The following is a 144,179-nucleotide window of genomic DNA, read 5'->3' as shown; positions in this document are numbered from 1 at the left end:
AAAAGATCTTGTTAAATTACCTGCCTCGCCGAAAGAGATTTTGCGAAACTGAAGGCCTTGTATACCTGGCCCCTGGCCGAGCGCCCCCCACTAATTTAAAATGAGTGGAGAAATGGTTAGAGACTGCATCCCGAATATTTTGAGCACCTTCCACAGTGACGCCTTCTACTGACACCATATGGATTGCATTATGACGCTGACGATTAGCCATCACACTGTGGAAATATTTTGAATTGGCATCGCCTTCTTGTAACCAGTTCATTCTTGATTTTTGCCAACTGATACTATTATGTGTACGGGATAAGGAATACAAATTAAGAGATAAGTCATGAAGCTCTGCTAATTCATCCTCTCGTAACATAGAAGTCTCTCCTTTGGAGTCCAAAATCGAAATTCGGTCCTTAATCATCGTAATCTTGCCATTCAAATTATGGGAGTGTTGATGGTGCCACTCCTTAAGACATGCTTTCATCAATTTCAGCTTATGTCTTAAAACAAAACCGCCCCAACCTTGTAATTGAAAGGACCCCCATTTATTACGAACAAAATCCTCATATCCTGAAAAATCAGCCCAACACTTCATCATACGCAATGGGCGTGGACCCCAATTAGCTTCATCAACATGTAACGTTAAGGGAACATGATCAGAAGCCCCAGTTGATGTGCAACCTGAATACTATTAGGCCACACCTCACACCACTTTGGTGACAATAAGAATCGATCAAGTCTGCTCATAGACACTCCATCACCACGATACCAAGTAAACAAACGACCACATATAGGTAAATCAATCAAAAAATTGTCTTCGATGAATTTGTTGAACAAGTTTGCATCAAATTGTCGGAATACGGTCCCCCGACCCCTTTTTTCTTCCGGGTTGCGAACGGAATTGAAGTCCCCACAAACACATAAACACACATCATTATTATTAGCAACAACCGGCGACAAAGATTCCCACAAAGCCTGCTTAGCCACCAAATCACAAGGCGCATAGACATTAATAATAACAAATTCTTCTGCAGTGCGAACAATCGAGCCTTTAATCACTAACACATGACTATAACTCATAGTAGACCAAACAGTAACACAAGACGTGTCCCACACCGTCACCAAACCCCCAGAAGCTCCCACCGACGGTTGGTAAGAATACCCACAAGCTGTTTCACCCCACAAAGATTTAATCAACACGTCTTCGACAATTCCCAATTTAGACTCTTGAATGCACAATACAAAGGGTTGCTTTTCAGAAACCAACTTCTGGACCTCCACCCTCTTCTCACCACCTCCTAACCCCCTCGCATTATATATCGATCTTAGTTACATTCTTCAATTTTTTTTTTAAACAACTAAGAGATTACCATATATAAATTAGAGCACAAAGGGTGCTCAAACCCATACACATAGAGATAGAGAAGTATACATACAAGAATATAAATGGCCCTCCAAAGATAGAAGAAAGTAACCTTAAGAGATATTAATCCATAAAATATAAACATCTTTTTTTTTTACAAGATTTTAAATGTTATAAAAAAAAAGACGGTACTTGAACATGTAAGTGAAACTTAATGCCCCAAGTTCTAAAATGTCTTTCTATTTCTAGTAGCCTAATGTCTTTCTATTTCTAGTAGCCTATATTGACGAAATCACGAAGTGTCCAGTTCATAGAAACCCCTACTACAATAAGTACTACCGAGGGCTTATCGACGGCCACAAATTGTCGGAAAAAGCCTTGTCGATAACGTTTATACACAACTGCGAAAGCACTATATTACCATCAGCTGCACCATGAGTCTTATTCATGGGAAAGTATCACTGAAAAATATGTTCTCTGGTTGTGCCTTTTCCCATGCACCCCTTGTGAGGCAAAAAATTTAAATCAAAAACTGCGTGTGCAAGTCATTTGGAATTATAGTGAATCACTCCAAACCATATATACACTCCATGTCGACCGGAAAAGAAAATTTGACATCTAGGAAATAATTGTAGTTTAATTTCAATCATTGAACATTAAGAGTATCATTGACTTCACCAATATCCATTCTTCTATACAAATTAAACCTAATTGGGATCATTCTTAACAATAACTGCTAGAAGAATGACATCACCATAAAAGGGGCCAAAATTTTCAATTGATTAACGGTTTTTATTTCTAGGGGTTTTGAATCTGTGGCATTTTTCAGGTGATGGTGGACCCTGATGGACCAAGCCCTAGTAACCCTAATATGCGGGAATACCTGCATTGGTAATAAGTGGGAAGTTAGCCATATGGACTTAATTAATAATAACCATCCCTCAATTCCTTACTATCAATGTACATATATTTTATTGGGTCTTGTTAACGAGTGCTCCCGGAGCACTCTTTAAGCATTTCAAATTAGGAAATTATTTATTAAAAAAGTCAAATAGTTCAATTTCCAAGACGTTGAATACACAATTTTTCATAAAAAGGTTACTACTTTAGACCCTTAGGCTTTGTTTGCGAGTTTGGAGGAAAATGGAGGAAAATGGGAGGGGAGGGCTTTGGGGGGTTAACATTTCTTCATAATACTAAACCCTCCTCATTTGGGGGAACTTAAAAATTGTATTGGAGGAGGGTTTTGGAGGGTTTATATGAATTTTTCAAATTTAATCTATGTTGTTATATTATTTTAAAAATTAAAAATATAGTAATAATATGCATTAATTTATCAATCTCTAAAAACCTACCCTTTTAAAAAATTTGAAAGATTTCTCCATTTTCCCTCATATTTTCCACCCCTCAAAGCCTTCCCTTCCCCTCCCCTCCAAACTCGCAAACAAAGCCTTAAAGAGTGCCCCGGGGGCACTCGTTAACATTTCCCTATTTTATATTATATACTCAATCTACATATATATCATATAGAGTATGTGTTTAATTTGATATTCAAATTTATTACACAATCATATTAGGTCATGGTATTGTTTTGTTCGAAGGCAAGAACTAATTATAATGTTTATGAAATTTTATTCATATTGATGCATTAATTTCTGTTGTATATTCTAGGATCACATTTATGTATATTGCTCCTATGTCCCCCGCATTGGTAACTTAGTAGCTGATGCGTTGGCCAAGGCCTCGCATTTAGCTCCTTTCAATGGTGGAATAGCCCCCCCCCCCCCCCCCCCCCCCCCCCCCCCCCCCCCCCCCCCTCTTTTATTCTTCCTTATTTACATCAGGATAGCACAGGTTTACGTTTTCATGTACCTATATGAGCTATTTGTATTAAGGTTCAGGCATCTCCTGCATTTATAGCATTTTTTCTATTTGATCAAAAAAAAAAAACATTTATGTATATTGATATCAATAGGGAAATACATATTTTTATTTATTTTTAAATTGGATAAAAACATATTCAACTTATGCTTAACATGCTGTCATGAAAAAATGTTCAGCGGGTCCAAAGTAATATTAATTTTGTGTCAACTGGAGTCACTATCATAGAAAGCAACAAACTTCTTTGGAATTGTACTTTCCATCCCATATACTTTATTCTTCTCAACTGTATATTTTTTCTGGGTATGATATAGTATATGTGAAAAAAGTGCTGCTATATATTTTAAATTATGTGTGTATACATACTGTTGTTTTTGGATTTCCAAACTATTATATTTGGATTTCCAAATTCTATTATCTACCGAAGTTGTTACTAGGTTGAGTCACGACCAGGTCGCTCTCTTTAAGACGTTTCGTGGCACTACCCAAAATTGTGCAAGGTAGACTATCAACCACGCCGCCTCCAGGATAAAACAAGCCCAGCTACAACTGTTCGATTAACTACTGCACTGTAGAAAATCGTTCGAGATTTACACCTTCGAATATGGTACTAAGACCACTCTTTAATACTGAAACCACTTTAATATGGTACCATTACCATTCTATTATGGTGCTAAGACCACTCAAATATGGTGTTTCCACCATTCTAACCTTTAAGTTCTCCAAACTATCAATATGGTACTATGACCACTCAAATATGGTGTTACCACCATTTCTCCTCAAATAAAATTATTGAATAATTTTTATATACCGTTAAGATCATTCTTGATTCCGACGGGACATTATTATTTCAAATAGGGACTATGATCTTAAAAGTACTCTTTATTCCGAAGGGACATATATTACCGAAGGGACTATGAACTTAAGACCATTCTTAATTCCGAAGGGACATTAAACCGAAAAGGGACTATGGTCTTAAGAACACTCTTAATTCCGAAGGGACAGAAAGGAGTAGAAAAAGGAGAAGGACTTGTTAAACAAGTCGAAGGAGGGAGAAGAGATGAAAGACTCGTCAACACAAGTCAAAAAAGGGGAGAAGAGAGAAAGAGTTCCCGACAACTCAATGAAACTCTTTGGTGTATGGAATGCACTGTGTGAGTTCTCTATTTATAGGGAAAATTCACAACTAATAAGTGAGAAACTTTGGGAACAAGTAATATGAAAAACTTTGGGAACAAGTAACATATTACTTTGCGATTAAGTAATTCACATATTAGATCTAGTACAAAAATATCTTAATTGAGTACTAAAATATATTAAATTTAGTACAAAAATATATTATATTATGTACCAAAATATTTTAGCAAAACTTGGGGACTAAGAAAGCACTTTCTAATAATGATTAAATTAATTATTTAATTTATCATTTCCAAATAATAAAATATATATCAAATATATATTTTTCTCTAGTGCTTATGTACCCCCATTAATTAGAGGTACACCCCCACTATATAAACACTACTAATGTGTGTGTTCCATCCGATGTGGGACTTCCACTTTTTTCAATTCACACAACACTAGTTCTACCCAACATGGGAATTTGTGTTTATAGTCTTTTTACTCAATTTCCACACATGTTCCAACAATCCCCCACTTGAATTTAAAAAATGGTTTCATAAATAACGTCAAAGACGTCTCCATAAGATTTGTTAGTAAACAAAGGTGTCGCTTACAACTTGAACCTTTGCATAGCGAGTAAAATTCTGATTAACAAGAGTTGCTTACAGCATTGAACTCTATCTCAGACATAGAACCCACACACAAACCTTTTCTTAAGGTGTATTCTAAAAGCCCGTGCGTTTATGGCCTTGCACGTGTATCCCGGTTTAACGAACGCTCTAGGTATTCTGCCCCGAATCCCATAGGAACCGGCCCTTAGTTCCACATTCGTATAGGTGAGTCTATCAAGAGTACTCCTGTAGCTATGTACTCCACTCCAAATAGAGTATAGATCTCATTAAGAGTTTCTATTATCTCATCCTTCTATCACTGCAGGAATCATGCTTTCTTACTTTTAACATAGCATGTTCTATCACTTGTGACTTGTTATTACCCATTGAACCTATTTCTTGGGATCTCCAGTCATGTAGGTCGGGTTACCATCACTTGTGACCTTTGGGCATTAGTCCCATCCTATTGGATGTGTTTAGGACTTTCTTTTTAGTAATTCCTTTCGTCAAAGGATTGACTAATTCTTTATCAGTACGTACATGATCTACTTTAACCATTCCTTTTGAGAGTAGCTAGCTCTCTATTTCTCTATGTGTTCGTGCCTTAATAATCGCCTCTTACCATTGTGGTAACGATTCTCAATTTTGTAATAGCTGCAGACTATCACAATGAATTAACACTTCTGGAAACGGTTTTATCCACTAAGGGATCTCAATTAGCAAGCATCTTATCAACTTGCTTCTTCACTAGTTTTCTCTAGTGTTCTCATCTCAGATTCATTCCATAGTGGACTGAGTCAATATTATTTGTTTTAACAAACAACTCCTCTAGTGATGCTCAATGTGCAGTCACTAGTCGCTAAATATTCATCTGAAAGATGTTCTATTTTATATCTTGTACCATTTAAGTACAATAGGTTACTCCTAGCGAAGTAATCTTAGAGTCATAATCTTCTTAAGGCACCTCATGACTCTTTCTATAGCATGGCAATGCTTCTCATTCGTCTACTAGTAAACTTGCACAAGAGTTTCACGACATCAGCAATGTCGGGTCTAATACATTCAATGGCTTACCTAAGGACTGCCAATGATGCTCGCATATTTTATTTGTTTAACTCCATCTCAAGTGTTCTTACACTTGGATCATAATATATGATTGCAAGTTTACGGTGAAATAATAATATTTCCTTAAGAACTTATTTTAGACCATACAAATAATTATCTAACTTACAAACCTTGTTTTCTTGTCCATGAATCGCAAAACTTTCAGGTTGTTTCATATAGATTTCTTCTTCTAGTTCACCATAAAAAGAGGCAACTTTCACATCCATTTGGAGTACTATCGAGTTATGAACGGCGGCTAAAGGGACTAGTACTCTTATGGATATGATTTTCGTGACTGGTGAATGAATGTCGAAGAAGTCTATATTTTTCTCTGTCTAAAACCTTTGACTACAAGGAGAGCCTTGTATTCATCAACCGTACCATCAGGTTTTAGTTCCTTTTTCCAAAATCCAAATACAACCGATTGATTTTGCAACTATGAGACAAGTCAACCAACTGTCATGTTTTGTTAGACTCTAGAAGATTCATTTCATCGTTTATTTCTTTTTGCCATAATTCAGCATCCAATGAGGATATAACTTCTTTAAGGCTTAATGAATCTTCTTCCAATGTATAAACCAAGTTCATACTCTTTAGCATTTTTAGCTTTCTTACCTCCTTGAGGTTCTATAACATCTCGTATGATGTTTTCATAACTATTTCTAATTACATGAATGTGATTAGATATAGTGCCCCCACTAGTTCTTAATTTTTAGAAGGGAGTTTAGTTTACCCCCACTAGTGCCCCCACTATTCTTTAATTTACAGGGGTACTTACTTCATAGAAATCAGCATTTTTTATTCTATGATCACTTTAACATTTAGGTCCTAAAACCTATATGCTTCGTTATTTATAACATACCTAATGAATACACATTCATATGCTCTACTAGTGAGTTTAACTCTCTTGGGGTCCTGAAGCCAAATATAGTCCGGACAATCCCAAGTTCAAAAATAAGACAAGTTGGATTGTCTTTTCTTCAAAAATTTCTTAATTAGAATTTTTGTCCTTAGACTTGGGTACTCTATAAATTTCAATTTTTGTTATAAAAATTGAACATTCAAGCATATCAATTTTATTTTCCAAAATTCACAGTCATCAATAAATATGATAAAAACATCATTTTATCATTTCTAATTTATGTGTCATCAAATTCACACATATCATAATTTATTATGTTTAGAGATTCATATTCTCTAAATTCTGATTTATATGAACTTTTGGTTCATATATCTTGACTGCAATAAATAAAATTGTCTAATCATATAACGTTGGAATTAAGTCCAAGTTACTCAAGTTTAAAATCAAACGCTTGTTCACATGTCAAATATTAAAATCACACAACTAATAAAATAGAAGGAGAATTTTAATTCTGAACATACCATCAAAGGTGCAGTCTTTTCTCACAAGAATGCATGATACACAAGTCTTTCTTTAAGTCTGAGTCAACTCAGTCTTATTCAATAGAATCTAAAATTCAGATTCTTTCTGTTTTTCAGAGTAACTAACTTCCCAATTTTAGCACTCCCTACAGAACTAAAATCATTATAGTTCCTTCAATCAATTAACCAAGGACACAAATTTAAGAATATTAAATTTGAGCAATTTTTCATATGGTTATTCCAAGAGCAATTCACTAAAGTAGCAACTGAATTCATTCCAACTAATTGTATTTCACGTTTTTGGCCGTAAAACTCAAACCGTTGATCCGTTTTCGATGCCGTTTTCGCCTACGCGCTCCTGACACTAAGCTCTATCATATTCTACAGAAAAATTCAAGTTTAAACCACTCAAAAAAATCGTTTTCCAAAACCTCACAACCCTAATTCTTAAACTCACCGACATCTCATCTAATCACATAGTTTTAGCTTCAAAATTACTTCTGATAATCATTATGGGGAATATCTAAGGTCTAATTACAGTCTCTTCATCAATCTAACAACCTTTCATCAATTAATCCTCAAACTCCCTCAAACCCTAATTCATCAATTCTCACAAAACTCAACCTAATCTTGCTAAATCCATTTTTCAGAATCATACTCTTAATAATATTGAAAGTTAGTCTCACCCTTACCTGGTTATAGATGAAAATCGATGGCCTCCCTCTTGTTCTCCTCTTTTCTGACTTTTCTCCCTTTTTCTCCAAAAACGTACGTTCTGCCTAAAAACTTTTCTCAACCTAACTCCTTCTATTTATAACCTCACTCTAATTTCTCTTTACACCTCTAAAAATACTCTTTTCACACCACATCCCAAATTCTAATATTTTTATTTTATTTTTCATATCTTATTTTATTTATTAAATAAAATAAGTCACCCAACGTAACAACTTCACAAAATCATATACTCCTCATAATCTTATTTATTTCAAAATTAAATATATCTCTCACAAATAACAAATATATTCACATAAATACATTACATAAATATCACGGCACATAAACCATATAAAATCACATAAATGTTCTCACCACATAAAATCATACGAAATCATATAATATTCACATCTCATCACATAATTCATATATATATATATATATATATATATATATAAATATATTTCTAGGCTCAATAAATAAACCAATAAATCAAGTAACAAGGAATAAATCAAGTAATTAAAAAGTGGGCGTTACACGATACACCTTTCCAATCTTTTGTTCGAGGCAAGTACATTGATTTCAGCCCGGATGCTCTCAATGCATGGCTGAATGTTCAAGCACCGGAGGAGTGTTGGGTTGAAAAATTGAGGAGGGAGAGATTAGGCATTACGGAGGATACCTTTGATGAGATCATCACCACCATGTGTAGGCCTGGGTCGACTTGGAAAAAGTCCCGGATGCTTACCTATGCGGAGATGCTGCCGATACCCAAGGCGTGGGTGTCCTATTTGGTCCAGACTCTTGAGAGTGCATCTTGCACTTCTGAAATTCCTCTCAAGAGGGTGCTTGCTGCCTATGCCATCATCAAGGAGTACCCTATAGATATTGGCCGCCTCTTGGCCAATAGTCTTCATGATCTAGCAACCGCGAACACCACACAATTGGGGCATGGAAGCTTAATTAATTGGTTGTGTGAGCAAGAGTTTGTGCCGGCTTATGATAGTGATCTCAACACCAGCAATATGAATCCAATCACCAACTCGGTAATGGATGGATTTGTGAAGAAATATGAGGGCTATATGAAGGAGAGAGAGAGAGGGAGGCAGCAAGGCAACAACAAATGGAGCAAGGAGGGAGTAGTAGCCAAGGGGGTTATGCTCCTCTTCACCCAAAGCTTGAGGAATTCATGCATGTGCAAGCTAATTGGATGAATGAGACTTCGGACCAGCTGTGGGTGAACCGTCCTAGGTTCTCAGCTGCGTTTGCTGCGGAGGCTCAATTGCATATGGGTCCGATTAGTGGGTCTTATGAGAGGTTTGGAGGCTCCCGTGAGCGCATGGAGCAATATTTTACACATCTAGAAGAGTATGGTCTGCGCATGAGGAGGGAAATCACTGATGATTTCAATGCCACCGAGCAAGATCAAGGGGATGGCATCTTTGAAGGATTGAGGACATCGGGGGCTGGACACTCGGATGATGATGTGAACATGGGCTGATCTACTGATGGATTAGCATTTTCTGCTTTGTATTTTATTTTTAGTTATTTTTCTTTTGATGTATTTTCTTTATTTTCTTTTTATGTCGAAGTCCATTGAACTTATTTCCCTATTGTAATTGCTCTTGCACTTGTTTATTATTAATGAATTTGTTTTGTTTCATGTGACCTATTCCAGTTTAGTAACAGTTGTTTGATGAAACAGTATTCCAAAATTTCTAAAGGAGGGGTGACTTGATTCAAAGGCGAAGTGTACGGCGTTGCTAGGTAGTCACATACTCCCAGAAATCTCAGCCATAAGGTTCATTGCCAAATTTGTTTTTCAATTTACTTATATTTAGATCAGTTTTCCATGCAACTACATTTCTAGAACTTGCATTGTTTCTCTATTATTGATTGGCCTTTGTCAATTACACACTGAGGCAAAAGTGCTTGGTCCTATGAGCCTTTTTGAAGCCTACCTTGTTTTAATTTGTTGAATTTATCCTTTCTTAACCAATTGTGAGCCGGTAGGATTAGAACTTTTTGTTCGGTGACAAACTACATTACAAGCCTAGAGACTTTTAGGACTTGTCCCTTAATGTATTTTTTGAGTTAAGGCATTGTAGAATGTTGCTAAAGATTAAGTTTGGGGTTGCTATTGGAATTTGCAACCAACTAAGTTTGGGGTGGGGGTACTAGAGAATAAGAGAACAAAAATGAAAGAAATATGAAATTGTCATGCAAAATATACACAAAAATGGTGTATCAAAAAAAATGAAATTGAATGCTGAAAAAGGGACAAAACATTGAAAATCCGAGTAACTTCAAACTCGATTGTCCCTAAATGTTAAAAATATTCTCTAGTACCTTTGCATTGATTGTATTTCCACAAGGTGAATGATTGAAGGATTGAATTTTGTGCTTTAAACTTCCGTAGGAATGCCTAACTCAAATTTTGTGTAGCCTACTTATCCAAATATATCCCACCTTTCACCTAAGCCCCGTTATAACCCTAAAGACCTCAAAAGTGTGTAATGATATTGACTTTGATTGATGTTTAGAAACTTTTCAAGTGTATGGTAATATGTAGACCTGCATGTCGACTGGTAGAACCCTATTTCAATTTGATGCGAGGAGTTGTGAATTGGTGGATGCGAACAAGTCAAACTAGCTCATCTTTAGCTAGAAGGAGAATGAACTTTTGGGTACTATCGTTTTGTCAGGTAACTGTTATTTTACTGTCGTTTGTCACTGTTGCAAGCAAATTCCTTGAGGACAAGGAATGGTTTAAGTTTGGGGTTGTGATGACATGCTGTCATTACGTAATTTTTAGGACTTATTGTGGCATTTTGATAGAGTTCTCATGCAATTTATACTGTTCTGGAGTGCAAAAAGCTGAAATATTGAAGTATGTTTGAAGCAAATCGCGCCACGCCAATTTACAACCTCCCTGTTTAAGGGAAATCGCGGCACGCCTATATACATGGCGCGGCACGATTTTGATGAGTCACGCCCGTGACTTCTATAAATACTGCACTAATCCTGAAGAACAAGGGTAACGATTTTGGAGAGCAAAGTGCGATTTTGAGACATCGGAGACGGCTAGAAGGGCGATTTCTTCAACCTTTTACCAATTCATGTATGTTTTAATTATTTCATTGATTATGCTATTTGTAAACTCGATTATGAGTAGCTAAATCTCTTAGAGATTAGATCCGAGATGAATCTTTGTAACCCTAATTGACACATGTTGCTGTGAAACTCTATTTTGTTTATGAATTCAATTCTAGTTTATTCAATTCAATTGTTCTTAATGCTTTTTATATCTTGATCATATATAACTTGATTTTGTGAGAACGAATGACCACTGACCATGGCTTTCGACTTAGACCTAATTGAATTGTTCTAATAAACAGGGTTAGTCTAGGAATAGATAATCGTTTGTTAGTGATAATAGGTTAACGTTCGGTAAAACCTTCAAGAATTATTAGACCACCTAAGGAATTAGGGGCTGTAGTTTAAGAAGAGGGTCCTAACTCAAGGGATTGATTAGGGCTATTTTGTTAATCATCGTAAATTAGAAGAGGATTCATAACAAATAGGTGCAGTAGACCAATTAGGGGAACTTAGAGGATTCGACGGATCTGATCTCATCTCTCTCCATATTTTCTTAACAAATCTTTATTTTCTGTTTCTTGATTTAATTAAAATCAAACCAAATCTACTGCCTAGTGGCAAAACAAAATAAACTTTTATACATCCTATTTTTATAACGCAATTGAATTATTGAAGTTAAAAACAGTCCTTGTGGGATCGATATTTTTACTACTTCGATAGTATTTGGTGCACTTGCCAAACTTCTATCAACGAACGTTTAACTTTACCAACACCTGTCATATACGTAAACTGCATCAAATGGTCGAAAATATTAGTAGAATCCACCCCAGCAAAGCCAATCCAATCACGCACATACTGCCATAACGCAGCAAACACCGTGCAAGAGAGAAAAAGGTGTTCTGCAGTCTCCACTTGACCGCATCACGTCTTCCGCAGAAAGAACCCCACGAATAGCCAAATTAACTAAGCGATCCCGTAAGAGCCGCCAAGCAAAGACTGAAACCTTCAACGGAACCTGTTTATGCCACACTAACTCCAAAGACTGAAACCTTCAACGGAACCTGTTTATGTCGTAAAATGTGTAAATATATAATGTAGAACTACTTTAAACCAACAACGTATTCAATTAAACTCATTTTCCTAATATGATTTTTTATTTGAAACAAAGGCTAAAAGGGCCTGCACTTTTATCACCCAAAAGAAAAAGCGCATGCACTTTATACTTTATCAATTTTTTTTCTTATAAAAAAATAAATAACTAAATTAATGTTCACGGTCAATATTGCTCCAAAGAATATAACTCATTCTGTTTATGAAATCTAAAACTCTACTTGGAGCTACACTAGAATATTCTTATGATATCTATATCTTCATGTATACACCTCCATATATTATGTATCTTTAGCAAGACCACAAATTTGAGGATGAAACACTATATTCTCATTCCTCATGTGATCGATATCCATTAACTCATCGGTGATGTAGCTAGAGTACCAAAGATAAAAAAAAAATAAAAAAAAAATTATGTCAGTAAAAATTTGTTTAGTTGGTAAAAAGTTGACTCATATTAAGTGTCCTCTTTTTATGGAAAAATCTCTTTGATGTATGTATAATAGTACTCATTAAACTCTAAAATCTACCCTAACTCCGGTGAGTTCCAAAACTCAACTCACTTAATTTTTTTTGTAAAAAAAAACAAAATATATAAAAAAATAATAATCAAAATTAATTGATCATCTTACACTCTCATCCACCATTCACAAGACATAATTAAATTCGTCCCCACGTTTTTCTTTATGCACTCCTATAGTAATTAAGCAATATTTTTTACCAAGTACAATAAGGTTATCCTTAACTGGTGGTGTTATTTCTTTAAAGGACACCACATCAAACATTCTTCTAATTACTTTATCAAGGAATATGTAACTTATGGGGTGTTTCTTTTAGGGACCATTTAGAAAATGTTTCAAAGTGTGGAACCTTGATCAAGTTAACTAAATAGCAGATTAATTCATTTTTTAATTGTTATTAAATAACTTTAACATTATCGTCAACCAATAATAACACGAATGAATTATGTTGTATTGTAACAAATAAAGTGGATAGCTCAATTGGATGAAACTAATTGATAAGGAGTAATGAATAAGTAGTTGAATGTCCTGAGTTTAAATTTGAATAAAGGAGAAAAACTAATATGACAATTTGACCAATTAAAGCGAGTACTAGTCAATTTTTCAGTTGATATAATTTTTGTTGGACATTAGTCTGGTTGAATCAGATTGAACTGATGGTAAACCGGTGGAAGGAGGATGGTCATCTAATAATAATCTAAACATTTGGTCACATAAAAAAAAAGTCATGTCATAGCTATTATTATAACAACTTCACTAAAATAAACTCTTATCATAAAAATAAAAATAAATTAATGTTAATTAGAAGGGAGGAAATAATGAGTCCTCGAGGGATATTGTGCTTAGTTCAAAGAATTCATCGATTGTTTGAGATGGACGAGGAAGTAACATTCTTATTGTGAGACCAATAATGATTGTAATTTTGCTTTCAATTGATTATTTATGAATTGCGTCTGACTTAAATTAGAGACTTATTGTTTGGATGGTCTGAAAAATTTGTATCTTATTTGATTTGGTTGTACTTTTTTTCGGCCCTCTTATTTTCCATTATTGAAAGAAGCTAAATTATTTTTCAAGTGTATAAGAAAATATTTGAGAAGTGCATGTGATTTTAATTGAAGAATAAATTGGTGACATATCCCACTTTATATATGGAAATGGATCCTCAATATCAATATTCGTTGGTGGATAATATATAACTACTAGTTTAATAGTCTTTTAGTCTTAACCCTTCTCCAACCCTAATTAGTCGTCGAATCCATCTTATCTAAACATTTTATCAATACAAAAAGGATATATAGGAGAAATTATCAAAATTCACTCTTCACATATGTGTGCTCGTGTATTATCTATCTATCTTTCCTTTTCTATCACATATGCTACACTTATTCTCTTTCACGACTTTCTCTTCCTTTTCCATCTATACCTCTCTTACACCTCTCAAATAATTCTAAAATGAAGTATAAGAGTTGAGACAATCATTATCTCCTACCCTATCGAATTCTATGGTTGAAGACTAAATCAAAAACTAAAATTGTAGATAGCCAAGTGTAAAAAGTGAGTGGTGAGTGAATCCAAGTGCTCCCTTTATTCTAAGGTGTATACTAGTACTATATTTATATTCCATATATGCTGACCATGCATTAATTTTCTTTTCTGGTTGTAGTGCCTACGAACGAGTAATAGATTTTGAGAGTATCTATTTTGTGGCTAAGGATCAAACATCAATCTAGACTTGTTAGTGCTCCTATCCATTTGACATACAAAGGTAAAGACAACTACGTACTTAGTGAGTCTAGTTACCTTAATATTTAACCATTTTGGCAATTTTCATGCAAATGCATTTTGCATCCTACTTTTTGTTATACAAACTTAATAGTTAATAGTTATACAAACATAACCTCAACGCTAAACATTGTTTTGAAATTTATACATCCTACTTTTTGTTGAATAAAATTGGGGTAGGAGGAAGTTTTTAAATTAATTCTAGTAACATTAACAGTAATTTTACAACCATCCTAAAAATGATTTAAGATTTTAACTCGATGTCTAAATGTGACAATTAACACTTTTACCATTGAACTAACATCTTAAATGTTTAACAAACATAATATATAAAGATGCAGAGGTAAACAATATTTTGTATGAATTTATCGATGTAGCTCACATGGTTGTGTTGTGACATCAAATTAATGCGTTTTAATAAAAAGATTTACAATTCAAAATTTTCGCTAATATTATATTATAACGGCACTCTTTATAACAATATATTATATTATATTTAACAATATTTCAGGTTTATTAATCAATACCCTTGTTAAGGCTTTCTTTATATATAATTTATTTTATGTTTATGATCAAGCAATCAAAATATGTAAATTGGTCGCTCATGACTTGGAGATTTTGCAACAACATTTTTGGAAGGGTAGTGATGCTACAATTGTGCCTCGGCATTACACTGATGAAAAAGAGAGAGAGAGGCGGCTATCAATTATTTCAGGAACCGTTTTGCCATTTTGGAAGAGCCCTTCATTGAGGTGGAGTCTAGGGCCACAAAGAAGAAGAACAAGCAGAAAGATTTTCGGGTTCACAATTCTCACTTTGGGGATAGGTTACCAGATTGATTCATAGATTTTCTCTCATTTACTTTTCTTTTATTGTTTTTTTCTTTTTCTCTTTGTTTGTTTTGCTTTTATTTTCTTGTTCTTTCTGGGTATGACGTTTGTCACCCATTTTTTTGTTGGCTTTTATCATCTGTGATAAGGTTTTGGTTCATGTCCCCCTTCTCCTTTTGTTCTTGTTTCGTTTTATTTTTATATATCTAGTGTGTTGCAGTTGGTTCCCCCTTTGCACCCCATTTGCCTAAAAAAATGTAAATTGGTCATTTGTAACTATGAAACCGTATGGCGAACATTAAAATTCTTTTTATTTGTTTGAAAAAATTTAATTTAATTTTTAAAAGCTTATTATATGTTGATTTGTGGTGTTGTTATATAATTCAAATTATTTTTCTAGAAAAGATGCTTTAGTTCACACAAATATCCTTTTTCTTTATTTATTTTTGTTTATATTTTTTCTCTCAAATATGACAATAAATTTAAGAAAATACCTCTAAAAACAACTTTAAGAAAATAATTAAATGAAACAAGATAGAAAGAAATAAAGGATAGAATCTATTGATGACAAGTGATCCCCTCATGAAAGGCAAGTCCAAAGCATATATAAAAGCATGGACATTTAGTAGAGCAAATGAATTGCAAGTTATCAAAGCATACATTATTATATTAGCAACAAAAAGAAAGCATACATTGTTAATTATGCGTATTAAATCAATGAATCCTCTTGTGGTTTGTGGTGCAATTGGAGATGTTTTGGATCCCTTTACAAATTCAGTGTCTTTGAGGGTTGTTTATGACAATAACAAAGAAGTCAGCAACAGTGGTGAGATCAAACCCTCCCAAATAGTCAATCCACCGAGAGTTCAAATTGGTGGAAATGACCTCAGAACTCTATACATTCTGATTGGTTTACATATTCTTTAATTAAGTAAATATATCGATCTTTTTTTTTGAACAAATCAAAATGAGATATATTACTAAACCAACGGTGTTGCTCCCCGCACAAGGTGTGCAAAAGGAGAACACCGGAAAATATATACAAAGTTATGGTGCCAAAAACAGAGCACCACTCAACACCAATAGATTACAAACGAACACCCATACAAAGAATGGGGTGTTTCCACCAATCGTGGTAAGAATAAGCAAAAGCCACCTGTTTAGATTTCAGCCAAAGGAAGGAATGAAGCTTCACTTTTTCAATGAGAGTAAAGTGAGTGGAAGCCGTATTTTGAAATACCCAACTGTTCCTTTCCTTCTAAAGAACCCATATAGTAACAAACCAAATAATTCTGAAAAATAAATGAGAATAGATTGGCATGCCCGCCATCTTAGTGAACTGAGTAAAATGTTGTCGAAGCTCACCAGACTGCACAAAAGAAATGCCTAACCAATTCCAAACAAGAGCCCTAAGATCAGCTGATAAAATACAATGAAGAAAAAGATGTGTCACAGACTCATTACTATCACACCCAAACGCACGTCCGTGGAATAAAGAGCACCGCGAATCGCCAAGTTGTCTTTAGTTGGAATGCGGTTGCAAAAGAGACGCCACACAAATAGAGACACCTTCAAAGGGACATGCTTAAACCATACGCCATCAACAAGGGACCTGTCCACCATGTCGTCCGAGGAAGTAATAGAGTTGTAGGCTCCCCACACCGTATACCCATGAATGGGATCTGACAACCACCGCCAAGTATCATGAACAGAATCCTGCAAAACAATGTTATGTAATAAAAGAGAATATTCCCTTACAGACTCCTCCTCCCACGCAAACAAACGATGCCTCCACACCCACGCCCCTCCATCAATACCCCATCCACGACCCTCCATGTCTCCCACCGAGCAATCCTTTTCCATCGCCAAATCAAAATGGCGAGGAAATTTCAATCTCAGCGGGATGTCTCCAATCCACCTATCGTACCAAAACAAGGTACCATCTCCCACCACCCGCCTAATATTCTCTTCAAACCAATTCCCCCCTCCCTCACCAACCCCCTCACGGATCTGACACAACATCTTCCACCAAACCGACGAATTTCTCCCTCCCTCCCTAAGCCGCCCCCCAACCTCCCCATATCGAGCTTTCAACACACGATACCATAAACTCCCCTTCTCCGTCAACATTCTCCAACACCACTTACCCAACAGAGAAATATTAAAGGCTCCTATACTCCGAACCCCCAACCCCCCATCCTCCTTAGGTAAACAAATCGAATCCCATTTAATCCAAGCAAGTTTCCTATTAACCCCCCCACCCCCCCCCCCCCCAAAAAAAATCTTTTAAAAATAGATTCAATAGAAGAAATTATACCTGCAGGGGCTTTGAAAAAGGAAAGAAAGTAAACCGGAAGAGAGGATAAGACAAATTTCAGAAGAACCAAACGACCACCAAAAGAAAGAAATTTGTTACTCCACACCGACAGACGAGCCTAAATTCGATCCACAACAGGTTTCCAAAAACTCAACTTCCTCGAATCACCACCAATGGGAAGACCCAAGTAAACAAAAGGAATAAAACCTCGACGACAATTCATTACTGACGCCGCTTCTGTCAACCAAGAATTAGGAATATTCACACCTTTGAGCATGCTTTTATGAAAGTTTACTTTTAAACCGGACACCTCCTCGAACAAAAGCAATACCACCCTCATCGAGCGCACATTCATCCAGCTTTTTTCACAAATAATAAGGGCGTCGTCTGCAAACTGAAGATGAGATAAGCGAACAACATTTCCAACCCCTACTCCAAAACCGTGAAAGAAATTGGCTTCAACCACCGCATTCATCAACACATTAAAACCTTTGGCTGCTAATAAAAATAAGAAAGGCGAGAGAGAATCCCCTTGTCGAAGACCCCACTCCATAGGAAACTCTTCCGTCGGACACCCATTAACAAGAACCGACGTCGTTGCAGTTCCGACACACTCCGATATCCACTTACGCCACAACGTTGGAAAATTCATACTCATCATCACTGAATCAAGGTATTTTAAATCAACTGAGTCATATGCTTTTTCAAAATTGACTTTGAACATGAGCAACTCCTTATTCATACACTTAGCTTCGTCAACCACCTCGTTGGCTATCAAAATTCCATCTAAAATTTGTTTTCCTTTGACAAACATCGATTGGGAGTCAGAAACCACACTACCATTAACTGTCCGCAAACGATTAGCTAAGACCTTCGCTAGAACCTTATACATGAACCCCACCAGGGAAATAGGACGATAATCATTTAAGCGTTGAGGGTTGGCCACCTTTGGAATCAAAGCTATAAAAGTAGAATTTAATCCCTTTGACAATTTCCTGTTATGATGAAACTCCGATATAAAGGTCATAAAATCATCCTTCAAAATATCCCAAAATTGTCTGATGAAATCAAAGTTGACACCATCCGGTCCCGGACTCTTAAAACCGTCGCAATCCCAAACTGTCTGTTTAACTTCTTCTAATGAAAAAGATCTTGTTAAATTACCTGCCTCGCCGAAAGAGATTTTGCGAAACTGAAGGCCTTGTATACCTGGCCCCTGGCCGAGCGCCCCCCACTAATTTAAAATGAGTGGAGAAATGGTTAGAGACTGCATCCCGAATATTTTGAGCACCTTCCACAGTGACGCCTTCTACTGACACCATATGGATTGCATTATGACGCTGACGATTAGCCATCACACTGTGGAAATATTTTGAATTGGCATCGCCTTCTTGTAACCAGTTCATTCTTGATTTTTGCCAACTGATACTATTATGTGTACGGGATAAGGAATACAAATTAAGAGATAAGTCATGAAGCTCTGCTAATTCATCCTCTCGTAACATAGAAGTCTCTCCTTTGGAGTCCAAAATCGAAATTCGGTCCTTAATCATCGTAATCTTGCCATTCAAATTATGGGAGTGTTGATGGTGCCACTCCTTAAGACATGCTTTCATCAATTTCAGCTTATGTCTTAAAACAAAACCGCCCCAACCTTGTAATTGAAAGGACCCCCATTTATTACGAACAAAATCCTCATATCCTGAAAAATCAGCCCAACACTTCATCATACGCAATGGGCGTGGACCCCAATTAGCTTCATCAACATGTAACGTTAAGGGAACATGATCAGAAGCCCCAGTTGATGTGCAACCTGAATACTATTAGGCCACACCTCACACCACTTTGGTGACAATAAGAATCGATCAAGTCTGCTCATAGACACTCCATCACCACGATACCAAGTAAACAAACGACCACATATAGGTAAATCAATCAAAAAATTGTCTTCGATGAATTTGTTGAACAAGTTTGCATCAAATTGTCGGAATACGGTCCCCCGACCCCTTTTTTCTTCCGGGTTGCGAACGGAATTGAAGTCCCCACAAACACATAAACACACATCATTATTATTAGCAACAACCGGCGACAAAGATTCCCACAAAGCCTGCTTAGCCACCAAATCACAAGGCGCATAGACATTAATAATAACAAATTCTTCTGCAGTGCGAACAATCGAGCCTTTAATCACTAACACATGACTATAACTCATAGTAGACCAAACAGTAACACAAGACGTGTCCCACACCGTCACCAAACCCCCAGAAGCTCCCACCGACGGTTGGTAAGAATACCCACAAGCTGTTTCACCCCACAAAGATTTAATCAACACGTCTTCGACAATTCCCAATTTAGACTCTTGAATGCACAATACAAAGGGTTGCTTTTCAGAAACCAACTTCTGGACCTCCACCCTCTTCTCACCACCTCCTAACCCCCTCGCATTATATATCGATCTTAGTTACATTCTTCAATTTTTTTTTTAAACAACTAAGAGATTACCATATATAAATTAGAGCACAAAGGGTGCTCAAACCCATACACATAGAGATAGAGAAGTATACATACAAGAATATAAATGGCCCTCCAAAGATAGAAGAAAGTAACCTTAAGAGATATTAATCCATAAAATATAAACATCTTTTTTTTTTACAAGATTTTAAATGTTATAAAAAAAAAGACGGTACTTGAACATGTAAGTGAAACTTAATGCCCCAAGTTCTAAAATGTCTTTCTATTTCTAGTAGCCTAATGTCTTTCTATTTCTAGTAGCCTATATTGACGAAATCACGAAGTGTCCAGTTCATAGAAACCCCTACTACAATAAGTACTACCGAGGGCTTATCGACGGCCACAAATTGTCGGAAAAAGCCTTGTCGATAACGTTTATACACAACTGCGAAAGCACTATATTACCATCAGCTGCACCATGAGTCTTATTCATGGGAAAGTATCACTGAAAAATATGTTCTCTGGTTGTGCCTTTTCCCATGCACCCCTTGTGAGGCAAAAAATTTAAATCAAAAACTGCGTGTGCAAGTCATTTGGAATTATAGTGAATCACTCCAAACCATATATACACTCCATGTCGACCGGAAAAGAAAATTTGACATCTAGGAAATAATTGTAGTTTAATTTCAATCATTGAACATTAAGAGTATCATTGACTTCACCAATATCCATTCTTCTATACAAATTAAACCTAATTGGGATCATTCTTAACAATAACTGCTAGAAGAATGACATCACCATAAAAGGGGCCAAAATTTTCAATTGATTAACGGTTTTTATTTCTAGGGGTTTTGAATCTGTGGCATTTTTCAGGTGATGGTGGACCCTGATGGACCAAGCCCTAGTAACCCTAATATGCGGGAATACCTGCATTGGTAATAAGTGGGAAGTTAGCCATATGGACTTAATTAATAATAACCATCCCTCAATTCCTTACTATCAATGTACATATATTTTATTGGGTCTTGTTAACGAGTGCTCCCGGAGCACTCTTTAAGCATTTCAAATTAGGAAATTATTTATTAAAAAAGTCAAATAGTTCAATTTCCAAGACGTTGAATACACAATTTTTCATAAAAAGGTTACTACTTTAGACCCTTAGGCTTTGTTTGCGAGTTTGGAGGAAAATGGAGGAAAATGGGAGGGGAGGGCTTTGGGGGGTTAACATTTCTTCATAATACTAAACCCTCCTCATTTGGGGGAACTTAAAAATTGTATTGGAGGAGGGTTTTGGAGGGTTTATATGAATTTTTCAAATTTAATCTATGTTGTTATATTATTTTAAAAATTAAAAATATAGTAATAATATGCATTAATTTATCAATCTCTAAAAACCTACCCTTTTAAAAAATTTGAAAGATTTCTCCATTTTCCCTCATATTTTCCACCCCTCAAAGCCTTCCCTTCCCCTCCCCTCCAAACTCGCAAACAAAGCCTTAAAGAGTGCCCCGGGGGCACTCGTTAACATTTCCCTATTTTATATTATATACTCAATCTACATATATATCATATAGAGTATGTGTTTAATTTGATATTCAAATTTATTACACAATCATATTAGGTCATGGTATTGTTTTGTTCGAAGGCAAGAACTAATTATAATGTTTATGAAATTTTATTCATATTGATGCATTAATTTCTGTTGTATATTCTAGGATCACATTTATGTATATTGCTCCTATGTCCCCCGCATTGGTAACTTAGTAGCTGATGCGTTGGCCAAGGCCTCGCATTTAGCTCCTTTCAATGGTGGAATAGCCCCCCCCCCCCCCCCCCCCCCCCCCCCCCCCCCCCCCCCCCCTCTTTTATTCTTCCTTATTTACATCAGGATAGCACAGGTTTACGTTTTCATGTACCTATATGAGCTATTTGTATTAAGGTTCAGGCATCTCCTGCATTTATAGCATTTTTTCTATTTGATCAAAAAAAAAAAACATTTATGTATATTGATATCAATAGGGAAATACATATTTTTATTTATTTTTAAATTGGATAAAAACATATTCAACTTATGCTTAACATGCTGTCATGAAAAAATGTTCAGCGGGTCCAAAGTAATATTAATTTTGTGTCAACTGGAGTCACTATCATAGAAAGCAACAAACTTCTTTGGAATTGTACTTTCCATCCCATATACTTTATTCTTCTCAACTGTATATTTTTTCTGGGTATGATATAGTATATGTGAAAAAAGTGCTGCTATATATTTTAAATTATGTGTGTATACATACTGTTGTTTTTGGATTTCCAAACTATTATATTTGGATTTCCAAATTCTATTATCTACCGAAGTTGTTACTAGGTTGAGTCACGACCAGGTCGCTCTCTTTAAGACGTTTCGTGGCACTACCCAAAATTGTGCAAGGTAGACTATCAACCACGCCGCCTCCAGGATAAAACAAGCCCAGCTACAACTGTTCGATTAACTACTGCACTGTAGAAAATCGTTCGAGATTTACACCTTCGAATATGGTACTAAGACCACTCTTTAATACTGAAACCACTTTAATATGGTACCATTACCATTCTATTATGGTGCTAAGACCACTCAAATATGGTGTTTCCACCATTCTAACCTTTAAGTTCTCCAAACTATCAATATGGTACTATGACCACTCAAATATGGTGTTACCACCATTTCTCCTCAAATAAAATTATTGAATAATTTTTATATACCGTTAAGATCATTCTTGATTCCGACGGGACATTATTATTTCAAATAGGGACTATGATCTTAAAAGTACTCTTTATTCCGAAGGGACATATATTACCGAAGGGACTATGAACTTAAGACCATTCTTAATTCCGAAGGGACATTAAACCGAAAAGGGACTATGGTCTTAAGAACACTCTTAATTCCGAAGGGACAGAAAGGAGTAGAAAAAGGAGAAGGACTTGTTAAACAAGTCGAAGGAGGGAGAAGAGATGAAAGACTCGTCAACACAAGTCAAAAAAGGGGAGAAGAGAGAAAGAGTTCCCGACAACTCAATGAAACTCTTTGGTGTATGGAATGCACTGTGTGAGTTCTCTATTTATAGGGAAAATTCACAACTAATAAGTGAGAAACTTTGGGAACAAGTAATATGAAAAACTTTGGGAACAAGTAACATATTACTTTGCGATTAAGTAATTCACATATTAGATCTAGTACAAAAATATCTTAATTGAGTACTAAAATATATTAAATTTAGTACAAAAATATATTATATTATGTACCAAAATATTTTAGCAAAACTTGGGGACTAAGAAAGCACTTTCTAATAATGATTAAATTAATTATTTAATTTATCATTTCCAAATAATAAAATATATATCAAATATATATTTTTCTCTAGTGCTTATGTACCCCCATTAATTAGAGGTACACCCCCACTATATAAACACTACTAATGTGTGTGTTCCATCCGATGTGGGACTTCCACTTTTTTCAATTCACACAACACTAGTTCTACCCAACATGGGAATTTGTGTTTATAGTCTTTTTACTCAATTTCCACACATGTTCCAACACATACATGTGTGTGTGATTTGAAACTTTGGTTTGGTTGATTTTAGTTTCATTCTAACTTTTTTTTACTTCCTTCATTGGATCCTTAATTAGGATGGTAACCAATATTCCAGCGACTACATGAACAACTTTCGGTGCGTGCACAATTTCATTGGACTTTTAATTTTACTGTAAATCGAGTATCTTTTGCACAATTGCAAGCATAATCTTTCTCAATAATTTAAACTTGTTGCACTTTTTTTTACAGAGCTTGTTGCATATTTGAAATTGCTTTAAAATTGAATGGATTCACCCGGTTAAACTGAGGAATGACCAATTCGTTGTTGGTTTGACCATAATTTTATTGTTCTTTGGTTGAACTGAATTGAACGGATTGGATAGAGTCGTTTCAACTACGGTTGGTTCAATCGGTTTGATTTTATACAATTTTAAAACCTTTTTATTACAAAATTTTATGTACTTTATTAATTTGTTTGTTTGTCATCAAGTTCATATTAGAAACAACAATTTAGTATCTGGTTATGTTTTATTATTATTACTCATGTTTAAATATACGGTGTTTGAATTAATTGTAGGACAGGAGATAGTTAGCTATGAAAATCCAAGACCAACAGCAGGGATTCATCGTGTGATATTTGTGTTGTTTAAGCAACCTTGTAGGCACACTATATTAGCTCCTCGATCGAGACAAAATTTCATTACAAAATTTCAAATTAGACACTTATTAATAACCGGTTTATTTGGGTTTCTATCTCTCGTTTGATTTTGTTGTAGTATTTTGTATTTTTGTCTTTGACCTTCTTATTTATAAAATAAAAAAGAAGCCTAAATTCAAATTCTAGTGAGTATCACAAGATATTTGAGAAGTGTATGTGATGACAGGGCTGGCCCTAGGCATAGGCCCGGGGTGCGACTACCTAGGGACCGTGCCGTCAGGAGGCCCTAAAATTTTTTTATGGAGGGGGTGTATATAGAAATATTTGGTTTATGGGGAGTTTATATAGCAAAGTTCAGTGAAAGACCCCAAATATTTACATGATGAAGGGCTAGACTCAAGTCCGTTAATGTTTAAGGTCTTTTTGGCGAGATTTGCTGTATATACCCTCGTATAACACAAAGATTTCTATATATACCATCCTTATAAAAAAATTGGTTTTTCTTAATAATGTGCAAAAAAAAATTATTATCGAAGAAATTGACGATATTTTTTGGCCCTTTGTTCTTAAAATTGTGTCTCACTAATATTAAAAATATTGGTGATATTTATTATCCAAGAAATTAGGATAATTTTCATAACAAAATAAATTATATTTTAGTTGAAAATGAGCCTACAAAATTAATCTTAATCTTGTCTTGTCTTTCTAAGGTTCCAAAAAAATAAAAATTATATCAATATTGTAATGTCAACTTTCTTGAATTGATTGAAAGGATTGCAAAATTGAATTTGACATTGCAAGATTATGCGAGACGCATTCATGATCACAAAACCGATGCGAGATGCATTCATGATCATTTCGCAGGTGCTATTGTTCTCTTCTACGGTATTTTATTTTGTTTTGGTGTCTATAAAGTATTTGATTTATTTTGAGATGTTGCCTAAAAAAATTATTTGGTAGTGAAAAGCGGAAATAAAATAAAATGAAGAGCTAATAAAATCACAACAATGAGCTAAAAAAAATTATGACGTATTATATAAGGGGTCTTTTTCTTATATTTGTATATGAATATAGCAGGTGCTATTGTTCTCTTCTACGGTATTTTATTTTGTTTTGGTGTCTATAAAGTATTTGATTTATTTTGAGATGTTGCCTAAAAAAATTATTTGGTAGTGAAAAGCGGAAATAAAATAAAATGAAGAGCTAATAAAATCACAACAATGAGCTAAAAAAAATTATGACGTATTATATAAGGGGTCTTTTTCTCATATTTGTATATGAATATAGATCCACTACCTTAAAGACAAGAAATTTAACATGAATTTCTCTCTATCTTTAACTGTGTAAATAAAAACTCCTTTAATTAGTAATTACACAATTTCAAAATTATTTGTCAAAGAATTTAAGTTAACATTTACAATAACACTTGGGAATTTATAACACCCTTTCAATAAAATTATCAATGAGTTGTAAACATTATGTATCTCGTTTTTATTAATGAAATGTTATAAGCATAATCCTTTAAAAAAAAAAAGAGAGATAATCTCAATATTTTTTACTCAAAAATATCCATGAAAGACCCTTTGTTAATCACTGAAAATGTCAGCACATGTAGATAAACCAAGCGGTTCTCTTGAAGCACCATCAATGTTGTATTTATTCCAATATTTACGATAACAATTCAAAAATAAATATTTTATACCCCTGTCGTATCATTTTAAGGTCCGTTTTGGTACGCAGGATAGAGAAATAAGATACGATTAGTACATCCTATCCTATTTTTGTTGCAACAATGATATAAGATAAATTATCCTCTTTACTTATCCTATCATATCACTCCTTTGTATTTTCTATCCTAGTTTAGGCTGAATTAAAATTAACTCATCCGATTTAGCAAAATAAATCCTTATATTACCATCCATCCAAATCATTCATCCATTCCTATCATCTTCTTCTTCCTTTTTTATTTTATTTTTAAATTCTCCATTTTTATTATCAATTTCATTTTTTTTAAAGATCCTGTTTTTCTCTTCTTCTTTTGATGGATTTTTTTTTTATCAATTTCTATTCCTTCTTCTTTTTGTTTCGATTTCAAAAAGTTCCAATTCTTTTCATGGATTTCTCTTCCTTTTTCTTCTTAAATTCATCTTCTTTTTTAATCGATTTGAACGTTCCTCTTTTTTTTTTTAGATTGCTATTCAATTAGTTTTTTATTTTCAGATTCCTTTTTTGTATGATCATCCATGGATTTGAATTTTTCCCCTATTTTGTGTTGTTGTCGTAATATGTATAAATATGAAAATCTGTTAAAAAATGTTACTGATTATAAAGGTAATTTTATAATTTAATATGATAAAATATTGTTATCCTGATGTTTATCATGTGAGCATCAAACACATAATATTATAAATGTTATCATGTCCATATTCTATCTTATCTTTATCCAGTTTTATATCATATCTTGTCTCTATCATATCATGCGCACCTAACGAATCCTTAATTTCTTATTTCTGAATTTCTATTACAGAAATTATGTATATATGATAGTAATAAATTTCAGTTAGACTTGATTTATCTTATAGTCAATATTGGGATAAGTAGAAGAAAAAAAATGTACATATTAAAAATAAACACCGATCAAATAGAAATATTTTAAGATTTTCATCAAATCCATTAACCATTGAAAATATTTTCCATGTGATACTTTTCTATTTCAAAAATTAATCAAGAAAAACCATCTTTTTTTTTCTTTTCAAAATCTAGCAAAAATATCACTAAGATCCAAAAAGAAACCCGTAGTTCTTCATGTTGGATTTAGATAAATCTCACTCAATGAATCTCTTGTACACTCACACACTCACTTGTGGTTTTGATTGAAGAGGAAGATTGAAAAATGAAAGAGAGAAGAATACAAGACTTTGTGTAAAATGGAAAATCACACACTAAACATTGAATATTCACTTCACATGTTTATATACACAAGTGATCACAGAGAACTGATAAGTGCCGGAAAGTAGTTAATTTCATAGTGTATTTTAGGCACTTTTGTTACTTGTTTTACAAGTTATCTGAGAAAAGCCATGATAATATGAACAAATGCCCAATTATGCTTTTTACATCTTACTTTATCCCATTGTGCAGAAAAATGGATACCAAGACACTGAGAAAGAAAGAAATCATAAAAATTGTCCAAAGGTTCACTCGCTACAGCAAGCCATGAGCGAGGTCAAGGCGAGCTAAGTCAGAAAGTTTACATTTTTCACAAGTTCATGCCTTGCCACATCAAGGATGAAGCAAGCTCACTCGCCATGGCGAGCTAACAACGAGGAGTTTCAGAAAGTCCCAGTTTTCAGAAGTCCCTAGCACGCCACAGCGAGGCCATGGCCAGCCAACTCACCATGGCGAGCCAAGAAGCGAGGAAGCAGCGAGCAGTTTCAAAAATTCCAGATTCCAGCAAAACAGGGGCTCGCCACAATGATCAATAGCCTCGCCTGGCGAGTGAATGCGGTTCTCAAACTCCTGGGTGACGTGGCAGAAACCCACTAGCGAAGGAAGCACAACTTGCCATGGCGAGCATCATCTCGCTGAGCGAGTGGTCACTTATCAGAAACATTATAAAAGTCTTTTTCTCATTTTTTTTAGATATATCATATTACACTTTTAGAGAGACAGGGGCAAAATCTGAGGAGAAATACACAACAAGAGTGTTAGTGGATATTCATCAAGATTGTTTGAGAAATCAAGATCTTATCATGCAAATCCATCTTTCCTTCAATTTTTGCAAGGCAACCATGACAATGAGTAGCTAAATCTCATTTTGTTGGGATTAGATGTATGATCAAGCACAATATGTATTCGTAATGATCTATGCAATATATGATTCTAGTTTTATTTGATATTGGATTTGTTCTTGTATTCTTATGCTTTGATCTTATAGATTTGAAATGATATTGAAAAATACTTTTTGAATCTAGGTTAGAACATTACCTATTGAAACTTGAATTATAGAAATGGGAATTAGGTTTTGATAATCACTTTAACTATTAAGCTTAATGCTAATGGATTGTTTCATAGATTGAGAAATCGTCGATTAAACGATACGATTGAGTTCACGACATTATTTAGACATAAATAGTGTTGTAGAGGATATGTGGTAATATCATATCGTAACTAGAATCTATATGCACGATCATGTGAATATATGTGTCGTTCTATCAGTGAATTCTAATCCCAACAGTTTTAAACCTCTGTTAAATCTTCGTTTATTTATCGCATTTTAATTCGATTCAGTTTTTACAACAAACAAACAATCAAACCCTAACATAGAACGATAATGTGTGTTGAACGGTTTGTGATATCGCACTAGCCCCTGTGGAAATGATATTCAAATACTTACTTTTGATTGATACAAAAATATTACATCAATAACACACATACAATGGGAAATAACTGCAATAATTTCCGTATAACAGAAAACACAATAACACCTAGTTACTTGCACAACATGCAAGTTAACTAATTGACTAAATTTGAATTATCCTCAACACTTCACTTCAAGAATTAATCCATAAAAATAATGAGAACATATGCAAGCCAATAGAAACATAGAATACTTGATAGGTATATTCATAACCAAAAAAAAATATATGTGTCCAACCTAATTTTTTTCTATAAGTAATTTTTCTTGGTAACTTAAGGATGTTTTCGGAAATGTTTTATGATTTGTTATTCTTTTTGGTAACAAATGCATTTTATTTATTTTTTTATGGTTCACAGATGCTTTGTTTGTATGCCTTCTATTTGAGAATTATTGTGCATGCCAATTTTTTTTTTCTTGTATTACGTTTTTGGCAATCTTCTTTGAGGCGTGTCGGACACCGTATGTGAATACTTTTCTTAATTGGTATTTGAACATTTTCTATTTTGTTGCATTATGTAACGTCCGTTTCGATTATTTAATTATTTTAAATGAGTTTTAGAATATATTTATATGATTAGTATGATTTATAAGATTTATGTGATTTATATGATTTTAGAGAAATTTATGAGACATTGTGATTTATTTTATTGTTTAATAAAATAAGATTCGAAAATAAAATAAATATTAAGTTGTGGGGTTATTTTGTGTAGAAATATATTTGTTATTTGATGTAGAGATATATTTGTTATTTTGTGTAGAAATATATATGTTATTTGGTGTAGAAATATATTTGTTATTTTGTGTAGAAATATATATGTTATTTAGTGTAGAAATATATTTGTTATTTTGTGTGGAAATATATATGTTATCTGGTGTAGAAATATATTTGTTATTCAGTGAAGAGGTATATTTGTTATTTGGTATATTAATATTATTAAGTGGGAGAGATATATATTTAATTTAGAAATAAATAAGATTATGAGGAAAAGAGTAATTTTGAGGTGTAAGAGAAATTAGATGAGGGGTAATAAATAAGAGAAGTTAAGTTTAGAAAGACATAGAACGTACGATCAGTTTTTGGAGAAAACAAGGTTTAGAGAGAAGAGAAGAGAAGACAAAGAGAAGAGAGAAGGGCTGCCAATCGATAATTCTAAGGTAAGGGTGAGACTAACTTTCAGTAATATTAAGTTTGTAATTCTGATAATTAGATTTAACATGTTGTAGGTTGAGTTTATGAGAATTTGAGAATTAGGGTTTTGAGAGAGATTTAATGATTAGATGATGAAAACTTGTTGAATTGATGTAGAAATTGTGTACAGACCTTAGATAATCCATAGGATGATTATTGGGAGTAGTTTTGAGGTTAGAAACATGAGATTAGGTGAAACTTGGAGAAAATTTGCGTTCTGCCCAAATTTTGATATTAAAACTGGTATTGATCGGTGCCGAATTGATCTTAGGTGTAAACACGAAAGTCGTAGGTATGGATGTTAGCTTTCTAATGTCGTTGGTCTCACGTCAAAACGATTTATAGAACTTGAGTTATGGTCAAATTACTGCACGTAGATCACAGTGAATTTTTATGGACTTTCAGCACAACTTTTCCGAATTTAAAATGAAAACTGGTATTGATCGGTACAGAATTGGTCTTAGGCGTAAACACGAAAGTTTTAGATAATTTTGTTAGCTTTCCAGTGACTTTGGTTTGACGTGAATATGATTTTTAGTTTATGAGTTATGATGAAAATACTCCAACGAGGTCTTAGCAAAATTGTACGGTGACAGCATTCTCTGTTTCATGTTTTTGCATTTTGTTCTTATGTTTCTGTTTTGAATTGATCTTTGTTGTAAACATGAAAGTTGTTGATAATTGTGATATCTTTCCGGTAGCCTTGGTTTGACATGAAAATATGTTGTGCATGATTATTTATGTTCTTACAAAGATGCATAATGAATTGTTGATACTTGAATATGATGATATATGATGAATTAATTGTGTGCTGTCATGTTGCTGTTAATATTATCAATGTGATATTGTTATATGAGTATTAATGTGAATTATATATGATGTTTTAAGATGCTAAGATGTTAAGATGTTAAGACGTTAAGATGATATGAAGTTGTTAAGTCGTCGAGTCGTTATGAAGTCGTAAAGTTGTTAAGATGTCATAGATGTTCATGAAGTTTCTAAGACGTAAGATGTTGAGTCCATGCATACTCATTTAAAGATGAGGGCTCATGCCCTGGAGCTTTTGCTCAACCACGACGATGAGGGCTTATGCCCTAGGAGTATATTTATGCTCAACCACGACGATGAGGGCTTATGCCCTAGAATGGTACCACATGCATTTGCATTTGTCAAGATGATTTGAGAAGTTGAAGTTGCATAGTCGAGTCGAAGTTGTTAAGATGTTAAGATGTCAAGTTGTCGAGTTGTTAAGATGTTAAGATGTCAAGTTATCGAGTTGTTAAGATGTTAAGATGTCAAGTTGATGAGCTATTAATGAAGTGCTTTATGAATGATTATGATGCTTAAGATGATGAATGATTATGAAGTTGCTTATGAAGATTGATTATGAAGTTGTTTATGATAAGATGCTATGTGATTTATGATATGATGTTATGTGATTTATGATAAGATGCTACATGTTTACTAATGATGATATGTGATGATGTTTGTGATATTTATGATGATATATATGATGTTATGATTAAGGTGATATATGATGTTATGATTAAGATGATATATGATGTTTATGATTATTTATTATGATAATATAAGATGAAGTTTATGACTAATGTAGGAAGATTAATTATACTAGTTGATGAAGTTTAAGTTGTTAAATGTGATTGATGAATTATATGCTTAATATTGTTGTTTGGTGAAATCTCACCCCTTTGCTTGAAAATGTTGCTCTTCGTATGGGTAACTTGCAGGTAACCAAGATTAGTTGCGGTCGTGAGTGGACTCCTCACAAGTGTATCTTAGGTGCTCTGATACGTAACGGGGTGGGATTATGTCTTTACTTTCTGTTCCTTACGTATTACTTTATGAATCTTTCAAGAATTGATGTTGAACTAAGAGTGTGTTTGGATGAGGTAATTTGGAAATTTTAAAGAATTTAAAATTCTAGGCAATTTACCTCGAAGTATTTGAATTCCTTCATAACATTACATTTCCTCAACATTACATTACATTCCCCCATCCAAACAATGTAATCCACCTCAAAGTATTTGAATTCCCTCATAACATTACATTCCCTCAAAACATTCCCCCATCCAAACACACTCTAAGTTTTATGAGATTTTATATTGAGGCCCTTGTGCCAAAGATTATTTAAGTTATTGAAATTATTCCGCTGCGAAGTTTAAAATAATATGATATTGAATTTTGAAGGATAAATATTTATTTATTCAGTTTATGTTTTTAGAAAAAGAATGTGACATTCTGTTTAAGTTGAATTACTCTGATTTTTATTATGAAATTTTTATGTTGGGAAAACAGGGTGTTACACATTACAAAAAAGAAATTAATTATAATCACTTTTAAAAACCACATAATTTTTTTTTTGGATCCACAAATTTTATTAACGAAGCTTGAACCCGCACACAAGATACGCTACAGGACAAGAGAAACAAACAAAGTTAGTTGTTGACAATGGAAATAAAATTACACATTTTATCTTTGACTGGGACGGTAGATCAAAGTTCAACTCTTTTTTTTTTTTTGAAAAGGCTAAAATGGAATATATTACCAAATCAAAAAGTCATTCCTAGCACAAGGCGTGCCAAGGAACAAAACAAACGGTCTGAAACAATAATTACAAAAGGGAAACGAAAACAGCAAAAACAAAACTAAGCTGAAAGAAAGTAACAGTTAACCATAACCCAAAACTGCTAGGGGATTAAGCCACCATCCATGGTAATTGAGGGAAAATTGAACAAATTTTTCCTTCAACCACGAGAAAGAAAGTAACTTAATTTTGTCCACTAGCCGCAAGATTGGGCACTCTTTTCCATTGAAGATCATGTTATTTCTTTCTTTCCATATTTCCCACACAGTAGCAAACCAAATGACACACATAAAAGAATGCCGCACTCTTGGTCCTCCGCCACCAAAATTGAATTGATTGAAGTGATCTGAAGCAACGAACGGTAAAGCCATAGAGAGACCAATCCAATGAAGAATGTTGTTCCAAACCGACCCAAAAAACGAGCAATGAAGAAATAAGTGGTCGACAGTTTCCAAAGAACCACACCCAGCAACACACAAACAAGAGTCATGATTTATAGCACCACGCCGAAATAAATTATCCTTAGTTGGTAACCTATTTCGAAACAAGCGCCAAGCAAAAACCACAACCTTCAGAGGTATAACCTTATGCCACATAGACTTCACAGCCATCAGACTGTCAGCTGTGTACTGAGATGTCAGATGATTATAAGCACTACGAACAGAGTAAACATTTGATTTTTCCAACGTCCAAAGCCACATGTCTTCTTTGTCAACCTACAAAGTCACATTTTGAAGCAATAAACATAATTCCCCCACCTGCTCCTCCTCCCACGCAAACAACCTCCGCCTCCACTTCCACGCCTCACCATTCACCTCCCACCCTAACTGGAACATCTCAAAAACAGACATCCATTTAGACATTGATAAGTCAAACAGTCTACTAAATCTATCTCTAATTGCACCCCACCAATCCACACATCCGACTAAAAATAAATATGTTTACCATTCCCCACCAACCTACTAGCATTTTTGTGTTGTTTTCAAACATTCAGAAAAAGTGAATTAAAGGATTTTGTATACATTATTATTATTATAAGAATTTTTTATGACAGAAATTATTATCATAAATATAAAAATGCATACATCCAATTATACTTTTTTTAGGGAAAATCCAATTATATTTAATTTCTTAAAAAAAACAATCCAATTATATTTAATTAGAATGTCGCTTTGTTACATCAATTTGTAACCAACAACATATTAAAACAAATCCTTCAAAAAAAAAACATATTAAAACAAAATATTATATTTAATTAGAATGTCGCTTTGTTACATCAATTTGTAACCAACAACATATTAAAACAAAATTCCTCAAAAAATATTATTTTTCTAAGGACTCAAAAAGACATATTAAATTTTGTAAAAACATATTAAATTAAAAGCGCCTGCACACTGCACTTTTTTTATCACCCAAAAGAAAAAGCGCATGCACTTTATACTTTTTTTGTTAAAAAAAATAATAATTCAACACTAATATTTTTTTAAGAAATCAAAATGAGATATATTACCACAAGGTGTTTCCACTCACACAAGGCGCGCAAAAGAAAGAAACACCACAAATATTTACACAGTTACATCAACTGGTGACAAAAGCACCATCCAGGAAATAAAACAGTTACCAAAGAACACCCATGCAAAGCAACGGGTTTTTCCACCAATCTAAGTAACTATAAACGAAATCCACCTGTTTAGATTTCAACCAAAGGAATGAATGAAGCTTTATTTTATCAATGAGCACAAAAGGAACCGTATTTTGGAATATACGGTTGTTCCTTTCTTTCCAAATCACCCAAATAGTTGTAAACCAAATTATCCTGAAGTATAAATGAGAAACTCTTGGCATGCCAGCCATTTTGGTAAACTGAATAAAATGCGATCGAAGCTCACCAGAAGGCACTGATGAAATACCAAGCCAATTCCTCACCAGAGACCAAAGTGAACCAAAAACGTTGCAATGTAAAAAGAGGTGTGTAGCGGATTCGAAGTCAACGTACCCACCTACACACGCCGCATCTATTGAGAGAACCCCCCGATGCACCAGGTTGTCTCTTGTAGGAAGCCTGTTGCGAAGGAGGCGCCACACCAACACAAAAACTTTTGACGGAATATGTTTATGCCAGACATCATCAACCAGAGACCTGTCTGAAATATGACCTGTGAAAGTAATGCATCTATAGAAGACTTTCACTTGAATAATGTATCTAACACTCATATGGTGAATATTGCTCCATAGAGTATAAAAAGATCTAAAACTTTTCTGGGAGCTACACTAGGATATTCCTATGATATCTATCTAAATATATACACCTCCACAAATTAAGTATCTTTAGCAAGACCACAAAATTTGAGGTTGAAACACTATATTCTCATTCCTCATGTGATCGATATCCATTACCTCATTGGTGATATAAAATAGCTAGAATAGCAAAGATAAAAATAAAATAAAATAAAACGAAAAAATAAGAACCAAAACTTATCGCACACCTCACACTCTCCTCCACCATTCACAAAAACAATTAAATTCTCCCCCAGTCTCTTTTTCTTTATGTACTCCTATTGCAATCAATCTTTTTTTAATTGAGGATATCTTTTGCAAGTATTCCTTAAAAAAAAAATCTTTTGCAAGTATAATAATGGGCCCGTTTGTTTTGGATTTTTTTGAAAAAAAATTCTATTATTTGAACTAAAAAATCACTTTTTTTATTTTTGTAGTGTTTGTTTTAGATTTTAAGAAAATCCATTTTGTTTAAAAACTCATTTTTAACCTCAAAATGAAAAGTTATTTCAAGTAGTTTTTTTAAAATCTATTTTTTCAAAATACAAGGAACTCAAGTGTAAGAGCTTCAAATCTTAAAAAATGATTTTTATGATAGTAAACAAACATAAATAGTTTTAGATTTTTTTTTAAAATCTCTAAAAAATTCTCTAAATTCTTTTAACTCAAAATCAATTTTTTCAAAGCCGAAACAAACACACCCAATACTCCACCATTTACGAAACAAATTTAAATTCCACACACACACACATTTATAATGTAATTAAGCAAATACAACTCATATATCTAATACCTTAAGATTTTGTGTTAAGACGTGTTGTACAAACTTGTGTGCCTACTCGGGAGACTGCCACATTCAACTAATAGTAACCACACAAATAAATTTGAACATCATATCTACATCCAAAAGTGGTATCAGAGTCTTGTTACAAAAGGGTGGTCAAATAACGTGTCCCGTTGATGATGGGTGTCAATGACAGTGCAAGTTTATGTAGATGAAAAGGCTACCACTTCTCATGTGAATGGATGGAATCACACTTCGTGTGTAAGGTGTGAGCTAGAAGTCTCACGTTAAATGAACAAGTAACTGTTGAATGATATACAAGGTAAGAAGCCCAGATACTTTAAAATATATGACGTTCTGGTATCCGATACATATCATGCACCAATACCAGCCTGATACGCCTTGATAAGTCCCATAAGAGTATCTTTCGATTAAATTTTATTTTTTAAATAACAATTATCAAATACATCAGAGATACACAAGAGATACGACGGTGGAGTCCTCCTGAGCTTAGCTCAGTTGATATGGACAATGCATAAAATATGCAAGGTCCGGGGTTCGAACCTCTGCCATCACCAAGAAAGATACGACGGTGGAAAACCGATACGTGTGTGGATTTTCCCAAACTACTCCTAGAGTGAACGACTTCCTCTGGTTGTGTGCCCATGATCGTCTAGCCCTTCTCCACACCTCAGCACGTTAGGGATCTGGTGCCAAGGAATCAATGAAAGCACCAACCATGTCCTTATAACCAGCCTAAAGCTACTAAATTCTTGCCTCCCCTCTGATCTGAACAAGCCTAACCATTGACTTCGTGAGTGTGGCTCAAGAATGGAATCCAGTGAAATCTCACTTCTGCCCATGATAATCTTCCTTTGGCAATGCTATTTCCCCTTGTGTGCTGGACACTCATGTCCGAAACAAAGAAGCCTGGACCCAAACAAAAAAAGGCTTTGTTGGCAATCCTTATTATATAAATAATTGATATATGATTTCTATCACTTTTGAGATATATGTAATTGACTAATTGTCACATTTTTTTATTATCAATACTATTTATATTGATATTTTTGTTGTTATCCTTGTCTTTTTTTGTTTTGTTTTGAGAATGCTGCTATTGTTGATTGTCATGTGAAGATAAATTTATTGTTGTGCCTTATTGTTATTATATGTCTGTTCGATTTATTGTTACATCAATTTTTGTTGATCCATTTGTTTCTTATAAAGAGGATTAGAGAAAGTATCTAATTACATTTTTTTAGGGAGTATCTAAATGGCATTGTATAAGTAGTATTTTAAACAAGATAATTATTCATTGAATAAGTTATCTATTCATAATGTATTAAACACACAACGATTATATAAAAACTTAATATTTTAGACCTATTAAACAATGTTCTTATGAGGACAGTCTTTAGCATTTGTCTTATACTTATTTATTTTTTAATGGCCATTTGTCTTATACTTATGATCAAACAAACAAAATTTCATATAAATTGGACATTTGTAACTATGTAATCTTAAGAGGTGAAAATATTTTTTTATTTTTAAAAAGCTTATTAATATATTTTTTTAACATCAAAATTTAGTAAAAATAGGAGAGAAGTTCAAAGAGTCTTTAATCCACCATTAAGAAAAAGTATGACAATAACTTCAATAAAATAATTAAATGGAACAAGGTATAGAAAGAAAAGATAGAATCTATTGATAACAAGTGATCACCTCATGAAAGGCAAGGCCAAAGCATATATAAAAGCATGGGCATGTAGTAGAGCCAATAAGCAAATTATCAAAGCATACATTATTAATCATACGTATTAAATCAATGAATTCCCTTGTTGTTGGTGGTGTAATTGGAGAAGTTTTAGACCCTTTTACAAATTCAGTGTCTTTCAGGGTTGTTTATGAAAATAACAAAGAAGTCATCAACGGTGGTGAGCTCAAACCGTCCCAAATAGTTAACCCACCAAGAGTTCAAGTTGGTGGAAATGACCTGAGAACCCTACACACTCTGGTTGGTATACATATTCTTTACTTAATTGTGTGTGTGTGTATTATTGATCTTAGTTACATTCTTAGATTATTTCTTTTGAACAACCAAGGAGATTTTTATATAGAAATTAGAGTTGAAACGGTTTAGGGTTATATACAAAGTATAAGAGGCATGGAGAATCATACATACAAGAATATAAATGAACCTCCAAACATAGAAGAAAGTTACTTGTTAAGAGACATTAATCCATAAGGTCATGCGCCTTTTAGAAAAAAAGTTATGTCTTCATTTGTCCTAATCAAAAACCGTTTCTAAGACTGCAGTTGAACATGATCATTGTATCCGAAACTTATTGCCATTTCTAGTAGTTCAAATTGCCAAATTAATGGCAACCTTCACTACAAGAAATATTGTCATCACTCACAGCCAAAAGTTGCATGTAACAGCAAAAAGTTAAAAACTCCTTCCTTAAAAAAAAGGTGAAAAACTCATTTTTCAAGTGCCACAAGGTGGTTGGAAAAGCCTAGTATGTAACCATTACCCACAACTGCCACATGGATAACGAAAAATCCCAAATTAATTAACACATAATCATTTACATCACCAATAACATTACTTCAATACAAACTAAACCTAATTGGGACCATCTTAGAAGGATCCAAAATCTTTAATTAGTGAAAGCTTTTTTCTAGGGTTTTTGACTTTGTGGCACTTTGCAGGTGATGGTGAACCCTGATGCACCAAGCCCTACTGATCCTAATATGAGGGAATACCTGTATTGGTAAGTTTGAATTTCTCAATGTTCATATTTTTAATTTGATCTTGAAATTTACCACAATCATATTTTTATTTTGTTTCGGCATTAGACATGATAAATATTATTATGTCTTGGTATTGTTTTGTTCAGTGGCATGCACATGTGATGCTTCTGAAGTTTTATTCATATTGATGAATGAATTCTGTTGTATATTTTAAGAGTGCGTTTTAGGGCCTCTTTTGTTTGGCTTATTTTTGAGTTTATGTAAATAAATAAGTTTTTACTTATTACTCATAAAGTTGTTAAAGTAGTTTATGAAAAAACAACTTATGAAGATATAATTTTTGTTAATGAGAACTTATGAATTAACACAAAAGTTTATTTATTTGCATATGCTATTTTGTCAATCCAAATAGATCTTTAATAAATAATTTAATTAAGCGCTTATTGAATATATATTTATTGTATAAATGTTTGTGTATGAATTGTTTCTATATAATTAAAAAAATGGTTAAAATAATTTTGTATAAATGAGATTCATTTCATAGTTAGTCAACACAATTTTTTATAGCAACCAATTTATAATATTTTTGGAATTTATAAGGACCAACTTACCATTTTTTGAATATTTATACAATTAATGCTCTTTCTCTTTAACAAGCCCAAATTATTTGTTCTTACACTAATCCAACCAAATTTAAGTCCTATAGCCCGCCAGTGAATTGACTTATCAAAAAAAATACACAACTTATGATTTGCGGGATCAATTTAGTAATTTTTTAATAATTTAGCATGGATGAAGTTAGTTGATATAATTATTTTATAAGAAAAATAGTTCATTTAAAATAAAACAATGAATCCATGCACAAGATGTGACCAAGTTCAACAAACATGAGTGAGTTGATATGAACATATTCAACTTATCCTTTGAATTCATGAAAAATATAACTTCAATTGTGGATAAACAATAGAACCAAGTGGTTTCTTGTGTCTGTGAAATCACTATAACAGAAAGCAACGTTTATCAATAGTTCATTCTTTGCAATTTGGTATTTTCTGACATATAACTTTATTCCCACTGTTTATCTTTATTTTGATGATGGTATATTGTAGTACTGTGCGTTTGTAGCATGCATTTGAACAATGTTTATGGAAACCATCCATCCCGTAGACACCTTGTGAGCGAATAGAATAAAGAATGTGATGTGATAGATATGATATGTTGATGATGTGATTGAAAAAAAAAGTGTTGTATTTAGGTCAGAAAATAATTGGCATTCAAATATCAGTATTTCAAAAAAGTTTTTAACATTGTGACATTGTATATATATATATATATTGTGATGTGATAGACAAAACAAGGTAAGTAGACATTGTAAAAAAATGTCAATCAAATTATTTTTTTAATTACTCTATGATGTTACATCAATCAAAAAAGTTTCTATTCAGCAAATATTTTTTATAATTAGTTCCATTCTAATTACCATTTCCCTCTTTATTATTGGATCGCTATACAGGATGGTTACCAATATTCCAGCGACTACAGGGACAACATTCGGTACGAGCACAAGTTTTATATTAACGATGAATAGATATTAATCTCAACAATAAATGTGATAATAAGTCTCTGAGTATAGATCAGTTGGCAAAAACAATACATTTTTATATATAACAAGGGCCGGTGTTCGAACCCCGACACTCCACTTACTCACCTTAAAATGTGAATTCTAGCCACTAGACTACTTGACAAAAAATGTGATAATAATGTGTAATTGATTAACATCTTTTGTTATAATAATTTTATAGACATTTTTTTAATTTATTATTTTAGTATACTACGTATAAACACACGTTGTTTTATTAATTGTAGGACAAGAGATAGTGAGCTATGAAAATCCAAGACCAACAAGAGGGATTCATCGTGTGATATTTGTGTTGTTTAAGCAACCTTGTAGGCACACTATATTAGCTCCTCGATCGAGACAAAATTTTATTACAAGAGATTTTGCAGAAGTTTACAATCTTGGATTACCTGTTGCTGCTCTCTATTTCAATTGTCAACGAGAAAGTGGTTCCGGTGGAAGGAGGCTAACCATCTAATAATTATAACCACAACAACCACAAACCTTGAGTAGTAGATATCTATAACAATAACAATAATAGTAGTCCTTTAAAAAAAATAACAATGATAGTAGTAATAATAATAATCAGTAAGAATAAGAACAAGCAACAATATTAATAATGATAAACGTTTTGCGAACAAGCAACAATATTAATAATGATAAATGTTAGTTAGAATTGTCCTCGTGAACTTAGCTCAGTTGGTAAGGACAATGCATTAATATATGCAAGGTTCGAGGTTCAAACCCCGACCACCACCAAAAAAATGTTAGTTAGAATTCGAAGCTCGACTTTGAATTCAAGTGTGTATGTGTGCCCTAATATATTATATATTCGATGACTGCATGTAATGATCTTATATTATATATTCGATGACTGCATGTAATGATCTTTGAAGAAGAAATATTACTATTATAAATATAAAAAAATCTACCTTGTACGTCTTATATTCAAGTTTTTTTTTTTTTTTTACAAAAGGAAACTATCTCATTTGATTCAAAATAATATTATGGATACAATCAAGTAAGGCCGCACTCTAACACTCTGTAAGTAGGTATATTGACCACTGTAGGATTGACGACCCTGCATCTTTTAGAGCACGTATAACTTTAGAGTGATCAGCGGGTGAAACTCAACAACTGGAAGGACATACTGTCTAATGAACTTATCACTTAGATAGAATGTTTGGCTCATGACTAAATGTTGACTTGTCTATAATCCAACAAGGAAATAGAGGGGATTTTTGAATAATACTAAACGCCACTAAAATTATGCAATCAAACCAGATTGCTAACTTACTACTGCTTTGCGCAACGAAATCAAACTTGCAAACTCCCCCCAATTTACCCGCTTTTATTTATTTTATTGTTTTTATTTCCTGTTTTAATAAGTAATGCTAGTTGTCAAGTTGACACGACAATCTATGTGGAGACGATCTTACTTATCACTTTATTACTTGAAAATAATTTGATATTGTTGCCAAATTTAGTCCATCAGTGAGCTTCATCGGTTAGGCCTCTAATGTCTTTCATTGATTGAATAGTCAATTTTTCAATAGGAACCAAATGAACACCGTACCAAGACATATGAGAAATCACAAAGACGACGTACAACGGTGCACCACACTCAGCCAGGGAAATCACGAAGAAAAAAACCTAGGTTTATTTAAAAATAACTTATTTAGACTAAAATAGAGATAAAACGATAAAGATGAGTGACTTCGAATAAAAAAAATTGACCAAAAACAACCCCCTCAACAAGAGATAACTAAAGAGAGCAAAATATGGCCGAGTTATTGGAGTGTTTAAGCTACATAATTGTAACTTTTTTCTTTCTTCTGTTGATTCTATTCATCATCATCATCTGCTTAATACCAATAAACTTGTTGTATCTACCTATTCTAATAATTATTTCTCACTGAAAGTAGTTTTTGTAGTCTGCCCAGCCCTAGTTACCAGAAGGTACCGTTGCTATATGTATAACTCCTAAGTATGAGTTTTATGACTCAAAAGAAAAGGGCATGCACTTTTATGATTCAAAAGAAAAAACACATGCACTTAGGGTCCGTTTGTTATAGTTTTTTTAAGGAAAAAAAAAATCACTTTTTTTTAAACAAATAATCACTTTTAAGAGTTTTGCATCCGTTTGTTACAGATTTTTAAAAAAATCAGAATCTAAAAAAAATCTAAAAACAGCTTCAAATGAGAAGCTGTTAAGAGCAGCTTCTCAAAAAATAGATTTTTTTTTAAAGGAGAGAGAAAATATGATTTAAAAGATTGAACTAATTTTGTAACAAAAAATTCCTTTTATATAGTTGTATCCAAACAAACTAGATTATTTGTTTAAAAAAAGTGATTTTTGTTACGGTAAACAAACACAAAATAGATTCTGATTTTTCATAAAATCTCTAAAATATAATTTCTAAATTATTTTATGTCAAAATCACTTTTATTTTAATCTGTAACAATACTTCACATTTTGTACCATAAATTAATGCTCACGGCGAATATTTACTCTAAAGAATATAACTCAATATGTTTATGAAATCTAAAACCCTTCTGGGAGCCACACTAGGATATTCCTATGATATCTATATACCTCCACAAATGAAGCATCTTTGCAAGACCACATAAATTGAGGATGAAACACTATATTCCAATTCCATCATCGTAATCAGTTTCCATTGACTCATTGGCGATTTATATAGCTAGAGAGTATCAAAGATCTACAAAAATATAACAACCAAAAGTTATTGCTCAAACAGTCACACTCCTTAAAAAAAAAAAAAAAATATATTGCTCACACTCTCTACCATTCATGCTTGCTTGCGATAGATGAGAATATTGGAAGGAAAATATATGAGAAAAAGAAGCAAAAGCTGCTTAGGGTTTCTGGCGGCTGACAAAGAAACAAAGGGCAAAGACTATAGTATAAAGTCTCCTAATTATCGAAAAAAAATGTAACGAAAATTTTAACATAAATTCCCAAATACCTTTATCAAGATTTATTTATCCATTAATTGATCTATACAAGTTTAATTTCATTAAAGAGAGTGATACAATTTCCTTAAAAAAAAAATAGAGTGATGCCAATCTCTTATGCGATAAACGCTGATCGATAAAAAAAAAATGAAGGTGATGCTAAAATGTGTCATTAGGGTTTTCCATAAATAATTATTATTTATTGGGAAAAAAGTGATTATCAAACATTTGAGAAATAAATTGACATAATTTCAAATTTATAATGTGCCCTTACGATACATGTTAGCATTTCTCTAATAACTAATACTTCTCGCTACTATTCCTTCAAAAAAAAAAAAATACTTCTCGCTACTAATTAGGAGACACGACAAATAGAATATCTCACAACCATGGTTTTAAATTCGGTCATGGATGTGGTTGCGGCCGTTGGAATTGTGGCCAATATGGTTGTTGCGACACGTATTGTGTTTGTTGCGGCGTGAAATAATTTTAAATTTTCACAAATTATATAAGGTGGCACAACCATGCTACTACACTATATCCACTATATAGTAGAGTATGAGTTTGCTCTGTAAATACTAATTGAGAAGTTCTTGAAATTGACGATGGAGAGGGTGTTAAAATGTGTTTTTTAAATATCTAAACAATCTTGGAGTTTGAGATTACAAAATTTAAATTTTTGTTGAGAAGATTGGAACAAATATTAAAGAAATTGTATGATGAAATCGTACAAGTGATTGAAGATCACACCGCAATTGCGGTGTGATGCGCTTGTGGTGGCTATTACATGGACTAATTTGAGTATTACTGAAAAGGATCAAATTGAATATTTAATCTTTAAAAATTAAAATTACGCTAAATAAATGACAGTAGTAAGTTAATTAGAAGTTTGTACCAAACAGAATAAAGTTAATTAGAAGTGATAATGATTGTGAGTTATCCTCTTATTGATTTCTATAGTGACAAAGGCATAATTCATCACACATCTCATTGTATTGGTTCTCCTCAACACTTGCTAGGAGTTGCAAAGGCTTCGAAGTTTCAATCTCATCTCCCTAATATATCTTTATATATCTTTGGCACATGCTACTATCCATATGCTACTTTCCTTTTCATGTTCATCAATTTTGCGATCTTCTTCTGACCGGAAGGAATTGACTGAGTTAAATTAGACGCTTTTTGGATGGTATTTTGAAAGTAAACACATATTTTAACACTTTTTTTTTTATTAGTTAAAATTCACATTACTCTCCCTAATCATGTGGGTTTCAAATAGATTTGACAGGATCATGTGAATTTTAACCGATCAAAGAAAGTAGGTAGAAAAATGTATGTTGAAATATGTGTTGTGGCATTACTCAAGAAAAATATGACAGGATTTTGGTCTTAAAGAGTCAATGAAGTCGTGGATTATTGATCGAATTAAGATCCAGCATTGGTAGTGTTTAAAAATAGGGGATCCTACTTCTAGCTATGATTTGAATAGTTGGTGGTTTAATCGTTTGAGTTGTTTGGGTATCTCTTGTTCTTGTTTTACAACCGTTTGTTTTGTTAACTTATGGCTGCTTGAATATTTTATTTTGTTTCAAGGATAAATTTTAGTTGGACATAACTCCAAAGAAAAATAATTTATCTTTTAATTAGACACACCATTATGTCAACCTCTTTGGAGCTAATTTGAAGCTATCTAGTTAAGGATTGAGACTTCTTCACCACATTCTTATCAAGAATGGAGCTAATAATAGGAGACCTCTTGTAAAAGTGCATGAGCAATTGTCTTGTCTCTCTTTAACACTTCTAGTGGATGTTGTTCGAGTGTCATTTATTAGGATGTAGATACTTTTCCTTTCTTTTCTTTTTTTTCTCTCATTTAACCAAAAAAAAGACACACTCACAAGGAAAAATAATTAACAAAGAAAATGATTTTTTGGTAGTGTCAAAGAATATGATTATATGATGTGATTAAATTACTTATATTTTAAAAAAAAAATCAATTTATTATTGTGTCCAAATAAATTTTATTTGGGTTTGTGTCCAAGTAAGAATTGTTCTTGTTTCATTTGTGTTGTTATTATGGGCACATCTTGTGGTAGGAAAATTTATTAATGTCTTTGACAGTTTTTCATATATTACCCTTCGATGAATTGCATGTAATTTACCCCTATCAAAGAAAAATCTCATTTTTTTCTTCTTTATTTTTTTAAATTAGTTATCATTTTCATCTCAAGATCCTTAAATTTATTCATCTGCTTCATTCAACATGTGATTTTCATCTCCTTCATTCTATAATTGAATCCTATTTGTCATTAGGGTAAATTATCCCAAATTCATCAAAGGGTAATGTAGGTCCTCGCTTTTTTTTGCTTTTCCAAATAACAAATTAGCCATGATACTTATCTCAATAGTATACTACCAACCTGTTTTCTTCTTTATAAATCCCCTTATGAAATCTTTTACAATAGTTTCCCACGCATTCAAAATTTTAAAGTGTTCGGTCGTCTTTGTTTTGCCACAAGTTTTACATCAAATAGAAAGAAATTTGACAGAAAATGCATTCATCTAAGTTTTATGGCTTCCACCGCTACTGAAATAGTTTGGTTGTGTCAGTTAGTTTCTAATAAGTCCCTCTTTTTGAACCAGCTCTCATGTATTGTGATAACAAGAGCGCAATTCAAATTGCCCACAACAGTCTTTCATAAACGCACGAAACACATTGAGATCAATTCTCACTTCACTCATCATCGTATTCAGGATGGTACAATTACTCTGCCGTTTGTCTCCTCCTCCTTGCCTTCCATTTAAGGTTTTCCATTCTTGATTGACAAACTCTCAATACTTTTTGTCAATCCATAATGAGCTTGAGGGAGGATGTTATATTATTATACACGGGTTGTTTGCTCTTTTATAGTAGTATCTAGTATTTACACTCTATTGTAACCCTTGCTCACTATGTTTTGCTCGTTTGATTGAATTCCAAACCTAAATGACGTTATCTTCCTTTGTTCCTCTTCCTCCTCTCTATTTCTATATGTTCAGCATTGTTATCAGATTGGAATGACATGGTTGTGGATGCAGATAAGAAAAAGTGATAGTGGGATGAATATTCTCTTTGATAAGACTTACCTTACTTTTTATATATGAAATATCTAAATCAGTTTTTAATAGGAAACCCGTTCGTAATGTAATTCAGCTTTGCGTCTGACCATTACATTAGTTTTAACTTGAACCAATCCATTTGTAATAGGATATTCACTCAGTTTCACTCAATCCTGGCCAGTGTATGTTCAATTCTCATACTAAGATGACAATTCTGGCTTTCGAAATCATTGAAATAGACAGAGGAAAATAATCTAAGGTTGAATAAAAGTTGTGATGATAAAGCTCGTATTGAAATACAGATGTTATAAGCCACGGAAGCTGTTATGTTGCAGTGGTGTGTGATCCTTTTCTACATCATGTTACTAATTGATTGTATGATGTTTCTTCCCATGTACACATAGTGAATTCAAGTTTCCAATAGTCGATGGATTTTTCCTCAAATGTCACACAAAATGTTACAGTTACCAGATAAACGAACAATGAAAAACCGGAATATTACATCAAAATTGTCGCATAGGCAGGCATCAAATGTCGATGCCAACAAAGTGATCAAAAGAAATGAAAAAAAAAAAAAAAAAAGAAAGAAAGCTTGCTTCCTCATCTGTATGTAGTTATTGAATATAATCAGAATGTGTTAAAAATCAGAGTCAACTACAGCTCTAGCAGCTTATACAGTATTATACTTCATATCTTTAAAATTGTTCAACAAACTACAGTATTATACTTCATGATTTTTCATCACCTATGGAGAACATAACCAGAAAATACTCACAAGGTATGAAGGATCAATCAATGATACTGGCACTGACAAAGAATTAATTGTAGACTTATCTGGCAATACAAAGGTTTTTTTCCATCAGTTCACTGGTAGTCTTGCTCTGACATGGATTCGGTTTTAGATTGCACAACATATGCTAATGAAAATACTGACAAGCGATAAAATAGAAACTAACCTGAATGTTTTGGTGGTGATATTTCAGGGTCAATGAAGAATTTGACAAATCAATTTGGAATAATCTTCATTAGCTCAATATCAAACAAGAGAGTCTTGTCTATCAACCCTTGGTTCCTTAGCACAAAATCCAAGGCTCGTTGGCCCTGTAAAACATATTCGCATTGCATCTCTCAGAAACGATTCACAAAGTTGATGAACACTAGTGACAGGACTCAACTCTTACCGAGAATGTTGTAGGTCTTGGGCCACCTTTATTATAATCACTCTCAGGATATCCAAGTTCTGGTGGTACAATTATCCTGCATCACTGATAAACATAGTGAAATTTGCATTTCTCTCGCCATCAATCTCTTTATAGTACATGAACCCAAACATACATTTGCCTTACTTTTCAACCATATTAAATTTTTTAAGGATTAAAATATTTAAACAAGATCCATATAGCTAACTTCACCTAGCGGAAAAAGGGTTTCATAGCTATTGTTGTTTTGTAATTATATTTTGAACAAAATATTCCCAGCAATTGACAATTTTAATTACGGAAATTCAGGGATGTTGAGAAGTCTCCCCAAATCAAGAGTAAGAATTTATAGAAGTGGCAGTATAATAAAATAAATTCAGGACATTGTTATGTTACCCAAATCCAAAGTTTGAATTGATAGAAACTGTAATTCAGTAAATGGCATGAAAGGACTTGGACGTAACACAGCTCAGGCATACAATAAGTCAAATACTTCAGAAATAAAGACGCAGCACCTTCGAATGCCCCCGAGAGACATGCCTGCAACAGCCTCTTCAAAAGCTGGTATTACCTGAACATTCAAAGCACATGAAATATCACTTTTCAGAGTAAGTGATGCAGACTCCAGAAAATAAGGGCATAATTTGAGTGCTTAATATGTTGGCAACACCCAACAAGTTTAGTGAACTAATATTTTGATGAATTCAGTTGAAACAAATATCATAAAAACAAGTTGTATCAAACCCACGATAACACCTTGTGGCAAGGGTAAAGTCGATGTGTAAACTGTGAGCAGAGTTTAGTCCTAATCCCAAAGGGCGTTCAGACTCTTCACAACCTCACTCAAAAAAACCATGTTATATCACTTATAATTTCGTTATAGAACAGGAGCCAACCAATACTAACGAAGGATGTCGACCAACAGTAGCACATGCTTAATAGTATATATAAAACTGAACCACAAAGGGTTTTCCCTCTAGATAAAATAAATTAACAAGAAAATTTGAATCCTAGTATAACCAAGTAGGACTTATCCTTATTCAACCCTACTGCATTCAACATTACTTGGTCTATATAGAATAGAAGCAACAACATAACTTGTAAGCATTGTTTTTGTAATAGTACCGACATCAAGACCTATAGAAAAGATCCTATTGAAATTGAAGGAACTATATTAATCATTACATGACGAGGTCTCTCACCTCGTGCGATCCTACTTTGAATTTGAAAAAGTCCTTGTCATCACCCTGCATATTTGAAAAACAACAAAATAAGGTTTGTAATAATCAACCACTTCGACAATGTCTAGATAGAATATAGATGATGCAAAACATTCAATACCTCGAAGGAACCGCCTTTTGTTTTATTCCGGGCTTCAAATATGCGACCATAATAACCTATGGTGTAGCCATCCCAATCTACCTGAATGGAACTTGAAGCTCTTAAGTTACTTCAATTATCTAATGTGAAGAGAAAACTAAATGTTCAGAAATAATTCCCTAGGAGTAAAGTTGTCAAATCTATCCCATCAAAACTCATTTCAAAAAACCTAGAATGTCTGCTATGTAGATTCTAGAGCGCAAAAGAAAAATTTAGGCATAACTTTCAATTTGATTTAGAATCAGTATATCAAAATATATAGATTATTATAAACAAAAGATCAGACTTCTAACCAATTGACTATAAAATCAATAGCAAAAATAATTCAGTGTCTAACCACTACTGTCTCTCCTTTCTTTGGTTTTGGGCCATTTCCGGGTCGCAAGTCCTGCAATTTATTAATACTACTAGTTAAAAACAAAGCTTTCTTAACGCTAAAGCATTTACATTTTACAACGTGCTGCATCACCTTATACTGGAGTCCAGATTCGGTTTCTATGTAGTCTGGGTACTTCATTTTTGATTTGCCATAATCCTTCCCTCTAAGCGCAGGCACTGTATGTAAGTGCACAAATTATGCATTATATTGAAATCTTTGTAGGTTGCTTTTTCTTATTTTACTACGTGGCTCAATAACATTATGTTTACCAGTTTATGATAAAACAAATACACAAATGAACCTACTTTTCACCATCAGTAACGACACAACTGCATTACTTGCTCACAACATGCATAACATCACCATTCTCCTCCTTTCCGTTTCAGACACACAAACAAGGTTCGACAAACCGACCATGACCTTCTTCGGAACTTCTTAATATACTCGTTCTAATTTAAATAGGGGAAGAGAAAGCTATTATTAATTGAAATTGGTCATTTTACACCTTCCTTTAGGTTATTTGAACTATGTCCCATGAGGTTACAAACTCAAACTCTTGCTACTTAGCCGATACCTCATAGACATACGTTACACCTCTGTTCCAAATTTTCGGTTGTTGATGTTTTAGAAATACAAGATATAATTGACCATTATTGTCCAGCTTCACTCTTAGAGATAAGTAAGATGTTTTATTCTTCCTACATTGTTTAGTATAATGGAATATTTATACTGTTTGCATTGACAAATTTGAATTTGTAAAACAGTAAAACGACAAATAATATAATGAAGGGTATACAATACAACAATATCATGGTCCTGTTTGGATAAACAACTTAATTAAGTGTTTATAGCATAAACATTTATCATATAAGCGCTTGTGTATACACTATTTCTATAACAAAATATGAAATAAAGTCAAACTGTTTTCATTAAGCTAAGTTTTTTTAGGAAACCCAAGAGAGTTTATAGAAATAAGCTAAAAAACAGCTTATAGATATGTCATAAGCTATTTCCATAAGCTCTACCAAACCATTGCAAAGTGCTTATGCCAATACATAAGCTCAAATAAGTAAATCCAAACAAGCTCCTCTTTGATTTGGCTTATTTGAGCTTATCTACTTGCATAAGCACCTCTAAGACTGATTGAAAGAAGTTATGAAAACAGTTTATGACATATCAATAAGCTGTTTTTAGCGAATTTTCGTATGCTCCCCAAGATAGTTTATGAAAACAGCTTATAGCTTATACGAAAAACAATATAACTTCATTTTATTTTTCATAGAAATAACCTATAAAAATAATTAAAAAGCTTGAGTTTATTTATAGAGAAAATTACTGTCAGCAAATTCAGATGCAAGACCAATTCCTCCTTTACAAAAAGTACCAGCAATGACAGCAATGGAAGACAGAACCATCTTTCTCCGTTCAAACGACGTTGGAAAACAACAACTACCACTCTTACCGTTGCTTTTACCTGAAAAAACGGTTAGATATTAAAAACGTAAATAAATGAAAAAACAAAGTTAAATATGCTATTAACTTTGCTGGTGCGAGTTTATTTGCATATATCATTTTCATTTCATTAATGTCGAGTTTGGGTTGTTTTCGATGTATTGTATTCTATCAATTTGAATGAAAGAAGAATACTGACCGGAGAAAGAAGAATCGGAGAGATTATCAGGATCCTGAAAGAAATGATAATAGTTAAGTTAAGTTTGGAAATGAATGAGTGTGTGAATTGAAGGTGAAATTGAATAATAGAACAAGTACCAGAGATTGAGAATTAGGTAGAGAAAGAGAAGCAATGGAAAAGGACAAAAGTGAAGCCATAACTGTAACTTCTGTACTGTACTTTGTGTTGTGTGGAATGGAAGTTGCTAGATTTTGAAGGGAGTGTGTTTTAAAGATGGATAACACTACAAGAATTAGAACACGTATTTATTTGGCTTGTGCATACTCAAAATGTAATAGTCTAGTAAGTGTGGTCTCAACTCACTCTCGTTTAGCTAGCTAGCTACCACTTCAATAAATTTAACTTTTTTTCTTCATTAAACTTTAGGCTAAAAAAATGCTTTTTTTTTTTTTTTTTTACTCAAGTTTTAAAATTTTATTTTAAATTTTGAAGGTGAGTGTTTTTGAGTTGAATATGATGTTCATATTTTTGGATGAAGAATTATGTATGGATTTCTTAAGTTTATGAATTTCCTAAACTTATTCTACAAAGATAAAATTTTGGGAAAGGTAAACTAAAGCTACTCCATTGATCCAAAAATCTCTGTCCTTGATTAAATTTTTTATTTTTTTTAAAAAGACGAAATGACAAAGTTAATATAAACTCACCCACGAATAAAAGAGTCGGGATCCGAACCTCGATTATGATATTCAATCTAACAAGATTGATGTTTTTGTCAATTGAGTTAGAAATCATGAATGTCATTGATTATTATGTTACTATTTTTTTCCTTCTTTACTCGGGTTTGAATCTTTTTTTTTGTTGAAGAAACTCGGGTTTGAATCTTGATCTTTTAACTATTTCAATGCCTTTAAACTTTAGTTCGAACCAATTAAATTATTCGATCCTCAAAAGAAATAATCTTAGTTAGATGAGAGTTGATAAGTATAACAATCATATTTGTGTTGGCGAAGTTGAGAGCTTATCTTTATAATAGAGAATTAGAATTATAATTTCTATAGTGAAAATAATTTGCTAAACGGCTTATTACATTATTAATTATTAATATATTTGTAGATACTTTCTATAGTGAAAATGTTTTTTCACGTTTTACATAAAAAAGATTTCGCACCTTATAAATTTTGCACCTATGACTTTTTGGTTTTATTCTTCGAATTTCACACATTATTTATTGTATTTCTACTTATTTTGAATTCACATACTCTGTAGTTGGATGAGACTGAAGTGAATGTATACGCCAAAATAAATTTAACATGTCTAAATGCTCTTGAGCTAATGAAATTTAAATTAAAAGAGATTTCAAACTTTTGTTTAAACATTTTTTTACCATATTATTAGTATGAAGTTTTCACTAATGTTTATTTATGACTAATCTCTATTGGAGAATTTGTGGGTACGTAAAATGATTTTTTAACCTTCCAACCAAATTTCTTCCATACGCACAAATTGGATCGAGGCTAAATTCGATCTTTAGTCTCACAATTATTGGTAAACACTTTTTTAGGAATGGTAGGTAAACACTTTCTTTTATAAAATTATATTAAAATATAAATTACTTTACTTTTTATTAGAAATTTATTCTATCATGATTATAACATAGTTGGTAGGGTCCTTAAAAAAAACATAGTTGGTAGGGGCAATGTGATATACAAAGGTCGGAGTTCGACCAACTCTCCAATTATTCTTTTCAAAGAGTAAACTTCTAACTACTAAACAACTTTATTAAAAAAAATAATTCTACAAATTAATTTTATCTAAATTTTTTCTTTTTTGATTAAATCCAAAATTAATCATCGTGAGTTTAACTCAGTTGGTAGGGATAATGCATAATATATGAAAGGTCCGGATTCAAATCGTAGTTACCACAAGAAAAAATCCAAAATTAGTTTTATTCCTGCACAATAACAAAAAATAATAGAGTTTTGACGGTTAAATTAGGTACACTCAAATTCATTTTATTTTTAAGAAGTTTATTAAAATTCCAAATCAATAATCACCCAAAATAAGAATTAAATTTCCAAAAAAATAAAAAATTCAGTCAAATCTTGATGGAAACCGAATCACAATAGCGTAAGCACCTAGGTGGCTAAAGATGGCCACCAAACCAAGAAACAACTACTGAATTTCCCATATTACCCCTTCACCACCCCTTGTTCCATTCACCTGCCCCTGGCTTTTCAGTCAACCCAAAAGGTGCATTACACCAACTTTCTCCACCAACTCTCTCATCCTAGTATTTTTTTATTTATATGATATCTTTCTCGACGGTTGTAAAAATTAATCTCCCAAATTAGATATAATCGGAGATAAGATAAAACTATTTTAATAAATTTAACGGCTATCGTTTTGTGAATATATTTTTATTTTTTAATTTATATGATATCTTTCTTGACGGTTGTAAAAATTAATCTCCTGAATTAGATATAATTGAAGATAAGATAAAACTATTTTAATAAATTTAACGGCTATTGTTTTGTGAATATATTTTAGTTGACAGAAACAATGCTTATACACATGGATAAAGTTCAAATCTCGAACACCTTACTTATTTACTTCTTCGGAGTTTAACTAGCAAAATGCTTATACGCATGGATAAAGTTCAAACCTCGAACACCTTACTTATTTACTTCGGAGTTTAAGTAGTATACTCTTTTTTTTAGAGTGGCCGGGGTTCGAACCCCAAACTTTGCATATTTTATTTTTATGCATTGTCCAACCAACTGAGATAAGTTCACGAAGTAGATAGATTATACTAATTAAATTCATTAATTAAATCAACTATACATTTATTTATTTATATATAAGCATTATTGAACCAGCGTGAACGAGATAGTTGTAACAATTCTCAGTTTCAATGGCTTCTTCACTTTCCGTTTCTAAGATCACAACACCAAACACAAACCGCGCTTCTTTACCAGAATCTCTTCGATCCAGATCCATCAAAACGAGCTTCTTACCTTTCAACAATACAAATGATTTCAAAACTAACCTCTCTGCTTCTTCTTTAAGAACAACTCGTGAAAACCGTTTTGTAACGTCTTTGAGGTGAGTTTTCGTTTATTTTTCTTAGATCATGAGTCATGCTTATTTTTGCATGCGGTGTTTTCATTTTTTTGTTTGTTTATTTATTTATTCGTTGTTGAAATTGAAAAAAACTGCGATCGTGATTGAAAGTCGTTATTATCGATGTGTTTTGTTGTTGTAAGGATGTGTTTTGTTGGTTTTGATTTTTATACACTGACGGTGTAAATTATTTTTACACATGCATCCAATTAAATATCCAATGACTGTATACAATAATTGTAGTGTGACATATTATACTAATTAAACTCTTGTCCAATTAAATAATGTCATATAGATATTTGTGGAGATATAATAAGAACTAACATGTAAAAGTGGCACTGTGATGTGATATGATTGAATGCATGTGAAAAGAAAGTTTTACACTGTCAGTGCATAGAGATTAATCTCTAAATAATGGTAACATACATGATAATTTTAATTTGAGATTAATTTCTATCCACTGACGGTGTAAATATTTTTTTTTACATGTACATCAATCAAATGATGCCAAATAGATGATTGTAGAGAGTATATATATATATATATATATATATATAAAGAGTTGCATTATGGAATGATTTGATTGGATGCATGTGTAAAAAAAAATTACACTATCGGTGTACAATAATTAAATACTTTTAATTTTCAGGAAAGAGTGAAAATGAAATGTTTTATTTTATTTTATTAAAATTTTTGGTGTAATTAAAAGTATTTATCATTTCAAATATTGATTTGCATGAAGTTTGTTTTTTCATTGGTTCTGTTTGGATTAACAACTTAATTTGTAGCTTACGGCATAAGTGGCTGTAAGCACTTATGAATAAGCTATTATCTATTATTACACATGATAAAATAAAGTCAAATTGCGTAGGCATAAGCTGTTTTCATAAGCTAAGTTGGTCAACTTTTATAAAAATAAGCTCAAAACAACTTTTGAACATGTCATAAGCTATTTTCAGAAGTTTTCACAAACAGTCTCACAAGTCCTTTTGTCAGTAAATAAGCTTATCCAAACAGCCATTTAACTTTAATGTTAAGCCTGTCAGAATAATACTTAGTGGGCGGTATTTGCCTTGCAGTCGGTTTGTATTAGCACGGAGTTTGACAAAGTTACAGGGGCATGATACTGTGATTTTGTAGACGCTCCAAATTGCAGCTTTTGCCGAAATCATGGTGTTATACTGTGTCAAAGTCACCACCAATCCAACCATATACTTGGTGTATATTTGAATTGGTGGTGAGTTATGCAAAATCACGGTGGCAACGTAATTTCGTGAAACTTCATAGTGTTGCTATTGTCAAAATCATGGTTGCTCACCATGATTCTGCCAACCTCAAGTTTATAATGAATATGAGTCCTTGTTTTGTTTCCTAATCGACATTTATATTGAGGCAAACATTTGACTGTTGGTTGGTGTCCTTGCAGGATTAGATGCTCACAAACAGATGAAAATGGAGTTCCTGCAAAGAGGACGGTTCTTCATGATCTTTATGAGAAACAAGGGCAGAGTCCATGGTATGATAATCTCTGCCGACCCGTTACGGATCTGATTCCTCTTATTGAAAGTGGTGTTAGAGGCGTCACTAGCAACCCAGCGGTAATAATTTATGTTATTTAAGTTAGAATTTTCTTGTCACATAGTAATAATGAAAGACTTGTATGGTTGTGCTTGTACCGTTCTACTTGTGCGAAGATATTTTTCTATCCTAGGAATAATGTTTCAAAAATCAATACTGGACTACTTAGAACATGTTCCAAACACTTTTAAGAGTTGTAACTTATTGATTTCTTTATAATAGTATCAGATGTCAGTGCTCTAATATACCGTCTATACCACATGATTGCAGATCTTTCAGAAAGCTATTTCATCTTCAAGTGCTTACAATGATCAATTCAGGTACCATCAATCATATACTAATACCAAAAGTTTTTCTTTCAAATTTGAACAACAATGTAATTAGAAGTAGAGTAAACCGTGGAGGCATAGACATGTCTCATTCTTGTCTCGTCTGTCTATAACCTGCATAATCGTTGTATTACTCTTAGTTTTGTTTCTTCCTTCACAAAGTATATTTAGTTTAGCTTGGTAAACTACACAAAGGTCAATGTTGTCAATCCCGGATCACAGAGAATTGCGATTAGTTCAAATAACTTTATGCTACAGACCTACATCTACAATTTGACAACAATGTGTACTAAATCGTATATCGCGGAATAATAGTCGTTTCTCCAAACTCTCTATGCTATGGCGCGATAGAGATGCTATTGGACAACATTGACAAAAGTGATGCTCCTCGATTTCTATTTTTTTTATAGGAGGGGAAGATCTTCACTTCCTTAAGTATAATGTTGCGTGTTCTTGTGTGCTGATATTATTATATTCCCGTGAATTTAATGTTCTATTTTTAATTCGTGGTGTGGTCTAAAATTACATGATCATGCAGGGAACTTGTGCAAGCAGGGAAAGACATTGACAGTGCATACTGGGAACTTGTAGTGAAGGACATTCAAGATGCTTGCAAACTATTTGAATCAATTTATGATCAAACTGATGGAGGTGATGGCTATGTTTCTGTTGAAGTATCTCCTAGGCTTGCTGAGGATACTGAAGGAACCATAGAAGCTGCAAAATGGCTTCATAAAGTGGTTTCTCGCCCCAATGTGTATATTAAGATTCCAGCTACAGCTGCATGTGTCCCTTCAATTAAGGAAGTTATCGCCAATGGAATAAGTGTGAACGTGACTGTAAGTTTGTGATACTTTCTTTCATGTAGTCTGCAAATTAATTGAGTATCATATTATGTTATGTTAACATGCTATAAGTTGGGATGTTAGCTACTTGATAAGCAATCCTTGTCCTTGATATAATCAACATAATAATGGGTAGTAGCAAGGTTATGCTGGTTAGAAATGAGGGATTTGAAGCACTGAAATAGACATGCACACCAGACACATCACTGATATTGACATGTTGACACCGGTAATAATTTGGAAAAGTGATTGAATGTAACCTCATGTGTTGGTGTCGCGTCGATTCTAAACACCGACACATGTCATTCACCAAATACATCTTCATTTAGAAGTATCAATGCTGCATAATTCTAGTTCTAGTTGTAAATTAAGAAGTTAATTGTCTGTTAACATTTTTTATGAGTGTCATCTGATTTGATTACTTTTACCATGTTGCCGGAGTCTAAATATACGTTTGTGGTATGCAGCTGATATTCTCCCTTGAAAGATATGAAGCTGTAATTGATGCTTACTTGGACGGTCTGGAGGCATCTGGGTTAAATGACCTCTCTAGAGTCACAAGTGTTGCCTCGTTCTTTGTCAGTCGAGTGGACACTCTCATTGACAAGATGCTTGAGAAAATTGGCACCCCAGAAGCCCTTGATCTACGCGGCAAGGTAAACGCTTACTCTTTTCTTTATTGCCAATTTTTGCGTTTGGATTTGATATAACATCTCTAGATATCAAATATGTTCTTGTCATGACATTGAATTTTATAGGCAGCAGTAGCCCAAGCAGCACTGGCTTACCAGCTATACCAAAAGAAATTTTCTGGCCCAAGGTGGGAAGCTCTAGTTAAAAAAGGGGCCAAGAAGCAAAGGCTCCTGTGGGCTTCAACCAGCGTTAAGAATCCTGCCTATCCTGACACCTTATATGTTGCTCCTCTTATTGGACCCGACACCGTAAGCCATCACATTTTTTCAATAATCCATTTGCTTATAGTTATTATGGAGTTAATCTGAACCAAGTAGTATTTTCTTCAGATTTAATTGTTCTATAGATTTATGAACTATTTGAGGATTTTCAAAAAGGCCTCTGAACTAAAAGAATTTGTAATTGAGACCCTGAAATTGTCAGAAATGTTCATTTAGATCCCTGAACTTGGTTTTTTTTTTTAATCAAGTCTCTTAAATTTTTAAATAGTTTTTAATTAGTCCCTGAATTTTTAAATAATTTGTATTTGGGTCCTTAAAGTCAGGGACTTGATGACAATTTTTTCAAAATTTACGGATCCGATTAAAAAACAATTATTTAAGGGCCTAATTACAAATTACTAACAAGTTCAGGGATTTAATAACAAAATTTTAGTTGAAGTACCTTCAGATTAATTAAACATTTTCTTTAATGAACATCTCGTTAGGCTTGATTATGTTAACAAACTTGGAAATCATTGTTTCCTAATCCCTGAACTAACATTACCTTCTCATTTACTTCCCAGGTATCTACCATGCCAGACCAAGCACTTCAAGCATTTATCGATCACGGTGCCGTAGCCAGGACAATAGACTCAAATGCATCTGAAGCTGAAGGAATATACAATGCTATCCAGAAGTTGGGTATTGATTGGAGCTATGTTGGTTCACAGCTTGAATTGGAAGGAGTTGATTCATTCAAGAAAGCCTTTGACAGCCTCCTGGATTCACTGCAGGAGAAGGCAAAATCTCTTAAGCTGGTCAGCAAGTGAGGTGTGAACTTTATGGTTAACTATTGCTATGTAATGTATGATGCCGCGTACGGGTTAATAAAAGACAGTGGCTAAGGGGTTGTGATGTGTGCTGCTGTAATGTGCTTCCTAGAATGATAAATCATCTGTGATAGTGATACATTGTTAGTTGGAAATTCTTGGCTTCTAGTTAAAGTTTTTTTTTTTTTTTTTTTTGTTTCTTTCCATGTACTTTGTATGCTGGTTTTTAGGGAAACAAATTCCCTGCAATAATTGCACCGTGCAATTTTAAATCTCGACTGTCTGATCTAAATCAATGGCAGAGGTTGTTTAAACTAATTTTGTTTTTGTGTAATCATAGTAGTTCGATGTCGAGTTAACGTCTAAGATCGAAACTGTATAAATGCATGCATCTCTTACTGCACAAAAGCCAAATCTGACGTCATTTTATGTTTAAAATCTTATGTTTTAGTTTTAATATTATGGTTGATTACATATTTTCTGAAATCGATATAACACAATACAAAGCATTGTTTAATAATTGTTTAATAAAAGTGTGGTGTGTTCAGTACTTAGATAGGATTTGGATGAACAAGACTATAATAAATAACCAAAAGGCCACAAATTAATGTAATTAGCGATAGAACAGTAAGCTATCAACTGTGGTAATTACTTGGTACCTTTTTTTCGTTTATCCAGAAACCATGTTTATTGGTGCTTCCCACTTGTTGCTTGATGAGTTTTTTTTCCCCTGGTCGTTGGTTTTGCGAGAAAGGAAGGGAGCATCTTTATACGTTTGAATGACACAAAAACTCTTGATTTGTTGTGAAGTACACATTCGGATTTCGGACAGTACAAAAACTGTGTTTTGCTCCAATATGTGGGAAAATTTCTTCTCTCGTTTTGAACTTAACTCAGGAGAGCGCTTCTGTCATTTGAACGTTTTCTTTGTCTCAGAAAAATGAGGCACTTACATAGCAGGGGAGGAGTGAGATGGGTATAAGAAAATAAGTGATAGAAAATAAAAATGTGATGAAAAAAATAGTAGAAATATGAGATAAAAATGATTGGGGAAGAGTTTGTAAATTATATAAGGAGAATTATTTGCTATTCATTAGTCTTAAATGAAATTGATAATTCAAAGTTTGATTGAAGTGAGAGCCAGTATTGGTACTGTAGTTTATTCCAAGAATCAATTTGTAGATCCTAATAAAAAATATCCTTACTTTTATGGATGATTTTCATTTGATCTTATCATTCTTTTAAGAATGTGGCTGTCATTTTGCATGTCTCCCCACCCCCACCCCCACCCCACCACCTTCTTTCTTGTAATTTTTTTAACGTTTTCTTTCACTTATTTTTTTGTCCTCTTTTCAAAAAAAATTACGGTAAATTCAGGGATCATTTTATTGTGAATCCTTTTTCATAGTCAAATCTCAGACATCAACATTGCACTCAATTCCCTTAAGAGTTTGTTTGTTTCAGCCATTGAACATTAAATTAGGAAAGTGAGTCCACAGAATTAATGGTGCAAGTTGTAAAACTTTCCGTATATGGGTGGTTTGTAGGAATCAATTCACTCACTTTTTTCCAGGAATTTTTTTCCTTGACAAAGCGAAAAATCTTACACTCTTCGAGAGTTAAAGGTATTTCCATGATAAAGCGTGGAAAATGTTTAAAAAATTAGAAGAGTAATTTAAAATGTTACTTCATATCCTCTCCTTTTATACGTTAGAAAAAGAAAAACAATCTCTCTCACCTCCCCCTCATGTTAAATAGCGCCTATAGCAGCGCTATAGCCTATTGCATAGTTGAATTTAAACAAATCGCTATCACACATAGAGGCAGAGTTAAGCTTGCCAATATCTGTGTTTTATTCTGATATTGCAGCAAAACAGAAAAGTCGCAGCCTGTTTAGAATCGGTTGCTAGTTTGCGAACCAAGGTGCCGATAGTCTAGTTACATTCCCATCATAAACTTCCTTGTGAGATCCGCCGCATCCAAAGAAAATAGCAAGTGGATGGTCTATATCATGCTTGTATTTGTAAATGTGATGACTACTGTTGCCTGTTGGTTTTCTTTTGATCCCATTGATGACCCTGCCTGGTAGTGCACACAGTGTATTATTGATGAAAGTCTAAAATGAAACTAACACAAATTTGCTCTTCTCGTGTTGTTTGCTTGATGCTTCTTTTCAAAACACCCAAGAGTCAATCCAACTGTAACATCCCAGACTGCTTTCAGGATTGCCGACTAACCCCACAAACCAACACGAGTCTTTTCAGCATACTTTGTCCTCACTCACATGCTTACCAGGAAACTTCCCGGTAGGTCACCCATTCTAGTACTACTCCAAGCCAAGCACGCTTAACTGTGGAGTTCTTATGGAATGGGCTACAGAAAAGAAGATGCATCTTGTTGATATGGGTAGTACCTAACAATTCTTATAAGCCTTCCTTCAACCATGTAGTCCCATACCTACACGGCCTCCGGATGCCGACTAACCCCACAAACCAACACGAGTCTTTTCAGCATACTTTGTCCTCACTCACATGCTTACCAGGAAACTTCCCGGTAGGTCACCCATTCTAGTACTACTCCAAGCCAAGCACGCTTAACTGTGGAGTTCTTATGGAATGGGCTACAGAAAAGAAGATGCATCTTGTTGATATGGGTAGTACCTAACAATTCTTATAAGCCTTCCTTCAACCATGTAGTCCCATACCTACACGGCCTCCGGATCCCTCTCATTTCGATGTGATTCGGTTCCTCTTATTAACGTGGGGTCATCCTTACGGATAGTGTCCGTTCCAACTGGCGGGAACCTTTCGTATCCAACTGGCGGGATATCGAAAGTCACGTCGTGGTTGGGCCTAACACAACCCCACAAAACCGGCTTGTGAGGTGAGGATTGCCCCCACTTATAAACAAATTGTCAGGCCAACTTCTAACCGATGTGGGACTCTTAACACACCCCCTCACGCTCAGGATTACACATCTGAAGCGTGAACATAAATGACGGGTGGCCCAATAACGGAAACCTGATAACAGGTGGCCCAAAGAATCGTGAAGAGGCTCTAATACCATATTAGAAATCGTGGTTGGGCCTAACACAACCCCACAAAACCGGCTTGTGAGGTGAGGATTGCCCCCACTTATAAACAAATTGTCAGGCCAACTTCTAACCGATGTGGGACTCTTAACAATAATAAAAATAAAAGTAAGATTAATATTGCATTTGTGAATAGAGAACTCAAAAACATAATAAAAAAAACACACGGTGAATCGGAAAATTGAAATAAGAATCTATAGCCTACAAGTCCCCACAGAATAACTTTACCAGATTTTGAGTACTTATATATTAACGTGGGATGTATAACTTATAATAGGTTACAAATAAATAATGTTTCACATTATTGGCACTCACCGGATTAGATTAAATAAATGTGATTTAATAGGTGACCATCTAAAATACTTCTTTTAGTCCTTTAAGTTTGACAAAAATATCGGGTTAGTCTTCAAGTTTTTAAATCTTCAAATAAATTCTTAATACTCTTACCTTTTTTAATGCTTTAAGTTTGATAAAAATATGGGTTAATTCTTTAAGTTATTAAATTTTCAAATAAGTCCTTATTACCATTCACAAGTTTCCATGTAGGCATGTCAATCGGAGGGGGTGGGGACGGGTTTTACCTTCCCCATCCACATACTCTACTCTCATATACTTACCTGTTACCCTATCCATACTTAGCGGGGATGAGAAATCGAATCTCATCCCCGTCTTCGACGGGTTCGGGTATCCCCGCCCCATCTTCATTCCCGCAGTGCATATTTTTTTTTAATAAAAATAAAAGTATTTTTAAGCCCTAAGCCCAATGTTGTAATGCATTATCCAGCAAATAGATGATGGTGATCGATGGATATGGTCATGGAGAAGAGAGAGGCCGAGAGTGTGAGATATGAAAGGAGAAAAGAGAGAACTATGATAAATGAGTATCATAAGACTGAGACTCTGACCGTATGAGCGTAATGATTTAGGGTTTGGGTTTTTATTTATATAAAAGGAGTAATAAATTGATTTTCTACATTTGGGTCGGATTTGGGTATGGGTTCGGGGTGGGTACTTATAATATCCCCTTTACTCGTCCCGTACTCGTGTTTCAAAATCGGGGATAACCCAGACCCATACCTAAACCCAGTCAAAACGGGGAAAACCCGTCAAATTAGGTTTGGTTCGGGCGGGTACCTGTGGGTATGGGTTTTAATGCCATGCCTATTTCCATGAATGACGTTTTCAAAAGTACATTAATTAATTATTTACGCGATTCAAAAAATTAATTACACCTTATTAAATTTGTCTGAAGTTAATTCATTTTACTTATAATCAAAATAGGAAAGTTTCTATTTTGGGTTTGTTTTTTAATTTGGGGTTGTTCTTTAACCTGGGTGTCACTCTCGAAGATTGGCTATAGACCGTTAGTTAGAAATGACCATGAATGTTTACTGTTTTGATGCTTAGTGAGTTGTAGGTGCGGGATTTTGTTTGTGTTGGTGATCAAATCATTTGTCTTTTTTGAAGATTTGGATCCAGTGTTTCTAAACATTCACGTATTTTTTCTTTTGTAATTTGGGTTTTGAGCCGTACACGAGTTCGCTGAATTGTGAACCGCTGCGTGAATTTTTAAATCGGTTTCTGAAACCTTTAGGATTGTTATGTACTTGTACCACCCATCTGGAAAGTGTTTTTGTTTCTCCTCGATAAGGATTATACCACCACCACATCACGCCATACCCAAGTCTTTTGTACTAACTTTTTAATCTACTTAGGATGTCGCAAATCAGATTTTTTTAACTCATTAAATTATTATTTCAAAAACATATTGTAATATAGAAAGTACTTTAATTTTTACTATTATGAATAATATATTCCGATAAACAAATTTGCTTGTCATTTTATATGTATATAATAGTTATCCCACTTATGCACTTAGAATTTGCCATCAAATTAAATAAAATATGATTTTTTAAGAGGTGGCTTTTTGTCTATTCTTCTCTATCCATTTCAATTCAATAAATTGGACTCTTTGCTTGCTCATAGGTCACGTTCTTATAGGAGGGACATGTCTTCACTTCCATATATAATAAGAATATTGTTGTGTCTGCTTCTGTGCTATGTTAAATCAATAAACAATTAATAAAGTTTATGAGTGATATTTTTCTAGGAGTTGGGTGGGTGTTGTTGTTATTATTTATCAGTGTTAATTTTCTGTTGGTTGAATTGATTGATACTAACAATGTTCTGATTTTATGCATGGGGATGCAGTATTATGCATGGGTCCTCCTGATTGAATGGTTTGTAAGATACACTGTATTTGTATATATTGTATAGTGTGGTACAACCTGTGACATTGGTGGAGCAATAATATAAATAAAAGTTTAGATATTTTTTGTTTATTCAAGTATACAATTTAGAGTTAAATACGTTTTGCTCCCTATAAAAATATTTACTTTTCATTTTAGTCCTTCTAAAATTTTATTATAGAAATTCGTATTTAGTTCATGTTTTGTTAAAAAGTTTTAATTTTTCTTGGGAAATATTGTTATAATATTCTACTCATTTATGTAAAATTTTATTAAAAAAATATGAATGATGGACATGAGTTGACTAAAAAGTAAAGACTTACGCATTTGTGGAAAATTTTATTAAAAAATATAAAGGCTAGACATGAGTTGACTAAAATATAGACAAAAAGTGGTGATGAAAAAATTTTGGACGTCTAAAAGTCTAAGTTTTTTTTAGAGGAACTAAAATGAAATGTTAATATATTTTTAGTGATCAAAAACATATTTAACCCTACAATTTATTGTAATTTTTTTTTGTTTTTTTAGTCTTGAAAATTAACTAGTATTTACTTTTTTTAGGGGAATACTACTATTTACCTTTTGTCATTCTTTTTTTTTTAATCTCTGTGAAATATATTCATATTGAAATCAATCTTTTTTAGAAACTAAAAACATATTCAAATCATAAATGAATTATTGCATATTTTCAAGAAAAATATAACATGTGACTATGTGAGGGAAATTGAGAAGGGAAATTGTGTAGTACTACTACTATAATCAAATAGAATATCCATATTTTCATGCTGAGCCAACCAAGAACGAGTTGGGTTGGGAGTAAGATATTTAATAAATGACATTTAAGCAGTACCAATGAATGATAGCAATGGTTTCAGCTTCCACAGCAGGTGCCTATAAATGCATTGTCATAAATCACTTCCACTTATGTGTATATTGTTTGCTATGTACGTACCATTTATTGAATGTGACCAGTTTCCTTAGATCTTCACGTGTTAGTTGAACCTCCCTTTATCATGGTCCCTTTCTTAATTATTCACCATTCAACCTTCTTCTTTCTATTCACACAATTTTGACTAAGTAATTTATAAATACATATATTGCTCTATCTAGTAAATGATCTTTTAACTAAGGACAAAACTGTGACGACTTTAAGGTTGATTAACACTTCGAAATTCGACTCTTTACTATGTTGAGAAAATGTTTGATGCTCGTTAGTCGGACTCCTCAATAATGTTAAAAAAAAAATGTTTGGTTTGTAGCAACTCCGCAATGCGACAAAGATTAATATTTAATTGAAATATCTGAGATACACGTGATCTTGAATAGAAAAATTCACTTAACTCTTTTAAAATTTGGATTGAGTCACAAAATCGAGTTAGACTTTAATATTATTTTAAAATTTTAGTTGAGTCTAATTCAACTTTAAAAAACCAACTTATAAGATAAAATGTATCTCTCGATTATAAACTGATTTTCGTACCATATTTCATCATATCTAAGACTCTTAACCTTGGCCATTTATTTGTCACACTCACAATTTTTTCCACTTAAGAGGTTTGTAGGGTCCTATTGAGTAGAGTCATAATAGTCACAATCAATTTATGTATCAAGCTAGGTGTGTAAACATCAACTTTTACACTCAATCATAAATCAATACAGTCAATATTTAAAAGTGAAAACAATAAAGTCATGAAACTCTTTAAAATGATCATAAATTAAATGTGTATGGTTGGTTATATAGTCCTAGCTACATCCACTCTTACACACAAATAACACTCTCATTAGATGCATGAGTAGGTGAGCAAATGAAGTAATGAACCCTTATATGTAAAAGTGAGTTTTTTGTGCTAACTAGCACTCTTGTGTGTTAGAGCTAGTAAAATGGATACTTGTGAGATCAAGTCACCAGAAGCACCTCAACAAGGGACACCATGCACTTCAATGAGCAGAAAGAAACTTGGCATTTTCTTCATTGAGTCTGAGGATAGAAGGATGGCTTTAGGGCGTGGTTATACAAGAGGTTCTACACCTGTTAATATTCATGGAAAATCCATTGAGGATCTTTCTAAAACTGGTGGTTGGATTGCTGCCTTCTTTATATTTGGTATGTATATTCTTCACATGGTTATCAGTATCTTACGATATATGTGTATGTTGGAATGTCTTTTATATCATGACATTAGTATATGTCATGTTTTTGAGGTAAAAGATAGGATAAGATCTGAATTCTTGGTTAATATGATGCTTGTGACAAATGAGAATGCATTAAAATATATTAGGCCATGTTTGTTTGCTGAGTTTGGTTATTAACTTATTATGATTATGAAAATGGTGAATACTTTAAAGATAATGTATGATTTTTTTTGTTGCTTCTATGGTGGTTACTGCAGGAAATGAAATGGCAGAAAGAATGGCTTATTTTGGACTTTCTGTTAACATGGTAGCCTTTATGTTTTATGTGATGCATAGACCTTTTGCAAGTTCATCCAATGCAGTCAATAATTTCTTAGGAATATCACAAGCTTCTTCTGTTCTTGGTGGATTTCTAGCTGATGCATACCTTGGACGTTACTGGACAATAGCTATCTTTACTACGATTTATCTCGCGGTATGGTTCATTACCTTTTGATTTGAGCTGTCAGATCAAGATTGAATGTCTAAAGTTTCGACTTAAGAGTGAATAAATAGATGGCTTAATGGTGTGTTTGATCCCTGCAATTAGGCGTCATTTAAAAATTTGCCCCTGTAATTGCTAATCCTAGCAAATTGCCCTTGCAAACCTTAATCATTTAAAATTTCGTCCTTTGACCAACTTAATCAATGCCACGTCAGCATTTTACCAAAATGGCACGGGGAATTGACGAAAATACCCCTGGTTTATTTTTTTTTTCCTTAAAAAAAATTTCAAAATTTTGAATTTTTTTTTAAATTAAAAAAATCTGAAAAAATAATTAATAATTATAAAAAAATTTGGAAAAAAATGTTAAAATTAAAACTGAAAAAACTGAAATTTTTCGGAGAAAAAATCGAAAAAAAAAATTCGAGAAAAAACTGGGAAAAAAATTTTTGAAGGAAAAAAAACAAAAAAAATATAAGTCAGGGGTATTTTCGTCAATTCCCCGTGCCATTTTGGTAAAATGCTGACGTGGCATTGATTAAGTTGGTCAAATGACGAAATTTTAAATGATTAAGGTTTGCAAGGGCAATTTGCCAGGATTAGCAATTACAGGGGCAAATTTTTAAATGACGCCTAATTGCAGGGATCAAACACACCATTAAGCCTAAATAGATTGGTTTAAAATTGTAAGTACTTGTCAAAGTAACCCCTCATTTCAAATACATCCACAAAATTGTAAAATATCATTCGAAGTTGTTGATATGTTGACTTCTATAGTTAGACTTAATTTATAACGTGAAATGTTAACTAGAAATGTTACATTGGATGCTGATTCCACATCAATGTTAACTCTCCAAGGACTAATTTGTCTATGAAATTTAGTTCATCTTATATACAAATTTATCAGTAATTGCAATTATGCGTAGACTAATTACTGACAATTTAGTCAATAAGTGACCTAAATTTCATAGGAAAATTAGTTTAGGTGTGTTGACATTGATGCTAGATCAACGTGGTTGAGGATGAGACGAATATTTAGTAAACATGTCACATCATAGTCTCTAAAGGTAAAAGTTGATAGAGACTATTTTGACCGGTACTTTACAGTTTCAGAGAAGTATTTGCCAATTCGCAAAAACTACATACTATTTTGATCGCTGCTTACAATTCCTACAACCAATTTGCCTATTCACTAAGTCGAAACAAAGACTGTCTAATCTTGATCTGATAATCCAGATATATCATAATAACTTTGTTACTTTCATTCCAAACTTTTATGAACAGGGCTTAACTGGAATAACAATATGTGCAACAATGAGCATTTTTGTGCCAAACCAAGAAAACTGTGACCAATTATCACTTCTATTAGGAAACTGTGAGCCTGCAAAACCATGGCAAATGACATACCTCTACACTGTTCTATACATAACAGCATTTGGAGCTGCAGGTATTGTTAGATATAGCTGGTGATTGGAGTTTCTTATTGATTTGAGTTTCATATAATATATGTAGCACCGACATTTCTTTCCCGTGTTGGTGTCCGACATCGACATGATGCCGACACATGTCATAACACTTCAATTGATTTATTTTCTTAAGTTACTAATGGTGTAAACATGCCACCGTTAGTATTGTGTCCGATGTCGTGTCAATTCTTCATAGTTTGTAATCAACTTTTTCAATCTATCAATTTCAAAGTCAATCTTTCTGATCAATTTATTTTAATCTTTGTTGGATTCTATCATATTTCTCAACAGGTATAAGACCATGTGTATCTTCTTTTGGAGCAGACCAATTCGACGAAAGAAGCAAAAACTACAAATCACATCTTGACAGATTTTTCAACTTGTTCTATCTTTCTGTGACAATTGGTGCAATTGTAGCATTCACAGCAGTGGTCTATGTTCAAATGAAATTGGGTTGGGGTTCTGCTTTTGGTTCATTGGCAATAGCAATGGGAGTATCTAACATGCTTTTCTTTATTGGTACACCTTTGTATAGACATAGGTTGCCAGGTGGAAGTCCTCTTACACGAGTCGCTCAAGTATTGGTTGCCGCTTATCGAAAGAGAAAAGAATCATTTGGTAATAGTGAAGTTGTTGGGTTGTATGAGGTTCCTGGTAGAAGATCTGCTATAAAGGGTAGTCAGAAAATTGCTCACACTGATGATTTCAGGTTTTAGTCTTTCTCCTTGCTAACTACTCAGCTCCAAAAGTTTTGATGCTTTCTATTTATTGAAAATATTTTGTTAGAATAGGAAATTTTACATCACATAATGCTTAGTATGACTTGTATAGTCGTATTTGCATGATAGCTATCAAACATTAATACAGATACAAGACATGACACTGAAAAATTGTATAATTAAAATGTAACACATGTGTCGATGTCTTGTGCGTGTCCGAAAGTGATACGTGTCAGAAACCATAAACATGATTTATTTACACAATTCAAAGATTTATTATACCATTGTAAGAGATATTATTCTTTCTCTCATTTTTTTTTTTTTCATCTTTTAATTCTATATATGTTTAGGTTTCTTGACAAAGCAGCTCTACAATTGAAACAAGATGGCCCTAATCCAAGTCAATGGAACCTTTGTACAGTAACACAAGTAGAAGAAGTGAAGATCCTTATAAAACTAATTCCAATTCCAGCTTGCACAATCATGCTTAATGTAATCTTAACAGAATTTCTAACTCTCTCAGTCCAACAAGCATATACCTTAAACACTCACTTGGGTAAATTAAAACTTCCAGTAACATGCATGCCGGTTTTTCCAGGTCTAAGTGTATTCCTCATATTAGCTCTCTATTACCAAACTTTTGTACCGCTTTTCAAACGCATCACTGGTCATCCGCATGGTGCATCTCAGCTTCAAAGAATTGGAATTGGTTTAGGAGTTTCGATTTTATCGGTTGCTTGGGCTGCAATCTTCGAAAAGTATAGAAGAAACTATGCTATCAAAAATGAATATGAAGCTAGTTTCTTAACACCAATGCCAAATTTAAGTGCTTATTGGTTATTGATTCAATATTGCTTAATTGGTGTAGCTGAAGTTTTTTGCATTGTTGGTTTGTTGGAGTTTTTATATGAAGAAGCACCTGATGCTATGAAAAGTATTGGTTCTGCTTATGCTGCTTTAGCTGGTGGATTAGGTTGTTTTTTTGCAACATTTATAAATAGTGTTGTTAAATCAGCCTCTGGAAACTCAGATAAAAGACAAGAATCTTGGTTGTCTCAAAACATCAACACTGGCAAGTTTGATTACTTTTACTGGGTTCTTACAGCTTTAAGCTTAGTCAACTTCTGTGTCTTCTTATATTCAGCACATAGATACAAATACAGGACACAACATGTTTATGAGATGGAGAACATTAAACTTGATAATTTGGCAAACAATGGGAGCTCTACAACAGTTTCTTTCTAGCTAGTTTAAATATATGAAGTTATATATCTATGTATTAGTCCTCTAAAGTGAGGGGTATATTTAAAGGATGATGTGAAATTGTAATTGTTAAGTGACAAGTTACCGATTAAGATTTTAATGATCTCATAGTTTATTTTGGATTTTAATGAATTTTATTTTTTATTAATGATTATTAATTTTTTATCTCATAGTTTAGAAAAATGCATTTTTCTAACTAGCACATAAAAATGCTAGACACAAACTAAATTTGGTGCAAGGAATGAACTTTTACCTTAAATTGTTACATCAATCCCAGGCATTGACAATCACGATGCAAATGCGGTATATCTCTCTACTACAAGGCAACTCTTCAATTTAGTTTTAGTTTTACATGCCTCCTTTCATTATTGATTAAGCTCTGAATTCTACAGTATAGACATGTTAAACTCGCTAAAATATAACTTTCATAAGTAGTTTGTGCATAAGCATATTCCTTTTGTTCATTTCCAGATAATAATTGCATTATTGGTGCCAAAATTTTCATGCTATGTTAGGCTTGTGCTATTTTCCTACTGGAGCGCTTTGTCTACTGCCATCTCTGCTGCCATATATCAACCGTTGGATATTTCTTTCTTTTTTCTCAGCCGTTGAATTTACTTGTGTTTATAAGGAAAAAGTTTCAGCTCCTTCTCCACATTCTTTCCATTGCACGCGTACTAATTATATTTTTCTGCATAATCAAAGTGTACATAATAATATAATAATATTAATATTAATCCCTTCAAAGAAAAAAATAATATTAATATTTGTCTTTTTTCATGAAACATTCAACAACTTTTAAATCTTGTTGTTCTTGAGGAAACTTAAACCAAATTTTGCTAAAATTAATCTCTTAATTTCTCTTAACTTTAAAATCAATCAATTTAGTTCCTTAAGTTTTTTTTTTTTTTTTTGAGGGAATTTAGTTTCTTAACTTATAAATGTTTACGCAATTTGTTTCTTGGAAGTGTATACCTTATTGTCAAATCGCGCATCAAAATTACAAATGTGTTCGTAAGTGTTTTTTATTAATCATTTTGGTCATTGAATATGTTATTATGTTGTCAAAAAATTTCTCGAATAATCTATGGACTATAGTGATAATCCTTCACACATTACAAGATAAAAATAGTTAATGGATCGAAAATATACGATCATATCCATATATTAAAGGAAGATTTACATAAATTAAGGGATCAAATTGATTGATTTTAAAATTAAGGGATCATAGTGAACTTTTAAATTAAATTATGGATTAAATTGAATGATATACATGAATTAACTTTAAAACAATGAACACAAGTTATGGACAAAAGAGACTTTTCTTAAGAAAAACAAGTTTTAAAGCTATTGAGTGTTTTTTTATTAAGAATAATTGATTTTTTTTTGAAAGAATTATAAGTTATTATATGTTTTTTCAAAAAAATTAAATAGAAACAAATAATAAAATTAATATTATGTACAGTTAATCCTAATATTAAGTGCAAAGAATGTGGACAAGGAGCTAAAACATTTTTCTTAAACACAAGTAAATTCAACGGTTGAGAAAGAAGAAAGCAATATCCAATGGTTCATAGGTGGCAGCAGAGATGGCATGAGACACAAGCGCTGCCGAGGATCCAGTTCCTAGTCTTTACCACGTAATAATAACTTTGTTACATGAAAAACCGTATAATAGCCATGCTTATAGGTTGAGTTATTTTGTTTTTCTGATCACTCAATTCAGCTTAGTCAAGCTATTGGTTCTATCTAGGGGTGGACAACGGTTGAATTCGGACGGTTTCGGGTGGAAAAACATCAATCCAAATGATACCGCGGGTGGAAAAAATCAATCCATTTTCGTCTGTTGCAGTCTTCGGTTATGCCGGTTAACAGTTTAAGCGGTTGTCGGTTTGTGTGGGTGGGTTCACACGGTTCTGAGAAATTTAAAGCTTAGATTCGTAGGTAAGAAAAGACCAGAAACATCACATAAAAGAAAAGGAGTGGGGAGGAGGAGAAGACTCCATTGAAACACCCTTCTTTTCTGTGTTTTTTATGTTCCCATTTTGTAAAATAAACAGATATAAAGGATAGAACATCGACCTGAACAGATCATACACTTGGTGAAGAAAAAAATAGAAACAGAAGATGAGATGAAAATACAAGTCGGAGAAGGGAACAAGAGAGCCGGACTATGCATAATAAGCTCAGAACTTGAAGAAGCAAGAGAGTGTTTGAGGATGTGCTGTCTTAATGTGACAAAAAAGTTATCAAAAAAATAATTTTATGTATTAAAGATGACACGGTTTCATTTTAATTTTATTTAATTATAATAGGCATAGTCAACTCCTATAATAATGAAAAATTATAGAGTATTATAATAATGAAAAATTATAGAGTATTAAATTCCTCTTACTTCAAGTAAAGCATTTATTAGTGGACTGAAAGGATACTCTGCCAATCAGCACTTAAGGCATGCAAATGGTAGTAGTACTACTACAAACTTTCGGACAGGTGTGGGCACCGATGGTCCAAATATTGGCATCCGAACCGATCCACATGTGTCCATGTTTATCCGTTTTATTGACTCGTGTGACCCGCCCACCCGATCTAATCTGACCGCTTCCGTTTATTATGGGGCGGTTTGCACAGTTTCAGGCGGATATTGATATTTTGTCCACCCAATCAATTGCCAAGATATCAAAAGAGCAAATTCTGGAGAACACAGATCTTTCTACTGACAAGGCAGAGATGATTTCAAGGTTTCTCAGACCATACAAAGTAAAAAAATACCAAGATAATACTAAGCAATCTTCAATGGTGTTTACAATTTTCAGATACTATTATAATTCAAAACAATTATTCAGAATTCAGAACACAAACATTGGCAAGAAACTAAAGACATTTTACTCTTCGCCTCCAGGCTCATTTAGAGGATGGAAGAAACTTTGCTTGAATAGCATCAATGAATTGCATTGCTTCAGGATTTTCATTTCTTAGATCCTGAAACATGAACAACAAAGATGATGTATAATGTCAGAAAAAATTATAATGATGGCGTCTACAAATACAAGTGATACCTCTATGATTTGGGGCCTGTCTTGAAATATTATCTTCAAACTTTGGAACTGAAATGTGAAAGACAGATACTTAAATGCAACAATAATTAAAATCGATATTGTATTTAGCTCCTTTGTGGAAAACACAGTTACACTACCTGTTGACTGTTCCACAGGAAGCCCAGGCAACCATCATCTACATTTCCCAACATATTGGAAATGCCCTGAAACAAAAAGTATGCCCCATTATTATGTATCAGGTTTGCATGCCTACATCTATCAAATTTTCCCTCCTAACAAATTAATCCCCAACACTTGCCTATAAATAAAAACGATGCCTATAAAAAAAACCGATTAATAACAAATAAATTTATACTATTGTTGAGGGACAAATAAAACAATTATATGATTCATTACCTCAATGGCCTTGCTAGGCGTAACCCGAATGATATTAACAAGATTACACAACCTCCTAAACAGTAACTTCTTCACCTTCACCCATTAGACTAAATTTCCAAAGTGATTGAATATAAACGTATAGGGGGATAAGAGTCACAAGGGTTTGGTTGTGGAACACCAAACCCTATTCCAATTTGAACAATACTGGCAAACAAACCACCAGGATAATGGTCGTTATCCTCATGAGATTGAGACCCCAGATTTGAAATTGACCTTTTGTCACCAAAAAGTTGGAAAATGTGAAAAATCAACAATAAGATGAATAAATAATTAATTAATATTGCGCTTAAGTTACCTGGTGACCAATTTGCAGAGGTGCATAGACACCGGTGTTTTTCATTCCCTTAACAAATAAATTTGTACTATTGTTAAGGGACAAATAAAACAATTATATGATTCATTACCTCAATGGCCTTGCTAGGCGTAACCCGAATGATATTAACAAGATTACACAACCTCCTAGACAGTAACTTCTTCACCTTCACCCATTAGACTAAATTTCCAAAGTGATTGAATATAAACGTATAGGGGGATAAGAGTCACAAGGGTTTGGTTGTGGAACACCAAACCCTATTCCAATTTGAACAATACTGGCAAACAAACCACCAGGATAATGGTCGTTATCCTCATGAGATTGAGACCCCAGATTTGAAATTGACCTTTTGTCACCAAAAAGTTGGAAAATGTGAAAAATCAACAATAAGATGAATAAATAATTAATTAATATTGCGCTTAAGTTACCTGGTGACCAATTTGCAGAGGTGCATAGACACCGGTGTTTTTCATTCCCTTAACAAATAAATTTGTACTATTGTTAAGGGACAAATAAAACAATTATATGATTCATTACCTCAATGGCCTTGCTAGGCGTAACCCGAATGATATTAACAAGATTACACAACCTCCTAGACAGTAACTTCTTCACCTTCACCCATTAGACTAAATTTCCAAAGTGATTGAATATAAACGTATAGGGGGATAAGAGTCACAAGGGTTTGGTTGTGGAACACCAAACCCTATTCCAATTTGAACAATACTGGCAAACAAACCACCAGGATAATGGTCGTTATCCTCATGAGATTGAGACCCCAGATTTGAAATTGACCTTTTGTCACCAAAAAGTTGGAAAATGTGAAAAATCAACAATAAGATGAATAAATAATTAATTAATATTGCGCTTAAGTTACCTGGTGACCAATTTGCAGAGGTGCATAGACACCGGTGTTTTCATTCCCACCAAGATTGGGAATGCCCTAAGTCAAAAAAATAAGCAATTAATATCTATCAAGCAAACATATATTTAATTAAAATAACTCCCCATCCCTCCCTCCCCTCCCTTCTATTAAAATTCATCCGCTTCCATCCGTTGAACCAAACAGACCCAAAGTCACTCAAAATTTCAAATGAAGTGTGAAACAGTGAATTAACTAAAAAGCACGAAAAACAGTCCTACCGGATACTTCAAGCAGATAATGCGAACCATGTCGGTGCAGATACTCAACGAATGAAGATATCCAACCGCTCTTTCGGGATTGTTGTTTGCAGCAAGAAGGGCTCGGATAACGGTATCCCGATCCCAACTTCCTCCCCCAATTTCCATAATGTGCTGAATAGTTGATGAGGGGGGAGACAAAGAAATTGGAGGTTGGGCTACCTACATATATAATAGCAAGCAAAAAGAAACAACAAAATAATTAGAAACAGCATATATTGTTGCTATTTGTTCCATTCAAGAAAATATTTCATTATAGTCATGCGGTCTACAAGTACTAGTGATAGCTGCAAGACTTGAGGGTTTGCTTGCACCATTGTTTAAATTTTACTACACAAGAAAGAGACAGTTCACTAAAGAAGCATACTATGTCAGCAACATTTATGTCAAGGTCAACACACCCACCAAGACTTGAATCAATATTTTTGTGTATGGTACCATAACCATTTTAATGCGATTCTAACACATTTATGTCAGCACATTTATGTTAAGGTCAACACACCCACCAAGACTTGAATCAATATTTTTTTAATAATACCATAATCATTTTATTGCGATTCTTGACAATTAAAACAGATGAGTGAAGGTTGAAAGTGGAGCATAGCTCACTTTCTCTCCAATCCACACATTTACAAATCAAAACCTCATAAAAAGGTCTTAATATCAGTATTAATCACTAAAACACAAAAGAGACTTAAAGGATATGCATTGTTAGTATAAATCAATTTTAACACCGGTATCAACTAATGGTCTCGTGGTTCATTGCTAGTAGCATCAAGAACCTGGTAGAGGGGATAGAAATCAACAAATATAATTTAGATTTTGTAAAATAAGGTTATAATACATAAAATTAAGGAAATATGATCACATGATAATATGGAATTCTTCACGTAAATCCTTACACACCAATTATTCAGATATGATTGGCAAAGTCATAGACATAGTTTCTTATTATCTTCTGATCAAAATAAGAAAAACTTTACCTTCTGTTCAATGCCAGGAACTTTGAGCACTTTCTTGTTCACTTCTCTTTTACTACAAAACGACAAAGAGTTAGCCGTTAGAAAATAGGATTAGGGTCGAAAATAGTAATAAACACCCAAAATAGCAACTATACATTAAACACGACCCATAAAACGGTAAATTAGTAAATAATTAATTATCAATTAATGGTAACACTTACAGGTCCCTAACAGTTTGACCAAAAACCTTCTTCATTGTAAATGTTTAAAAGCATATGCAATTCTAATTACACTATTTAAGAACTATACTCCCTCAATACCAATTATGTTGTAGCTTACTTGTTTTCATTGATAATTGACAGAAATGTGATCAGAAGTAAACTACTTACTTACACAAATTAACTATCAACTAAAAATTACTTACTTGTTTTATTTGTGCCTTTTTATAAGATCCTTTCTGAATTGTCAACTGCATTATTTATTTCTTTACTAACATAGCCCTAATTAATTTGCATGTATTTCTGCAATCTATATAAATACTTCAACAACCAAGCCTTGTCCCACTAAGTTGGGTCGGCATCCATTAATAAATACCTCAATGTAAACAATAATTAATCATCTCTCTTGAAGGATAACGTTGTAAAAGTAATGCCAATTGTCAATAAATTTAATATCACAATAACTAACTTTCTTAATTCCTGTGGTTTACTCAAGGGGGGGCCTATCAGTAGAAGCAGAGGTAACTATCGAATAATATATTTCAAATAATATTCAAACAGAAATTTATTAAGGTCTGTCTTTATTGATTATTAGAGTTGGCAACTGGGCAGTACATCCTTTCGTTTTAAATCCAAAGCAACAAATCTAAGCAGGACAGAAGTACTGACCAAAACATAAGAATAAATTTCTAATTATATTCCATTTTAATCCAATTATGAATAAAGATCAAAGCCATATAGGTGCTATATATCAAAATTTCAAACTGAAAATGCTTGGATATAGATTTTATTTTTGTAAAAAAGTTGGAGTAACGAACAACCTATAATTCATCAGCTTTAAGCAATAACATAAAGTAAAGATGATAAGGCTAGGATCCGGAAATAAGCAAACTTCAATAACTCTAACTATTAAACAAACGTCGTGTTTGGTGATCTTAAATGCTTAACCATCGAAAATCCTGATGTCTACATAAATACTCAAGGGGGTCTTAAATGCTTAACTATTGAGGTAGTGTGTATTTTCAGATGCCAATTCAGAAAGAAAAAAAAAAAGACCAAGACTTGGTGCAGTGCAGACTCTAAAGTATATAACCTTGTGATCTTCCTAGCCAAGCATTTTAAAGAAATCATCTTTCAGATTTTATGGATGAAATTTAAAAGAATAATTTATCAGAGTTGATATATAGGCTTTACCGAGACGAGTGTTGGCCATCGTCATCGAAATCACGATCTCTATCAGAATTCCTGCTCCTTGTATCATCATAATTGTAGTCAACACTTCGACTTCTGCCCCTATCATCATCTCTGTAACCGTCCCTACCATAACGTTCCTCATAATCTCTACCATAACGATCTCCATCGCGATTGTACCGATCATCATCTCTAGAGCCCATTTCTCTTTCTCTTCCATAACCATAGCCATTTCTATCTTCCTCCCTGCTCGCATAACGATCTTCTTCATATCGATCACCATAGCTTCCGATGCTTGAGTGTGAACCAGGTCTATACATTCCACCTGGTGTGTTATTGCGAAACCTGGTAAATTGTATAAGAAAATTAATATTTCGTTCTGATTTTAGATTGAGTATAATGGATGTATATGCTGTCAATTTTAAACTAACATCCAACGAGACCCACAATTTTTCCATATCATACCACCAGTTTCAAAATGACATTACAAGAGTTGGGTGTTGTGGCAAAATAAAGGATTTTCATTGGATGTCAGCGTAAAACTCTGACAGTGCATATCCTTTAAATCCTTTTAGATTTATAATCCAGAAATAGAGAAGACGGATTATGGATTTTCCAAAACTGGGGGAAATTAAAAAGAAAATCTATAATAATAGACTACCTGATGCTTTATATAACTAGAAAATAACAATGTACAAGATATCAGTAGAATTGTTGAGAGGAGACTTACTTTTCCCTATTAACAGCGGCCTTCTGCCTAACCTCTACGATTCTTTCTTTGTCATTCACAAGGACAATGAGATTCTGAGATTTTTTCCTGACATTGTTTCCATGATCTCTTCCACTGGGATCAATATATTGAAAGTCGGACAAAGTCTGTTCATAGGAATATGAAATTTTTATCAGGTTAGATTATAATATTTTACGGTCATTTGATCGAACCTAGGTACCTGTGTGGAAATTGACTAACAGCATATAAATATTAGGTAAAAATTGAGTAAAATTTTTTTACCGATATTTGATAAGAATGTTCTTTAATCTCATCTATGACTCTCTCAGAACCATGAGCCACCAAGTACTCAAGTATGGTCAAAGCCTGTTAATGAACAGTGAGCAGTCAATACAGAAACGAAGAAAAGAGATATTATTTAATGTAGCAATATCAATCAGTAAATGATGCAGAAGGGGGGAAAAACAGTTCTTAATTTGCAAACATGCAATAGGAGTAACAACAACCAGAACATAGAGTATTCAGAATTAATACCGTGTAGACATGCCGCCAATTCTTGCCAGTGTAATTAATTCGTTTCCAGACTACTGACATGATCATCTGGTATTCATGACTGCAGGGACATGAAAAAATGAGAGTCTATGCAGTGAAACGCAAAATATATAGCATAAAATTTAGATGCCAAAGCTTACGGGTTTCTAGTTGCCTGAGCAATGACTGCAAGCAGTGTTTCATGAGGATCCCATGGTTCATTGCTAGTAGCATCAAGAACCTGGTAGAGGGGATAGAAATCAACAAATCTAATTTAGATTTTGTAAAATAAGGTTATAATACATGAAATTAAGGTCATATGATCACATGCTAATATGGCATTCTTCACGTAAATCCTTACACGTCAATTATTCAGATATGATTGGCAAAGTCATAGACATAGTTTCAGATTATCTTTTGTTCAAAATAAGAAAAACTTTACCTTCTGTTCAATGCCAGGAACTTTGAGCACTCTCTTGTTCACTTCTCTTTTACTACAAGAAAACGACAAAGAGTAGGACGTTACAAAATAGGATTAGGGTCTAAAATAGTAATAAACACCCAAAATAGCAACTACACATTAAACAATATGTATACGTATGTGTGTGAGTCTGTGTGTGTGTGTGTGTGTGTGTGTGAGAGAGAGAGAGAGAGAGAGAGAGAGAGAGAGAGAGAGAGAGAGAGAGAGCATCTCTGACAAATTTACCTTAGCTCCGGTGATTGGAGTAAGAGATCGCTTGTTTGTGGAGTAAGATATGTATCCAGGGAGTACAATCCACCGTAGGTATGACTGCTTGTTTGTGCAGTAGATTGACCGCCTTGAGAAGCAAAAGGTGGCTGCATAGAATGGCCAGTAGATGATGAAAACCCAGGCATGCCAGGTTGACCAGAATGAGAAGGAAAAGGTTGCTGTGCATATGGACTGGTAGAGGCTGAAAAAGATGAATTAGAAGCTGAAAAGCCCTGGGAAAATTGACCACTTGGAAGGGTTTGTGCAGGTTGATTGGTTGCAGCTGAGAAACCTTGATGAGGAGTAAGTTGACCAGTTGGTTCGGAAAATGGTCCAGATGAAGTTGAAAAGGAAGGTGAAGGTTGGCCAAAAGTAGGAGCTGAACTGTTCTGCTGTAATGTCATCTCAGGTAATGGTGCAGGAGGAAGAATGTCAGCTAGAATATCAGTTTCCGAATCTTGGGACAAAAACTGGGAGTTAGCAGAGAAAGGTTGAGTGTCACTGGGAGCAGATGCAGAGTATGGTACAATAGAAAATGAGTCCCCAAACCCAAAGTTAGACATGTCGGCATTAAAACCATCTGATTGGGATGGTTCAGTAGTCTGAGGTGCATGGGGTTGAGATGGAGCAGTTTCAACAGAAGTATCAGCCTTGAATGGTGAATCACCAAACGGATCTTCAAAAGACTGCGAAAAGTTGAACAAACAAATACATTATTTTGAATGAAAATTAACAAATAGAAACATATATATCTTAAATTATTCAAAGCTAAGTACTGAGGTAGATATCCTTTTTAAAATTTGAAATCCAATTTTTTAGAATTCTACCTACTCAGTTTGTTCAACGACCAGGTTTATTATCATGCCATATGGTACATTTCGTGACAGAAACTCTCCCACCCACACACTAGTTACAGTTATGCACGCTAAATCAAAAAAGGGTGGGGACAAGGTAAACATGACACTAGAAGATTTCCAAGTCATATACAAATTCATTTTCTTTCATAGAAAGAAAAGAGTTCTTTAACTAAAACCTAGAAATAATCATACAGATTCATACCTGATTGAAATTATTGGACCCAGAGGATGGTGCTGCAAAAGAAGCTGTTGAACCAGTGTTTGCTTCAGGGGTTGAAATTCCTGATGTAGCGGGCACAAGAGGCAGAGCATTTGAAGAGAATGAGTCTGATAAAGAACCGAGCAAATCTATTTCGCCAAAATTAGAAGTGGTTGGAGCAGCTGGTAAGAAACATACAGATGTTATGAGTTCAACATTATCCCATTAAGCGGGGCAAATTACAAAATATGTATCCAACAATTTAAACAACAACCAAGTACCAAGATCCAACTCCCCAAAGGAAATACAATATAATATACAACATAATAATTTGACATGCAAATAAAAGTTCAACATTACAATCGCATAATAATTTCTTAAACAGGGAAAGATTAAAAAGAGTACTTTACACAAGTGACCAACACAACATAATAACAAGCAACTTTACAGACCTGATGTAGGACCACGTGGGTCAAAGAAATCATCAGTGGGCTCAGTTTCCTGGGTAGAAACAGCAGTACTAGCAGCAACAGATGTACTGGCAGCAGCAGTTACTTCAGTTGGATTATTGCTTACAGGAGAAGATCCAGTAGGAGCAGAGGTTAGGCTAGGATTATCACTTGCATGAGGGGACGATCCTCTTGGAGCAGATTCTGCCGAAGTTTCAACATCCCTGCAATCAAGATAATATTCATAAGAGGCTCGGTTTTGAACAAGTGGTGCCAGCCTCTTGTATGAAAGTTCATACCTTACAGGCACAGGGCTCTGAGCTTCACCAACAGCCTCTTCATAACTAGGAGGAGCACCCGAATTTTGCTCAGAAAGTTTCCGCTGAAGTCTGCTCGTTTGTATTGCACATTATCAATCATCATAGTTTCAAGAAACAATATATATGTGTGTGTGTGTGTGTGTGTGTGAGAGAGAGAGAGAGAGAGAGAGAGAGCATCTCTGACAAATTTACCTTGCTTCCAGTGATTGGTCTTCAACTTTAGCATTGCTACCTCTGAGAAAACATTGCATAAAAAGATCAAGTTAGAAGCATGATGTAATATTAAGTATTTCAGAAGAAGAATGTAATATTAAGCATTTCGAAGAAGAATGATGTAATATTAAGCATTTCAGAAAAAGAATGATGTACCTAAAGCCATAATCCTATTCTGATAATTCGATAGTCAAGGACAAATGAAAATAAATATCACATGACTCCACACTCTAAATGAGCACAGATGTAAATAGTAAACCTTATTATTCTTCAGCATAACAACTCGATTTTTTTACACGACCTCGTTTTGTTTATCATGCTAAATGTTTAAAAGCATATGCAATTCTAATTACACTATTTATGTATTGTACTCCCTCAATACCATTTATGTTGTAGCTTACTTGTTTTCATTGATAATTGACGGAAATGTGATCAGAAGTAAACTACTTAATTACACAAATTAACTATCAACTAAAAATTATTTGTTTTCTTTGTGCCTTTTTATAAGATCCTTTTTGGATTTTCAACTGCATTATTTATTTCTTTACTAACATAGCCCTAATTAATTTGCATGTATTTCTACAATCTGTATAAATACTTCAACAACAACCACGCCTTATCCCACTAAGTGGGGTCGGCATCCATTAATAAATACATCAATGTAAACAATAATTAATCCTCTCCCTTGAAGGATAACGTTGTAAAAGCAATACCAATTGTCAATAAATTTAATATCACAATAACTAACTTTCTTAATTCCTGTGGTTTACTCAAGGGGGGCCTATCTGTAGAGGCGGAGGTAACTATCAACTAAAATATTTCAAATAATATTCAAACAGAAATTTATTAAGGTCTGTCTTTATTGATTATTAGAGTTGTCAACTGGGCAGTACATTCTTTGGTTTTAAATCCAAAGCAACAAATCTAAGCAGGACAGAAGTGCTGACAAAAACATAAGAATACATTTCTCTAATTATATTCCATTTTAATCCAATTATGAATAAAGATCAAAGCCATAAAGGTGCTATATATCAAAATTTCAAACTGAAAATGCTTGGATATAGATTTTATTTTTGTAAAAAAGTTGGAGTAACGAACAACCTATAATTCATCAGCTTTAAGCAATAACATAAAGTAAAGATGATAAGGCTAGGATCCGGAAATAAGCAAACTTCAATAACTCTAACAAACGTCGTGTTTGGTGATCTTAAATGCTTAACCATCGAAAATCCTGATGTCTACATAAATACTCAAGGGGGTCTTAAATGCTTAACTATTGAGGTAGTGTGTATTTTCAGATGCCAGTTCAGAAAGAAAAGAAAAAATGACCAAGACTCGGTGCAGTGCAGACTCTGAAGTATATAACCTCGTAATCTTCCCAGCCAAGCATTTTAAAGAGAAATCATCTTTCAGATTTTATAGATAAAATTTAAAAGAATAATTTATCAGAGTTGATATATAGGCTTTACCGAGACGAGTGTTGGCCATCATCATGGAAATCACGATCTCTATCAGAATTCCTGCTCCTTGTATCATCATAATTGTAGTCAACACTTCGACTTCTTCCTCTATCATCATCTCTGTAACCGTCCCTACCATAACGTTCCTCATAATCTCTACCATAACGATCTCCATCGCAATTGTACCGATCATCATCTCTAGAGCCCATTTCTCTTTCTCTTCCATAACCATAGCCATTTCTATCTTCCTCCCTGCTCGCATAACGATCTTCTTCATATCGATCACCATAGCTTCCAATGCTTGAGTGTGAACCAGGTCTATACCTTCCACCCGGTGTGTTGCAAAACCTGGTAAATTGTTTAAGAAAATTAATATTTCGTTCTGATTTTAGATTGTATAATAGGATTAGGGTTGAAAATAGTAATAAACACCCAAAATAGCAACTATACATTAAACACGACCCATAAAACGATAAATTAGTAAATAATTAATTATCAATTTATGGTAACACTTACAGGTCCCTAACAATTTGACCAAAAACCTTCATTGTAAATGTTTAATAGCATATGCAATTCTAATTACACTATTTAAGTACTATACTCCCTCAATACCATTTATGTTGTAGCTTACTTGTTTTCATTGATAATTGACAGAAAAGTGATAAGAATTAAACTACTTACTTGCACAAATTAACTATCAACTAAAAATTACTTGTTTTCTTTGTGCCTTTTTATAAGATCCTTTTTGAATTGTCAACTGCATTATTTATTTCTTTACTAACATAGCCCTAAATAATTTGCATTTTGCATGTATTTCTGCAATCTATATAAATACTTCAACAACCAAGCTTTATCCCACTAAGTTGGGTCGGCATCCATTAATAAATACTTCAATGTAAACAATAATTAATCCTCTCTCTTGAAGGAGAACGTTATAAAAGCAATACCAATTGTCAATAAATTTAATATCACAATAACTAACTTTCTAAATTCCTGTCGTTTACTCAAGGGGGGGCCTATCTGTAGAGGCGGAGGTAACTATCAACTAAAATATTTCAAATAATATTCAAACAGAAATTTATTAAGGTCTGTCTTTATTGATTATTAGAGTTGGCAACTGGGCAGTACATCCTATGGTTTTAAATCCAAAGCAACAAATCTAAGCAGGACAGAAGTACTGACAAAAACATAAGAATACATTTCTCTAATTATATTCCATTTTAATCCAATTATGAATAAAGATCAAAGCCATATAGGTGCTATGTATCAAAATTTCAAACTGAAAATGCTTGGATATAGAGTTTATTTTTGTAAAAAAGTTGGAGTAACGAACAACCTATAATTCATCAGCTTTAAGCAATAACATAAAGTAAAGATGATAAGGCTAGGATCCGGAAATAAGCAAACTTCAATAACTCTAACTATTAAACAAACGTCGTGTTTGGTGATCTTAAATGCTTAACCATCGAAAATCCTGATGTCTACATAAATACTCAAGGGGGTCTTAAACGCTTAACTATTGAGGTAGTGTGTATTTTCAGATGCCAGTTCAGAAAGAAAAGAAAAAATGACCTAGACTCGGTGCAGTGCAGACTCTGAAGTATATAACCTCGTAATCTTCCCAGCCAAGCATTTTAAAGAGAAATCATCTTTCGGATTTTATGGATAAAATTTAAAAGTTATCAGAGTTGATATATAGGCTTTACCGAGACGAGTGTTGGCCATCATCATCAAAATCACGATCTCTATCAGAATTCCTGCTCCTTGTATCATCATAATTGTAGTCAACACTTCGACTTCTTCCTCTATCATCATCTCTGTAACCGTCCCTACCATAACGTTCCTCATAATCTCTACCATAACGATCTCCATCGCGATTGTACCGATCATCATCTCTAGAGCCCATTTCTCTTTCTCTTCCATAACCATAGCCATTTCTATCTTCCTCCCTGCTCGCATAACGATCTTCTTCATATCGATCACCATAGCTTCCAATGCTTGAGTGTGAACCAGGTCTATACATTCCACCCGGTGTGTTGCGAAACCTGGTAAATTGTTTAAGAAAATTAATATTTCATTCTGATTTTAGATTGTATGATGGATGTATACGCTGTCGGTGTAAAACTCTGACAGTGCATATCCTTTAAATCCTTTTAGATTTATAATCCAGAAATAGAGAAGACAGATTATGGATTTTTCAAAACTGGGGGAAATTAAAAAGAAAATCTGTAATAATAGACTACCTGATGCTTTATATAACTAGAAAATAACAATGTACAAGATATCAGTAGAATTGTTGAGAGGAGACTTACTTTTCCCTATTAACAGCAGCCTTCTGCCTAACCTGGTAGAGGGAATAGAAATCAACAAAACTAATTTAGATTTTGTAAAATAAGGTTATAATACATAAAATTAAGGTCATATGATCACATGATAATATGGCATTCAACATTGCAGACTACTCGATGTCGACGTATTACCTGTGCAGATGATGCTCCAACATTGCAATCTTCATCCATTTCCCTCCATACCAGCGAAGGAATAAACTGCCTCGTAGCCCTTCCCTGTTTATCTTTTGGTTCCCATGTCAAATCAAAAATCTTGTGTAATATTGTCCTCCTACAAATATCATCCTCAGAATCAGAATCTATTACAAGATTATTTTCTTTACGCCAAAGTTTCATTTGTTTTGCTTCCACTTCGATAAACTTGTTACGACGATCTTCTTTCATTTTCTCCAGATGTGATTTATAGTTGTACATTCTCAACAAACTCACCCTACCAGCATCATCTTCAATGAATTTCTTATAATGATCATCCTTTTTAAGGCTCTCGCTTATTTTCTGATCCTCTTCTACGAAATTTGAAATTCGTTGGTGTTGTTCATGCCTAAACTTCTCTTTAGCTACAATCGACCGTACAATCCCGTTGATGTCTTCCCTCCCTGATTTGAAGTACTCTAAAAGGTACTCTGAAAGACCTTGACTAACTTCTTGAAAATCATAACCACGACCGCCATAACCACGACCGCCACCACCGGTGGGAGCTCCTTGGCCTCGCCCTCTCCCTCTCCCACCAACACCAATACCTAAATTAGAAGAGGAAAATACATGACCGCCGTCACGGCCTCGTCCGACGGTGTTAGGGAGTGAACAAACACGGTTGCCGTCACCGGCTTCAATCGACCGTACAATCCCGTTGATGTCGTTCCTCTCTGATTTGAAGAGCTCTGAAAGACGACGACAAAGACGACGACATTGACTAATTTCTTGAGAATCATAACGACGACCGCCACCACCGGAGGGAGCTCCTCGGCCTCGCCCTCTCACACCAACACCAATACCCAAATTAGAAGGGGAAAATACATCACCGCCATCACGGCCTCGTCCGACGGTGTTAGGGAGTGAAAAAACACCGTCGCTGTCACCGGCTTCAATCGACCGTACAATCCCGTTGATGTCGTTCCTATCTGATTTGAAGAGCTCTGAAAGACGACGACATTGACTAACTTCTTGAGAATCGTAACGACGACCGCCACCACCGGTGGGAGCTCCTCGGCCTCGCCCTCTCACACCAACACCAATACCCAAATTAGAAGGGGAAAATACATGACCGCCGTCACGGCCTCGTCCGACGGTGTTAGGGAGTGAAAAAACACCGTTGCCGTCACCGGCTTCAATCGACCGTACAATCCCGTTGATGTCGTTCCTCTCTGATTTGAAGAGCTCTGAAAGACGACGACATTGACTAACTTCTTGAGAATCGTAATCACGACCGCCACCACCGGTGGGAGCTCCTCCTCCTCGTCCTCCTCGTCCTACGGTGTTAGGAAGTGAACAAAAACCGTCGCCGTCGTAACGGTCACCGGCCGTAGAGAATGAGGATACTCGTTTCTTGAAAACTCTCCCTATTTTTGCTGTATTAAATTTTTTCATTTTTTTTGTTTGTGAAAATGACTTAATGAATTACTCCTTCTATCCCTATATTTAAGCACTCATTTGACTTTATTTTAAATGTAAATCTCTTTTCAAACTACCATATGCATTTATTATTTTTTTCTTAAACATACATTTTATTAATACTACTAACTTGTTTTGAAATATGAAAAATCAAATTTAATACACATACAAACAAAAGACAATTTGGTAATATTATCACACAAACAGACACATTATTTGCACTTGCTACTTTTCTTAAGAGTCTTTGCTCAAAAAAAAATTCTTAAAAGTCCGTTTGGTTCGAGAATTAGGAGGGGAGGGAAGGGATTTTAACGAGGGGGAGGGGAGGGGAGATATTTTAATTAAAAATGTGTTTTGTTAGTTAGGGGAGGGGAGGGATTTTAAAATTATTTTACTCTTATACCCTTAAACTTAATTAAATAAGGATAATAAGGTAACGAAACAATAACAATGTAATCGATAACAACACGATGTAGACGATGAAACAATGGATTAGTAATATGGTTGTTACAAGTAGTAATAAAAGTTGTTATAACTTCTTCAAAAAAAAATTGTTACAAGCAAAAGTTGTTAATAATATGGAATAAAAGTTGTTACAAAAATAATATAACCTAATAATAATAAAAGTTGTTATAAGGATAATATTGATATTTTAAATTAATTTAAGGATAATTTTGACAGTGCAATAAAATTTGCTCCCCTCCTTTCCCCTCCCTCCCTTTCTAAAAATTGAACTAAACACTTCAAATTAAAAAAATTTCCTACCCTCCAAAACTCTCGAGCCAAACGGACATTAAGAAATATGAAAAATGCAAAAGAAGCTTAGATATAAGGACGGAGGGAGTAGAATAAAAAAAAAATTGGTTAAATGAGAGAGAATATTTTTGGAGGGTAATAAATGAAGGAATGAAGGCCAACTTCTGAATACGTTATGCACATGAGTGGGTCATGTTAACTATTTTGTATAGTTTAAGTAATATAAATTTTTAAATGAAAATATGCATTATGAAATATACATAAACTGGTTTGAAACCCGTGCCTTGTAGGGGAAATTTTTTGCTGATTTTTTGTTTATATATTTTAATATATGTTGATAATATTTAAAATAGATGTCGAAATGTGTGTGTGTCTATATATATATATATATATATATATATTTGAGGTGTTTTTTATTCAACTATTTTCATTCATTTAAATTATTTTATCATTTTGGGTTTTAGAGACAAAGAGGTAATCATGCTGGAAATGAAAATTGAACACACGATTTTGCGGATTTTATCAAATGTGTCGACCTTTATCTACTATTTATATAACATTATTTAAAGGGTTAAATATGTTTTTGGTCCCTATAAATATACCAACTTTTCGTTTTAGTCCCTCTAAAATTTTCCTTCAACTTTTAGTCTCTTAAAAATTTTCCTTTTCACTTTTGGTCCCTCGTTTAAAGTAAAATCATATGTAGAATTCATATTTTTGAATAAAATTTTGCAGAAAAATTCATAATATTATAAGAATCTCTCCCAAAAAATATTAGAATTTTTTTACATAACATGAATTTAATATGAATTTTTACATTTTATACGGTTAAAAATTCATATTTAATTCATGTTTTGTTAAAAAATTCTAATTTATTCTAAGAATTTTTTTTATAATATTCTACACATTTCTGTATAATTTCATTAAAAAATACAAAAATTAATTTAAAAATAGGGACCAAAAGTAGTGATTGAAAATTTTATAGGGACTAAAAGTTGAAGGAAAATTTTAGAGGGACTAAAACGAAAAGTTTGTATATATATAGGGACCAAAAACATATTTAACCCTTATTTAAACTATTTTATTATTGTAATGACATCTTTTGATCTTATTTTCCAATTTTTATGTATATTTGAATGCAATAGAAAATCTTTAGTTTAATTAATATCAATTGAAGTGGGTCGTATTTAAACATGAGTTTATAAAAAAAATAAAAAATAATCTATCTAAACATGCTTATTCACAGTTAGAAATGAAAGATCTTTAATCCAAAAACTAATGTGATATACATGCAAAATAATCTATTAAAAAACATCTTACTTTAATAACGTAAATCAATTTAAATGGAAACACAACATGTGTTAAAAAGAAATTAAAAACTTATGTTACATCGTAAAACTAATTTTTTATAAGATACGCATATTTTATTTTCGTTTTTATAAGGTTATAAGATAATTTATTTCCCCTAAAAATAAAAGTAACTTGTTATTTCTTGAAATTCTATGACTTTAAAAAATAAAAGTTATGCTAATTTATATGGTTATTTTTCTTTTTGAAATTTTATGGGTGTGATTAATTTTTTAGAGACTAAAACATATAATTTAATCAAGTTTAATACTTATACAAAAAATTATAGGGATTGAGTCACACAACCAAGTCATCCGATTCAAACCGAGTTAGTCATGCGGTTCGACCACTGACTCAATGGTTCGACCAATGACCCAGTGACCTAGTACCCTTGCCGAGTCGATCACCGGTCCGGTTTTTAAAACTATGGTGTTATGTTAAGTTGCAAGTGAATAGGAAAAAAATCTCCCGAAATTGTAACTTTTGTCAAAAACCCCCTAACTTTTGTAAAATTTCAAAATCCCCCGTAAAATTGTTAAAGGTTAATCAATTACCCCCCTTTGTCTGTTTTGGTTGTTACATCCTGTGACGTGACAGTTAATTGTACACGTTGACCGAACGTTATGCCACATCATAGTGAGTAATTGACTTTTTTTTAAAAAAAATTTGTTGCTTTTTTAAAAAAAAAATTGAGTGATTATAAAAATAGGCAAATACACCCCTCAACTTTAAAACTTATGTACCAATTATCCCCCTCAAATTTAACACTTACATGCAATTATCCCTTCTAAATTTAAAACTTATTTGCAAATTGAATTAAATCTTATGTGCAAAGATTACTTGAAATATTTGAAGACTAGTTTTAACAAAGATTCTTCAAATATGAGACTTTTTTGTATAAAATTTGTCACAAAACAATCATTCCAAATTGTGCTAGGGAACTTAAAGGTGTGAAAGCTAAGGAACTCATGTCGTGCCCTCCTCCTGTTATTGAGATTACTGTTGATGAACAACTAACGGGAAGATTCATTTCAAGAGTCTTGCGGGTATCACCAAGACTGTCCTTGTTGAAGCTTTTGCTTCTGGCCAGTAATCATACCATATGAATGAATTAATGTTATGATAATCTACCAAGCCTAAATAGATGTTTGGTATAAAAAAAAAAAATAATAGCTTTCTTTCTATGTTTTATTTGGTGTAATTGGATTTAATTCATGCTATATATGATATAGTAAAGGGATTTAGTTTCAAACTCAGTTTCAAAATATCCTCTCTTTTGTCATTCTTACTCATCATTTTCTCAGTCTTGCTCTAAAACAATCACGGTGCACATCGAAAGAAGAAAACCTTCTCCTACACCTCAAAAAAAAATAAAAATTAAACCCTTCTTTTATTTTTATTATCCTTTGTTTTGATTAACCAACACCAAAATCTTTATTTCCATCGTCTTTTATTATGAATCCTCTCTGCTGTTTGCAAAAAACAAAACACCACCATCCATGATTTTTAACAGATACCTTCGTTCCCTCTTTGTTCATCAGCACAAGGTTAACAATTTGTGTCAAAACTAGAGTTATTTGAATTCCAATACCAAGAGGACAAATTAACACATTCTTCTGGTAGAAGACAAACTTAACATATAATGACACATGATGGCCGTGTTTTGCAGAGATTTTTTTTTTTTTTTGACAGAGAACATGATGGTAGTACTAGTAATTCAAAGCATCTTTACAGGAAATATAAAAAACAATGTTTTCAAAAAAAACAAATGAAATTACTCTTACACTATAATCTAAGTTGTTTAAAAAGAAAAGAAATGGTTTTAAAGTCCAAAATAAAAAGGTGTATGATGCTAATGCACACCATGTTTTCAAAAAACAAATGAAATTACTCTTACCCTATAATCTAAGTTGTTTAAAAAGAAAAGAAATGGTTTTAAAGTCCAAAATAAAAAGGTGTATGATGTTAATGCACACCTTCTAAAATTGAAGTGGGTGTGCATTATCATTACCCTATATATATAAAATGTTAACTAGACCCTACACACACACGCCATAGGGATTTTTGAGAAAAAACCGGTTAGGTTCGGTCAGAGCGGTTTGGTTTTTAACAAAACCAGGCCCGACCATATGTAATCATCTAGAATTGAATTTCATCACCTGGGCAACGGCGAATCGGTTCAACCAAAAAAAATCACCCAGTGCTTTCTTTGCTATCAGTTCATGTGGGTTGAGTCGGGTTCATTGTTTCTGCCCAACCCTAATTCCCCAAGCAGAAAGATAGAGATATAACATAGAAAAACTCTTTTTTGTTGGTTACTTTTGGTAAAATATAGAAGAACTCAAAAATTGAATATTTATTTTTATTTGAAATAAACCAGATAAATAAAATAAATCGAAGATAAGCTAGTTAATGAACTTCAAAAGCTCTGTATCAATTTTTCACAATTTCTGTTGCTCATCATAGCATCACATTACATTACATGTTTCCTTCGTTCATTTAGCAGACGGTGAATTTTAATTTGGACCAGTTTATGTTGGTCTCCAACTTGGACCAGTTAAAAACTAGCCTTAGATTTAATGATAAATATAATGGACGGTTGTCATTGAGGGCTGGAAACCTGCTGTATAAGTTGAAAAGAATCCAAGCCTAGTGTATGTCTTGCTGCACATGAGCAGATTTGTCATCTTGTGAACATGTAATTATGGGCCGGGTCATGCAAGATGGACTGGGTTAAAGCCTTTTAATTTTGGGTAAATGAATTTCTGGGCCATTTCATTAGAATAGTAATAGGATCATGCCAATGAAAATGATGTGCAGCGCTACAGTGAGTAAGTTTGCATGTGTTAATAGAATTTTTTTCTATGTGAGAAAAAATAGGTTATTTATTTCAATACTACTTTCACTCTCACAATTTGACAAATAGATAGTTCTTTTATTGTTGACCGAAATAAATAGACAAAGTTATCTTTAGAAAATAAACAAAATATAGTTAATTTTTTTTTTTTAAATCGCTAACAATTTGATTTGACAAAATATATGTTTGCAATGAACATTTAACTATTGAAATGAACATATAGTTCAAATTTGATTTGACAAAATATAGTTGAAATGAACAAAATATAGTTGCAATGAACATTTAACTTTTGAATGTGTTAATACAATTTGATTTGACAAAATATATGTCTTCGAAAAAACTTAATATTTAGTTAAATTAGGAATGAATCAAATGATATCTCCATAAATCATCTACAAAATTTAGTTCAAAATGATATCTCCATAAATCATCTATGCTCAACTCTTCGAAATTGATACTTGAAATGTCTTCCAAGCAATTCACGGCAGTTGCCTCCACAAATTTGTTACCATTACTGCCATCTGCAACCTCTTCTGTTGTTCCAGGATCATAACTCTCTTCATTATGCTCATTCTCATCCTCAGACAATAACAAATTTCCCAAATCCTACATAATAAGCAGTTGAAATTTTAATATTTTAAACAACAACTAATCACAACATATAAAAAACAAATATAAGGAGGAGACAATACAAACCTGTGGGGAATCGACTGGGTGAGTAACAGATTCATAATCAACATCCTCCATTTCAATCTATTTTCAAGAACCAACACTTCAACTTTATCAAAATAACCCTGCATGTATTACACAAATTCGCACATTTAAACAATTTTAATAGAAGTTCTTGAAAATAATAGAAGTAGACAATGACATAAAAAGTGTGCCTTACAAAGATAACAGTGAAATAATTGGGATAAAAGTTGAAATTACGACATAAAAGTGAAGAAATCTATGACCTCTTAATCAAAGTGACATAAATTTTTCATATAATTTCTTCATTTGATTCTTTCTACAGCTAGCAACTGAAAAAACTAGAAACTAATTTCTTCAATTCCATTAATTTTCAACCAACAACAAAGTTTAAATTGTGGAAAAATTGAAATTGGGAAAAACTATAGTACATAATTTCAACAGCTCAGATTATTTGGGAGAAAGTTCAGCTTCTAAACCAACACAATACACAAGCCAGTACTCATAAAAGTATCATGGAGGGTTAATATAGTACATAATTTCAACAACTCAGATTATTTAGGAAAAAGTTCAGCTTCTAAACCAACACAATACAACAGCCAGTTTCATGGGTATTACGAACACAACACAATACAACTTCTAAACATACAGTTAATTAATTGGAAAAAAAAATGAAATTGCGACATACCCGTGATATTACGAACACAGTACAGCAGCCACCGATTCACATAACACAGCTTAGATTATTGATTTGCATTGAAAACCCATGATTTCTTTGTTTTGTTGGGAAAATCGGATGTGAAGATTGGGGGGAAGTGGAGTTCAACGTGTTTATCATGGAAAAAAAATAAAATTGGTTTTTGTTTGGCCTATTAGGGGGTAAATCAATTTTTTTTTTTTACAGGGGAAAAACCGAAAATGACCTACATTACAGGGGGGTAAAGACCTATTAACCCTAAACATCCCCTCACCCTAAACTTTTATTGGAAAAAAAATACTCTTATATCAATTTCCATAAAATCAAATATTCTTATATTAATAACTTTTTTATGTTGAAATTTTATAGCTAAATCCAAATTCATTGAGCTTTTTAAATATATTCAAACGCAATGGTTTATTTTTGGTGTATTGAAGTTGATGTGTATATATGTGTATGGCATTGTCATGGATTTAAAACTTCCATTGTGATCTTTTTTAACAAAACAAAAACGTACTCATCATTAATAATCAAAATCCCAATATGAATAGTAATATGATTACAAATTTGAAAGCTGTTTAATGAACGTAGCAATTACGATTAAAGTAGAACAACTTATACAAAGACATTATTTAGTAAAGATACATCGCGATGGAATTTCACGCGAAATTTTCCCGAATGTTGTTTTGTATATATTTCTTTCTTCTACATGATAACTTTTTTGATCAATTTTTCTTTATATAGCTACTAAGAAAAAAACAACACGTGCACAGGTGAAATATGTATCTCTATGCCTTACGTGGCTTCAAAAGCTTTGAAATATTGTGTATTCTTTGTAGGTGATGACACAGAGAGAATTTAGATTAACAAAATGGAAGTCAGTGCTTCAACATATAAGTTTACAAGGCACATCCTCTAAAAAATGCTATACATCGTCTCACCTTTATTAAAAAGTTAACAAATAAAGTGTAAATACACTGTCGGGACACTCTCGGGATAAAGCCAATCGTGATAAATAGCATTTTTCTTTAGTAAATTATATATCAGAGTTGAAATAAAGAAGATGAATTGGAATTTTGTCTAGTCATGAAACTCTTGGTTAGCAGCAGATCCTCCTTTTCATTTCATGCAAAGAACACCTCCAGCACAAAATCTTGATCAAATCCCATATCTACAACCTGCCAAAATGTCAGAGTCAGTTATCTTGATCATAAATAATTAGATACAACATATACCACTTTTCTTACGATAGAAGGAACTGAAGAAAGTAACTGAGAACAAGTGGAAATTGTTACTCTCGCTAATGATTAAGCAACCCTAATGTTGATAACGAAACAAAGGAGACTGACTACAAGAAGCTGCAACAACATATACCGCTGCTATTTGTTTCATTCAAACAGAATACTCCATGTAGCTATCATTATATTATAGTGTAAGAGGACACCAACACAGATAAAATGTATGCAAGACAAATACAACAAATAGACTGACCAAGTAAATGTCTATCTTCAAACATTATCCTTTGTATTTATAATCCTAAATAAATTTATACTTTGTAAATAAACACTCATACACTCTAACTCTCTCAAAACAAAACCTGTAAGCTTCACTTTAAGAAAAGGGAAATTTCCAGAAACATACCTCGTCACTACTGAGTTAAAAAGATGACAGTTGGGACTCCCGGGGATGGAGGATTTTGATTTAGAGAAGACAAAGATCCAGCTTTAGCCACAGAATCAGCATCTGCTGCAGATAAAATTTCGACATCTTGCACTACCAGATCTTTTGAACTTATCTGTCTCTTGATGAAGTCTTTGTTTTCCCGAAGAACCTCAATTTCACCAAATGGCAATCTAAAATCCAGGGCTTGTTCCCCGAGTGCAATCGCTTCATCCTTCTTAAACATCAAGAAAGGATTACATATCTTTTGAATTTGTTTAAAATCGAAAGATTGACCTACAGAACTCTGTCGTATGGCCTCCAATATTTCTGAGTGTGGAGCAAAAGCTCGAGTATCTTTGTTGAATTTGTTCTGGAGAATACTTAGGAACTCGGCTTTCCAACCATCAAACTGTTCATTTACAAATATCAAGCATGTTATCTTGTTTTCTTTCAATGGCGTGGCAAAAGCACCTTGTTTATTTGCTTTCTTTGAGCCTGGAATTTTCTTCTCAAGTAACTTTCTTAAGGCGTATAGTACTTCAACTGGGATTCCTTGGAAGCTGCAGAATCGTTGGAAGAACTGTATTAGATTTTGCAACTCTATCAATTGTAAATGCACTCATGTGCTTCGAGATGGTAATCTTGTAGCTGATGCCCTTGCTAAAAATGGGCAAGGTCTGGCTTTCAATTCCTATCAGTGGTGGGATTCCCCCCCTTCTTTTGTTTTACCTCTATTGTATAGGGATTCTTTAGGACCTACTGTTTGAGCCTTTTGGCTTTGTTTGTACATTTTGGTTCAGGCCATCTCCTGCATTTATAGCATTCTCTATTTGATCAAAAAAAACAAAAAAAAAACAGTTTTGCCTCTCATTACTGTCAAAATTTTAAGGTTAATGCTCATAGGACACACCACAACATCAAAGGGTGCAACAGGGCCACTTGTTGATCATTCAGTGGTTCCCTCAAGTGTGGATAACATTCATCCATCTGCACCTGAAACTGCATCAGATCATTCACAACAAGACATACCAAAAACTGCATCAGATTCAGATGCACAACAAGACATGATAAAAATTGCATCAGATGCACATCAACACACGCCCAAGGGCAATTATTGTGCCTTGTGTAAAAAAGTCCATGATTGATTACAGCCAGGTTTAAATGCATGATATAAGCTATTTTATTGTTCATGTCATATATACTGACACAAGCTATTTTCTAAGATTTTCTTTTAGTTTTGTTAACTACCTTCGGTGCACAATACAAATTCAGGGACTAAAATAGTGGTTTGGTTTACTCAAATATCAAGGGTGTCTTGCCCCAAAAAAATATAATAACAAAGGTCGACATACACTAATTAAATAGAATATTAAAAAGAAAGCATTCATTCATTTATTGAAGTAAAAATCCCCAAGTACATCAAGATTTTTTGGCAGAATTTAAAAAATTACACCCATTCACCCCATCATATAGTTCCAAATTTCCCAGAATTTGCTATCGCATAAAGAAGTTTCTCGGATTTTGGCATCCAGTATCGATTGATTCCAATCCTTCTCAATTGCACACAAAAACGAATCACAACCTCCAAAAGCTTAAAACTAAAAAAATAATCCAAAATTGAAGTTAGGAAAAGAGATATGAGTATGAATTAAATTGAACGGAATTCAAAAGAAGGGATTGAGATAAAACATCAATTGACCAAGCCATAAGAGGTATTTGAAGATAGTTTTTGAACCAACAATCGACACACCTCACACTATCTGCATCATTGCCCCTGATTCCCCAAGCACAAACATAGAGATAAAACATAGAACTTTTTTTGTTGGTTAATTTTGGTAAAATACAGAAGAAATTTAAAATTAAGTAATTATTATTATTATTATTATTTGAAATAAAGCACATAAATAAATTAAATAGAAGATAAACTAGTTAATGAAGTCCAAAAGCTCTGTATCACAAATTTTCACAATTTCTGTTGCTAACCTTAGCATCAGATTAGCCTTTTGAAGATAAGCATCACATTACATGTTTCCTTCATTTAGGAGACATGAGGCTTCAGTTCTCAGACTTCTAGACAAGGTTAAAACAATCTCAGCCTTGTCATTCATACCAGCATTTATAAGCTGAGTCATTATCATAAAAGGGATGTGATTATCAAGGTGGAAATCACTCTCAGGATGCTTCACAACGATATCAATATACACATTAACTGTTTCATCCATTCTACCATCAGCACAAAGAGCAGTTACTAGTTCTGCAAAACAATCTTTATCTGGTATAAAACCTTCAGAAAGCATGGCATTGACCAAATGCAAAGCATCATTCACCTTGTTGGAATCCAAAAATGCCTTTAATAAAACATTATGTGTGACAGGGACAACACTAGACGAACAATCGGTTTGAATCATGTTAAAGAAAAACTTGGTAGCATCATGGAGTCTCCCTAATTCACAACATTTACGAATGATTGAAGTCCAACCATCGGTAGAGAATTCAATTCCTAACTTAACCTTTAGACCCAAAAGTTGATACACTTGTGGCATGACATCGATCTTGTCATCATCTCCAAATAGAGAACCGACAAGTAAATTTAAAGCAAAGGTATTTGGAACAAACCCGTGAGATTTTACCATGTGGTGATAAGCATCAACGAGCATCTGATTTTTACCTGCATAGGCCAAAAGTGATAACAAGTTTGTGCTTGAATAATCATTGAGAAGACCAATAGATTGTAATTCTGATATAAGAGTTTCAACTGATTTGGAACCAGTGATACGGTCTAGAACTGGAACCAATAGATCATAGGTTGGTGTCTTCCAGTCTAAACATTCGTGCAAGAAATAACAAAAATGGATTAAATCACTGGGGGAGGTAGTATTTGGGTTTAGGGTTGAATACATATTTTGTTTCCTGAAAAACGTAAGGTTGTTGTTACTGGTTTTCATCTTGTTGATGGGAACAACTTGGAGAGTGTGGATTTGTGATGTCGTCGTCGTTGGGAAGACTTTGAGGATGCGGTGTGGTCGCCGGAATAATAATATTGACAAACCTGAATTCATGTTTGCTATCGATTGATGAAATTGGGAAGGTAGGGTTTCTGGCGGCAGCCAAGGAACAAAGGGCAGAGGGTAAAGGTTTTTTTTTTTTTTTTTTTGGTCGAATGGGTTAAATACGACAACCATCCTACAGTGCCGGGTCACAAAATTATCTAGTCGGCCCAATGGATAGCACTTGGTTGACCAACCATCCTACTGCTACCGTTTTCCCATATGTAGATAACTACCGATGGAGACAAAAATGTCATTTACATGTGTTATTAAAAAGTTGGCCAAAGTGCACTTTTTCCCTCTTAACTTTCAAAAACTTGCAATTTTGGCCCCCTAAGTATGAAAACTACAATTTTGACCCCCTAAGATTTAGCCTCATTGCTACTTTGGTACTTTTGACCAATTTTGACTCAGTCAACGCTGAGTTGTCAGTTCATTAAAGGAGGTGGCACGCCACGTGTGTATATCAATATTTTTTAAAAAAACTAAAAGCCACTTGTGTAATTAGTTGAATTAAAAAAAACAGAGATTGGAAAGGCTTGGCACGTGAGAACAACAATCTTCATCTTCTACAACAACAATATCTTCAACAACAACAACAATCTTAAAAAAACTAAGAAAATTATCTTTAACAACAATTCAAACAAAATTCATATCAACAACAAATCTTAAATATAGCAACAACAAACTTTAATCTCAAAAGCTAAATCCTCCTTTGTTGATGTCCCACCACCATCGCTCCAAACTCTCTTTTCCTCCTCTCACAAAAATCGAATTTCACACTCAGTTCACCTTCTAATGTTCAACCCCAAGCTAAAACCTACACCATTGAAACACTATATTTTGTGAGCTTCAGAAGAAAACAAAATACCAGATCTGAGTATAAGCAGAAACCGAAATGAAAAACAAATTATTGCACTTCATGAGCTTCCGAAAAAATACTAGATCTAAGTATAAGCAAAATTCAAAATCAAAACCGATAGCAAAAACGGAGAGGAAGAGATTCAAATTGAATAAAACAACCCCCAAAACACACAATAAGCATAAAATTATGTTTTTTTCTGAGAAATTCAAAGAAGGGTGTGCTTCTTTTGCTGCCGTGTGGGTGTCATTGCCGTGTGGGTGCTTGAGAAGATGAAATTCAGATAAAAGAGAAGAAAAGAGAGAAAAATATGAAGAATTAAGAATGATTCTCATTAGTCTTGAATCACTGATACAACATCCTTATATAGGTTTATGAAATGAAGCTATACTATAAGCTACTATGAACCATCTCACACAAGATTATAACTAACTAATTGACAGCTAAGCAAGTTAGTTACAAGAAACTTGGGCTACAAGTTAGCCATATAAGCTAGTAACTTGAGCCAACTAAGCTGGTAACTTGAGCTGCGAGTTATTGAACAGCAGCTTCTGAACATGTGCTTCTGAAGTACAGCTTCTGGACAGGTGCTTTTGAAGTACAGCTTCTGAAGTACAACTTCTGAACTGTAGCTATTGAACTCTAGCTTATTTCTACTTCTTCTTCATTTAACAGATGTGTTTCTATCTTTTTCATTTTATCTTTCAACAGCCTCCCACAAGCTGGAGCATGATATATGTTGATCATTCCCAGCTTGCATATGAAAGAATTAAACTTTGGAGGTGGAAGTGCTTTTGTTAAGAAATCTGCGAGCTGCTCATTAGTTGAAATAGGTAGAAGCTTGAGAACACCCTTATGTAATTTTTCTCTGACCAGATGACAGTCAATTTCAAGATGTTTTGTTCTCTCATGAAAGACTGGATTTGATGCTATGTGGATAACACTCTGACTGTCACAATAAAGGACTGGCTGCTTAACACATTTAATGTTAAGGTCCTTCAACAAGTACAGTATCCATTGAAGCTCACAAGTTGCCACTGATAGAGCCCTATATTCAGCTTCTGAAGAGGACCTTGAGATTGTTGGCTGTTTCTTTGCTTTCCAAGATATGAGTGAAGAGCCCAAAAAGAAACAGAAGCCAGTAGTTGACCTTCTGGTATCCACACAGCCTGCCCAATCTGCATCAACATACCCCAAGATTTGTGCTTCTGATTTTCTTGGAAATAAAAGACCAAGACCAGGAGCATTTTTGAGGTATCTTATAATTCTACATGCAGCTTTATAATGAGTAGTGGTAGGAGCATTGAGAAACTGACTTAGTTGTTGGGTAGCCAATGAATATCAGGTCTTGTAGTGTTTAAATACAACAGTCTTCCAATGAGCCTCTTGTAGCAAGACACATCACCAAAAGGTTTACTTGTGTCTTGATGCAATTTGACTGAAGTGTCCAAAGGTGTAGGAGCAGGTTTGGCACCTAAAAGACCTAATTAATCAAGCAAATCAAGGCAGTATTTTCTCTGTGAAATAGAGATTCCTTCCTTGGAATGTGCTACCTCCAATCCCAAAAAGTATTTAAGAATCCCTAAATCCTTGATTTTGAATTGATTATCAAGGATATTCTTAATTCTCTGAAACTCAACAAGTGAAGTGCCAGCTAGTATAATATCATCCACATACACTAGAAGTGCTGTGAAATCATTTCCATGTTGAAGGGTAAACAAAGAGTAGTCAGCAGTGGATTGGTTGTATCCTTCAGCTAAAAGCAATGTAGTCAGTTTCTCATACCATTTTCTGCTAGCTTGTTTCAAACCATAGAGGCTTTTCTTCAATTTACAGACTTTGCCAGATGAATATGAGACACCTTCTGGAATTGTCATGTAAATAGTTTCTTGTAGCTCCCCATGAAGAAAAGCATTGTTCACATCCAGCTGGTGCAAATGCCAATTGTGAATAGATGCAATAGCAAGAAGGGTCCTTACAGTAGTTAATTTTGCTACTGGTGAGAAAGTATCAAAATAATAAAGACCCTCTATTTGATTATACCCTTTAGCCACCAGTCTTGCTTTGTATCTTTCAATAGAACCATCAGCTTTGTAGTTGATTCTATACACCCATTTACAACCAATAGGTTTCACATGTGGTGGTGTATCAACAATGCACCAGGTGCCATTATTGGCTAGTGCCTCTAATTCAACATTTATTGCCTTTAACCAATGATCAGATTGACATGCTTCTTTATAGGTTTTTGGCTCAGTACTTTGTGTGACAGAAGTAGAAAAAGCTTTATGTGAAGATGATAGATGAGAAAAAGAATGAAAGGAGGAGAGTGGATAAGGGATACCTGAGTTGACTGATGATGGTGATTGAGCAGATGAGCTGCATACAAAATCCTTCAAATAAGCTGGTTGAGACCTGAGTCTAGGGGTTTGGGTGAATGAATAGGGGAAGGGGTGGATGTGGGTGTTGATATGGATGTATCATTAATAGTAGGAAGAGAAGATTCAATAGATGAAGGTGAAGTATCAGAAACAGGTTCAACACTAGGGGAAAAAGAGGTGTCAGAAACAGGTTGGACGTTGGTATGATAATTCCAAGGAATGTGTGAAGAGTTGGACTGATAAGGAAGGATAGTTTCATGATGTGTAACATTCCTGGAAACAAATATTTGTTTTGAGTTGATGTCTAAAAGCACAACACCTTTCATGCCACTTTTGTAGCCAAGAAAGATGCAATTTCTTGCTCTAGAATCAAGTTTGCTTCTGTGAGCTTGTAAAGTAGAGGCATAGGCTAATGAACCAAAAACTTTCAGTTGATTTAAATCAGGTTGCATGTTATGCAGTAGAAAATATGGTGATTGATTTTGTAAAATGGGGCTAGGCACTCTATTCATGATAAAAACTGCATGAACTGCAGCATAGGACCAAAATTGTTTAGGTAAATGAGATTGAAAGAGCAATGCTCTAGTAATGTTTAAAATGTGCTGATGTTTTCTCTCAACTCTTGCATTTTGCTGAGGTGTTTCAACACAACTGGTTTGGTGTAAAATTCCTTTGGATGCATAAAATGAAGGGATGTTGAATTCAGGGCCATTATCACTTCTGACAGTTTTAACATTACAGTTGAAATGATTTTCAATAAGGGTTATAAAATCAATGACATGTTGTCTGGTTTCACTCTTTGTTTTCATTAGGGTTAACCAAGTATATCTACTATAATCATCAACTGCAATTAGGAAATAAACATGATTATGAACCGAAGGAACAGAAATGGGACCCCAAATATCAAAGTGTATTAGATCAAAAGGTTTTGAAGCTTTATTACATCACATGTTGCCATAGAATCAACATGAATAAAAGGAAAACTAGATTTCAACAAATTCATTCTAGAAAATGAAAGATGACCAAGTCTGAAATGCCAAATGGCACTGTCAGGTAAAGGAATAGTTGAGTGAATGGTCTTGCTTGCAGAACAAGCCAACTTATTATCCAGATTCAAGTAGTACAGATCTTCTCTCTTATCACCAGAACCAATCATCCTCATGGTTTTCTTGTCCTGAATCAAACATTGAAAACCATTAAAACTGACAATAGTATTCAGGGAACCATTCATTTTGGACACAGAAAGCAAATTGTAATTGAAATCAGGAACATAAAGAACATCATAAAGAATGAGAATAGAAGAAAATTTAACAGTTCCTGAATATATTGCCATACTAATATGACCTGTGGGTAATTTGATTGACATGGGAGTAATTTCATTGTAAGAATGAACCACTTTAGATTGCAACAAATATGATGAGAAGCTCCTGAATCTATGATCCAGGAGTTTTGAGTAAAATTGTAATTTGCCAAAGAGTTAATGAAACTTGTACCTTGCCTATCTGATGGTGAATGACCAACAGACATAGAAGTAACCTGATTGGAAGCATGCACAATTCCTGAACTTTGATTAAGAGATGAACCTTGAAGAAGAGTCATTAACCTTTCATACTGCTCATGTGTGATAGCTGGAGCACTGCCCTTGCTATCAACACTAGTTGAGGGTTCTGCAACATTATTATCTCCCTCTGGTGCAACATGATTGGTGTAACATCCCTAATTTTCATCATCTATATTTTCATGTATCTCTATGTATATATGTCCGTTTTAGAATCACTAACTAGAATTTTATTCCAACTATTTATTTTTATTAATCAGCGTGACAAAATAAATAAATAAAATCTTTACATAATCTATTTTAGTCTAATCCTAATCATCATTTAATAATGTATTTTTATTAGTAATTTATTTTAAAGTTCCTTTTTGGTATTATATTAATTAATTTATTTTATTTTATTTTGACATGGTCATATTAGTTAAAGCTACACGTTTTTGGTGTCTAATTGCTCAGTCAAGCATGTTCCACATTATCTCCTAATTAGTTGGCATTAGTGGTGTTACTTGAGTGGGAGAAATAATAGCAACAGTTATATAGGTAATCAATCCCTCTGCGTATAAAAAGTATAGGACGTGGGTGTAGGAGTTACCAGCCAGTTCTAACTCAGCCTATACATATGAGCATACGAGTTCGTGGTGAAAATATTTCTATTTCATTGTCCAAGCTAAAGCCTTACCATGCATTCCCTTTCTCTCACACGTTGGATTAATTAGTTGGGTGAGTTGTACAAAAAAAAAAAAAAATTAGTTGGGTGAGTTACACATTGAAATCAGTTTCCTTCCATCAATATAATTAGCCAAACCAAGAAGGCAAACTCCATCCCCCTCCAAATGACCATACGCAAATTGTTCCCTCTCACAATATTCTCTTATTATTTCCTATTCTTTGAGTACACAAATCATTTTGTATACAAATATTTTCTAAGTCTACCAATCTATTCCTTCGCAACATTCATGCAAGTCTAAGGTATACTCTATATCCTTTTTATCTTGTTTACTCCCATAATCCAATCTCTAATCCCAAAATAATTGTCTCATCAAAGTCATTTTCGTTTTTCTCAAACCTGTCATCTTAGAATTGCGACTACGTCTTCGTTCACCGTTCGATCGACCTAATTTCTGGGCAGCATGTTCGCAACATGTGGTTCTTCGTTTTCAACGGTCCGATCGTCAAAATCATTCCTGGAGTGAGAGAAAACGTGTCTACACCGTAGCTGTGAGTTTGAGGTGGTTTAGAGTTCGGCTAGGAAGAAAAGCTCTCGAGGTAAGGGCTTTTTCCCCATACGTCCATACTAAGTACTAGGATGATGTTATGAATTAGAGGTAGAGATTCTTGTCTGTTAGAAAGAAAAACAATTAAAATATGAATTTATATGGTAAAATTTAATCTTTTATAAAAGTTATTTACTTTTAATTATATTTTATATGATGTGTGTATGGTAATGTGATGTAGTCTTGTAGAATGACATTTATTTTATTTTGCTATGTTTATATGTTTTTGTGATATTGGGAGAGAAGTGTTAGATTTATTTTATAAACTAAATAAATGAAATTATGAAAATGTGAGTTATATGAAAAAGATTTAAATCTTCAAAATAATGATACAGCAACATGAATGCTCAAAATCCATCTTGAATAAATAAATAGATGTCTAAATTTGTAGTATATGGGTGATTAATTATAGTTTAGAGCAAACAGAATGATACTATAGTCTTTTTATTATTTTTCACTTCGGGAGCCATTTTTTTGTAGGATTTTGGCAGTTAGATAATCACATAACTATGTTTGATGATATTATGCTTTCCTATTTTGAATGTGTGTGCCACTAAGTTTGGTGGACTATAAAAATGGTGCTTGCTTATTATTCATGAAGAGATGTGTGTCTATGACTTGTTATATGAAGTTTGATTCTCTTTTATGTGTGGGTATATGTTTATGGATGTTGCACGTACAATTTGAGACTATTATGGAACTGGAATAAGAAGAAGAGAAATAAGACTTTTATGGAAGATCTCTTTTGTCGTGTGTATGATGTGGTATTATTTTCTGTGTGGTTGCCTTAGTGGCAGGTTAATATTACATATCTGCGTGGTGCCTTAGTGGCGGGTTATAATTATATTCTGTGTGGTGCCTTAGTGGCGGGTTTTAGTCTGCATTTTCATAATCATGCATGGCATATGCATCTGTGTGGTGCCTTAGTGGCGAGAATTGCAATTATATTCTGTGTGGATGCCTTAGTGGCGGGAATTATATCCGGATCATATAGTTATAAGAGCATGCATCTTATGCATAATTGCATTGAGTCTGTTGTATTCATGTGATTGATGATTGACTTAAAACTATTTTATTGCAAATAAGATGTATGTGAACCTTACTTTGAAGCATATGACTTGAATGTATTTTTCTTAATTCTTTTTGATTCATAAGTTTTGATATTATCTATTTTATGACATTGTTTCTAGTGCTTTGAGTATGAACCAATTTGGATAAGGAAATTGACCCTTACACTAACATTTTAGGTACCAAAGAAGAGATGGTGTATGCTTTGGTGTTTTTGCTTGAAGCGCGTGCGGGGACAAATTGGGTTTTTATTTGAATTGTAATTTTAGAAGTGATTTTGAAGGACATTTAGTTTAAACTTTTTATTAAATTATGTAAAGAATTTTGTATAGGTTTTGCTAGAATATACATTATTGATGAAATAAATAAATAGTAGTGTTTTTTAGAAAAAGAAAATGATTTAGGCGTAATGTCTTGGACCAAAAATCCGGGGCGTTACAATTGGCATATCCAGAATTGAAATTTTTCTGAAGATGTGGTGGAACTCCATGCTTCTTCCAACATGTTTCAACAGTGTGATTGCTCCTTCCACAAAAGGTGCAAACACGAGGAGTACCCTTAGAATTAGATCCTTGAAATTGTGATCTACCAGAAAAGTTGTTGCCTTTAAACTTTTTGGAATCAACAGAGTTGATTAAAGCAGAGTCATCAATAGCAGGAGGAGGATTATATTGTCTTTCATATTGTAAAACCATGGAGAAAATCTTGTTCATAGAGGGAAGAGGATCCATTAACAGAATTTGAGAATTCACCATGCTAAAGCTTTCATTCAAACCTGTAAGAAAATGAATAGCGTAAAGCAGAGTATGATTACGTCGTGCATTTCGCATGAATTCACAAGAACAACGTACTCTGCAGGAGCAGTTTGGTATAGGCATATAAATCTCGAACTCTTCCCAAAGAATCTTCAATTCAGAGTAGAAAGTTGTAACCGTTTTGGAATCTTGTTGTAAGGAGTAAATCTCTTGCATTAGTTCAGAGATCCTTACCAAATCACCCAATGTGTGCAAATCGTTCCTTCAAATCCACCCAAACATCACACGCATTTTCCATGAACACAATGGATTGAGCAATTGAAGGGGAAACCGAATTCACAAGCCAAGAATGAACGAGCATGTTACAGTGATTCCAAGCGCGAAAAAGAGGATCGAATTCATCAAGAATTGGAGAGATTGATCCGTCAACAAATTCAAACTTCATTTTCCCGCCCAAAGCTCTTCGCATTGAACTAGCCCAAGAATGATAATTTGATCCGTCAAGAACCGGAGAAACAGAAACTGAAGAAGGTCCATCACTTGGATGAACGAAATAAGGACTTGAATGATTGGTAGGATCCTCCTCGAATGTAGAAGAAGTGCCAACATCTTTGTTGCGTGACGCCATTGATGAAGAGCTTGAAAAGCTTGCGGAAGAAACGTGTTTAGATCTGAAGGCTCTTTGATACCATATTGAGAAGATGAAATTCAGATAAAAGAGAAGAAAAGAGAGAAAAATATGAAGAATGGAGAATGATTCTCATTAGTCTTGAATCACTGATACAACATCCTTATATAGGTTTATGAAATGAAGCTATACTATAAGCTACTATGAACCATCTCACACAAGATTATAACTAACTAATTGACAGCTAAGCAAGTTAGTTACAAGAAACTTGGGCTACAAGTTAGCCATATAAGCTAGTAACTTGAGCCAACTAAGCTGGTAACTTGAGCTGCGAGTTATTGAACAGCAGCTTCTGAACATGTGCTTTTGAAGTACAACTTCTGGACATGTGCTTCTGAAGTACAGCTTCTGAACACGTGCTTCTGAAGTACAGCTTCTGAACTGTAGCTATTGAACTCTAGCTTATTTCTACTTCTTCTTCATTTAACAGATGCGTTTCTATCTTTTTCATTTTATCTTTCAACAATAAGCATAAGATCCTGTTCTAACCTCAGGAGTCGCTATAGATGTCCCTGTCCCTGGTAACGTTGTTGAGGACATTGGAGTTGTTGGATATTTTGATGATTTTTTACTGCAAAACCATATCACAAGTTGTTCCAATCAATTAATTTCTCAATCACAAAATTGTAAGTACTTGATAATATGCTTAATGTGTCGTCGCTGTGCCAAACCTTGGTCCATTAGTTTTTGTTGTGATGTGTTGAGGAGTTGGTGGAGATGAATATTTTGATTTGGGAGAACAATCACGTGCCCCATCCTTTACCATTTCTTTTTTTATTTTTTTTTAATTCAACAAATCAATAGGTGGCATTTTTAATTTTTTTTTAAATATGTAATTACACATGTGGCATGCCAACAAGCGTTGACTGGGTCAAAATTGGTCAAAAGGACCAAAGTTGCAATGAGGCTAAATCTTAGGAGGCCAAAATTGTAGTTTTCATACTTAGGGGACCAAAATTGCAAGTTTTTGAAAGTTAAGGGAGGAAAAGTGCACTTTGGCCTAAAAAGTTTTTAATGTCAGAAAATCAATTTTCTAATTTTTTTTAACAAATCACTTGAATTTTATAATCCAAACCTTTTTTTTTAAACAAAGTTAACTCATAATTTAAGGTTGTTTGACAAAAACATTAAGATATCTTATTGTACATTTGAATAAATAAGTTTTTTTTAGAGAGTTTGAATAAATAAGCTTGTAATTTAAAGTAGTTCGACAAGTATTTATGACATGTTTCACAAGTACATTAAAATATCGCAAAATGCATTAAAATACTTGTGAAACATGTCATATTAAATTAATGAGTTAAAGTTATTTGTAAGTAGTTATGACATATCTCAAAGTACTTGTATAACATCTCATGAGTACTTTAAAGTACTTTGAGTTAAAGTTGTTTGTAAAGTACTTTTCAAGATTAATGGGACTGACTATAAAATGGAAGGAATTCTGCTCTTTACCTAAATGGATTCGCTCAGCAAATTTTTGTCACTAAGCTGAGGATCTTTCTCACGCGGTCGCAAATAGATAGCTCTCAATTTTACCGCGTCTGCGTGATGAAGATCCTCCGCATGCTGACAAAAATATATAGATACAAAGAGGTTGCTTTATATTTGACTCCAAAAGAAGAGGTTCTTATGAACTAGATCATGTCGACCTGCCGATCGTAACATGTCAGTTGACAGGCCGGCATAATCGAGTTCAAAAGCTTCTCTTCGAACACCTTCCCAAAAGATTCATCATTTATATTATTATGGTTTTTTTAAACTGTTTATTTGTCTTATGTTGCTTCTATTTATGTTATGTACCTTTGTTCTATTTATTTCCGAGGCATTCGCAACGAAAACGATCCAAATAAAGGGTCTGGTGCATTTCAGATTTTACAATCCGAACCACCTTCATGCATTCCGGATTATAAAATCCGAAAACCCTCAGTAATGGTCTTTTTCTAAAACCTTTTCAATTTCAAGCTTTGAAATTCGTAAAATAAATGCAAATAAACATATAAACCAGAAATAAAAGGACAAAAAATAAAAACAACTCATTTTATTAATATATGAACAATACATTACAATAATGTTAAAGCTTTTTAAGCTTATTACATAAGAACCTAAATCTAATTCTAATCTCCTAAGAGCCTAATCACTGGTATGTGATAGGACATACCAGTAGCTTCCCTGTTGGAGGGCAACCAGGGGGGAGGGAAGAGGATGGCGGGAAGAAGAAAACAACGCCCCTGAGAGGGGGCAAGGGGTGCTCAAACTTACGTCAAGACAGGCCAAGCTAAGAACCACACTGATTCACATGACCCGCAGATGAACCACACTTCTTTGCAGCGCGGTTCCATCCTCATTGACCGTTCATACAAACCCTAAAAGTTTTCAACGAGGCCCTTATCTATGAAAGGCCAACGATGGAAAACCATGGTTGTAGAAGGAAGAATAGGAGGAGAGGGTGGGAGAGGATGGTGTGAAAACTAGTGGGGTTTAGAATGCTATTTATAGGGAGAGTGGGTCAAAAAACGGTTAGGAGGTCATAAAGTTAGTAAAAAAACGTGGTAAAACACGTTTTCTTGACTTGACCACCGATAAAAACTTACGGTGGAAACCACCGGCCCTGCTACTGATGCAGTCCGGAAATTATAATCCGGAATGCACCTTTGTTTTCCGGAATATAATTTCCGGATTAATACAATACTGGGGAAAAGCTTCAGCATTAGATTCTTTTTGTGTGAAGACAATAATGGAGGTTTGAACGGTTATAACCACTAACACGTTTTCATTGACTGTACTAATGACCTGGGACTTGTTTTAGGCTATAAATAGGCTTTCATCTTCAACAAATACCTTCATTATTCACTTCACCTCTTTTCTTCCATTTTCTTTAATTCTTTTAGTTTTTTAGGGGTGTCGGTGGTGTCATGGTCATTGTTGACCGTTCATATGAACTTGCAGCTTGCGTGGGGTTCATATAACGTTCAATAGAGACCCTTGACATCAAAGAAAGACAAAAAAAAGCACATAACAATATGGTCCAAATTTCGTTTTTCGGAAATCACTAACAATCTGTTCCGGAATATATAATTCGGAACAGTGGTATTTTTGAAAATTTTGCAGGGCGCGCGAGAAGGCAGCAGGGGAAAAGTAAAACTCTTTTTTTAATTGTTTGACAAGTACTTAGAGCTAACCAACAATGCAGTTGGGGGCAGTTGTAGTTAACTGCTGCCGGATTTATAAACGATAGTTAATCACCGTTGAGGAAAATTCGTACTTATAAGTTGAAGTAAAAAAAAAAAAAAAAAAACAATTTTCTGTTTTGTTTAACCCGATAGCCTCTTGTACTTTGTTTTGTTTTGTTTAACCCCATAACCTCTGTACTTTGTTTCCTGTCTGCCGCCAGAAACCCTAACTTCCCAATCTCATCCATCTATCGATCGCAAACATGAATTCAAGTTTGTCAATATTATTCCGGCGACCACACCGCATCCTCAAAATCTTCTCAACACAAATCCACACTCTCCAAGTTGTTCCCATCAACAAGATCAAAACCACGTTTTTCAGAAAACTAAATATGTATTCAAGCCTCTCAGATGCCTTCCCCAAAGATTTAACCCATCTATCCCTTTACTTCCTCTTACCCGGCTCATTAACCCGTGATAAGATGGCCCCCGTTATAGATCGCCTCATTCGTTTCAAATCAATTGAGTCTATTCTCTTAGACTTGAAATCTATTGGTTTATTCAATGATTCAAACACAAAATCTCACTCTTTTTTACGTTTGTTAAGACTTTTTTATCTGACAGGTAAACACGAGGTGGTCGTCGATGCTTATCACCACATGGTAAATTCTCATGGGTTCGTTCCAAATACAATAGCTTTAAATATTCTTATGGATTCTCTGTTTTCTACTCATCAATACCTTGCTGCTATAAGTGTTCTCTTAGAAATGAATTCCCCTGATTTTCACTCTTACAACATTACACTTCACCACCTTTGCGAAATAGTGGATCTTCCCCGTCTTTCAGAATTCCTTCGACTCATGTTTATGGTGCCTTATTATCCTGGTGACATTACTTTTAACAAGGTTCTGGAATCCATTTGTAAATTGAATGACTATACTGTCATGATCGATGTCATGCCGCCAGTGTATCAACTTTTGGGTCTAAAGGTTAAGTTAGGAATTGAATTCTCTACCAATGGTTGGACTTCAATCATTCATAAATGTTGTGAATTAGGGAGACTCCATGATGCTACCAACTTTTTCTTCAACATGATTCAAACCGATTGTTCATTTAGTGTTGTTCCTGTCACACATACTGTTTTATTTAAGGCATTTTTGGATTCCAACAAGGTGGATGATGTGTTACATTTGGTCAATGCCATGCTTTCTGAAGGTTTTGAACCAGATAAAGATTGTTTTGCAAAACTAGTAGCTGCTCTTTGTGCTGATGGTAGAATTGAGGAAGCAGTTAGTGCGTATCGTGATATTGTTATGAAGCATCCTCATAGTGATGTTCACCTTGATAATCAAATCCCTATTATGATAATGACTGACCTTATAAATTCTGGTATGAATGACAAGGCTGCCACTGTTTTTACCTTAGCCAATGGATCTCTAAAAGTTGGAGAACTCTAGAGGCCAGGGCACCTTATATTTATTTATATGTTTTATTTCAAATGAATAATTACTCAATTTAAGAACTGGTAAAGTAGTACATGATGTGTCTTTTTGAATTCTTTATATTTTGATGTCACTAGTTATTGATTGTTTTTGCAATGGATTCTATCTCGTATCCTTGTTAAATGTTATGACTTAGGAGTATTATAACAATTCTACTATTTTCGTGCTTAATAGACAATCATCCAGATGCAAATTATGCAACACCCCTATCATTTACTTATGTGCAGGAGAAAGATTATTGTAGGGGAGAGAGAAGGAAGCTTTTATGAGGCAGTGAAGAAGAGTGGATGGAGTGCTCTGGTGGGTGGTGGAAAGTGGAAACACAAGGTTAAGTGTTGAGTTATCGGTTCTGATGAGGGAGAAAATTTGAAGAATAAGCTTAATCATCTATATCTATCTGCAATCCTTCTAGAAGAACCCCACCTCCCTGTTTATTTTAGGGCAAATAACACCCCCTCTTCTTAAACAAACCCCCCCCCCCCCCCCTCCCCCCTCCCCCCTCCCTCCCTCCCTCCCTCCCTCCAATCCCCAATTTTCCCTTTATCCGATTAATGCCCTGTTTAACTCCACTTATGCACCCGATAATACCTTATACGGCACATAGGTACAGATTTTGGCTTTCCTTATTTGAAGTTTATTCATGTCCCTTACCCAAGTTTTCATAACGGTCCAATAACTTATTCTTTGTTCCCGTTTGGGGGTTGTGATATTTTGGCAGCTCTTTTCATAGTTTAGATATTTCGTCAGCCTTGAGGTGCTTAGTAGTTATTATAGATTTATATGAATGAAAAGCTATATGATGTCTCCCTTGGTGGAATTTATTACCAATCTCTCCTAAAGATCAGTTGTATGATAAACTTGTGGAGCAATTCAGCTTGTGTAACCACAATTTTGGACTAGTAACTACCGTAACACCATAGCCAAATTTGAAGGGAGTTAGAGACCATCCATGCTAAGTAATGATGTGATGGTGAAACTTCCTATAGTATCATGTCAGGGAATTTTCTTATATTGGTTTATGATGCTGTTCCAGGAAATTTATAGCTCGTGGTGATGAAGGTAATTGGTGGAAGCTATGGATTGAAGCCTAATCGTGGCACAACAGCGTGGTTGTAGTGTAGTTTAAAATATCATAAATGGGAAATTTCTTCAAACAGTATTTGATATCAGTTGGGAATTTTGCCTCATTTTCTCCCAACATATTTTTATATTTTCTTTGTTCCCATGGAGAGACCCCAATATCCTTTCCATGGTAGTTCTTGCGGCAACATATATGCTGGGCTTCTTATGACTAGAAATTTTCTTTTTGTTTTGCAATCCTAATTTTGATTAATGGAGAGACCCCAATATCCTTTCCATGGTAGTTATTAATGTTGTTTGTTGTACTAAATAGTAAGATAGTTTCCTTCAAAAAAAAAAAAAAAAGTTGTACATCTGTAAGGGTCATTTTTTTATGCATATTTTCATTTTCAATACATTTGTCTACAATAGCTATTTTGATTTAGAATCACATACATACTAGAACATAAATGTGTGCCTTCAGAGTTTTAAGCCCGAATATTAACAAAGAAATGTCTTTTTTATCATCCAATATGCCATCTTATAAGCATATAAATTACGTAAAGAAATGATTTTTTAAGAGTGAAACCTTGTGTGTCAACAAAAAAATAAAATTTATTGATGTTGCTTGTTGTACATAATTAAGGACTTCGCGGTTGTAATTGAGATCTAAGAAATCCTTGATGAGACGTTTTCTACTTCATCAGTACATATAAAGATAAAAAATAAGGATCTATTTGCAATCATGCAGATCACTTCAACCTACATTACTTTTAAGCGACTTTATGCATAAAAAACATGACTTTCAAAACACCATCACAAATTTGAAGCTAAAGTAATTTTAAAGAAAGTGATCAAAAGTAAAACTTTGTAAAAGGAAGCCTTGAACACCAAGATTTTTGTGTCAACCCGAAAAACATAGTATCATATTATGGTAGCACCGCACACTCCAAACTACAGTGAATTGACAGATTAGCTATAAAAAATTATGAGCATTTTCAAAATAACTTCTGCATTTTGCGAGTTGTTAAATATGTTCTTGAAAGTGTAACATTATTGGAGACTAAACTGCATATGAAATTTAAGTAAAATTATTAACATACTTAGAGCGTGCATGAGGTGGTAGTCTTAAATTTGACATGAAATTGTAGTTCTTACAGGTTTAATATTTTTTTTAAAAAAATAGTATGAAGTTTCCGAACCTTTGTTGTATTGTGTGTTTTTAGTTGTGATTGAAAAACAAAAAGATGGAAAATGGAAGAAACATGAGACAGAGATCATCACATTTCATCAATTACTTTAGCCAGAATACCATTCACCCTTGTGACTCCGTCTGTCGCAGCTGAAATCACAATTATCGCTCTTTTACGCTGAGAAAATTGCTTAAAATTTGAATGTTTCTATTCAAAAAATGATCTTACAACTCTAATACCAAACTGAGGAATGGATTATATATAGCCACTTTCTCAACCCATAGAACTGAGCCCATACTAGATAAGGACGAACATGCGAACTAGTTTTGTGGTGGAGAGTAGGAATATGAAGAGGCCGGGAAGTTATTCAGTTAGTGGCCATTTTGGCTTTGTGCTAATTTCTGGAGGAATATCCTACTGAGCATGTTCTCCTTTTTCTCTGTAATTCAGAAACCCCTCTCTTTATTACTGATTTCGAACGCCCTAATTGTAGCTTATGATACACTTTAGTTCTTAAATGTTCTTTTATGATGCTCCCTAACTTGTTAGATTGGATGATCCCAAGAAAATTGCAACTGTAAAATAAAATACCAGTAGGAAGAAGAATGATGGCGCATGATATGTATGTACGCATGTGTGTATGTGTGAGTACTTGGCGAATAAAATCTATCCAATTCATTATTCAAATATTAGTTTTGATGGAATTATGTGTATATGACTGTTTTTGTTCGAAAGATTAATTTAACAACTAATGATTAGTTTATATTTTTCTCTTTTATCTTTACAGATTTATACAATTAGCAGCCTGCGTCTATACATACCAAAGGATCTTTTACCATCGGAAGCTCGAGAAAACACACTGAAAAAAGTTATGGAAACTCTTTCTAGATTTAGTGAAAAGGGTTTGCCACTTCTAGATCTTGAAGAAGACATGAAGGTGTGGTGTTTATCCATTTACTTTCCTCATTTTTATTATTTCCCAATTATACTATCATTATCTTGATTACTATATTTATCAATCATATTCAAAGTAGCTCACACGAAAAAGCATATCGTAGAATAGAGGCTTTAGACAGCCTATTTGAACAGCATGGAATTGCGAAGTCACCGCTTATAAAGCAAGTTTTTCAGAGGAAGCAAGAGCTGATTGCAAAAATTAAGTCCATTAAGAAAACATTAAGATCGTCTATTACTTCAGCATTCAAGGATGAGCTCAAGGCAAGAAAGAGCGTTCTTCGGATGCAAGGGTAATGAAAATTGCTAAGTATTTTCATTATTTTACTTGTTCCTTTCATATTTTGTTTTTCTGCAAGACCTTGAAGTTTTGGCATGGGGTATCTGTTCAGGTTATATTTCGGGCTGCTTTATACTAAAAAGTTTATATTTGCCTAGTCCTGAATGGAATTAAGTGCTTCCTTGAAATAATAATACCTCATTGTTATACATAAATGCAATATAATAACTTCTTTTTTACCTTCTTTAGTAATTTCAGTGTCTTTGCATTACCTTTCTTTCTATTTTCTGCTATATGAAGAAATGCAGCAGAATGCCTACTGCTTTAATCTTCACTGTACAAAATGATTTCCTGGTTTGGTTATTTCATGCGTTTGTTGTTATTTTCTATTGCTTGATAAAAAAGTTTCCATATGTATTTCGCGGAAGAATACTCCTATATGTTGAGCTTAAAACTATTCAATAGATCTCGATCTCCTATCGCTAACTTTTAATGTCCAAATCCAATTTATGGATGTGCGAATTTTTGTATGGTTTATAAATGCTTTTTTGCTCTCCATCATGTGACAATGTGAGATCTTCATATGCAGTTATGCTACAAGTGACAATGTGTGGACTTGAAAGGGATGGTTGCTTGTGAAATTAGTAGTACATATGAATTGACATCAACATAACTCATGTTCGATGAGTCTTCAAGGATATAAAGGTGGAGGAGATGGTTGGTTTTTCTCCTGTATGAGAAAAAAAATCAATGACGCTGCCAAACCTTGGGAAGAACTTGATCTTCTCTATGCACAATTACAAGACACTGCTCGGAGAGTTGCCCATCTTCAGCCTGAATGGAGGGTAATTATTGAATCCCAATTCATACCGCATTTAACCGTGCATTTGAAGACTGTGTTTTCAATTTTATTTAAGAATTCTAGTCAAATTAGTGTTTTAGAGGAACATTCGAAAAATATCATACAAGACCAATTTTGACAAACGATGATCAACTAAACCTTGTTATCATTCTAATTACTGCATTTTTTCCAAAGCAATCTATTATTCATCCTCCTATTGAATGGAATGTCATCATTTGATGGATTATTAATTTGGTGCACTTAATTTTGAGGTAGGTCCTTGGCTTTTCCTTTCACAATAACAATCTCTGTTAGTGTCTAATCAGCGATGCTATTCGTTTAATACTTAAGATTTGGCGTGCTCATAACATTTTCATCTTGTATGTTTTCTATCTTATGCTTTGTTAAGGTTTCTACGCATTGGTAGTAGTAAAATGCTCTAACAAGTAAAAAAAATATTATCGCATTTGTTATCCCAAAAAATAGGTGCAAATTGATGTTGGAACTTTTGTGAAGTCATTAAAGCATGATATTATAGAGGCTGTGTATGCTTGGCAGAAAGGTTCAAAGTTCTATGAGACAGAAGGCATCTTTGATAAAAGCAATTACAAGACTTGAGGAAGTTCTTCAGCAATTAATGGCAAAATTTGAGGAGGCTGTATCAAAGATCAAGAGAGGAGACTTGAATTTTTATTATTAGAGATAGTAGAGATGTTATTCTAAAAGTAAAATAGATAATAGATTGAATGAGATGGTAAGGATGAATACTATAGATATTAGTGATCAGAGAGGATCTTCTATTCAGGAAATTATTATAGTTTTCAATAATACCAAGTAGTAAATTGATTTTACTTTGGAGGGTTAAATTTTGCTTAATCTTTGTACAACAACAATGTCATATATAATTCAATTCATTGCAAAATATTGTTTGAGAATATGTTCTGTTTGCATTGCAAAGCATGAATGCTGACATTTTGAGTGTTAGATGACTTATAAAATAAGAACTTTAGGTTCTAACTTGTACTTATTGCGTTTGCTTGTCGGTTAGACTAAGGATAGAAAATCGAACTTGGCCAACTCAAGATGCAAAGTTATGGCATTCATGCTATAAACATTTAACAAATAGATAATAGATTTTTGAAGCTTAACATTTAACTTCCATTCTTCACTGTCCTCGAGTTTTTGGTGAGCCTAAGGAGGAAAAATCGTATACTGGAAAATGGATAGAAATGATCTCAAAAAGAAAAGAAAGGACGTGTATGGGATGGGATTTGTTCCGTGAGCTTTCTTTTCTTCTTATTATAGTTAAAGGGATGAATGCCACATCAAATGACTGTCTAATCCCTTACTTTATTTTGTTTTTCAAGTAAATTAAATTTTTGTCCTTTTTCCTTTCATAACATTAAGTATTAACTAGTTTTTGTCTTACAGAAGCGTGGTTTGCAATACAAAGGGACCAAGAAGGTTGCTTGGATCATTTTTGAAGAGGTGCATTACATGCAGGATTGCTAAAGAAGTGTGGTTTGGGAAGAGAGCATTGTTATGTTGTTAAAGAATGGACGATTTGTATGGACCTCTATGGTGTGATTGGTTGTGGAGAGAAGGTGAGAAGAGATAACTTTGTAAGAGAGTGTGAGAAGAGAGAAAAATGTAAGAATTAAAAGTAAAAATAATGTTCATATCAATGTAAAATTACTTTTTTGGGAATCCTTAACACATGTGAAAGAAGCAAAATTAATGCATCTTAAAATATGTGATTTTCTCTTAGACAAAAAGAAACTTCTAAATTTTTTCATATATATGGAACCGGAGAGAGTACTAATCAAACGGAAGAATTTTTATCACCTCTAACAGGAATTCGAATGTACACATAAAAAAAAAAAAACATTATTCTCTACAGTCTAAAAGTGTACTTTCGGACAATTTATGTCGTCTAAAAGTGCACTTCAGGAAACATAGAGTTCTTAGTAGTTATTAAATGCCGTGGGATTTGTATACCAAAATGCACAACACCTCAGGTCTACACTGTCTTGTATATGATCATCATGATGTTGACTAGAAAACATTTTCATGTTTCAACTGTCAATGCCGAGTGATTTGGTATGTTTGTGCATGCAGTCCCATACTTAAGTATAAGAACCACCTGATGTGTGTCTAGTATTTAATATATGAATGTTTCAGGCTAAATTATTAACATACAATGAAGTCTCTTGTGTTACTATTACAGTTTCTTTTCCTGTTAATAATTTAAACCTTCTCGTACCAAACTTTTCGGAGAAATTCCATCATAAGTTTCAAAACTATCCAACTTGTGTCTTTTGATCTAGGTAACAATAAAGCTGAACCAATTTCAGGAGGTGAAATCGGTTTGTTGCAACTTGAATTGTCAAGTCTCAGAAGCATGATTCAAAACTCAACAAAACTTGAAATACTTTATCTTAGTTATGTGACTATTTCATCAACTTTACCAAGCACACTCACAAATCTAACTTCATTGAAATCACTATCTCTTTACAATTGTGAATTGTATGGTGGATTTCCAGTTGGAATTTTTCATCTTCCAAAATTGAGATATTTGGATTTGAGAGATAGGACTTGATGCCACTGGCTTCTATGGTATAATACCAGCATCCATTGGAAAACTTAGTTCTTTAAAAGTACTATCAATTTCAGATTGCAATTTTTTTGGGCCTATTCTTTCTTCACTTGAGAACCTAACACAACTCACATTTATAAAACTTAGATATAGCAAATTTAGGGGAGACCCTTCTGCAGCCCAAACAAATCTCACCAAACTAAGCTACTTGTGTCTAGGTTTCGATGGATTTACTATGAAGACAACCTCTTGGATAGGTAAGCTGTCATCAATCACTTACTTAGACCTATCTGTAGTGAATATTGGCCGCGATATACCATTATCTTTCGCAAACCCCACCCAGCTACAATATTTACGTGCAGAAAATAGCAATTTAAGGGGTGAAATTCCATCCTGGATAATGAACCTAACCAATTTAGTATACTTGAACCTTGAACAGAATAGCCTTGATGGTGAAATCCCCACGTCTTTCTTTAAACTTGAGAATCTTGAAAGTCTTTCCTTAAGCACGAATTTCTTGCATGGAAAGCTACAGCTTGACATGTTTCTCAAGTTCAAAAAGTTAACTTTTCTAAATTTATCGTTCAACAAATTGTCATTGCTCAGTGGAAAAAGGTCTTCCAATGTAACTAATTCTCGAATCCATGTTTTACAATTGGCTTCATGCAATTTAGTCAAGATTCCAACATGTATAAGAGATCTTAGTGATCTAAGATGTATTGTCTTGTCAAACAACAGTATAACTTCACTACCTAGTTGGTTGTGGAGAATAACAAGTCTACAAAGTTTAATTGTTTCCCATAGTTCATTAACATTGACAGGAGAAATATCATCATCCATATGCAATCTCAAATTACTCATGCATCTTTCTTGATTTATGGTTCAACAATTTAGACGTCAATGTTCCCTCATGTATATGTAATTTTAGCCAATCTCTAGAAATTATGATGTAAGCGTTTCAACTGATTTTGAACGAGTGATACGATCTAAAACGGGAACCAATAGATTGTAGGTTGATGTCTTCCAGTCTAAACATCCGCAAGAAATAATACTTTGTTTAGGGTTGAATACATACTTTGTTTTTCTTAAAAACTGATGTTACTGTTAGTGGTTTTTACCATGTGGTGGTTTCTATTTTAGGGTTTAGGGTTTAAGGTTATTAGGCGGACTAGATAAACAGTTCGTAACCCAGCAAATGACTTAAGTTTGTTCTTTGTCGGCCGCCAGAAACCCTAACTTCCCAATTTCATTCATCTATCCATCGCAAACATGAATTCAGGTTTGTCAATTTTATTCCGGCGACCACATAGCATTCTCAAAATCTTCTCAACACAAATCCACACACTCCAAGTTGTTCCCACGAAGAAGATGAAACCAACCAACAATAACATCACATTTTTCAGCAAACAAAATATGTATTCAACCCTCTCAGATGCCTTCCCCAAAGATTTAACCCATCTATCCCTTTACTTCCTCTTACCCGGCTCATTAACCGGCGATAAAATGGCCCCCGTTATAGATCGCCTCATTCGTTTTAAATCAATTGAGTCTATTCTCACATCGCATCCACAATCTTGTCAAATATGACAACAACACAAATCCACAATCTCCATGTTGTTCCCATCAAGAAGATCGAAACCACAAACAACGACTTCGCGTTTTTCAGAAAACAAAGTATGCATTCAAGCCTCTCAGATGCCTTCCCCAAAGATTTAACCCATCAATCCCTTTACCTCCTCGTACTTGGCTCATTAACCCTTGATTCAATGGACCCCGTTATAGATCGCCTCACTCGTTTCAAATCAATTGAGTCTATTCTCTTAGACTTGCAATCTATTCGTTTATTCAATGATTCAAACACAAAGTTTGATTCTTTTTTCCGTTTGTTAAGACTTTTGTACCTGACAGCTAAACACGAGGTGGTCATCGATGCTTATCACCACATGGTAAATTCTCATGGGTTTGTTCCAAATACAATAGCTTTAAATATTCTTATCTCTTAGAAACGAATTCCCGTGATTTTTACTCTTACAACGCTGTACTTCATAACCTTTGCGACATAGTGGATATTCCCCGTCTTTCAGAATTCCTTCGATGCATGTTTATGGTGCCTTATTACCCTGGTGACATTACTTTTAACAAGGTTCTGGAATCCATTTGTAAATTGAATGACTATGATGTCATGCCTCAAGTGTATCAACTTTTGGGTCTAAAGGTTAAGTTAGGAATTGAATTCTCTACAAATGGTTGGACTTCAATCATTCATAAATGTTGTGAATTAGGGAGACTCCATGATGCTACCAAGTTTTTCTTTAACATGATTCAAACCGATTGTTCGTCTAGTGTTGTCCCTGTCGCACACATTGTCCTATTTAGGGCATTTTTGGATTCTAACAAGGTGGATGATGCCTTACATTTGGTCAATGCCATGCTTTCTGAAGGTTTTATACCAGATAAAGATTGTTTTGCAAAACTAGTAACTGCTCTTTTTGCTGATGGTAGAATCGATGATGCATTTTGTTTGTATTGTAATATTGTTTTTTATGAAGCGTCCTCATACTGATGTTCACCTTGATAATCAGATCCCTCTTATGATAGTGACTGAGCTTCTAAACGCTGGTATGAATGACAAGCCTGCCACTGTTTTTACCTTAGCCAATGGATCTCTAAAAGTTGGAGAACTCTAGAGGCCAGGGCACCTTATATTTATTTATATGTTTTATTTTAATTTAAGAGTCTGAAAAGTAGTACTTGATGTGTCTTTTTGAATTCTTTATATTTTGATGCTACTAGTTGTTGATGGTTTTTGCAATGGATTCTATCTCGTATCCTTGTTAAATGTTATGACTTAGGAGTATTATAACAATTCTACTATTATTTTCGTGCTTAATAGACAATCATCCAGATGCAAATTATGCAACACCCCTATCATTTACTTATGTGCAGGAGAAAGATTATTGTAGGGGAGAGAGAAGGAAGCTTTTATGAGGCAGTGAAGAACTGTGGATGGAGTGGTGGAAAGTGGAAACACAAGGTTAAGTGTTGAGTTAAGGGTTCTGATGAGGGAGAAAATTTGAAGGATAAGCTTAATCATCTACATCTATCTGCAATCCTTCTAGAAGAACCCCCATCTCCCTGTTTATTTTAGGGCAAATTACATTGACCTCGCTTTCGATCTTCTTAAATAACTCCCCTCCCTCCAATCCCCAATTTTTCCTTTATCCGATTAATCCCCTGTATAACTCCACTTTTTTTCTTTTTCTTTTTTTTTCCTCAAAGAAAATTTAATCACTTTTTTAGCTGTTATCCGACCAATTTCTCCGCTTCAGCCTCATGATCAAATTATGAGACTACATTCCGGTCTAAACAAAAATAAATGGCTTAAACACCTTTTTTTTATCCCTTCTCTCTTCTTCCTACTCCTCTTCTTCTTTACACTCTTTTGAAAATCTTAGATATTGATTGTAAAGATTGAGACATTGTGAGTGACATAAATACTATTTATTTGTGTGTGGAGCTGGATTGTGTTATTCTAGGATTTTGCAGTTATGGACAATTGAAACCTAAAGGAAAAAGAGGTTTTTTCACCTTCAATTGGGGTTATTAAGAGGGTTTTCTCCATACAACATCTCAAGATCAATTGACCACTTGACAATAATCATCTGAGTATCAAAGATTGAGTTCCATCTGAGTATCAAAGATTGAGTTCTCTGGATCGAAGGAGGCCCAATAGGATTTTGGGAGCTGCTCATGTGAAGATTGAGGAGGCTCTCAGATTGATTAGGCCCATCAGGTTTGTTGCACGAGTGGTTATCGAGGTGATTTTGAGGTTTTGAATCTTGGGCAGCAAGGTTCAAGGGCAACACCAAGAGTTGTTGGAAGATTGGGTTCTAGTGCTAAAGGCTCAAGGTGCAATATTGGAATAAAAATTCTCACAATCAGAATAAACATCCGGGTTAATAGGTCTTTACCCCCTGTAATATAAGTCATTTTCGGTTTTACACCCTGTAATTTTTTTATTTTTATTTACCCCCTGTAAAAAAAAATTGTTTTGATTTACCCCCTAATAGGCTAAACAAAAACGAAATTCGGTTTTACACCCTGTAATTTTTTTATTTTTATTTACCCCCCTGTAAAAAAAATTGTTTTGATTTACCCCCTAATAGGCTAAACAAAAACGAAATTTTATTAAAAAAAATGATTGGTTTTTGTTTGACCTATAAGGGGGGTAAATCAAATTACTCCCTCCGTTTCAAAATGAGTGTCGCTTTAGGCTTTGGCACACAGATTAAGAAATAGAATGAAATAATCATTGGATATAACGATTTTACTAAACTGCCCTTACTTTATAAGAAAAAGACAAAATTAAAGTGCATTGAAAATTGTGTGAGAGAAAAGTTGGAGAGGGTAAAGTTGGAAGAAAAAAATTAAAGTTGTATTGGAAATGTAAAGCGACACTCATTTTGAAACAAATTTTTTTTGCTAAAGCGACACTCATTTTGAAACGGAGGGAGTATTATTTTTACAAGGGGTGAATAAAAAAAAATATACAGGGGGAAAAACCGAAAATGTCTATATTACAGAGGGTAAAGACCTATTAACCCTAAACATCCCCTCACCCTAAATTTTTATTGGAAAAAAATACTCTTATATCAATTTCCATAAAATCAAATATTCTTATATTAATAACTTTTTTATGTTGAAATTTTGTAGCTAAATCCAAATTCATTGAGCTTTTTAAATATATTCAAACGCAATGGTTTATTTTTGGTGTATTGAAGTTGATGTGTATATATGTGTATGGCATTGTCATGGATTTAAAACTTCCATTGTGATCTTTTTTAACAAAACAAAAACTAACTCATCATTAATAATCAAAATCACAATACGAACAGTAATATGATTACAAATTTGAAAGGTGTTTAATGAACGTAGCAATTACGATTAAAGTCTGAATAACTTATACAAAGACATAATTTAGTAAATTATATATCAGAGTTGAAATAAAGATGAATTGGAATTTTGTCTAGTCATGGAACTCTTGGTTAGCAGCAGATCCTCCTTTTCATTTCATGCAAAGAACACCTCCAACACAATCTTGATCAAATCCCATATCTACAACCTGCCAAAATGTCACAGTCAGTTATCTTGATCATAAATAATTAGATACAACATATACCACTTTTCTTACGAAAGAAGGAACCGAAGAAAGTAACTGAGAACAAGTGGAAATTGTTACTCTCGCTAATGATTGAGCAACCCTAATGTTGATAACGAAACAAAGGAGACTGACTACAAGAAGCTGCAACAACATATACCGCTGCTATTTGTTTCATTCAAACAGAATACTCCATGTAGCTATCATTATATTATAGTGTAAGAGGACACCAACAGATATAAAATGTATGCAAGACAAATACAACATTATCCTTTGTATTTATAATCCTAAATAAATTTATACTTTGTAAATAAACACTCATACACTCTCACTCTCTCGAAACAAAACCTGTAAGCTTCACTTTAAGAAAAGGGAAATTTGCAGTAACTTACCCTGTCGCTACTGAGTTAAAAAGATGACAGTTGGGACTCCAGGGGATGGAGGATTTTGAATTAGAGAAGAAGAAGATCCAGCTTTAGCCACAGAATCAGCATCTACTGCAGATAAAATTTCGACATCTTGCACTACCAGATCTTTTGAACTTATCTGTCTCTTGATGAAGTCCTTGTTTTCCCGAAGAACCTCAAATGGCAATCTCAAATCCAGGGCTTGTTCCCCGAGTTCACTTGCTTTTTTCTTCTTAAACTTCAAGAAAGGATTACAAATCTTTTGAATTTGTTTAAAATCGAAAGATTGACCTACAGAACTCTGTCGTATGGCCTCCAATATTTCTGAGTGTGGAGCAAAAGTTCGAGTATCTCTATTGAATTTGTCCTGAAGAATACTTAGGCACTCGGCTTTCCAACCATCGAACTGTTCATTTACAAATATCAAGCATGATATCTTGTTTTCTTTCAATGCCGTAGCAAGAGCACCTTGTTTATTTGCTTTCTTTGAGCCTGGAATTTTCTTCTCAAATAACTTTCTTCTTATCGAATCAATAGAGTCCTGCAAATATTCATTGGCACTCTTCAGTGTAAGATCGGGAGCATCAGCTGTTGGCCAACCTGCTTTCACCACAAAACCCTCCTTCTTCAAAATCTCTCTCCAAATAAACTCTGCATAATGTGGACAGATAGGTGCTAGAAGACGTGTTTGCACATCAATAAAACGCCACACCAATTCTTGATTGTAATCTTTTATATTATCCTGATTGTTCTCCTTATATGTCAATCTATACTCATCCCTTGCAGCCTGAAGACCGTAAAACCCACTAACAAGGGCTTCTCGAAACATGAAGTTGGTGTAATTTTGCTCAGTTGTTTTGATAGCGATGTTTATCTCATTGGCAAACACGCGATCAGCATAAGTAGATGGGGCACCGGTTCTCATAGAAGATTTTGCATCCTGAATTTTTTCATACCAGGCAATCTCTTGGGTGAGATCGAGAATTGCCTTATTTGCTTTCTCGAAAACAAAATTTGCATCATCAACGCCATCACCAGCATCCGCCAAAGCGAAACGTGTTGCGTCAGCAGAAAACTCTTCAATTGCTTGACGAAGAGTCCTGAAATTTCCGGTGGACTTGGACATTTTTTCTTTATTGAGCAGTAAGAAACCATTGCACCTAAACCCACGAGGCCAGTGACGCTTGGACCAAATTGCAGTGTGGTTGTAAATGCAGAAAGTAAGATGGTTCTGAATGAGATCCTTACCAGAAACTCGAAGATCAAAAGGATACCAATACTCAAACTCCAGCTTCATTTTTTCTAAAACGGTTGATGAAATATCTGTGGATTTAGGAAAAGGACCACCGCAAAAAATATAATCCCAGACATCATCAGTCAGCTGTTGAGGTTTGATAGCAGATTCATTAGTTCCATACATGTCGCCATTCTGCAAATGGTGTGCAACAGTGTAATAAGCCATGTAAATGGTGGAATCAGATAAGGACTCAACTAGGAACTGTTCATCCCATGGTATTTGTGTTCCAAGACCAAAAGATCGGGAGCAAGCCCACTGGTTCAACCAACTTAAAGTATGGTCGAATCCATTTCGTGTCTCATCCGAATACAGGTTCATGCCAGACAAGCAATCTTCAGCTAATTTCTTCCATTCTGATTCTCCATATGTTATATACCACTGATCTGTCAAAGCAACGACACATTCATCACCAGATCTTGACATCACCGGCCTCTCGGGTTCACTGTACACAATAGCTTGACCTGGAAATGAGAAATAAATAATTCTAGTAATGAAAATTAAAGTAAAGGAGGCTAGAAGAAAGATGAACAATACTGGCACATAAGTAAAATCAAAAGTTATAGTATATAGTGTTTATATTTACATGCAAAAAAGTAGTTTAATCTGCACATCGGATAGTATAAGAAAGTTTAACGCAGTCATAGTCATCGAATCCTATTTCAAAGTTTCACCATCTTACCACAACATCACTTTATTTCTTAACACAACTTATGCATTTTTTTAAATACCAAAAAAGGAGCTATTATAGTTAGCAACAGACTTACAAAAGAAAAATAATAATCTTATGCAAAAAAACATATAAGCTTCTGCCACATCAGTAACATTTTTACAAATGAACATCTGCCACATCAGTAACATTTTTACAAAAAATGAACAATATTTGATTAGGCAAAGCCACTCCAAAATATAAGCTTTATAAAATAAAAAGTTGTCACTTCAATTTGTATTTCTACATAGGAACCTAGGAAGAAATGTATTGACACGCAAGTGTTGAACGATTTTGTACGTCAATTATGTGTTGATTCTTTGCCCTCATGAAAGGGTCTCTTGCAATAATTCCGTATAGATTGAATAGCAAAAATTGGTCTCAGATAAAAAAAACTATGCAGGATTCTAATCCTACAAAGGTCAAATTATCATATCGAAGAGTATGACTTGCTCCTCAAAGTTAGTGAATTCTTTGAAACCTATATTCGTAATTTTTAAAGGAAAACACACTAAAACATTTACAAAAAGGCATGTGAAGTTGAAGACTCACCTGTTTCCAAAAGCTTTCTCCTAATCAATGGCCTAGCTTCTTGAACTTTCCTCCCTTTAAATTCTCCAACAATGATTATTCCTTGGGCGAATCCTTTCAAGTATGTTATATCCTTGGCGTCTGCAAGCTTAACTCTCTCATTCGGACTTTCGATTTTCATTTGCAAACAAACTGTCTCTGCACACTTATTTCCAATCTCCGGAACTTCAATAATAGGCACAATATCAAATGGCATCACCCATTCGTCCTTTACACCATACTTCGCCCTAAATTCTGGTTTCTTCTTCAAATGCTTCAGGGCAATGTAATCATCCGGAGCATCACTAGGCACACTGGTCACCACCCCAGTACCTTTATTCATCAAAATTGAAAGCATAGGAAGTACATATATAATCTCAGTTAACGCAAGCGGAGACCTAAGTGGAAGGCCGATCAAATCATGACCGGTGAGCTCAAGCAAGCAAGTGGGTTTCTGAGGTATTCTTGAGTGGTTCTGGTAAGCAAGGTTAAGTGCTGCTCTATGTGTAAGAACAAAGACCTCAGTTTCATTGATTTCAAATGCTCCATATTTTTCATCAGGCAAAACCCATGCATTTGTTTGACCATACATAGTCTCGGGTCTCAACGTCGCAGCAGCAAGAAAAACCTTCTTTCCTTTAAGAGCCTTAAACTTATCAGGAAAAGGCGATACCAACTCCATCTTAATAATCGTATACTCTTGAGGCTGAACACCTTCACCACTAGCCCTATCATGATCAGCACACGGTTGTCCATCCAAAGGCGAAAAAATTGTATACCTAACATCTTTAACAACCTTCCCCAATGACTTCAATTTCCTCATTTGCCACCTAACGAAAGAATCAAAATAAGGGTTCATATCAGTCGTAATAAACGACCTTCTCCAATCACAACCTATACCAAATGCCTTAAGATCCTCTACAGCCAAAGGTGGAAAATAAGTAAGCCACTTATAAGGATCCTGAAACTTTGAAATCTCTTCATCTGATATACCAACACTCCTCAAAATCTCCCATTGATAAGCCTGCCCACTTGATTTTGCAGCAGCCTTAGACTTCTTCCCTTTGTACTTATTACTAAGAGACGGATTTGCATTGGAATCATCGTCGGCAGCACCCTCGGTGCCCATGGCATTGTCTTCTTGTACGTCGGGGAACACGGGTGGGTTTCCAAATTGTTGAATTTCTCTAGCGAGTTTATCAGCAGAAGCTTTCATCGGCATGCCGGTGCAATGAAAGGCAAATGGCAGAAGCACATTGGCGCCTCTCAATCGGTAAAAAGCCGCTGCGAATTCCAACTTGGACAGAGAAAATGCATGCCCTAAATGAAGGTAACCATTCGTGTAAGGAAAAGGGAAATTGCCAAAGAACTTTTCACCCGGTTTTGGAGGGTTTTCGCCAGGTTCTGATTTGAAAACATCTTCCTCTTCCCACCATTTTTGAACCTTAGATTCTATCTCACGAAGACGGTCTCGACGATCGAAACACTTCTTCCTTTCATTACTAGATGTCGTCGCCATATCTGATAACATAAACAAACAATTCAAAGTGAAACTTAAATAAAAGAGTAAAGACCGAACTTGGTCCCTCACAATTTTCTGACAATTAGCACAAGAAGATGCTGACAAGGATAAGACATGAAATCCATCAAAAGTTGGAAATATAAAACAAATTGTACACCTATAAAGTTTTTGATAAAGGCAACAAAGTGGTGACGCAGGACAGAAGCGTAGGGTTAGCCAGCGCTAAACCTAGATAGAAAAGAACAAGTTTGCAAGCAACAAACTTATGAAAAAAATAGGGTTGCAAGCTACAAACCTATCAAAATAAGGGTTTCCGGAATTCACCAGAATTGAGAGAAAATCTCGAATAATTTTATTGAATCAAAAAGTGTGCCTCTTAGGCTACATAAGTTCTGCTTATATAGTGAAAGAAATAACAAACCCGTGGGCCAAAACAAAATAAAACCTAGTAATAATAGAAAGTTCTAGAAAATTACTAAGATTTGGCTAAATAATAAATACTACTAAATTACTAATAAAACCCTCTTGCATCAAGTGGAAATATAGAAGTTCAAGTCATAGTGATGAAGACAACTTCGGATGAAGATCCAAGTAGATGAACTTATATAGATTCAGAGGCTTAGATTTTTTTTGTTTAAATATGCCTTACGGTTTTGTAGATTCTCTCTAGCATCGAATGGAGATTATTAAGATTTGAATTCATCATGCATCATATACCATATCATTGTCTTAATGTCAGAATCATATACATTTATATAAAAAGGAGTTTGAAAATTAAATTTAAATGTAAAAGCAATTGCAGAGATAAAAGTTTCAAATTCTAACTTCAAGTTAAAATCAATTCTACAAACAAAAGCAGTTCTACTTGAACACTTCTAAACACGTTAAAATCATTTTTTTTTATAAGTTTTCCTCCACTAGAACTTATCCTATTCGAGTTACTGTTAGATGCGCCACTATAGGAGCTATATGAAAACCCTGGACTTGGAATATTTTCATTTTCAGTAAACAACATTGCAAACTATTAAAAAAAACATGTTCATGTGTCCAAAACTGAACTAGAATTCAAGTTTCATGTTGATGAGTTGATCTTGAATAATCCAAAGTACAACAAAACTAAACTAAATTTTCCCTTTAAATTAGTATAATATCCTATGAAGTAGACATTGAACATGACTTTGACATGTCAACATCAACATCGGTAATCAAGGTTGTCAAAATCGAGATTTAGCTTCAGATCAAAAGAGGATAGCAAGATTGCAATGAATAAAACCGCAATCAAAATTGAATCATTAATAGATATGGCAAGATGCAAACAAAATCGAAGGATTCAACTCAAATAATATTAATATACATAATACGTGCATAAACTACTTAAAACTTGAAATCTTAAAGTGAAGATCAAACAATCAAGTCTTCTTAACATAAAGACACAAAGTCCCAAATCATAAACATAAAACAAACTAGTAAGAAAGCTTAAACATAAACGACTCAAAGTCTGAAATCTTAAACAAATTAGTCTCAATTTAAAAAATCCAAATTGAAGAAAAAAGAGAAGATGAAGTTGGTAGGGTGAGATACCTGTTTCGCTTCGCAGAGTGCTTAAGAATATTCCGATGCAACCGTCGTCGTCGAAGGTTGCACAGAGGGGGACTAGGATTCTAAGTAGAAGTGAGAAGAAGTTTATATTGTTGTAATAACAAGGAACCGTGCGGACCAAGGAACGTGGGGTGCAAGGAATTCAACAGTATACTCACAATCCGTCAAATTATTTTTTATATAATTTCCCTTAGCTAATTGACCCTTCACAATCCCGAATCACAGGGCCCAAATACCCGGGTTAAAGATTTTTTATTTTATTGAGAAAATATTAAAGGTTAAAGATTAAAACTTAATCTGAAGTTAACCTTGATTTTATTCATTGTCACTCTAAAAGTTCACCATCTTTCACCCACAAACAATCATGAATGTTCAGTCAATCTCTATAAAAGATTAAAGAGTAAATCAAAACATTTTTCATTCATACTCTATTGCAAATAAGTAATTAAATTTCTTCTTCTTTTTCAATGATGCTAGAGTTCCTATTTTTTTCTTATTGTTCAACGTTGATATGTTATGCAATTTACAACGCAGTTATTTAATGGTCCAACACGAACATTAAATGAATTAACCCACTTAAACCAAGTTTACATGTACATTCTTAAAATAAGATTACGCAGAATCATTAAACAAGATGAAGAGGTTAAAACAAAATTTAACTTTTAATATGTACACTTAAACTCAGTTTACATGACCTACTTAAACTAAACTAAGTTTACACGACTTAAACTGATTTTAAGTATGTACAATTAAACTCAGTCTACATGACCTACTTAAACCGAGTTTAAGTATGTAAACTTAAACTCATTTTACATGACATACTTAAAACGAGTTTAAGATTAAATTTTATTTAAGGGTAATTTTATCATTTTAGGATGTAATTAGAAAAATTCAAAAATATTCTGAAATGAGAACATCAATTGTATATTCTCAAACATAATTTTCTCTTTCACTTCATCAAACCAACAATACACATGTCACGAAATCTCGTCACTTGATATACCAACACCTCTTAAACATCTCTCACTAATGAGCCTGCCAACTTGATTTTGCATTAAGCGAATGGTTTGCGTTGGAATCATCGTTGACAGCAACCTCAATGCCTGCCCACAACATTTTCTTCTTGTACGCAGGCAGGGGAACACAAGAGGGTTGCCGAATTGTTGAATTTCTCTGACGAGTTTATCGACAGAGGCTTTGATAGACATTGGCGCCTCTAAATCGGTGAATAGCTGCTGCGAATTCCAACTTGGACAGAGAAGATACATGACTTAAATGAAGGTAAAAGGCAAGTTGCCAAAAAACAATTCACCATTTTAAACAAGTTTTCAAAAAAACAATGCTAAAAAACCCAAAACACTTTTCAAAACTTATATTTTAATTTTTTAATTTTTAAAAACTAAAAAAGTGTTTTACCCAAGCCGGAGGAGATAAATTTCAAGTTAATTATAAACTTTCTAATACTTATATTTGTAATCAAAATATTTGCTTACCTACCCATTTTATCTTGGTTAAAAATTTAACACATAGGATTATATTAGGTACTCCTTTCTTACATAATATTATGCCTATTATTAACATTGATCAAAAGGGTATTACTACTTCGATCAATAATCAAGAAATCACTTTTGAATTTATTACTGATCCTCACACTAGGATGATTAATGAAGTTAAAGAACTTCTTACTAAAAAAGAAAAACAAATATGTTTTCTAAAAGAAGAAATTAGTTTTCTTAATATTGAAGAACAACTTAAAAGGGTTGAGATACAAAGACAAATTAAGTCTTTAGAGCTTCAATTTAAAAATGAAGTTTGCAATGGCCTTCCTAATGCCTTTTGGGATAGAAAGAAACATACTGTTTCTTTACCTTACGTGGATGACTTTAATGAAAGTCAAATTCCTACAAAAGCTAGACCAGCCCAAATGAATGAAAATTATCAAGAATTATGTAGGAAAGAAATACAATCTCTTCTTGACAAAGGGCTAATTAGAAAATCTAAATCTCCTTGGAGTTGTACAGCTTTTTATGATAATAACGCAGCTGAAAAAGAACGTGGTGTTCCTAGACTTGTTATCAATTATAAACCCCTTAATAAGGTTTTAAAATGGATTAGGTATCCTATTCCTAATAAAAAAAGATTTATTAAATAGGTTGGCTACTGCCTCCATTTTTTCAAAATTTGATATGAAATCAGGTTATTGGCAGATTCAAATTAAAGAATCTGATAGATATAAAACTGCTTTTACTGTTCCTTTTGGGCAGTTTGAATGGCTTGTTATGGCTTTCGGGCTTAAAAATGCCCTTTCTGAATTTCAAAAAATTATGAATGATATTTTTGAGGCATACTCTGATTTCATTATTGTTTACATTGATGATGTTCTAGTTTTTTTCTAAAACTATAGATCAACATATCAAACATATAAATTTTTTTAAAGAAGTTGTAAAACGTAGTGGGCTTGTTGTCTCCGCACCCAAAATGAAACTTTTTCAAACAAAAATTAGATTTTTGGGTCATACTATTGACAAAGGAACTAATATTCCTATTGATAGAAGCATTGAATTCGCTTCCAAATTTCCTGATATTATTCTTGATAAAACCCAATTACAAAGATTTTTAGGCAGTCTTAATTATATTTCTGATTATTATGAATATTTGTCTAATGACACTGCTATTCTCTACAATAGGCTAAAAAATAACCCTAAACCGTGGACTAATGAACATACTCAAGCTGTCCAAAGAATTAAGAGCAAAGTAAAATGTTTGCCTTGTCTTTCTCTTGCTAATCCGAATCACTTCAAAATTGTGGAAACTGATGCCTCTAATTTGGGGTATGGAGGTATTCTCAAACAAGTTATTCCCAATAGCAATAAAGAAGTTTTAGTTAGATTTACCTCAGGAAAATGGAATCCTACTCAAATTAAGTATTCTACAATTAAGAAAGAAATGCTTTCTTTTATTAAATGTATTTCTAAATTTCAGAGTGATTTACTTAATCAAAAGTTTTTACATAGAATTGATTGTAGTTCTGCAAAATCCATTATAGAAAAGGATATCAAAAATCTTGTAGCCAAACAAATTTTTGCTAACTGGCAAGCTCAATTATCTGCTTTTGAATTTGATATTCAATTCATAAAAGGAGAAAATAATTCCCTAGCTGATTTCCTGACTCGTGAATTTTTACAGGGAAATGACAACCCCTTATAGGGGAAGAGGAGGTCGAGGTCAATATGGCCGATGAATTACCCAAGGGAGTAACAACATGTCGCCCCAACCTGAAGTTGTTGCACCTCTAATAGGGGACTGGTCAGTTGTTCAATACAACAGAGGTAGACCGACTTTTTCTAATCTTAAAAAGGAAAAGGACGAAGCATCTTCTTCATCCTCAAAGGATAAGATAACATCTTACAAACAAGCTACGGTTGAAGAATCTTCTCAAGAATACTTTGAGAACCCTATTGTTGAAACCATCATGTGTATTGATGATGATGATGATCTTTCCTTGACCAATAATGATGGTTGGTCTATTAAAGAAAGATATCTCGACACCAGAGGATACCCTGGTATGACTGGAAAATCCAGGCCTCATCTTGAAATGCTTTTATTAGCCACTGGTTCTATAACCATTACACATAATCACCAAAACAATAATCCTCAAAACTTTATAAGTTTTTCAAAATGCCATATTAATAAAATTCTTTTACCAAAAGAATGGGGTCTTACCCCAAATAATGAAAAGGCCATCAAAGATAGCCAAAATAAAGTTATTTATTTTAATTATTGGGATTATATTAATGCCTTTACTCAAGTTTTTCATTATCAAAATCCAAAGAACAAGCATTCTTGGTTCTTTTCAGTTAATCCTGATATTGTGGAAAAAATTATTCCAAACTGGTTCTTCTCTTGGTGGCAGAAATTCGGACCATCTCTAGAAATTTTACCAGAAGAAATACAAAATTTGTATACTTCATGGTGTAATAACAGTCCTTTAATTGAAAAGGTTGCCGCTAGTATGCTGATCACTGGACAATGTCCGTGTTTATTCTTTTGTAAATTTCAAATCCCTTGGATTTGGAGATGGACTATTGTCATATCAAAAGATAAGTATAATATTCCTATTTTAGAAAGAAATTTCTTCTATAAATTCTGGACTAATATGAGTTCAGATGATGTAAAAAATATAGCCTTAAATATTACTAAGTCTATTAAACTAGACAAAGTAAAAGGAGTAAAAACTCCTAACTCTCAGAATTTCTCTATGAATGAAGTAAAGTCTTATTTTCATAAGAAATATCCGCAAGAGGACAATGATCAAATTAAGGTCAGAGTTTTAGACTTCATGAAAAATCAATTTTTTAGTTCTTTCCCAGAAGATAGTATGTCTGTATCTTCTAAAGACTCCAAAGATGTTGAAGAAGACGTCCTTGCTGGAGAATCTCAGCCAGAACCAACAATGGAAGATTTTTGGGACTCCATGATTGAGATAGCTTCAAAAAGAAATTAATTCATAATGAAAAGAGTTGCCGACAATTATTTGAGAAGGAATCTTTCAGCAGACAAAACATCGTTGTCAATATCATTTTCAGCTTTTGCTTTAGTCTATATCAGCTTTAGCTTTAGCTTTTTCTTTTGTAATAGTTGTTTGTCTTATTTTGATTATTGTAAAGGTGTCGATGGGGTCCAATGAGCACCCGACTTTAGCAAAAAATTTGTTGTCGTTTTGGTAACAGGCTACCGTTTGTTTAGGTTGCCTCTGGTTCAAATAGTGACCACTTTCCCTATATAAGGGAAGTTTGTTTTCTTTAAGAAGCACGCATTTGCTTCCACTCTTGTACCCTTCTACTCTTGTTTAATATAATCTTCTTATCTTTTACATCATTCTCTACATCTCTTTTGCGTCAACCCAACTAAATTGAAATTATATATATATATATAGGGTTATGTTACAAGCCACCCTTTGGTGGTGTCTTTTATCAAGTCACACCTTAAGGTGTGATTTTCATTTTTTAGTTATAACTTTGATAAAAGACACCTTCCTAAAAGTAAGTTGGTGTCTTTTCGCAAATGCTCATAGAGTAACTTGATAAAAGACACCTTCATAAAAGGTGTCTTCTATCATAACCCATATATATATATATATATATATATATATATATATATATATATATATATATATATATATATAATGAGGAGATAGACTTTTGGAAAAATATAGTCGAAATGAATGGTTTAAATGTTCTAACTGCAGAACATGATGAAGCTTTAAAAGCCATTGATAGTATTTCAGATAATAATCTGAAGAGAAAAATGTTAGAATTTCTTATCAAAGATGGTTCTAATAAAGGACCTCAAATTATTGAGGCACCTTATAATATTAGTGAAGTCTTATCTAGATTTCGCGAAACTAATATTAAGGAAACACCTATTTCTAATCAAAAGTTTCTGCTTAGAATTGATTGCAGTTCAGCAAAACCTATTATTGAAAAAGATGTCAAAAATCTTGTAGCTAAGCAAATCTTTGCTAATTGGCAAGCTCAATTATCTGCATTTGAATTTGATATTCAATATATTAAGGGAGAAAATAATTCTCTTGCTGACTTTTTAACCCGTGAATTTTTACAGGGATATGACAACCCCTTATAGGGGAAGAGGAGGCCGTGGCCAATATGGTCGTGGTCAAGGAAACCAAGGGAGCAATAATATGTTGCCCCAAGAACCAATGGCAAGCAATGTTCCTATTATTGGGAATTGGTCAGTGGTCCAATATAGAAATTTTTTTTCTAATATGAAAAAAGAGAAAGATGAAGCATCTTCATCCTCTTCTGCTAAAGGTAAGACAATATCTTACAAACAAGCTACTCAAGAAGAATCTTCTCAAGAGTATTTTGAAAACCCTATTACAGAAACCATTATGTGTATTGATGATGAAGATCTTTCACTAAATAATAGTGATGGTTGGTCTATCAAAGACAGATATTTAGACTCTAGATGCTATCCAGGAATGGCTGGAAAATCTAGACCTCATCTTGAAATGCTTCTGATCGGATCAGGATCAGTTACCATCACTCATAATCACCATAACGGTAATACCAAAGACTTTAATAAGATTTTACTCCCTAAAGATTGGGGAATCAACCCCAATAATGAAAAAGCTATTATAGATAGTCAAAACAATTCTATCAATTTCAATTATTGGGACTATGTCAATGCTTTTACCCAAATGTTTTATTACCAGAATCCCAAGAACAAGCATTCTTGGTTTTTCTCTATTAACCCTGAAGTTGTGGAAAAATCTATTCCAAACTGGTTCTTTTCTTGGTGGCAAAAATTTGGCCCATCCTTAGAAATTTTACCTGAAGAAATACAAAATTTGTATACATCCTGGTGCAATGCCAGTCCTTTAATTGAAAAGGTTGCGTCTAGCAAACTTATTACAGGACAATGTCCTTGTCTATTTTTCTGTAAATTCCAAATCCCATGGATTTGGAGATGGAATATCACTATCTCTAAAGACAGGTTTAATGTCCCTATTCTCCAAAGAAATTTCTTTTATAAATTTTGGACTAATATGAGTCCAGATGACCTTAAAATCATGGTTGATAAGATTAAGGCTTCTATTGTATCTGATAAAGCCAAAAGTGTTAAAACCACCAACACTCAAAACTTCTCTATGAATGAAGTAAAGACTTATTTTCAGAGGAAATATCCTCAAGAAACTAATGATCAAATTAAGGTCCGAGTTCTTGATTTCATGAAAGACCAGTTTTTCTGTTCTTTCCCCGAAGACAATATGTCAGTCTCTTCAAAAGGGTCCAAAGAAATTGATGAAGATGAAGATGTGTTAGCTGGTGAATCTCAACCAGATCCAACGATGGAAGATATTTGGGACTCAATGATTGAGATCGTTGCAAGCAAAGCCAAATAATTTCCTCCGCAATTATCTCAAAGAATCTTTCAGAAGACAATATGTCTCTTTCAGCTTTTGCTTTAGTCGTAATCAACTTTAGCTTTAGCTTTTCCTTTTGCTTTTTCTTTTGACAACTTGGTTAAAGTTGTTTGTCGTGTTGTTTTTATTGTTTAAGTGGCGATGGGGCCCAATGAGCACCCGGCTTTAAGCAATAATTTCGTTTGTCGTTTGTTTTTGGCTACCGAATGTTTAGGTCGCCTTTTACCGGTTCAAATAGTGAACTTCTTTTCCTTTATATAGGAAGTTTGTTTTTCTTTTTAGGCACGCTTTGCTTCCGCCTTGTAATCTTTTCTCAGTTTAATATAAAAACATTGTGAAATTTCCTGTTAACCTCTATATTTCTGCATTATTAGAGCAACAAGAAGGCTTACCTCATCTTTTTGCCGAAAAAGTTAGGCAATCTTTGAGAAATAAAAATGATGGGATAAATATAAATTACCCAAATCTTACTTATGGTCAAATTTCTAATACTTGTATTCAAGAAGGTCTTTCTTTATGTAATGACATAAAGTTAAAAAATCAGCTTAAAAAGCAAAAATTAACCGAAAAACACCAATTAGGGGAATTTTGTGAACAATTTGCCTTTGATTTAGGAAAACCTACTGTGGATAAAAAGAATAAGAAGAAAATTAGTTCTTCTAATGATACTTCTCAAATTAAGAGAAAAAAGTCTCATAAGTCTTCTAATAAGAAAAAACATAGAGAAAATTTCTCTAAAGGGAAGACTAGGGTATATATATATATATATATATATATATATATATATATATATATATATATATATATATATATATATATATATATATATAGAGGGTGTATCAAGTGAGAGGAGTTTTAAAATGAGAGGTGAGAGCATTAAAAGACAGCCCTTGGATTAAAACAAACTCTTCAGATCGTATTTTTTATTTAATTTGGATATATCCCTTCCAATCCTCACCCACGCGCAACCTGCCTCTTTTTCTTATTTCTTCCTTCAGCGTCATCTTCTCATCTATTTTAACATCCTCTTCTCTTCAAGAATCATCCATCAAATAATTGGTTAGGTTCTTCAAATAAAAAAATGTTAAAGGTCATTTTTTTAATATTAAAATTTGGAAAATCAGTCAGGGTGTTTTGCAGATCGGTCAAGGATGAGATGACGATGAAAGTTTCAATAAGTTTTTCAGAATAATTTTCCAAAATAAATTTATATTTTCCTTTTTTAGTTCTGCATAAATTGGAAGAAATAAACAAAGCGAAATACAATATCACTTCAAATCTTCAATCAAAGATTAACTGTTTTGCTGATATAATTTTCAGTTTCAATTCAAGAAATAAAATGAACACCAACCAGTCAATTGCAAGAGGTTCTAAAATTAAAGGGAGATTGTAAATCGAAGTCAATTTATAATAGTATTTAACGTTTTTTTTGTGTGTTCTGAATTTTAATTGTTTAGTTTCAAGCATGAAAATGAATTTATAGCAAATGTTGAGATGCAAGCACGTCAAACCACGGTTACTAATTTATCTATAAAGGAGAGAACAAGTAAGAAAGGACTTACTGACTAAGAAGAAGAAAAAGGGATAAAATATGTGAGTTGAAACTATAGTCATAGTTTGCAAAGGGTCATGAGAAGAATAAAAAATGAGAAGAGAAAGGAGGAGTTACAGAGTGAGAAAGAGGAGAGAGAAGGGAGAAAGTAATTGCTGGAGCATACCCTAGTTACACACGCGCGTGATTTTGGAAAAAGAGACAAAATTTGCAATTTCAAGCCAACACAAGATCTGGACCGTTAGTTTTAATCAAATGGTTAATATTTAATGCTCTCACCTCTCATTTTAAAACTCCTCTCACTTGATACACCCTATACATAGAGAGAGAGATGAGAAGAATTCAAATGAAGCGTTTGAATTGTATAAATATTTTTTGAGAATTTTCAACTACCTCATTCAACTACACTCTAAAATGAATTTTACAAGTTGTATGTCATCAACTAAACTAAACACTCTTTGCACCATAACTATCTTTGAGTAAAAACATCAGTGACAATATTTTTGTGTTAACCCGGTCCTCAGAGGAAAAGACTTCAATAATTTAAAATTTTGATCAGATTATATTATATAAGTAAAACTTGACTGCTATTTCGGAGAAATATATTTATCATTCTTTTTAACAAGGCAAAATAAGATATTAACATTATTATCTCAATAATTCAAGTTAAAGAACTTTTCTTATTACATGACCCGTCAATTATTATAAATAAAAATTGGGTTTCACCGTGGAATTTTACACTACTTCTGCATGTTTTACGCTTAAATTCGCCAAGTCTTCAGGTAGGATGTCACATTGGACATTTTGAAAAATACATTTACATTTTGTATTTTTATTTGAGAAAATAATTAATAAAAAGTAAACTTTTTTTCTCATGGGCGTTAGTTGTTTTTGTTGCATATAACTGTAAGGTTTCGAATTCAAACCCAGACAAATGTGTTTAGTCTAACGATATCAGAATTTGTTAGTTGAGTCAGACCTTATAAACATAAAAAAAAAAAAAATTTCTAAATGCATATATTTTTAGCAATATAGTAAATACGCAAGAGTAATATTGAGAAAAAAAAATATCATTTTATAAGATTACACAAGTAAACAATTTTCTCTCCTAGGGTTTGGCTGTGCTAGGGTTTCGCTTGCATCCTCCTTTGGTTTGCCGCCATTCACCTGGGCCAAATCCAGTTGTTAGAGCTTGATCCTCATCTGATCCATGTTCTAGAAGTCTCTGGGCGTCTCAGCATGGTCTAGATGTTTCTGTCTGTTGCTATTTATATCAACCCTCATGGGTGTCATGTTCACTGCAACCCTAACCCTAAAAGCCGTTTCATACATACGATTTCTCAAGCTTTCCTGCTTTCTTCTCCACGTTTTCATCCCCTTTTCTTGCTTCCCACTTCCTCTATGGATCCAAACGGACTTAACCTTGCTGGTTTGACCTTAGCCGACGAAGGTTTGACCCTCAACCTAGCCACCGAATCTGCATCATCACCAATTCTGGAGCACTGCTTGATTGGTCGTGTGCTGGCTGACCGACAGATCAAGTTTGCCTATTTTGCTGAACGTATGGCTAGCACTTGGAAGCCTGTCAAACGCGTCACCATCCTACAGGCTGAAGGGGAACGCTATTTGTTCCAGTTTCATCACAAAATGGATGCTGCAAAGGTCATGGAGGAAGGACCATGGTTATATGACAACTTCCATCTGGTTGTTGACAGAATTGCTCCAGGTATTGTCCCACGTTCTGTTGCCTTGAATCATCTGGACATGTGGGTGCAGGTACATGGATTGCCTTTTGGATTTATTCAACAGAGGGTTGGTCAAGCTGTTGGCCAATTTTTGGGTGCTTTCAAAGCCTACGATAGCAGGAATTCAGTGCATAGCTCCTATATGCGCATCAAAGCCCAGATTGATGTTACTCTACCTCTGAAAAAAGAATGGAAGGTTCGCGTAAATGATGGAAATTATGTCCCAGTGTTCTTCAAATATGAAAGGCTTGGTGTGTTTTGCTATAGGTGTGGTCTGCTTGGCCATTCGGACAAAGTGTGCCCTGCACTCTTCGAAATTGGCTCAGATGACGGTGTTCGTGGATGGGGACCTGATCTCAAACCAATGGCTCGTCGTGTTGGCACTGCAGCAACCAACAAATGGCTGCAGGATCCTATTCCTGATGCTTCTCGCAGCGGTTCAACCTCGAGTGATCATCAGATGTCTGGTGTTGATTCTTCTACTGGTACTTTCCCCCAGGAGCTCACTCCTCCCCGCCCTCTTGGTCTTGGCCTGCGTGCAACTCCTCTGACTCTCACAGGTACTCCCTCCCTTGCTGGTGATGTCGAAGATGAAGTGTTGGACACTGGTTCAGAAATGAGGAAAAGGAAAAGGCTGCTGACCGTGACTGATGGCAAGAATGCTGCTCTTGATAATGCTGAAGCTACTGTGTCTGCTGTTGGGAATGTAGGGGTTACTAATCTAGGCATGAATGTTAGTGATGGGGGGTCTCCTGACATGAATGTAATTGCAAATCCGCTGTATGATGTACCTGATGTATCTGATGTATCGGCAGGTCCTGGAATTCAGGCCTGCCGGGGTCCATGAGTCTTGTAGCTTGGAATTGCCGGGGTTTAGGTCGCCCGAGTGTGATTCCAGATTTAAAGTACCTTGTCCGGCGCTTCAATCCGGATATTCTTTTCTTAAGTGAGACCTTAGTCCACAGAAATAAAATTGAAGCTTTTCGTTATGTTCTTGGTTATGATGCTTGTTTATCTGTAGACCGCACCGGTAGAAGCGGGGGTCTTGCTATTTTTTGGCGTTCTACTTTAAATTGCAATCTTATTAATTATTCCAATAACCATATCACTTTGGAAATTATTAATAATGTTCTTGGTACTTGGAGGCTTACCGGCTATTACGGGTACCCCAACGGGGAACGTAGGCAAGCCGCGTGGAACTTCCTTCGCAATCTATCTAATGAATATGCAGGTCCTTGGTGCATTTTTGGAGACTTCAACGATATAATGGATGATTGTGAGAAGAGAGGCCGTACCATAAGACCACGTTGGTTGATTAACGGCTTTCGCCAAGCTGTGTTAGATTCTGGTTTATCAGATGTGCCACTTGAAGGGTATCCATTTACTTGGTTCAAGAGTTTGGGTACACCACGTGCAGTGGAGGAAAGGTTAGATCGAGCTCTTGCAAACAACGCTTGGTTTAACATATTTCCCAATGCAATGTTAGAGACTCTTGCTGCTCCGGCATCGGACCACTATCCAATTCTTTTACACAGATCATATGTGCCTCGTGCTCCTTCTACAAACCGCAAATTCAGGTATGAAAATGCTTGGAAACTTGAACCGGGCTTTCATGATATGGTTACTAACTCTTGGCATATGAATGCATCTCATCCTATTATTCCTAAGCTAACAGCATGCGCTGCAGACATGTCCTTGTGGAGTAGAAATAATTGTCGAAAGTTGAAACATAATATTGAGGAATGTTCACGTCAAATAAAGCTACTTCGTGACAATAACACAGGTGTTGCGCAATCTCAGCTGCTGGAGGTTCGTAAAAAGATGCAACGGTTACTTGCGCAAGATGATGCATATTGGAAACAACGAGCAAAAACACATTGGAACAAGGATGGGGATCGGAATACAAAATTCTTCCATGCTTCCGCGTCAGCGAGGAAAAAGGTAAACCGTATTTTGTCTTTGGAAGATAATGAAGGAAATAAAATCACAGATTCTCAAGGTATGCAAACTACGGCCAAAGATTACTTTGTCGAGCTCTTTCAAAAACAACATAATGTTGCGGTACCGGTTATAAATGTTATCCGTCAATCCATAACTGTTGCGGACAATGAGCTTCTTACGGCTCCTTTCTCTAAGGCTGAATTTCGTGATGCTATGTTCTCTATGCATCCGGATAAGTGTCCCGGGTCTGATGGGTTTAATCCCGGGTTCTATCAACACTTTTGGAATTTATGTAGTGATGAAATTTTCAAGGAATGTTGTGCTTGGCTTGATTCTGGCTACTTTCCCCCTGATTTGAATATGACTAATATTGCCCTCATTCCCAAAGGTAACTTGCAGACGTCTATGCGTGATTGGCGCCCCATTGCGCTATGCATTGTGCTATACAAGTTGATATCCAAGGTTCTTGCCAATAGGCTGAAGGCGGTCCTCCCGAAATGTATCTCTGACAGTCAATCTGCATTTGTTCCGAGCCGCTCTATTCTTGACAATGCTATGGCGGCGATTGAGGTAATTCATTTTATGCAAACTAAAACTCGGGGAAATGACAGATATGTTGCGTTAAAGCTTGATATAAGCAAGGCCTACGATAGAATGGATTGGGATTATCTTCGCGACGTAATGGTTAAGATAGGCTTTAACAACAAGTGGATTCATTGGATAAGCATGTGCGTTGAATCTGTGGACTACTCTGTTATTGTTAATAATGAACCAGTTGGTCCTGTTATTCCAGGGCGTGGCCTCCGACAAAGGGATCCTCTATCCCCTTATCTCTTCATTATCTGTGCCGAGGGCCTCTCTTCACTGATTCAAGATGCGGAACAAAGACAAGTAATTTCAGGTACTCGGATCTGTCGGACAGCCCCAGCTGTGTCTCATCTTTTATTTGCTGATGACTGCTTTCTATTTTTTAAAGCAAATGAAAGTGAGGCGCAGGCTATGAAAGACATCTTGTCCACTTATGAATCGGCATCGGGTCAAGCAATTAGCTTACCTAAGTCTGAAATCTTTTGTAGTCGCAATGTGCCGGAACCATTGAGGAATAATCTTGCAGCAATTTTAGGTGTCCAAGCTGTTCTCGGTACAGGTAAGTACTTGGGACTCCCCTCTCTGATTGGAAGGAATAGGAACTCTACGTTTGCATATATTAAAGACCGTGTTTGGCAAAAAATTAACCCGTGGAGCAGCAAGTGCTTATCTAAAGCAGGTAGGGAAGTTATGATTAAGTCCGTTTTGCAAGCCATACCCTCGTATGTAATGAGTATATTTCAGCTCCCTACCACCCTTATCAATACGATTGAAAAAATGATGAATTCCTTCTGGTGGGGTCACGGTCGTACTAACCAAAGAGGAATAAATTGGTTGAGATGGGAGAAGTTATCCATGCACAAGGTCAATGGAGGCTTGGGATTTAAGGATCTCACAGCCTTTAACCTTGCGATGTTGGGCAAACAAGGATGGAAGTTTTTGACAGAACCAAACTCCCTTGTTTCTCGAATGTATAAGGCTAGGTACTTCCCAAACAACACGTTTCTCACCGCAACTATTGGTCATAACCCGAGCTACGTTTGGCGTAGTATTTTTCGGGCCCGATTTATCGTTAGGGGAGGAGCTCGGTGGAGTATTGGTTCGGGTGAGAGTATTCGTATTTTGGGAGAACCATGGCTACTAAATGGTGAATGCAGTGCTAATGATATTACGGGTGCACAACATGTTCGTGAGGTCACAATTGATAAGTTGCTACTACCGCATGCAAAACAATGGAATGAGAGTACTGTAAGGCAGGTCTTTAGTGCTGATTTAGCAGAGAAGATAATGAATACGCCTCTTATTGCCCAAGTACAGGCTGATCGCTTGATTTGGAAAGCTGAAAAGCACGGGAAATATTCAGTTAAAAGTGCTTATAGATTGTGTGTTGAAGAGCTTATTGACACATCTCATCTTCGCCGTCCTGGTAATTGGTTGTGTATTTGGAAACTTCAGGTGCCTCCTAAAATCCGGAACCTAGTTTGGAGGATATGTAGAGGATGCCTGCCGACGCGAATTCGACTCCAAGACAAAGGCATTCAGTGCCCTACACAATGTGTGAGTTGTGCGTCCAACCATGAGGATGTAGAGCATTTGTTTTTTGCGTGTCTGTTTGCCATACAGGTCTGGTGTTTATCTGGTCTGTGGTCTCAGATTAGCAATTTAATTATGAATGGAGGTGCTGCTACGGATGTTATTTTTACCTTACTTGCAGAACTTCCAGCAGCACATAAACAGATTTTTGGTGCTACGGTGTGGAGTCTTTGGAAGCATCGGAACCTAAAGGTGTGGGAGAATGTGTCCGAGAGTGCTGCAGTCGTTGTTGATCGCGCGCGTGTGCTGATCTCTGAATGGCAGATCGCAAACAGCAAAGTATCAGAAGGTGATGCAGCTGATATAGCAGGAGCTACCACGCATTTGTCCTTCAGTTCATCCGCAGCAAATGTTCATGCAGCAGGTCAGCCTGTGTGGCAGAAACCGGGTTCTGGCCGGCTAAAATGCAACGTTGATGCAGCGTTTTCTTCGAACTTCAATCGTACGGGGATTGGTGTTTGCATTCGTGACGAGGAAGGGGCATTTGTATTGGCTAAAATGATCAATTTCCCGTGTGCACATCAGGTAGCAGTAGGAGAAGCAATGGGTTTGTTTGAGGCCCTCCAATGGCTTAGTGATATGTCATTTGACAACATTGATTTTGAGCTGGATTCTAAAATTACTTGCGATGCCTTTCACTCCCGCAGAGAAGATGTTTCTGAGTTTGGGCATATTATTGCATCTTGTAAAGCTCTATTTT

At 34.1% G+C, this 144,179-nt stretch overlaps 12 protein-coding genes, 3 long non-coding RNA genes and 1 pseudogene across 34 annotated transcripts in view; 7 read left to right on the top strand and 9 right to left on the bottom strand.

The window, feature by feature from the left end:
• Positions 1-1,068, bottom strand: part of LOC146903769 (uncharacterized) — a 2,094-nt gene extending 1,026 nt beyond the window's left edge. Inside the window, exons 1-2 of the mRNA XM_085725431.1 lie at positions 678-1,068; positions 21-558 (exon numbers count right to left, since the gene is read on the bottom strand). Coding sequence (XP_085581557.1) covers positions 21-558; positions 678-1,068 — 929 coding nt within the window. The remainder of the gene's footprint in view (positions 1-20; positions 559-677) is intronic.
• Positions 1,069-17,943: 16,875 nt separating this feature from the next.
• On the bottom strand, positions 17,944-20,037 carry LOC146903768 (uncharacterized). The gene is made up of 3 exons (XM_085725422.1): positions 19,647-20,037; positions 18,990-19,527; positions 17,944-18,820 (listed from the first exon to the last, which is right to left on the bottom strand). Exons 1-3 carry the CDS (start codon positions 20,035-20,037, stop codon positions 17,944-17,946), a joined length of 1,806 nt encoding a protein of 601 aa, XP_085581548.1.
• A 12,760-nt stretch (positions 20,038-32,797) lies between these two features.
• LOC146903767 (uncharacterized) lies at positions 32,798-33,577 on the bottom strand. The gene is made up of 2 exons (XM_085725419.1): positions 33,473-33,577; positions 32,798-33,430 (listed from the first exon to the last, which is right to left on the bottom strand). Exons 1-2 carry the CDS (start codon positions 33,575-33,577, stop codon positions 32,798-32,800), a joined length of 738 nt encoding a protein of 245 aa, XP_085581545.1.
• A 3,977-nt stretch (positions 33,578-37,554) lies between these two features.
• Positions 37,555-41,049, top strand: LOC146903766 (protein FLOWERING LOCUS T 1-like). The gene is made up of 4 exons (XM_085729720.1): positions 37,555-37,789; positions 38,488-38,549; positions 40,043-40,083; positions 40,396-41,049. Exons 1-4 carry the CDS (start codon positions 37,601-37,603, stop codon positions 40,623-40,625), a joined length of 522 nt encoding a protein of 173 aa, XP_085585846.1. The 5' UTR covers positions 37,555-37,600; the 3' UTR covers positions 40,626-41,049.
• A 5,581-nt stretch (positions 41,050-46,630) lies between these two features.
• Positions 46,631-51,092, bottom strand: LOC146903765 (FKBP-like peptidyl-prolyl cis-trans isomerase family protein). 3 transcript variants are annotated; one of them, XR_015017715.1, is made up of 12 exons: positions 50,951-51,092; positions 50,832-50,865; positions 50,517-50,654; positions 49,271-49,356; positions 49,139-49,189; positions 48,763-48,843; positions 48,624-48,668; positions 47,937-47,992; positions 47,404-47,479; positions 47,179-47,323; positions 46,998-47,056; positions 46,631-46,826 (listed from the first exon to the last, which is right to left on the bottom strand). XR_015017715.1 is itself a non-coding variant. In XM_085723373.1 (11 exons), the coding sequence occupies exons 1-10, from the start codon at positions 51,008-51,010 to the stop codon at positions 47,228-47,230; spliced, it is 723 nt and encodes a 240-aa protein (XP_085579499.1). In that variant the 5' UTR covers positions 51,011-51,092; the 3' UTR covers positions 46,631-47,056; positions 47,179-47,227. The 3 variants fall into 3 exon arrangements, 1 of the variants encoding a protein (XP_085579499.1); XR_015017716.1 differs by having other exon boundaries at positions 46,631-47,056; positions 47,404-47,487; positions 47,818-47,992; XM_085723373.1 differs by having other exon boundaries at positions 46,631-47,056.
• Positions 51,093-53,704: 2,612 nt separating this feature from the next.
• On the top strand, positions 53,705-58,729 carry TRA2 (Aldolase-type TIM barrel family protein). Its single transcript, XM_085722935.1, has 7 exons — positions 53,705-53,918; positions 55,363-55,534; positions 55,785-55,834; positions 56,382-56,682; positions 57,156-57,344; positions 57,447-57,629; positions 58,166-58,729. The coding sequence occupies exons 1-7, from the start codon at positions 53,728-53,730 to the stop codon at positions 58,409-58,411; spliced, it is 1,332 nt and encodes a 443-aa protein (XP_085579061.1). The 5' UTR covers positions 53,705-53,727; the 3' UTR covers positions 58,412-58,729.
• A 6,787-nt stretch (positions 58,730-65,516) lies between these two features.
• Positions 65,517-69,948, top strand: LOC146903763 (Major facilitator superfamily protein). Its single transcript, XM_085724401.1, has 5 exons — positions 65,517-65,855; positions 66,142-66,359; positions 67,653-67,815; positions 68,126-68,543; positions 68,904-69,948. The coding sequence occupies exons 1-5, from the start codon at positions 65,633-65,635 to the stop codon at positions 69,796-69,798; spliced, it is 1,917 nt and encodes a 638-aa protein (XP_085580527.1). The 5' UTR covers positions 65,517-65,632; the 3' UTR covers positions 69,799-69,948.
• A 2,629-nt stretch (positions 69,949-72,577) lies between these two features.
• LOC146903762 (uncharacterized) lies at positions 72,578-86,624 on the bottom strand. 6 transcript variants are annotated; one of them, XR_015017618.1, is made up of 24 exons: positions 85,146-86,624; positions 84,978-85,009; positions 84,372-84,710; positions 82,675-83,013; positions 81,185-81,226; positions 80,972-81,061; positions 80,676-80,896; positions 80,227-80,405; positions 79,144-79,853; positions 78,880-78,931; positions 78,599-78,678; positions 78,441-78,519; positions 78,189-78,272; positions 77,907-78,052; positions 77,180-77,521; positions 75,789-75,840; positions 74,767-74,967; positions 74,501-74,566; positions 74,055-74,418; positions 73,609-73,972; positions 73,272-73,526; positions 73,013-73,078; positions 72,876-72,923; positions 72,578-72,798 (listed from the first exon to the last, which is right to left on the bottom strand). XR_015017618.1 is itself a non-coding variant. In XM_085722933.1 (21 exons), the coding sequence occupies exons 1-21, from the start codon at positions 86,598-86,600 to the stop codon at positions 72,721-72,723; spliced, it is 4,701 nt and encodes a 1,566-aa protein (XP_085579059.1). In that variant the 5' UTR covers positions 86,601-86,624; the 3' UTR covers positions 72,578-72,720. The 6 variants fall into 6 exon arrangements, 2 of the variants coding, with proteins under 2 accessions (XP_085579059.1, XP_085579060.1); XR_015017617.1 differs by having other exon boundaries at positions 73,609-74,418; XR_015017616.1 differs by having other exon boundaries at positions 73,272-74,418.
• Positions 86,625-91,962: 5,338 nt separating this feature from the next.
• On the bottom strand, positions 91,963-93,109 carry LOC146903761 (uncharacterized). The gene is made up of 3 exons (XR_015017615.1): positions 92,963-93,109; positions 92,281-92,378; positions 91,963-92,190 (listed from the first exon to the last, which is right to left on the bottom strand). It is a non-coding gene; the product is annotated as an uncharacterized LOC146903761 (long non-coding RNA).
• A 694-nt stretch (positions 93,110-93,803) lies between these two features.
• LOC146903760 (leucine--tRNA ligase, cytoplasmic-like) lies at positions 93,804-97,763 on the bottom strand. 13 transcript variants are annotated; one of them, XR_015017609.1, is made up of 5 exons: positions 96,617-97,763; positions 95,544-95,632; positions 95,363-95,441; positions 94,613-95,193; positions 93,804-94,149 (listed from the first exon to the last, which is right to left on the bottom strand). XR_015017609.1 is itself a non-coding variant. In XM_085722928.1 (4 exons), exons 1-3 carry the CDS (start codon positions 97,344-97,346, stop codon positions 94,620-94,622), a joined length of 708 nt encoding a protein of 235 aa, XP_085579054.1. In that variant the 5' UTR covers positions 97,347-97,522; the 3' UTR covers positions 93,804-94,149; positions 94,613-94,619. The 13 variants fall into 12 exon arrangements, 4 of the variants coding, with proteins under 4 accessions (XP_085579054.1, XP_085579055.1, XP_085579056.1 ...); XR_015017612.1 differs by having other exon boundaries at positions 97,302-97,414; XR_015017608.1 differs by having other exon boundaries at positions 94,613-95,441.
• Positions 97,764-103,151: 5,388 nt separating this feature from the next.
• LOC146903759 (uncharacterized) lies at positions 103,152-105,264 on the top strand. The gene is made up of 3 exons (XR_015017613.1): positions 103,152-103,444; positions 103,554-103,741; positions 104,997-105,264. It is a non-coding gene; the product is annotated as an uncharacterized LOC146903759 (long non-coding RNA).
• A 546-nt stretch (positions 105,265-105,810) lies between these two features.
• Positions 105,811-106,200, bottom strand: LOC146903758 (uncharacterized). Its single transcript, XM_085725417.1, has one exon. It carries the CDS (start codon positions 106,198-106,200, stop codon positions 105,811-105,813), a length of 390 nt encoding a protein of 129 aa, XP_085581543.1.
• Positions 106,201-109,561: 3,361 nt separating this feature from the next.
• On the top strand, positions 109,562-111,028 carry LOC146903757 (putative pentatricopeptide repeat-containing protein At1g16830). Its single transcript, XM_085722931.1, has one exon. It carries the CDS (start codon positions 109,694-109,696, stop codon positions 110,885-110,887), a length of 1,194 nt encoding a protein of 397 aa, XP_085579057.1. The 5' UTR covers positions 109,562-109,693; the 3' UTR covers positions 110,888-111,028.
• A 131-nt stretch (positions 111,029-111,159) lies between these two features.
• On the top strand, positions 111,160-112,365 carry LOC146903756 (uncharacterized). The gene is made up of 2 exons (XR_015017614.1): positions 111,160-111,536; positions 111,966-112,365. It is a non-coding gene; the product is annotated as an uncharacterized LOC146903756 (long non-coding RNA).
• Positions 112,366-116,814: 4,449 nt separating this feature from the next.
• On the top strand, positions 116,815-120,542 carry LOC146903755 (uncharacterized; annotated as a pseudogene).
• A 2,234-nt stretch (positions 120,543-122,776) lies between these two features.
• On the bottom strand, positions 122,777-129,170 carry LOC146903754 (leucine--tRNA ligase, cytoplasmic-like). Its single transcript, XM_085722925.1, has 4 exons — positions 129,097-129,170; positions 125,976-127,514; positions 123,406-125,178; positions 122,777-122,977 (listed from the first exon to the last, which is right to left on the bottom strand). Exons 2-3 carry the CDS (start codon positions 127,510-127,512, stop codon positions 123,413-123,415), a joined length of 3,303 nt encoding a protein of 1,100 aa, XP_085579051.1. The 5' UTR covers positions 127,513-127,514; positions 129,097-129,170; the 3' UTR covers positions 122,777-122,977; positions 123,406-123,412.
• Between the last annotated feature and the right edge of the window lie 15,009 nt (positions 129,171-144,179).

Source organism: Medicago sativa, chromosome 7, assembly GCF_051527215.1.
Source record: "Medicago sativa cultivar Bolivia chromosome 7, Bolivia_mono, whole genome shotgun sequence".
In the NCBI taxonomy this organism is placed as follows: Eukaryota; Viridiplantae; Streptophyta; class Magnoliopsida; order Fabales; family Fabaceae; genus Medicago; species Medicago sativa.
This window is presented reverse-complemented; position numbering and strand designations above follow the sequence as displayed.

Bases quoted from the DNA above. Each gene is read 5' to 3' on its own strand.
- LOC146903760 (XM_085722927.1), bottom strand. From the start codon at position 97,692: ATGAATTCAGGTTTGTCAATATTATTATTCCGGCGACCACACCGCATC.
- LOC146903767 (XM_085725419.1), bottom strand. From the start codon at position 33,577: ATGTCTAAATGGATGTCTGTTTTTGAGATGTTCCAGTTAGGGTGGGAG. The intron at 33,431-33,472 runs GTGGGGGAATTA...GTGACTTTGTAG, and splicing joins TTGCGTGGGAGGAGGAGCAG to GTTGACAAAGAAGACATGTG.
- LOC146903766 (XM_085729720.1), top strand. From the start codon at position 37,601: ATGAATTCCCTTGTTGTTGGTGGTGTAATTGGAGAAGTTTTAGACCCT. The intron at 38,550-40,042 runs GTAAGTTTGAAT...ATCGCTATACAG, and splicing joins ATGAGGGAATACCTGTATTG to GATGGTTACCAATATTCCAG. The intron at 40,084-40,395 runs GTACGAGCACAA...TATTAATTGTAG, and splicing joins GACTACAGGGACAACATTCG to GACAAGAGATAGTGAGCTAT.
- LOC146903757 (XM_085722931.1), top strand. From the start codon at position 109,694: ATGAATTCAAGTTTGTCAATATTATTCCGGCGACCACACCGCATCCTC.
- LOC146903758 (XM_085725417.1), bottom strand. From the start codon at position 106,200: ATGGCGTCACGCAACAAAGATGTTGGCACTTCTTCTACATTCGAGGAG.
- LOC146903765 (XM_085723373.1), bottom strand. From the start codon at position 51,010: ATGGCTTCACTTTTGTCCTTTTCCATTGCTTCTCTTTCTCTACCTAAT. The intron at 50,866-50,950 runs GTACTTGTTCTA...CATTTCTTTCAG, and splicing joins TACCTAATTCTCAATCTCTG to GATCCTGATAATCTCTCCGA. The intron at 47,993-48,623 runs GTGAGAGACCTC...TTGAATGTTCAG, and splicing joins TCAAAGTAGGATCGCACGAG to GTAATACCAGCTTTTGAAGA.
- TRA2 (XM_085722935.1), top strand. From the start codon at position 53,728: ATGGCTTCTTCACTTTCCGTTTCTAAGATCACAACACCAAACACAAAC. The intron at 56,683-57,155 runs GTAAGTTTGTGA...TGTGGTATGCAG, and splicing joins GAATAAGTGTGAACGTGACT to CTGATATTCTCCCTTGAAAG. The intron at 57,345-57,446 runs GTAAACGCTTAC...TGAATTTTATAG, and splicing joins CCCTTGATCTACGCGGCAAG to GCAGCAGTAGCCCAAGCAGC.
- LOC146903763 (XM_085724401.1), top strand. From the start codon at position 65,633: ATGGATACTTGTGAGATCAAGTCACCAGAAGCACCTCAACAAGGGACA. The intron at 65,856-66,141 runs GTATGTATATTC...TGGTTACTGCAG, and splicing joins TGCTGCCTTCTTTATATTTG to GAAATGAAATGGCAGAAAGA. The intron at 67,816-68,125 runs GTATTGTTAGAT...ATTTCTCAACAG, and splicing joins AACAGCATTTGGAGCTGCAG to GTATAAGACCATGTGTATCT.
- LOC146903768 (XM_085725422.1), bottom strand. From the start codon at position 20,037: ATGAGTTATAGTCATGTGTTAGTGATTAAAGGCTCGATTGTTCGCACT. The intron at 19,528-19,646 runs GTATTCAGGTTG...CTGATTTTTCAG, and splicing joins GTGTGAGGTGTGGCCTAATA to GATATGAGGATTTTGTTCGT. The intron at 18,821-18,989 runs GTAATTTAACAA...TCATCATAACAG, and splicing joins AATCTCTTTCGGCGAGGCAG to GAAATTGTCAAAGGGATTAA.
- LOC146903762 (XM_085722933.1), bottom strand. From the start codon at position 86,600: ATGAAAAAATTTAATACAGCAAAAATAGGGAGAGTTTTCAAGAAACGA. The intron at 80,406-80,675 runs GTCTGTAAAGTT...GTTTCTTACCAG, and splicing joins CCCACGTGGTCCTACATCAG to CTGCTCCAACCACTTCTAAT. The intron at 72,924-73,012 runs GTAGTGTAACTG...TTCACATTTCAG, and splicing joins TCCTGTGGAACAGTCAACAG to TTCCAAAGTTTGAAGATAAT.
- LOC146903754 (XM_085722925.1), bottom strand. From the start codon at position 127,512: ATGGCGACGACATCTAGTAATGAAAGGAAGAAGTGTTTCGATCGTCGA. The intron at 125,179-125,975 runs GTGAGTCTTCAA...TCTCATTTCCAG, and splicing joins GAGAAAGCTTTTGGAAACAG to GTCAAGCTATTGTGTACAGT.